This window comes from Vipera ursinii (genome assembly GCF_947247035.1).
Source record: "Vipera ursinii genome assembly, chromosome: Z".
NCBI classification, from domain to species: Eukaryota; Metazoa; Chordata; class Lepidosauria; order Squamata; family Viperidae; genus Vipera; species Vipera ursinii.
In genome coordinates, this window is record NC_139517.1 from 4,321,637 (window position 1) to 4,465,815 (window position 144,179).

General features: G+C 40.7%; 4 gene segments (V, D, J or C); all 4 read right to left on the reverse strand.

The window, feature by feature from the left end:
• Nucleotides 1-9,253: 9,253 nt before the first annotated feature.
• LOC310649022 (Ig gamma chain C region-like) lies at nt 9,254-92,693 on the reverse strand. The segment is given in 5 exons: nt 92,624-92,693; nt 13,104-13,403; nt 11,202-11,531; nt 10,087-10,416; nt 9,254-9,707 (listed from the first exon to the last, which is right to left on the reverse strand).
• Nucleotides 34,912-93,433, reverse strand: LOC310649326 (Ig heavy chain C region, membrane-bound form-like). The segment is given in 10 exons: nt 93,408-93,433; nt 67,266-67,559; nt 65,766-66,101; nt 62,248-62,571; nt 57,206-57,526; nt 44,683-44,991; nt 43,261-43,590; nt 41,211-41,525; nt 38,930-39,099; nt 34,912-36,361 (listed from the first exon to the last, which is right to left on the reverse strand).
• On the reverse strand, nt 45,349-53,345 carry LOC310649023 (Ig heavy chain C region-like). The segment is given in 4 exons: nt 53,012-53,345; nt 50,650-50,961; nt 47,427-47,756; nt 45,349-45,844 (listed from the first exon to the last, which is right to left on the reverse strand).
• On the reverse strand, nt 74,346-98,850 carry LOC310649355 (immunoglobulin heavy constant mu-like). The segment is given in 7 exons: nt 98,803-98,850; nt 83,988-84,296; nt 83,028-83,357; nt 81,752-82,087; nt 80,717-81,052; nt 75,800-75,954; nt 74,346-74,752 (listed from the first exon to the last, which is right to left on the reverse strand).
• Nucleotides 98,851-144,179: the final 45,329 nt, after the last annotated feature.

Sequence of the window (144,179 nt, forward strand, 5' to 3'; positions counted from 1 at the left end):
AGTTCTAGGGACGTGGTAGCTCAGTGGGTTAGGATGCTGAGCTTGTCGATCAGAAGGTCGGCAGTTTGGCGGGTTGAATCCCGAGTGCCGCGTAACAGAGTGAGCGCCTGTTACTCGTCCCAGCTTCTGCCAACCTAGCAGTTTGAAAGCACGTAAAAATGCAAGTAGAAAAATAGGGACCACTCCGGTGGGAAGGTAACAGCGTTCCGTGCGCCTTTGGCGTCTAGTCATGTCGGCCACATGACCACGGAGACATCCTCGGACAAGTGCTGGCTCTTCGGCTTTGAAACGGAGATGAGCACCGGCCCCTAGAGTCAGAAACGACTAGCACGCACGTGCGGGGGATCCTTTACCTTTACCTAATGTTTGCAAACATCTGAAAGAGAAAGTAAGACTCGTAAAGAGTGTCCATTTGTTTTTATTTGTGCATTTATTTTCTATCAGAGTAACAAAAATAAAGTAAGCCATCTATATTACAGCAGCAGCATTTTTCTCACTATCATTCTTGTCTATAAAATGTGAGGACAGATGAGGGGGAGACGAGAGGGGTACGGCTGGCAAAACATATTGCATATTTAAAGGAGACATGAGGTTTATATGTTTCCATGTTTATATGGTGGGTTCTCTGGAATAGGTTCACAGAACTGATGAGTCTGCTACATTCAATTGGGGCCCATATTTTAGAAGAATAGGAAGGATATTCTGTATTGTTTGTGCGAGTGTGTACCTTCAATGAAGTCTTGAATCCTGGCAACTACAGTGGCAAATCCCTGATTTTCTTGGCAACATTTTCAGAAGTGGTTTGCCATTGCCTGCTTCTTAGGGTGAGAAGAAAGTGACTGGCCCAAAACTCATCCATCCGGCTTTGTTCCTAAAGCCGGACTTGAACTAATGGTCTCCTGGTTTCTAGTCTGATGCTTTAACCACTATACCAGGACCATGGTGGGTCAAGTGGTTGGAAGACTGGGCAGGAGGTTAGCAAGCCTGTGTTTGAGACCCGAGAGCTACCATGGGGAAGGGTTGAGCACTTGTCCTTCATTCCAGCTCTTGCCAAGGACTTGGAAGGAGCCGAACTGAATATCCACAGGGCAACGATGATGTCACTGGCTAATCCTTTCAACCTGCAACCACCTTGATGCTTCTGACTTGAGTGCAAGCAAAGAAGCAAACAAACAAATCACTAAAGCAAACTGGCTCGTGGGAATAATGCTTAGAAGAGGACAAATGTGGAACAGAATGTCTGAAATGGCAGGGTGGAAAAGAGAGACACCTGAATGAACTCTTTCAGACACTAGAGACTAGGTTGGTTTTTGGTAGGCCTCCATTTTCTATCATGCCTATCTAGATCTGAGACCTGTCTGCTCTTTAGGAAACAATTTAATGCATGTCCACAAGTTTACTTCCGTCGAATTGTTTTTATGACACATGGTCTACAAGAATGTATTTTTCTTCCAGGTTCTAGCAACATTCTCCATCTCCATGGATCCACAAATTGATCTTGGATAGTCCAGGACAGAGAGAGAGGCTCCAGGTCTTTATTTGAAGATGGAGTTGTAGAACCAAGCAAATCTTCCCTTTGGTCTTCTACTGGATTATGTTCCTGTAATTAGGGCATGTTGGTTTCTTCCTCAATTGTGTGATTGTAGAAAAAAGCCATTGTACCTATTGGGAAGCAGTGAGAATGGAAAATTATGGGTTCAAAGTTGGTAGAGAAGAATAGTTGACAGGTTCTCTCATGAATAATTGTTTCTGTTTGTTACTAATTCTTCTTTCTTTCCCCTTTTCTTGCAATGAATAGGAGAAAAGGTTACATTATTCTATTTTTTCTTAGTCTCTCTTCTCCGTTTTTCTTTTTTTTTTCTACTTGACTTGACCAACTATTTCCTTCTCTTCATCTCATTGTTTTTATTTTTAACAGAATATGCAAGAAAAGTAAAAGAATTCAACTGGACCTTAAGCTCTATGCATTGTGCCTAATTTTGGGTTCTGCTTTCAAAACACTTCTAAAGTTCTCTGATGTGTCCAAGATAAAAGAGAACATTATTAAGCACATGGAGAATAATCTTATTAATTATAATGTATTTAAATTAAATCAAGCTTAATTTTCATCTTAGCTCTACCCTTTCCTTTTTTTTTTAACCAAACTCACACACTTACCAATATAATGGAATATTTGTAGCTCAGAGTTGAACTGTGGGGATCTTGGTGCTCTCTTATTTATTTATTTTTTATTTTATTGCATTTATATACCGCCCTTTCCCTGAGGACTCAGGGCAGTTTACAGGGAGTTAAAAATCAACCATACAAAGGTTAAAACCCAATTTAAAAAATATTAAATCAATCCTGTACTATTAAAAACCCCAATTAAAATGAATGTCTCCTCAGCCTGGGCCCGAGAGCTCAAAGAGCTAGGTCTTCAGGCCCCGGCGGAATGATCGGAGGTCGGGAGCAGTCCTCAGCTCCACCGGCGGCTGGTTCCAGAGGGCAGGCGCCCCCACTGAGAAGGCCCTATCCCTGGGTGTCACCCGCCGGCAATCTCTTACCGGCGGGACCCTGAGCAGACCCTCCCTGTGGGAGCGCACTGGGCGAAGGGCGTTTGATGCCGGCAGCAGGTGTTCCCTCAAATACCCCGGACCCAGGCCATGTAGGGCTTTATATGTGATAACCAGCACCTTGAATTGTATCCTTGGAGACATTTATATCACTAAACTAGGTAACATCATCAATGCTAGGATAGCATCCTAGACCAAGCTAAGTCCAAAAACACTAGAGAATTTTTAGAAGTCTGGCTCTCAGAGATATCAGCCATCAACAGGCACGTAGAGGTATACAACATCTACATATTATTCAAAAGAGAATCAAAAAGCCAAAAAGGAAACGAAAAAGCTCAAAATACCTCATCACCAGTAATCAACACCCAAATAAGCAGAGATTGATGTGAATGTCAATACTAGTCCAATAGTCTAGTCATGTCAAACTTGCAATGTCACATGACGTTGCGCAACGTATTGGGACAGTTTTGCCATTGCCAGCAATGGGGTGGGCGTGGCTTCTGCATGATGCATCCGGCCCGTGGGCCAGGAGTTTGACACCCCTGGTCTAGAAGGAAACAATGTCCCAATCAAAAAGCTACCAGTTCAGACAAAAATCTAACCCTAAAAACAGCTGAATTAAGGAACCACCAACAATACTTTCACCAATATTGGGAGGAAAAGCCACTCATATATAAAAAGAGCAAACCCCACAGCCTTGTAGCACTGCTAATGTTACTTAGTTGGGTAATGAAATGTCTACAAGAAAACAACCAAGCCCAGAGACCAAGGGCACCACAGTTTTACAAACCTATTGAAACACAGACCTATCATATTATTTGAAGGACACGTGGAGGCCTCTTTCAGAAAAACATGGCTTTCTTCTATTTTAATGGAATAGTTGACAGGATGCCATTTTTATAAGCAGAGATAGAGGCACATTCTTGCATAGGATCATACTCAACCCTCACTGTGTCATAATAAACGTAGATGTTTCAGCATTTATGAGAACATAAGGGCTCTACTAATGATGTCTCTAGTCTAGAGTTCTGCTGAGATGGTGCGGCCTCTTCTATGACATTGAGAAGGCCATTACAAGAGCATGAACTTCATAGCACGTGCCCACCTCAAATATTGATAAGAAACAATATTTCATCCTGATCCTCCCTTTTGTCTTGGTCTGTTTCTGAGAGGTCTACGTTAACCCCTTTCTTTGTGCTATTCATTGAAAACGTTCTCCCCCTCCTCACTTACTTTGAACAGTGTTATTGTGGCACTGTAACACACGCTGAGGAGGAAGAGAATGAAGAAAATAAAAAGGATGGTCCACAAATGCTCCAGCTCTTCCTCTTTCTCAAAGCTGTAATTGTTTTCCACAATCACAAGTACCCCTGTGAAATGAAAAAATAGAAAGATGTCATGCTCCATATTATTTGCCAGCATAAAATCTCCATTGATCCATCCCTCTCTCTTCCCCAGTTTCTGATTATGAGGCCATTTTGCATAACACTGGAATCAGACCATACAAATTCACCCAAATCAAAATGGAAAATCCTGCTCTTTCTGCAGAATTATGGATTTGTATTAAAAGAACATCTCTTTGACCCAATGGATTATATTTGCTCCAAATGATTCTGCCATGTTCTAGTTAATGTGTATACATTAAAGATATTGGCTTGTATATACCAGCCACTCTCCTGGCAAATAGATGGGGAAGAAATGGAGGTAGTGACAGATTTTATTTTCCTGGGCTCCAAGATCACTGCAGATGGGGACTGTAGCCAAGAAATTAAAAGACGCTTGCTCCTCGGGAGGAAAGCCATGGCAAATCTAGAGAGCACACTAAAAAGCAGAGACATCACCCTGTCAACAAAAGTGCGTATAGTCAAGGTTATGGTCTTCCCAGTTGCAATGTATGGCAGTGAAAGTTGGACCATAAAAAAGGCTGAGCGCCAAATAATTGAAGCCTTTGAACTATGGTGCTGGAGAAGACTCCTGCGAGTTCCTTGGACTGCAAGGCAATCAAACCGGTCAGTCCTAGAGGAGATCAACCCTGACTGCTCTTTAGAAGGCCAGATCCTGAAGCTAAAACTCAAATACTTTGGCCACCTAATGAGAAGGAAGGACTCACTGGAGAAGAGCCTAATGCTGGGAAAGATTGAGGGCAAGAGAAGAAGGGGACGACAGAGAATGAGGTGGCTGGATGGAGTCACTGAAGCAGGAGGCGTGAGCTTAAATGGACTCCAGAAGATGGTAGAGGACAGGAAGGCCTGGAGGAACATTGTCCATAGGGTCGCGATGGGTCGGACACAACTTCACAACTAACAACAACAACAAAATACCAGCCACTCGAACAAATGCTTGCCTACAAGTGCTGTACTATTCATTTTTATTATTTGATTTTAATATGGATTACAAAAATATATGGATATGAACAGACTTAACAAAGTCTACCTCGGTTATGATTTAGACTAGATTCTGTTCTTGCAATGTCAGAATTGATCACATGATCTGTAGGGGTCTTGTAAGTCCTTGGTTGTGTTCATAGCTATTTTTCTTAGTGATGATTTACAGGTAATCTTCAATATATAATCACAAGTAAGACCAGAACTTCTGTTGCTAAGTAATTTCTGTTGTTAAGGGAGCCATGAGTGATTTTATGACCTTTCTTGCCATGGCTGTTAAGCGAATCAATGTCATTAAGTGAGTCACACTGTTGTTAAGAAAATCCAGCCTGCCCCGTTGTGTTTGCTGGTCAGAGGCCACCTGTGGAAATTGCAAAGGGTGATCACATGATGCGGCCACCATCAGAAATACATGACGGTTGCTAAGCGCCCACATTTTGATCACGTGACTGTGAGGGTGCTGAGCCAGTCATAGTGTGAGGACTGTTCATAAGCCACTTTTTTCAGCGCTGTGGTAGCTTTGAACAGTCGCTAAATGAACGGTTGTAAATCGAGGAGTACCTGTACAACATCTTGAGAACAACAGCTAATTCCAGAGGGTAAGTCACTATAGGAGAAATCACTCATAGGCCTCATTTTAGTCCTGTTTTATTTGGGTGCCTAAATAATTTCAAGCCCGTAGTATTTCACTCAGTTTGAGCATTATTACATCTGTTACGTTTTTATTTAAAAATATTTTAATAGTTATGTAGAGAAATAGGGTATATATTATATACACAACAATGAGAAATCACATCTGCTGATTCTTTAGATGCTCCTGACCTTCATTCACTTTGAATTCTATTTTTTTACTCTGATTGATGCAATTTATTTACTGTTAATAAATTATAATTGTTATTTTACCATGATAATTTTTTAAATTGAGTTATACTATAATTGAATTTTAAAACTATTGATTTGTCTGCCTCTTATTTATTTTGCTTGTTTTGAAAGAGGAATCCTCCCCCCCCAGTTTTTGTATATTTATATGTGGTTTGACTGCTTGTGCAGAATGGTGTGTTGTCTGTTCACCATCATTTCTGATATCTCCTTTAATTTTTATATAATTGGACTCGCTCCACTGAAGTGGGGCTTCTCCATGTCTTAGCTTAGCATCGGTTGTCAACTTCCATGATCAAAATGTTAGGCCTGCATTCTTCATCAGAAGAAGATTGACAGATTCCTTGGCACTTGTGTCCATAACTCCAGAGATACTATAAGTCATAATGGAAAAGATGACACATAACCCAAGATCTCTCTTTTTATCCCGGTCTGGGTCCGGGATATTTGAGGGAACACCTGCTGCCGGCATCAAACGCCCTTCGCCCAGTGCGCTCCCACAGGGAGGGTCTGCTCAGGGTTCCGCCGGTGAGAGATTGCCGGCGGGTGACACCCAGGGATAGGGCCTTCTCAGTGGGAGCGCCTGCCCTCTGGAACCAGCTGCCGGTGGAGCTGAGGACTGCCCCCGACCTCCGATCATTCCGCCGGGGCCTGAAGACCTGGCTCTTTCAGCTCTCGGGCCCAGACTGAGGAAGAATTTTTAATTTGGGGTTCTTTTTAACTGACTACAGGGTTAATTTAATACTTTTTAATTTGTTCTTAATTTTTGTATTTTGGATTTTTAATTCCCTGTAAACCGCCCTGAGTCCTCAGGGAATAGGGCGGTATATAAATATAACTAAATAAATAAATAAATAAAATTAATCCTACCACTGCCTGGTGGAGCAGTGGGATAATGCCTCCTTAAGTAACACCAGTTGCCTGCAATTAGTGCAGGTTCGAGTCCCACCGGGCTCAAGGTTGACTCAGCCTTCCATCCTTCCGAGGTAGGTAAAATGAGGACCCAGATTGTTGGGGGCAATAAGCTGACTTTGTAATAATGCCGCTTGGGCCCCCCCCGAAAGCCCTAATAAGTAGGCATATACATAGAATGAAGGCTATTGCTAAGCACATTGATTTGTGCTTTAAATTGTAAGCTGCCCTGAGTCTTCGGAGAAGGGCGGGATATAAATGGGATTAAATAAATAAATATTTGTGTTTTAAATAACGCCCATATTTTTTTTGTCAGATTAAGCATATTACATCTGTTATGTTTTTATTTAAAAATATTAATAATTTTATAGAGATATATTATTATTCTACACACAACAAGTTATATTATCGTGGTATCCTTTATTTATTTTGCATTTTCTGGAGGAGGGGGAAAAAACCCTTGTTTTTGTATATTCATATGTGTTTTCTGCTGCTTGTGTGGCATGGTATTGTTTATTTCTCCTTTTTTTCTATTGTTTTTAGCAAATTATTATTTGTCATTTTTAAAAAAAAATGTTTTACATAGCTAGACTTGCTTCACTGAGGTGGGACTTCTCCAATTCTTAGCTTAGCATCGGTTGTCAACTTTCATGATCAAAATGTTATGTTTGCATTCTTCATCAGATGAAGATTGCCAGATTTCTTGGCACTTGTGCCCATAAAGTTTCTTTTTTTTGGTGATATATTGTGTTGTATTTTTTCAGTGTCTGTTGTACATCAGGTTGTTTCAATTAACATGTTTATATTTCATTGAACTCCTTGTCTGAAAGTTTAATGAATCAAAGTCTGCGAAAATTCTAAAAAAAAAAAATCGGAAAAATATTAGATGTGTCCCGATGTTGATCAATATGATGAAATGTGATTGTTAATATTTCAATTTGCAAATGGATGTCCAAACGGAGAGATCTTACTATTTAATTTCTACAGTTGAATTATTCTTGGGTGCTGCCTAATCTCTCTTTCTCATCTCTGCACTGATTAGGGGACTGGAGGCGAAAACATGAAGAACGGTTGCAGGAACTGGGTATGTCTACTCTAGTGAAAAGAAGGACTAGAGGTGATATGATAGCAGTGTTTCAATATTGGAAGGGCTACTACAAAGAAGAGGGCGTCCACCTATTCTCCAAAGCAGGACAAGAAGCAACGGATGGAAACTAATCAAGGAGAGAAGCAACCTAGAACTAAGGAAAAATTTCCTGACATTGAGAACAATTAATCAGTGGAACAGCTTGCCTGCAGAAGTTGTGGGTGCTCCAACACTGGAGCCTTTCAAGAAGAGATTGGACAACCATTTGTCTGAAATCGAATAGGGTGTCCTGCCTGAGAAGGAGGTTGGGTTAGAAGACCTTCAAGGTCCTTTGAACTTTGACATTCTCTCTTCAGATGACATCTGAAATGTTAAAGGTTTTGAGGCAATGTCTCTTGTTTGTGTTAATACAGATTTTGAGAAAACATCTTTTTTGTGTTAATATAGTATACCGTAGGTTAATATAGTATAATATAGGTCTATGGAATTTTGAATAACCAATCAGTGGATTTTAATAGAGCTTTTAAGGACAAAAGTGATTGCTTTTCTTTTTTTTCTTTTTAATTTGTTCTGATTATCAGTATGTTTGGGAAGTGTTTTTGGAGAACAATTGTTTCTCTACCATGTAGCTTTGCATTTCTGAATGTGGATATCTTGAGAATTGAATGCTCATCCTGATTAAATTTCCCTTATTGCTCAACCTATTGTGTTTAGTAATTTGAATTTAATTTTCCCCCTCTCTCCCTTGAATTCTCTGGCTCTTTTTGTATTAGATATGAGTCCTTGATATTGAAATTATTATTGATTATAGGCCAATTATAGATTAGAGATCAGTGCCACTTTGCTCCAAATGATTGGTCCATGGAGAAACTGTGGCTCAGAGGCAGTTGGCCAAGGGACGTAGATGGATCTAAGTTGATGGGACATTTTTCGATAAATAATTACAATCATATGTATTTCAGATATTTTGACTCTTTGCTCTTGGGCTAAGTGGACAACCTACAGAGAAGGGCACTTAACAATATAGGAAAGTTCATATGGAGCAGACAGTAAAGGATCATTGTCCTTGAACTTGATGGGTTCAAATATTCATTGAACCCTGAAGCTCAGCAGATTGGATTAGATGCACCTATTCCATTCTTTTCTCACAGCACAGCACTGCAGTGAGGCTAATTTGGGGTACCTGTGTGTAACCCAGCTAAATCCATTGGCCCTCTGTGGGATTCATACAGAAACACGATGGACTCCATTATGTTGGATTATCAGAACTGTGACCCGCCCAGATTCATTTGCTGAGGTGGGAGGCTGTAGAAATCAGAATTAATCAATCAATACAATAAGCCAGGCTTAAGCCTTGACTCTGCTTTTTCAGACAGATTATCCCCTTTCCCCTTCTACATCTTGTGCCTAAAGGAGCAAACAAGAGAACCTGAGGGGTTTCTGAGATGGTTTGCTTTTATTCATCCAGATGTGAAATGCGTGAGCATACAAATCATTAACAATTTGGTTTGACAGTGCTAGAGGCACATCTAGGGCGGATTGAAATGGAGCAGCTGATTCATTTTTTACCCTGGGTTCTTGAGATGTTCCTCTGGGTGAACTTCATGGGGAGGTCTTCTTGGACCACCATACAAGTGAATGTTTTGGTATTCCAATCAGTCCTGGGGACAGTAAGTTTGCTGTAGACAAAGTAGGAATCCTCATGCTTATTCTTCATAGGTGGAGTAGTCACAGAGTTGTCCTCTGACAGGGGATTGTGATCCTCCAGCCACTGGATATCAGCAGGCCCTGGGAAAAACCCAGTTACCAAGCAGGTAAGCGACACCGATCTGCCTGGGTTGAGCTCCTCTTGATGAGGCGGGAAGACATAGACCTTGGGTGCACTGTGTTTGCCTTTGTGAAGGTTGAAGAAAGAAAACACAACAATGAAAGATAAGACAAATCAGTGGCAGCAATGAATGGTTTATCCCTCTTGCTAAACGGTGGTTCCTTTAGCCATTGTTTATTGAGCAAACCCATTGTTCATTTATATCCCTGAACCATGGTTTACAGGCTGTTCTGTGACTAAAGGCCTATGTTGTGCCAAGCCAAGTGTGAATTTTGTTAACCTGGTGTGGTTATCCACCTAATATTTGGATTGTTGATGCCACCCCTTTTCAGGTCTCCAAACGTGCAGTACACGTCATCTGTTACAGAGCTTTGTCCTTACAGACATTCCTGGCACAAATGAAAATAAGTCTGTTAGTGGAGAACAGTGTCACTTCCTCCTTACCTCTGGTCTTGGAAATTTTCTTTGTGATGGGAGAAACAAAGGTTGGATGTTCCACCACACAGGTGAAAGTCTCTCCTGAGTCCCATTCTTCAGAGAAGATGCTGAGGCGACTGAGAACAATGTAACCACCATCTGATCCTTCTGTCGTTTCTATTGCGTCAGGAGTCAGGTGTCCACTCTTCTCCCGAGACCAGGTGAATTTCAACCCCTGTTCATTTTGCAGATTGCTCACCACACAGCTGATCTTGCTATTTCTATCAATGTACAAGGCTTTTGGTCTTGGGGGCAAAATATCCACCTTAATATCACCGGAGGGACAACTGCTTCCATCTAAAGTTAAAAAATTAATGTCAGCTCCCTCTTCGACTCTCATTTCTTCCCCATCCCAACAGCCTCTTGATCTGATCTATACTGGAGCTGCTTTTAAGTTTAGTAAATACAAGTCCTTTGATGCTGCCTCTTTTTTTAATAGTCAAGAGAAATAGCCATAACACTTAAACTTATATACCATTTCATTGTATGTAATGAAATGGCTTTTCATTTCTGGAGGCAAGTTGTTCCACAGTTAGAACAATCCTGCCTGAGCACGGGGTTTGACTGGAAGACCTCCAAGGTCTCTTCCAACTATTCTATTCTATTCTATTCTGTTCTGTTCTGTTCTGTTCTGTTCTGTTCTGTTCTGTTCTGCTCTGTTCCATTCCGTTCTGCTTTACAGTCCTCTCTAAGTGGTTTACAGAGTCAGCCTATTACTCCCAATAATCTGGGCCCTCATTTTATTGACTTTTGCAGGATAGAAGGCTGAGTTACACTTGAGCTGGTCAGTATCGAACTCCTTGCACTGAGCAGTGATCTAGCCTGCAATACTGCTTTCTAACCACTTGTCACTGCTGGCTCCAATTAAGCCAGAAAAAAAAATGTTTCCTCTCTCTAAATAGGGTTGTCTGAGCAGGTGAGGAAATCCTAAATTAATGAAGATTTATTTAAAATAGTATGGATTTATACATAGGACAAAAGATCTTGTGAAAAGGTGAGCTAGCTTCCTCCTTTGGTTTTCTCTTTTCATTCCTTGCTCACTTACAGTATACAAACCAGAATTTGCGTAATATCATGATTACCTGTACATTTCTTGGCTTTGCCTTTCACCTTGGTTTGTGACGCCGCATGGGTTGCCTCGCAGTAATAACTATTTCCTTCCAGCCAATCAGCTTGGGTGATATTGACCACGCTGGCAGTACTGAAAGTATACGTGCCAGGATTCTGCCAAGGGGGATAATTGTATGGATGCAGCAGCCCAGAGCGGCTGCCCACCTTCCAATCAATATCCAATTGTTTGGGGTAGAAACCTGAAATATGGCACCACAACTGTACGGTCCCATCACTGTCTCTGGAGTCGCATGAATGGAACACAGTAATCTCGGGGCCCACAGGACTACGGATTGCAGAGCCTAAGCAGGAAGAATTAGATGACACATTTAATGGTTACTAAGTATAACAGGGACGCAGTGGCTCAGTGGGTTAGGACGCTGAGCTTGTCGATCAGAAGGTCGGCAGTTTGGTGGGTCGAATCCCGAGTGCCGCGTAACAGAGTGAGCGCCTGTTACTCGTCCCAGCTTCTGCCAACCTAGCAGTTCGAAAGCACGTAAAAAATGCAAGTAGAAAAATAGGGACCACTCCGGTGGGAAGGTAACAGCGTTCCGTGCGCCTTTGGCGTCTAGTCATGCCGGCCACATGACCACGGAGACGTCCTCGGACAAGCGCTGGCTCTTCGGCTTTGAAACGGAGATGAGCACCGGCCCCTAGAGTCGGAAACGACTAGCACGCATGTGCGGGGGAACCTTTAACCTTTACCTTTACCTTTTTTAAGTATAACAGAGTAAAGAAGCAAGAAGGAGGGTCACTACACCTTGGGTAGTATCCTAACACAACCCCTATCCTTCATCGATTGTCTTCTCAGCTTTTTTCCCCCCCTTTTGATTGTTCTGAGAGTTTTCTGATTGAAAGATTCCATGGCTTGGAAAATCCTTGACCTTTCACACAAACATCTCTTTGTCTTCTGAATCCCTCCTCAAACCTTAATCTATGGAGATTCTCAGTCATCCAGGTCACGGTTGTCCCAAAGATGCTTTTTTTTTTCTTCATGAGGCAACTGGACTTTCTTGTTTTTCTTTGAAGACATTTTGCTTCTCATTCAAGAAGCTTCTTCAGCTCTGACTGAAGCTCTGACTGCTATTCCCCACCATCCAGTCAGAAATGAAGAAGCGTCTTAGATGAGAAGTGAAATGTCTTGAAAGAAAAACAAGCAAGTTCAGTTGCCTTGGGGGGAAAAAGATATCTTTGGGGCTCCTCAAAACTTGTTTTCCAGGTCTATATCTATCAACCTTTGCCTTAATTCCTTACAACGGGTGATGGCTATTCCTCTCTTTCCTCTTCACATTGGTTCACAGGTACCTTTTGAGGAGACTGCGGTAACTCCATGTGGTCCTTAAGTGACTGGGGGTAAATCAAGCACTACAGGTAACCCCCAACTTGTGACAACAATGGACCCCATAATTTATATTGCTAAGCAAGACATTTGTTAAATGAGTTTTGCCCCATTTTATGACTTTTCTTGCCACAGGCGTTTACTGAAGCACTGCAGTTTGTTAAATTAGTAACATGGTTTTTAAGTGAATCTGGCTTTCCCATTGACTTTGCTTGTCAGAAGGTCCCAGAATGTGAGACATGACCCTGAGACACTGTGACCATCATAATTATGAGTCGGTTGCCAAGCACCCAAATTTTGCTCATGTGATCACAAGGATGTTGCAATGATTGTAAGTGTGAAAAACAGTCATCAAGTCTCCTTTTTCAGCGCTGTCGTAAGTTTGAATGGTCACCAAACAGTTGCAAACCAAGGATTGCTTGTACCTTGACAATTGCCATTATGTCCCAACGATTTACCTTCACATTTGACTTTTCTTGCCTCTGACAAATCAAGTGCCCTTGAGAAAAGAAAAGGATAGCTTTACAGGACTTACGTTCAATTATTTTGTTAATTCTGGTGTTGGTGGCTGCATGCTCGACATTGCACTGGAATGACTTGGACTGCCACTGGCTGGCAGGGATGGTGAGCAGGCTGGTGTGACTATAGTGGTCGGATGACAGCAAAACCGGAGGGAAGTTCTGAATTCCACTGGTGATGGCGCCTGAATTCCACTGCACTGTGGCTGGTTTAGGAAAGTAGCCTTTGATGAAACAACCGATGGAAACTAGGGAAGCGGTGGCAATATCTTGGTTACAAGGAGACAGCGGGAATACAGTTGGGGCTGTATTGACAGCTGTAGGGGAAGATAAAGATAACACAGTGAAGATAGTGAGTTTATATTCCGTTAAAGATGGCGACAGCGGTGGCCGCCTTGGTGAAATGCTCTTGAGTAGTTTTTCTTTTAATAAGTGTTTTATTGTTTGTTTTTTTAATACTACAATCACAAATGCTTAGTAAACAGATCTTATGTCCGGGTACATTTGTTACTCAACGTTGCATCTTAACTTTGGTATAAATCTATTCAATGTTACACAATCCAATGGGGGTTTTTTGGATCCCCCCTTCTTCCCCTGAAGTTTTCACTTTCTCAACATTAGAGAAATACAATTCTTACTACTATTAATACATACAAAATTAGATATACACGTCCCCTTCATATTTATCTAATCTTAACAGAAATAACAATATCAATTTATAACCCCTTTTCTAACCACCTTATATTTAAATTGTATTTACAAACAAAGTCTCCCTATTAAAATCAATGTCCTGTTTTTCCAGCTCTGACTTGAGTTTAATTTCCCGTCAGTATTCAAAATATCTTTGTCAGTTACGATTTTCTCAAAGTTAGTTACATTTCTGTAGCTGAAGGTTTGATTTATACTCGAGGAGTTCTGACGTTTTCTATTATTTCCTGTGACTCTCTGTCAATTTCATATTCAAGAGATGAGATTTTGAATATCAGACTGTGGACTTTAAATAACAAGCAACTTTCTGGGACTATTCGTCCCTGCTTTTCAAATGAGGAGGAAATTCGGACTGAGGGAACAGCGGTTATCTCTTTCCACATGGTAGTTAGAAAGAAGCAAAAGAGAAATCAGAGAAGGAGGGGCAAGGGAGGAGGCATATTACAGACCCAAGAACAGGAGTCTTCAAACTTGGCCCTTTTATGCCTTGTGGACTTCAATGCCCAGGATTCCTCAGCAAGGCACGCTGGCTGAGGAATTCTGGGAGTTGAAGTCCACAAGTCATAAGAGGGCCACGTTTGAAGACCCCTGCCCAAGAAGCATGGGGTAAGAAAATCATAAAACCAATAAAAGAGAAATCTTCGACTGAAGAGGCAAAGTTAAAGCTACAAGCTTGCCTCTACTGCACAGGCTGGATGGTTTTTGAAGCTGCCTCAGTGGACTTGGATGAACTCACTGACACCGTGACATCATGCATTAGTTTTTGTGAGGACTTACGTGTGCTGACCAAAACCTTATACACCTACGGTAATAATAAACGTTGATTCACAGCTAAGCTCAAACATCCATGCCGTGCCAAAGAGGAAGCCTATAGGAGCAGGTGTTAGAATGCTGTACAGTTGGCAAAATATCACTGGCTATAGCAGACCTCACTCCCTTGCTAAAGAGAATTGGCAACTAGCAGATGACTTGAATGTGTTCTCCTGTAGGTTTGAGAGGAGACCAATATCAACTATTGCTATCCTCTCCATCTCAGATACACCTACAACAGCCAGGTCCACCACACCTGACTCCATCCCTCTTGCCCCTCACCTCTGGTGATCACAGAAAAAGATGTGCAAGGGCTGTTTCACGGACAAAAGGCCTTGAAAAATACCTAGGCCCAAGCAGGCTAACTCCTTCTTACTGTCTGTGCTGATCAAATGGCCCCACTCACATCTTTAATAAATCATTGGAGATGTGTTATGTCTCTTCTGGGTTCAAATGCTCTACAAATGATTAGGGGAGAGACGGTAACCATCTTCCAATATTTGAGGGGCTTACATACAACCCTTAACCACATATTTATCACTATCTCAAAAAGTCATTGGTCTTTAATTTTTTTTCTTCTAATTCTCTGAGTCCTGGAAAAGAACTGCAAATTATTTCTAAACTAGATGAGTCAAGACCTTTTAAAGGATTTAGGAGTAAACTAAAAGACTTTAACTAGATTGAAGCTAATAGGCACTAATTCAGAGCTGGCATTGTTTGATTCTTTCCTATACACAAAGGAAATAATTTTCTTTTTTTTATTAAAAAAAATCACTGTAATTGGGAGCTGAGGCAGCTGGAATAAGAACTGAAGCACTTAAGCTATTTTTGAAAATACAGGTTCCCCCCCCTAAAAAAAGTGTGTTTGAAGTGCTAAGATAGTTTCTGAAAATAAAATATTGTTTTATTTTAAAATAAGCAATATCCCCGAATCAAACACCATCAAACTACATCAACCCAAACACCATCAAACTACAATGCACTTTTGGATACCTTGTGTACATGGAAAAACAAAAATAGACACAAACAAATATATGATGCTTCCCCCCCTCCAGCTGCCTGTAGAATTCTCAAGTCCAAAATGTTTTTGACCACTGTGGATTGGTGCAATACCTTTGTTGTGATAACAGCATGGACATACAAGTTCATTGAGATAGCTATCCATTTTTGATTGATAACTCTTATCGGTTTGATAATTCTAATCGAGAACAAGATGGCCAAAGTTTTAGACCAAATCTCCTGGCCGGCAAGAAAGGAATAAGAGTCATACTATAGACGACGGTCACTGACACAGTCCACCTAGTTGCGGAGAACTCTGTCTCATGTTGGTTTATTCCTGGCTCTGGCTTTCATTGTTCTCTCTTCTTGGGGTTAAGAAGATTAAGAAACCCAGGATCTCTTGAGGTTTTTCAGCAGGACGACCCTGTCCCAAATTGTAAATATTCCAGCTAATTTGTCATTCCTAGCTTGCTAATCTCCATGGTCAAGGTTTTTACTTTCTGAGGACTTACAACTGAGGAAAAACTATTTATTTTGCATTGTCCATGGACATGGCACTGGATGGGAGATTACCAGCTGCAGCCTATGAGAAGGGGTCATACTTTTACGCCTATGGGGAAATAAAGTGGGAGAAATTTAGACTTGCTGTCACGAAGAATATGAGAATGAAGTATGTTTGGGGAGATGAAGAAAATTCTTTATATGCTAGGAACTTCCGGAAGTTCATGAAACCAAATTCCACCACTAAATGGCTACTTATAATTCCCTTTCTAGTAGATAACTGGAGTACACTAATTGCACCATTTTAATATTTTTTGCCTCTTTGAAGTTGAAACAGCAAATGTGCTAAGGCAAAAGTTCACCCTAAGGATTCAGCTTCCAGTTAAACACGAAAAAATCAAAGCTCTAACAAGAAGTTTTAGCAGTGATGAAAACAAAGTTACTTTCCCCTATGCCTTTATCAGCTTTTTGAGCTACAGAAATAAGCAGATGGCTGATTTTATACCTCAGAGAGGCAGGACGTATACTATCTCCAGTTCTGTATAAAACTTGGAATAACCCTCCATCCTCTTGCTTCTCACTAGCTTCACTAAATCCTAGCATACAAGCAGACACACAGGGGGAAGAGAATTGGAAGGGGCCTTGTAGGTCTTCTAGCCAAACCCCTTGCTCAGACAGGAAACCCTATACCATTTTAGACAAATAGATGTCTCAGTAGAGCAGGGGTCTTCAAACTTGGCCCTTTTATGACTTGTGGACTTCAACTCCCAGAATTCCTCATCCAGGCATGCTGGCTGAGGAATTCTGGGAGTTGACATCCACAAGTCATAAAAGGACCAAGTTTGAAGACCCCTGCAGTAGAGCATCCAACAGCCTTCTCATTCCCCTCTACCTTGCCCTTAGCTAGGAGATCATAAAGTTTAGTGCTGAGCATGAGACTTTAGCTCTGGCTTAGGTTGTCTGAAGCGTAGCATTCACATAAATGCCTAGAAACAACTCTGGCTTGGAGGAGCTAGCCTCCTGGCTCCCCCCACCCCTCTCTTTTAAATCCTAGAACTAAGGTAAGGAATTAGAAAGCATCCTAATGTTGGTGAGATCTGTAGGATGCTCTCCTGTTAATTAACAATTAAAGCAAAGCATTCAGCTGGTGTCTCAGCTGTACTTCACACTTCAGCAGACCTCCCAATAACTCCTTGACCCATGCTAGCTTATGTGAATCCAAGCTCTCAGCCGAGTGAGCAAGACATTCTCACTGGAGATGTCTAATTAAGCCTCTTAACTAGCTTATCTTTTGGTTGAGCCTGACATTTGGGATAAGCTCCAGAGAACGTGAAGGCTGGACACCATGAAGCCTGACACCAACTAGAGCTTAGAACAACTCAAAGAAGTAGTGCAAGGTTGGAAGATGTGGAGAGACCTGGCCCATAGAATTACCAAGACTGGATGAATAGCATCATCACCATCTGTCCCAAAGGTGCTTTTTCAAGCGGTAACTGGACTTTCTTGTTTTTCTTTGAAAATGTTTCACTTCTCATCCAAGACGTTTCTTCAGCTCTGACTGGATGGTGAGATCCTTCCATTCCCCACCATCCAGTCAAAGCTGAAGAAGCTTCTTGGATGAGAAGCAAAATATCTTCAAAGAAAAACAAAGTCCAGTTGCCTCTTGAAAAGCATCTTTGGGACAACCATGACCTGGATGACTGAGAATCTCCATAGACAATCATCACCATCCCTTGTTCCCCACTAGCTTGACTGAGTTCTAGCATTCAGCTGGATGATTGAGGATATCTCAGTTGAGCACACGAGTAGCAGCAAGTAACCTCCTTGTTCTTCACTACTTTATTTGAAATCTAGACTTCAACAAGGAGATCAAGGAGCTCCACACTGCATATGAGACTTGTAGGAGCCTCCTGGCTGTTCACTAGCTTATCTGAATCCTTGCGTTTAGCTGGTAGTTAAAAATCCTAGCAGTTGGCTGGGCATTGAAAAAGGCTCAGCATCCAGTTTGGAGTAATTCACCCTTTTAGGAACTCTTCTCATCTCTTGGAGAATGATAGCTCTTACACTGTTATGTGTAAGAACTGGAGCAGACACCCCTGTTAGCTCCCTTTTTCCTGAGTAGCTTGGCAGAACTCGACACACTCAGCTAGGCTGGGAAAAGTCTCCTAGCATGAAGGGTGGAATAAGCCCACTCACTTCAAACTACTCTCCCTGCATTCTAGAGATAGTTGATTAAAAATGTGAAAGACCAGCATCAAGGTTGGAGCAGACACTCAGGCATCCACATTGCTCTCCAAAAGCTTGTTATGAGCCCAACTGCTCAAATCCTAGTCATCACAAAGCTTTTAGCTAAGCAAGAGATTTGGAAGCTTGGGGCAAGAAAGTCCCTTTCCACCAGCTTAGTGAATCATAGTTAGCTAGGAGGTTAAAAAAAATCTCCTAGTTGGCCATGAAGCTTGGAAGCTTTCTGGATCAACTGCCATGAACTATAACATTCAGTTGGATGGTTGAGGATGTCTTGGCCAAGCATCAGCTTGGAGCAAGCAGCTTCCCCATTCATTGCCAGCTTATTTGTTCTCTAGGACTCAGCTGCAGATCAAGCAACTGATTGTTAGCAAAGCTCCTTCTTACTGACTGGCTTCACTGAACACTAAAACCCAGCTAGAAGCCTTCTGCTTTAGCATGGTTTGGAATAAGCACCTTGCCTCCCCCGCTAGCATTCCTAAATCCTAGCATTCAGCTGGGCATTGAAAAATGAAAAAGCTCCACATCCATCTTGGAGTAATTCAGCCCATTAGCTGACCTAAGCTCACAGAGTCCATGGATATAAAGAAGCTCCATGTTGAACATGAGATTTATTGCTAATTCCCTCAGCTCTTCAGTCTCTTGTCTAAAGCACAGCAAACATCTCAGTTGAGCTTCAGGCTTGGAAAAGACTAGGTAGCTTCCTTAATCCTCACTAGATACAGGAGCCCCGAGATTGCAGATCAAGCTAAACCGGGGTTTCTAAACCTCGCGAGCTTTTAAGACGTGTGGACTTCTTGAACTCCTAAAATGGGAGTCGAAGTTCACACATCTCAAAGTTACCAAGTTGGAGAAGCACTGAGCAAAACAATTACACGGTTGGCCTTTTTCAGCCCTAGCTGAATCATAACACTGAGGTAGGAAGTGAAAAAAGATCCTAGCTGAGCATGAAGTTTAGCCTAAGCCTTGTAGCTCCCTACATGCTTCCTTGAAATGTAATAGCCAGCTGGGCTAGGAAATTTCACCTAAGAATCTAGCTTAGATAAACTCATGCACTGAGCTATGTGATAGCAGTAGATGCCCTGTTAAGATGTTTCCTCCAAGCTTAGGAGCTAAGCTACAAGATGGAACACCTTTCAGTTAACCCTAAAGCTAGTGGCAAGCTCCTATACTCCCTACTAGCTTCTAGGAATCCTAGACCCCAGTTGGGTTGGAGGCTTGGGTTAAGCATTGCTGCTTTCCACTAGCTTTTGTTAGCCCTAGTACTCAGCTCTTAAGGTCCTTCCCACTAGCTTATTCAGGTAGACGCTCAAGAAATTTCCAGTAGACCTAAAGGCTAAGCTGCTTTTAAAAATGCTACCTAGCTCTTAGCTAAGAACTAATCCAGATGTGCCTGAACCTAACTTGTTCCTTCTTGGCTTTGAGCAGATAGCTGGGTGACCCGATTTTTCATGTTAACAGGTAGCTTATCTCACGGCTATCATTCAGGAATCAGGAATAATTACTGATTGAAGCTCTAGAATGCATGAGGTTGTAGGTGGACATTTAAGGAGCTACTTTGATTATCATTTAGCTTTTGTAACCTTGAAGACCAGAAGCTTAAAATTAGGTATCAGAAAAGACAGACTATTCTATAGACTATAGATACACTGCTAGATGCTCAGTTTGTCCGTTGCTGATCTGAGTGGTCAGAAATAATTTTAAGCATCAAGCTTGCAACTAGGAATGGTCCCAGTAGCCCCACTGCTATTTCCTTTGTTAGAAATGAGAAGTCTTCCAGATGAATGCCAGGTTCCCTTAAGCCCATCTAGGTTTTCTGAGCATTAAACTAAGCAAGAAGATGAAGAATGAAGGTGGCTGGTAGGCCAGATGGAACATGCAGGTCCTTCTAGCTTTTTGGTGAAGCTTGGAAGAAACTAGCAGAATATGCTAGAACTCTCTCCACCATTCATTTCTGAACTTTTCTCTAACTGAGTGGCAGGCAGTTTCCCAGCTCAGCAAGATAGTTGTGCGTATAACTCTCTCTTCCTGCTAACTCCTTACTAAAATGTGACCACCTTGAAGGATGTGAGGAGCCCACTCTGAGCTTTGGGCAGAATTGCTCCATGACTGACATTCAGGGACTGAGGTAGAATCAATGACACAGTCCTACAGTACAAAGTTGCTGCCAAGAACTTCAGGCCCTTTGGTGGACATTTGATCACACAAAGAGCACAACAAGCCTTACTATTCCTCAATAGCTAGGAAAACTAAATAGAATGACAAGAAATCTAATAAAATGTCAGTTACAAATTCTTTTTACAAGAGATCTTACCTGGCCTTCTTCTCCCAGAGGCAGCATCTGATTCCAGAAAAGTTCCCATTCTCCTAGTATTCTCATTTATTTCTATCTTCCCAGGAGATGGAAAGTCAAATAACAGTACCTCTTTTTTTTTTACTCACCAAATCAAATGCCGGGGACACCATCGTCTTCTGTTGTAAGACTGGATTCTGTTTCTACTTGAGAATGATGTCCTTGATTAACAGGGCCTTCAGAGTTTTGCTCATGGTTTTAGGAAGTGTGATTTAGAAACAAACAAAAATTAGCAATTAGTAACAACTTTAGAGCTGGCGTAAAAGTGTGAACTGAAGGTGTGAAAAACCCTTCGTTGTTGTGCTCTGAGTTCCCAAAATTGCCATGTGAAATGTTCTCAACCATGGAGAACTTCCCTTCTTTCTCTTTTATGTCTTTTAGAGGTCCAAAAATTCTTTTACTGAGAAAAACAGGGGTATCTTAATTAAACTGGTCAACAACACCTGTAAATATTTGGTGCTCTGACAAAATCATTACCATTCAATTCTGCAATGTTGTCCAAGAGGATGAAAAAAACAGAAGATAATAGAAGATAACATAACATAACACAACACAACACAACACAACACAACACAACAACGTAATATAATGTAATAAAATAAAACAGAATATATAGAATATAGAATGGAATGGAATATAGAATAGAACAGGAATAGAAAAGAATAGAATATAGAATAGAATAGAATATAGAATAAAATAGAATAGAATAAGGAATAAAATAAAATAGAATTAGGAATTTGAATAAAATAGGAATAGGAATAGAATAGGAATAGGAATAGCATAGGAATAGAATAAAATAGGAATAGAATAGAATAGGAATAGAATAACAGAGTCTGAAGAGGAACTTGGAGGTCATCTCTGGCGGGCTCGGGACAGGGGCTGCTCCTCTGTCCTAGTCCTATTAGACCTCTCAGCGGCTTTTGATACCATCGACCATGGTATCTTACTGCGGCGTCTTCGGGGGTTGGGAGTGGGAGGCACTGTCTTACGGTGGTTCTCCTCCTACCTCCTGGGACATTCGCAGTCGGTGTTGGCAGGAGGGCAGAGGTCGGTCTCGAGGCCTCTCATTTGTGGAGTCCCTCAGGGGTCGGTCCTCTCGCCTCTCCTGTTCAACATCTACATGAAGCCGCTGGGTGAGATCATTCGTGGTTTTGGGGTTGGGTACCATCAATATGCGGATGATACCCAGCTTTTTATTTCTACCCCAAACCACCCCAGTGATGCCCTCGATGTGATGTCCCGTTGCCTGGAGGCGGTTCGGGTCTGGATGGGGAGGAACAGGCTTCGGCTCAACCCTGACAAGACTGAATGGCTGTGGGTGCTGGCATCTCAGGAAATTCAGTTTGTTCCATCGTTGACTATGGGGGGTGAGATATTACTCCCCGTAGATAGGGCTCACAACTTGGGTGTCCTCCTAGACTCACAGCTCTCTTTGGAAGATCATATAGGAGCTGTGACTAGGGGGGCCTTTGCCCAGGTTTGCCTGGTGCGCCAGTTGCGGCCCTATCTGGACCGGGATGCCTTGCGCACAGTCACTCATGCACTTGTGACCTCCCGTTTGGACTACTGCAATGCTCTCTACGTGGGGCTGCCCTTGAAGACTACTCGGAGGCTCTAGCTGGTGCAGAAAGTGGCCGCAAGAGTGGTGGTGGGGGTTTCCCGATACTCCCATGTAACACCTCTACTCCACGAGCTGCATTGGCTTCCGGTTGTCCTCCGGATAAGATTCAAGGTGCTGGTTATGACCTATAAAGCCCTAAATGGTATGGGTCTGGGTTACTTACGGGAGCACCTGCGGCCGGCATCAACTTCCCTTCGTCCAGTGCGCTCCCACAGAGAGGGCCTCCTTAGGGTGCCGTCGGTCAAAGAGTGTCAACTGGCGGTCCCCAGGGGGAGGGCGTTCTCTGTGGGCGCGCCAGACCTTTGGAACCATTTACCGGTGGAGCTCCGGATGGCTCCCGACCTTCGCTCCTTCCGACGTGACCTAAAAACATATTTATTTGAACAAGCCGGCCTGGTCTGATGGGTTTAGGGGTATTTTAACACTATTGTATTAATTTATTGAATTGGGCTATAGTATTTAATATTTTTTAACTTTTATATATTGTATTTTATTGTATTGCCCTGTACACCGCCCTGAGTCCTTCGGGAGAAGGGCGGTATAAAAATTAAATTATTATTATTATTATTATTATTATTATTATTATTATTATTATTATTATTATTATTATTATTATTATTATTATTATTATTATTATGTCCAACCCCTGCTTGAGCAGAAGACCTTATACCATTTCAGATAAATGGCTGTCCAGTCTTTTCTCAAAAGTCTCCTGTGATGGGGCATCCATGACATCTGAAGGCAAGCCATTCCACTGGTAGATTGTTCTCACTGTTAAGAAATTTTTCCTTAGTTCTAGGTTGTTTCTCTCCTTGATTAATTTTCATCCATTGTTTCTTGTCTTGCCCTCTGGTATTTCAGATTATTAAAAAAAATGAAGCAGTCTTCGTCTTTGAGTACAAAACCGTGGAAATTGAGTGATAACTTCCATGCCCTGTCCAAACAAGTTAACTCAGGCCTGTAGTAAGTAGAGCTGGGCCTAATCCTTAGTTCCTCCTCCTTTTTTGCCTTTAAAACATTAAAACTCTTACAACGCCTTGGAAAATTAATCTCCAAATCCTTTGTAGTGGTTTGCTGACATTTTCCCAGCAGAAAATGGTAGGACTAGAACTTACAGTCTCCTGGTTTCTAGGCCAGCACCTTAACCATTATAATTTCAAAAAGGTTAGGGTGTTCACAGTTGCACGTGAAGAAATATATGATTCCTTGTTAAGCTCAGAGACTGAAAAGAGCCTTGGTGGCGCAGTGGGCTAATGCCTCCTTAAGTAACACCAGCTGCCTGCAATTAGTGCAGGTTCAAGTCCCACCAGGCTCAAGGTTGACTCAGCCTTCCATCCTTCCGAGGTAGGTAAAATGAGGACCCAGATTGTTGGGGGCAATTAAGCTGACTTTGTAATAATGCTGCTTGTGGGGTGTGTGTGAAAGCCCTAATAAGCAGGCATATACATAGAATGAAGGCTACTGCTAAGCTTGTAAGCCGCCCTGAGTCTTCGGAGAAGGGCGGGATATAAATGGATTTTTTTTTTAAAAAAAAGAGACAATGAGGTAAGTAAGCAGGGTTTTAAAACCTGTCATTCAGTTGAAGTGGTCTAGTACTGTTATGGAATCAAAACCACCTAGAAATCTGCAAAAGGAAAAATAAATACTTGCTTCAAATAGTGTATGAAAACTAGAGGGATCCCTTGTCATTCCTCAATAATTTGATACCTCTACAGAGGTTGCTTAGAGACTTATTTTTCAGAGTTATGGATTATTGTGGAACTGTACACTGCTGTCCTTCTGGTAGCTTGCAGTTGAAACTCTTGAAATTATCAGCCAAGATGAACTTCCCAGTTGGTAATTTTTGATGTTGCAATTCCAATACGATGAGAAGATTCAAAATTGAGGATGGTGAAAGGATGCTAGTGAGTGACCAAAGGATTCTGCAGCTGATATTGAGACTCAATATTGGGATTTGAGAAAACCTCTGTTTGTTGTTCCAGTTTTCCGGTGATAGCTTAATTACTTTCAGCAAGTAATGTTAGCTCAAGAAAACTTAATATACCACACTGATCTTAATCAAAAAGACTGTGTATAACTGTTGAAAATGGAGAAGGAAGAGAGATGCAGTAGAGTGTGGTGCAGGATTATATACATTAGATAATGTATAAACCCTATATAGCAGGAGTAAAACCTCCTTTTTCCTGCTGGTGATCCCTCTAATGATACTACACAATACTGCAATAAATCAATATTGTTACTCAGTGTTTTTTTTTGTAAAAAAAAAAAGGTGCTGGAACTCACACACATCATACAACCCGTCTTGCCTACCCTACAAGGTTCCATCCAAAAAAGGTGCACGAACTCCGTTCGGGGCATTCTATGACAAAAAAAAAGCCCTGTAATGTTATTAATATTAATTTATCACAGTTTTTTTGTGACAGAACCCATCTTTTAGATGTAAATCAACCATGTAGTCATTTATTCAATCTTATACTAATTGATAGTAGAAGTGATTGCTAATTGCAAGTTTTTGAAGGTGTTCTCCTCCTTGGATGTTGCATGCTCAAATGCTTCATATTCCACACCCATTCATGAACAAGAATAACAGAGTTGGAAAGGACTTTGGAGGTCATCTAGTCCAACTCCCTGCTCAGGCAGAAAACTTTATTCCATTTCAGAGAAATGGTTGTCCAATCTCTTCTTTAAAATCTCCCGTGTTGGAGCACCCACAACTTCTGGAGGAAAGTCATTCCACTGGTTACTTGTTCTCAATGGCAGGAATTTTCTCCTTAGTTCTAGGTTGGCTGTCTTCATGATTAGTTTCCATCCGTTGCTTCTTGTCCTGCCTTCAGGTGCTTTGAAGAACAGATTGACCCCCCTCTTCTTCTTTTTTTTTAATTGAAAAGTTTTATAAAAGTTACAAAAAATCCCCAGAACCAACCCACCCCAAACCCGCCCCCTCTCCCTCCCCCACTTCCCAGAGCTGAGTACAGGGTTACAAATATAATAATCATAATCTAACTAACATTAACCAACCATATAAATAACCAAGTTCATAATGCGCTTTAACTCCCCTTTAACATAAATACAAGCAAAATAAAAGTATACATAATAATAATAAAAAACATAAACAAATTAAAATCCAAATTATTAAACAATACAATATCCAAATTATTAAACCATACTAATACTAAAAATAGTAATAATACCATATACTTAAAACTAATAAAAATTCCACTACAATAAACTATTAATAATAATAACAATCTAAAATTTACTCATAGGCTAAATGGAACTTTTTAGTCCCATATTTATTCTGAATATAATCTATCCATCTTCTCCAGACCAAAATGTATCTTTCTTGTGAATGATCCTTCAAATAAGCAGAAATCTTAGCCATTTCTGCTAAATTTGACACTTGAAGCGTCCATTCTTCTATAGTAGGCAAGCAATCCTTCTTCCAATATTGCCCTACCAATAGCCTTGCAGCTGTTATCAAATTCAACATTAAGTTAATTTCTTTAGTATCGCAATCTATAATAACACCCAATAAAAATAATTGTGGAGTAAACTTTATCTTTCTCTTAAAAATCTTTTGAATGTTCCACCAAATTTTAATCCAAAAAGCTTTTATATTTCTACAAGTCCACCAGATATGAAAATAAGTAGCATCTAAACTGCCACATCTCCAGCATTTAGGCTGTGAATTAGGATATATACAAGACAACTTTTTGGGATCCAGAGACCCCTCTCTTCTTTGTGGCAATCCCTGAGATATTGGAACGCTGCTATCATGTCACCCCTAAGTCCTTCACTTCATTAAATTAGGCATACCCAATTTATGCAACCATTCTTCATGTTTTAGCCTCCAATCCCCTAATCATCTTTGTTGCTCTTCTCTGCACTCTTTCTGGAGTCTCAAAATTTTTTTGTGTCAAGGCAACCAATAGTCGAAGTGTGGATGCAATAGTCGAAGTGTGGTCTTACCAAGGCCACACTTGAAATCTCAGATGGAATCTCAGATACTGTAAAAAAAAATCTGCTTGAAGGACAAATCTCAATTTATGATATCAAGGAGGTTGATATCTGTTAACTGAGGGAAAGAAAATTATTAAGTGAGGGAAAGAAATGACAATGAGAAAAATTTTGCAATCTATGTAGACCAATGTAAACGAGTAGTTGAATATTTAGGGACGTGGTGGCTCAGTGGGTTAGGACGCTGAGCTTGTTGATCAGAAGGTCGGCAGTTTGGCGGGTCAAATCCCGAGTGCCGCGTAACAGAGTGAGCGCCTGTTACTCACCCCAGCTTCTGCCAACCTAGCAGTTCGAAAGCACGTAAAAATGCAAGTAGAAAAATAGGGACCTTACTAGGGTGGGAAGGTAACAGCGTTCCGTGCGCCTTTGGTGTCTAGTCATGCCGGTCACATGACCACGGAGACGTCCTCGGACAAGCGCTGGCTCTTCGGCTTTGAAACGGAGATGAGCACCGGCCCCAAGAGTCGGAAACGACTAGCACGCATGTGCGGGGGAACCTTTACCTTTAGTTGAATATTTATCGGGCAAAATTGTATTTCAGTTGGAACTTGGAAGTTATAACTTTCCCAAATTACAAAGGCTGAACATTTTTCTGCACCTCTGATCACAAGGATATCACATGTCCTACTTAAAACTCAATTTATATAGAGATCTGGAATTGGAAACCACACTTTGCCTTAAATACCTGGGTTCTGACTCCTGTTGGGACTTTCTGATCTCTAGGAACATGTTAATTGAATTTCCCATGTCAACAAAGAGATTGTGCAGATTATCACAGACAGTCTACTCACCCAATGAAATATCTGATATCCCATTCTAGAAAACAGATAAAGGAATTGATTTATATAACTATCCAACCTGGGATAGAAAACTTTCATCATTGGAAACTGCATTCAGTGTTTTGGTGGGTAGACAATGGTTTTAGTGGCTGGGGATTGTGCTGCAAAAAGTGTATGGCTATGACATTCACACAAGTAGAAACAGGTTTTCCTATTTTCCCCTATGTCTTTTGGGACAATGTGCAATCTTGCTTAATCAAAAAGGCAATAGCATTACACTACTCACAACACATGCACAGACACACACACATGCACACAAGCAAACATGTTTTGGGTGACTAGTTATTCCTCTCTTTAACTGGATCAAGCTTGTGATTGTTTATGTTTTGATAAAACAAATGAATGCTTATTTATACTATTTGTTTTTGTGAGGATTCCTGTTAGATCTGTTTTTTTACTGTGAACATGCATATGCCTTGTCTGTGCTTCTTCTGATATTAAAATTGGCTGATGAAAAGAGATGTCAAATTGGAAGACAATTGCTTAAAGCAAGAAAAAAAATGAGGAAGTAAATTCAAGCTTGGCTCTCTTCAGCCATACTTCCTGTTTTGAATGCACGTAGAGTAGACTCGTGAACTCTAAATGGGGTAGCAAGCTTCATCAAGCATAGCTTTTGGAGCTCCACCTTCTCCATGCCTGCAGAAATTTAGTTCCACAACTAACTAACTAACTAACTAACTAACTAACTAACTAACTAACTAACTAAAGCATACTCAAGATGTTCTGAAAGGTCTGAACAGACACAGAGGCTACTTAGAAGTACAGGCCAGGAATTAAACAATTATGAAAATTATGAAAGAGTAGGATGGAAGGACACCAATGATCTTAGCATTCTTTTGTGTTATGTCTTTGTTCTTCTCTCCCAATTGCAATGGCATGCTCACACTAGTTGTACCTGTTACATGTATTTATGTATGTATGTATTTATTTTATTAAATTTGTTTGCCACCCATCTCACCATGAGCTGACATGTTATCTCGTGAAAGACAGTCATTTTGAGAAGATCATGATGTTATGGCTAGATACGCTATTTTCAACATCAAGAAACGACTGTGCCAGACTTGCAATTTGATTGCAAAAGGTGCCCCACAATTATAACAACTGCTGTAGGAACATGTATGCAACCTCCATCCATAATGTTAAAATCAACTATGTTTTCCTGGAAGTTAGTATTGCGTTCTGGAGCTGCCATGTAATTTTGAGAGAAGATGTGACTATTTTTAAGAGTCCCAGGTTTCCTGGTGCTCTGAAACACCATTTTGGAATTAAATTGAAAATGTTCTAGGATTATCATAATCATAATAGTAAAGTTGGAAGGGACCTTGGAGATCATCTAGTCCAACCCCCTGCTCAGGCAGGAAACCCTATACCATTTCAGACAAATGGCTGTCCAGTCTCTTCTTAAAAACTTCCAGTGTTGGAGCATTCACAGCTTCTGGAGGCAGGTTGTTCCACTGGTTAATTGTTCTGTCAGGAAGTTTCTCCTTAGTTCTAGGTTGCTTCTCTCCTTGATTAATTTCCATTTGTTGCTTCTTGTCCTGCCTTTGGGCGCTTTGGAGAATAGCTTGACTCCCTCTTCTTTGGGGCAGCCCCTGAGATATTGGAACACTGCTATCATGTCACCCCTCATCCTTCTCTTCATTAAACTAGACATACCCAATTCCAGCAGTCGTTCCTTATTTAGCTCGACTTCTTCTTTCTTCTTTCCCTCTTCCTTAGCCACACCAACTATGTAAGCATGGCTTGTATGCTTCTCTCAGTTACAATTTAGCTCTTGATTTCAAAATTCTTTGAGTATTTAGCATCCTTTGCCAAGCGCTCTTTTTATCATCTCGTCAGATCAGCCTTCCAGAGTTTTTTGTAGCAATGACTGAAAATTCCTTTAGTCCAATAAGGAATATAAGTGTAACTCAATAGTAGTCAGGGTTGATCTCCTCTAGGACTGACCAGTTTGATCGCCTTGCAGTCCAAGGGACTTGCAGAAGTCTTCTCCAGCACCACAGTTCAAAGGCCTCAATTCTTTGGCGCTCAGCCTTTCTTATGGTCCAGCTTTCACTGCCGTACATTGCAACTGGGAAGACCATAGCCTTGACTATACACACTTTTGTTGACAGGGCGATGTCTCTGCTTTTTAGTGTGCTGTCTAGATTTGCCATGGCTTTCCTCCCAAGGAGCAAGCATCTTTTAATTTCTTGGCTACAGTCCCCATCTGCAGTGATCTTGGAGCCCAGGAAAATAAAATCTGTCACTACCTCCATTTCTTCTCCATCTATTTGCCAGGAATTGAGAGGGCTGGATGCTATGATCTTGGTTTTCTTAATGTTAAGTTTCAACCCAACTTTTGCACTCTCCTTCTTCACCTGCAACACGAGGCTCTTTAGTTCTTCTTCACTTTCTGCCATTAGAGTGGTATCATCTGCATATCTTAGGTTGTTGATATTTCTTCTGGCAATTTTAATTCCAACTTTTGATTCATATAGCCCTGCCTTTCTCATGATGTTCTCTGCATATAAGTTAAATAGGCAGGGTGACAGTATACAGCCTTGCCGAACTCCTTTCCCAATTTTGAACCAATCAGTGGTTCTGTGTCCAGTTCTCACTGTTGCTTCTTGACCCACATATAGGTTTCTCAAGAGACAAATAAGATGGTCTGGTACACCCATCTGTTTAAGAACTTGCCACAGTTTGTTATGATCCACACAATCAAAGGCTTTAGCATAGTCAATGAAGCAGAAGTAGATGTTTTTCTGGAACTCTCTAGCTTTCTCCATGATCCAGCGTATGTTGGCAATTTGATCTCTAGTTCCTCTGCCTCTTCGAAATCCTGCCTGTACTTCTGGTAGTTCTCGATCCACATACTGCTGGAGTCTAGCTTGTAGGATTTTGAGCATGTTTTTTCTTGCCTAGGTGTAAAACCTTACTTTCCTTGCATTTTATTAGATAGGGCCAGTGGTGGGATTCAGCCAATTTGCACCAGTTCAGCAGAACCGGTAGGTAACATTTATTGCCCAGGCCCAGAATGGACTTCCGGAAGTGGCATCGCCACAGAGAACCAGTTGTTCACATATTTGAATCCCACCACTGGACAGGGCCCAGTGTTCAAGTCTTTCAACTTCTTTCTGGATTTTGAGGTCCTGATTTAAAATAAAGGTCTAATAGTTACCTTTTTGCATGGAATGGGAAAGAGAGAGGGGTCAGTAAAAACAAGCAGAGGTTCAAAACCTAAATGTCTATATTGTTATGCACTCTCACATAACAAGGATGTGCACATAGCTTTTCCAAACATAAGAAATGAACAAGCCTGGCTCTGTAGGATTAATACCACTAGAGTTATCAAGTTGCAGGATTAAAAAAAAGTGGATAAAGTGTTTTCTCTCTCATGGGTGAAAATGTCAAAAAAAAGAGTAGCACCTGCTAAATTTTCCTGAGTCATGCTGCTGTTAAACTCATGGTTGTGTAGTCTCCATATCAGCACCCACCCCTGCAAAAAAAAAAGAGGCAAGAAAATGAGCCATGTGGGACATTCTGTTGATGACAAATGAATTATGATTACTTTTTTCAGAAAGCAGAAGAAACATCTAACCGTTGAGAACCTCAAAGCTAAGAACCTCTGGCCCATTTAATCTATGACATGCTATTTTTCAGGACATAATTTATTGTGGCCACAATGAAAACTCTGATCGTTCCATTTCTTCCTGAAGTTTGCCGTTCATGACAAAATGGCCGACACTATCGGTTGATGGTCTCCTAACCCTTTTTCGGTAAGTCACCCTGAGAACAGATGTATCCTGTTTACACCAAGAGCTGCAGCTGAAGCTTCCAATTTGAGCCAAAGCTTTACAGTGTTAGATTCATAACTTCAGAAGAAGAACTCAGATGAGCTTTGAATAGAAACTTAACTTCCGTTTGTGTTTTGACTCAGCTAGAGGTGAAAACACCGAGTTTGGTGAGGAAAACCAAACTATAATGCATTAACCTTTTTTTTTTAATGTCATGGAGAGAGTTGAAGTCCACACATCTTAAAGCCACCAACATTGAGAAACATTGATGTAGGATATTCCCTGCCTGGCTCAAAAGGGTGAAAATTTTGTGTGTAGCACCTTGTAGTATCAACAGGATTTCCCATAGAAGATCCTCTAGGTCAAGCATACCAGGTCCACAATGATATTACGATAGTGACTTCCTCCCTTTTTCTCTCTCTTATTGAGATTGTAAAATAATAATGGAGGCAAATACAGAGTAACAGAGTTGGAAGGGACGTTGGAGGTCTTCTAGTCCAATCCCCTGTTCAATGAGGAGACCCTATTTCATTCTGAAGAAATGGTTGTCCAATATCTTATTCAAAAACTCCAGTGTTCAAGTGCCCACAACCTCTGGAGAAAGTGAATTAAATTTCATAGCAATCTGGGCATCAGAGTGCCTACCTGCATCATATGACCATGAAGAGTCTCAATAATCCAGGTCATGGTTGTCCCAAAGATGCTTTTTCAAAAGGCAACTGGACTTTCTTGTTTTTCTCCTTTGAAAACAATTTGCTTCTCATCCAAGAAGCTTCTTTGTTGCATCATAAAAAGGTAAAGGTTCCCCCGCACATGCGTGCTAGTCGTTTCCAACTCTAGGGGCTGGTGCTCATCTCTGTTTCAAAGCCGAAGAGCCAGCGCTTGTCCGAGGACGTCTCCGTGGTCATGTGGCCAGCATGACTAGACACCAAAGGCGCACGGAACGCTGTTACCTTCCCACCGTAGTGGTCCCTATTTTTCTACTTGCATTTTTACGTGCTTTCGAACTGCTAGGTTGGCAGAAGCTGGGATGAGTAACAGGCACTCACTGTGTTACGCGGCACTCGGGATTCAACCCGCCAAACTGCCGACCTTCTGATCGACAAGCTCAGCGTCTTAACCCACTGAGCCACCGCGTCCCTTCATAGTCTGATGCATCATAGTCTGATGTATAGACTGCAGAGCTTTCTCTTCACTTCTCTCCACATCCATCCCCTGATAAAATCCTTCCCTTCCCTTCCCTTCCCTTCCCTTCCCTTCCCTCTCTCCTAGAAGGAAATGGAGCCCAGATTATGTCCATCCATAATCCTCACTTGCTACATATTAGGCACTTGATAAACACATAGATCTCTTCTTTGTAATCCAAGCCAGCAGACATGAAATACAGACAATGGAGATAATAGACAAGTGTTCTGCTCAACCTCAGATACCCAAGAGTGATGGACTTTCAGCAATAGAATTGTTCTCAATTTATGGCGCATATTGTAGTTTGAAAAATAAAGTGGATGTGAGACTTTAAATAAGGATCCAGATTTGCAACTTTGACTTTGCCCAACTTGAACCTGTGATAAAGGTGAAAACATCTTCAAGTCAAGATCCTCTCTTGGTGAATGGATTAATCTACCTATACGGTTTCTTAGGAAGGATTGGCCATTGCTGCCTTCTGCAATGTCTTAGTTGCCCAGCTTAGACTACAGTTTAAGACTTCCTGATAAGTCTTATAATGTCCATGCAATGAGAAGTTTACTATTACAGGACAGAATGACTGTCTGAAGAGGTAACATAGCTTATATGTGAACATTATTAAATGTTTGATTGGCTTACATTTTATTGATTGCACTGGCTTTATGGCTGTAGTAATTTTATTTGCTTTGCTCAAGGATTGCAATATTAGAGTGCAATTTTAGCCATAACTTGTTCAGAAATCTCATAATTTCTCAGGAAAGATGGGATATGGGGGTTCCCTTAATCTTGTGGGTTTTTTTTGTCACAATAAAACCTGTGAAAGATATGCTGAATCAATGACACACAATTGAATAAACTATTCTGAGGTTGGTAAAAGGAGGACCTAGATTGATGGCGGCCATATGAGGGCAGGACAAGAAACAATGGATGGAAACTAATCAAGGGGAGAAGCAACCTGAAATTAAGGAGAAACTTCCTAACAGTGAGGACAATTAACCAGTGGAACAGCTTGCCACTGGAGGTTGTGGGTGCTTCGTCATTGGATGTTCTAAGAAGGTCCCCTCCAGCTCTATTCTGATTCTGATTCCCTGTCAACTGCTTAGAGAGGGCTGTAAAGCACAATGAAGAGATATACAGCTGTAAGTGCTATTTAGGACGGAACTATGTTGAAATTTACAACTTCTCTAATATCTGAACACTCTATAGCAGACATGTCAAACTCGCATCGTCACGTGACATTGCGCAACGTATCGGGACGGTTTTGCCATTGCCGGCAATGGGGTGGGTGTGGCTTCTGGATGATGCGTCCGGCCCGCAGGCCGGCAGTTTGACACCCCTGCTCTAGAGTCAAACCTGAAAACATCTATACCTGGGAACATTTGTTACTGATTTCCACCCTGTTTTTAAAGCTTGTTTTTCCTTTTTTCTTGTAAACATTTCCACCATTGGCTGTGACTTTTTATGCATAAAGGTTCCCCCCACCTCCCTTCTGTTTAATCACATCTGATTCTTGGAAACTGTTTGGACATGTCCCTGCAATTTTATTGGCAATGTTTTTTCAGTAGTGGTTTGTCATTGCCATTTTCCTAGGGATGAGGGAAAGTGACTGGCTCAAGGTCATCCAGTTTTGTGCCTGAAGTGGCACTAGATCTCCCAGTCTCCTGGGTTCTTCTCTGATGCCTTAATCACTACACCCAACTGGCTCTTATTAATAAACACCATCAATTTGATTTTGATGACTTGAATCAATTCCCTCTGGATGTAAAATCAACGCTTACTGCAGTCCCTCCAACCCACTTTTTTTTTTAAAAGATAGAGAATAAAGATAAAGTGGGCACAAAATATTCAGGAACCAATTTCGTTGGACACTTGGGAGATAATTTGGGTCAGAAATGTTAAATTTACTCAGGCTCAAAACTTAAGAGAAATTTTTTATAAAATGTTTTATAGATGGCATCTGGATCCCAAGAAGTTGTCTAACATGTATCCTAATTTACAGTCTAAATGTTGGAGATGTGGTAGTTTAGAAGCTACCTATTTTCACATGTGGTGGACTTGTAGAAATATAAAAGCTTTTTGGATTAAAATTTGGTGGAACATTCAAAAGATTTTTAAGAGAAAGATAAAGTTTTCTCCGCAATTGTTTTTATTGGGCATTGTTGTAGATTGTGATGTTAAAGAAACCAATTTGATGTTGAATATGATAACAGCAGCACGGTTACTGGTGGGACAATATTGGAAGAAGGATAGTTTGCCTACTATAGAAGAATGGGTGTTTAAAGTTTCGAATCTTGCAGAAATGTCTTAAGATTTCTGCTTGCTTGAAAGATCATTCACAGGAAAGATATACTTCAGTTTGGAGGAGATGGATAGATTATATTCAGAACAAATATGGGACTAAAAAGTTCCATTTAGCTTATGAGTAGATTTTAGTGGGATATTGTTATTGGTACTTTGTATGTAGTTATGTTAAAGGGGAGTTAAAGCACATTATGAATTTGGTTAATTGTATATTATGCATAATTTTTATTTAGAATATGATTATTGTAACTATAATCCTGTATTTAGCTCTGGGAAGTGGGGGGGGAAGTGGGCGGGTTTGGGGTGGGGGGGATTTGGGGATATATTGTAAAATCTTGTTTTTGTAAAACATTTTAATAAAAAAGATAGAGAATTAAAAATATAATTTATATATATAATTATATATATATAATTATATATATAATTATATATATATAAACTTTATGTAGCAGCAAAAGTTTTGCAGAATACTTCTAGTTAATGAGAAAATTATACAATGGGGAACACAGAAAAATAATATCATCAGAATCAGTGCAACTATAGAAGTTAAAAAAAGTCCAGAAAAAATAAGCTATGACTGTAAGAATAGTGCGGTATACAGCATAAAACGTAGCACAATATAATGAAATGTAATGAAAACCTGTTTTAATGCAGTTTATATAGCATAAGAGGGAAACTTTAAAGCTAATAGTATAAAATAAATGCCATTGCCAAGGCAGTTTTGTAAAATAAAAAAAGGTTAATGCTCATATGTGCTACATCATGATAAAATCCATACATAACCTTAATCCATGAACATACAATGCACATTTATAGATAACTCTGCTTTTAGCAAAGCAACCATCGATTCTTGGACACGTCTAGATAGCGAAAACAGCAAACTCAGAAACTTTTGGGGCCTAAATGCCTAATTCAAAATAAACGAAGTAGCTAATTAAATTGACTTCAAAGTTGCTTAGCACCAAAGGGCTGATCAAGAGAACCAGTTGTACAGCATTAAAGAGCAGATCAAGAGAAGAACAACATTGAACAAAAGCTGGTGAGTTAAGTATGTATTGGAGGTGGGGGGGAAAGCAGGTTTTCATTTGCCCCCTTTTCTTAAAAAAATAAAAACAGGGTCACTCTTGAAAAGTGATTTTAGCACACCAGAGGAGCCATCAAGTATTGCAATATGTCATGGCAGTAAATTAAGAATAGAACGGAACAGAACAGAACAGAATAGAATAACAGAGTTGGAAGGGACCTTGTAGGTTATCTAGTCCAGCCCCCTGTTCATGCAGGAGACCCAACGCCATTTCTGACAGACGGCAGTCCAGTCTCTTCTTGAAAGCTTCCAATGCTGAAGATCCCACAACCTCTGAAGGCAACTTCTGTTCCATTGGTTGACTGTTCTCACCGTCAGAACATTTCTCCTTATTTCCAGGTTGAATCTCTCCTTGTTCAGTTTCCATCCGTCATTCCTTGTCTGGCCTTCCAGTGCTTTGGAAAATAGGTGGACTTGGTTTGGAAAGTGCACAGTATGTTTTTTCTTTCTTTAGCTCTTTGACATTCTCCCTTTTAGACATACTGTCAGGGGACAGGGCAACAATTCGGTAATTGTGTACCCATAGTGCGTTTCTTAGCATTGGTGTACTTTGGGATGAAGATATAAAGCATCCTTTCTTTCACAGAGCCTTTTTTTTTAAAAAAGTAGAAAACAAACTTATTTCCTCCTGTTATTGTTAAGGCTGCCGAAGCAGAGACTGTCACATGGAAATGGATATTTTTTGTGACATTTAATGCTTTGCCGTGACTTTCCATGAAACACGTAGCTCAGAACAGTGGTCATGAAGGATGGGTGAAAGAAATGGATGATGGAGGGGGAAAAGGTGGGATCTCATTTCATGTATGCTTCATTGATAGCAAATGGTTATTTCACCTGTAAAAAGAGAAAGAAAAAGAGGAAGAAGGAAGAGAAGGAGAAAAACAGATTAAATCAGGCACTTAATATTAAATAATTGACCTGGTGTCGGTCTCTAGGATATCTAGCACATTACCATTGATTAATGTCTTAACTAGCTCCATTATCTTAGAACAAGTGTTATACAGGTAGTTCTCGACTTACAACCATTTGTTTAGTGACTGTTCAAAGTTATAACAGACCTGGGAAAAAACCTGACAGCTGGTTCTTGCACTTACAACCATTACAGCATCCTCATGGTTATATGGTCAAAGTTTGGGCACTTGGCAACCAGCATGATGGCTGCAGCATCATGTGGGGTAATGTGATCACCATTTGTGACTTTCTCAGCTGGCTTCCCACAAGCAAAGTTAGAATAACAGAGTTGGAAGGGACCTTGGAGGTCTTCTAGTCCAACCCCTTGCTTAGGCAGGAAACCCTTTACATATAGTTGTCCAGTCTCTTAAAAACTTCCACTGTTAGAGCATTCACAAGTTGTTCCATTGGTTAATTGTTCTAACTGTCAGGAAATTTCTCCTTAGTTCTAGGTCAGGCATATCAAACTCGCGACGTCATGTGATGTTGCGTGACGTATTGTGACTATTTCCCCATTGCCGCCAGTGCGGTTTTGACGTGACGCAGCTGGCCCATGGACCGGCAGTTTGACATGCCTGTTCTAGGTTGCTTCTCTCCTTGATTAGTTTCCATCCATTGCTTCTTCTCCTGCCTTCAGGTGCTTTGGAAAAGAGGTTGACTCCCTCTTCTGTGTGGCAACCCCTGAGATACTGGAAGTCTGCTATCATGTCACCCCTGGTCCTTCTTTTCATTAAACTAGACATACCCAATTCCAGCAGTGGGAGTCAATGGGACAAGCTGAATTTGCTTAACAACTGCAGTGTTTTGCTTAATGTATTATTCTCTTAATAACTGCAGTGTTTTGCTTAATAACTGGGGCTGAAAAGATCATAAAATCTGTTGCGACTCCCTTAACACCTGCTTTACTCAGCAGAGGAAATTCTGGATCCCAACTGTGTTCATAAGTCAAAGACTACCTGTAACTCTTGATAACAGAGATTAATTAGTTAATAGGCAAACCAGTAAATGCTGATACAGAAGCCCACTTTGTGCCAGGGGTCTTCAAACTTGGCCCTTTTATAACTTGTGGACTTCAGCTCCCAGAATTCCTCGGCCAGAGTGCCTGGCTGAGGAATTCTGGGAGTTGAAATCCACAAGTCATAAAAGGGCCAAGTTTGAAGACCCCTGCTTTGTGCTATGTTGGGGTATCTGCAATGCTTTCTTAAAATTCTGAATATCCGAATTGTAGTTCAAAAGGCTGAGAGATGTTTGGACTTAGCTACTGAATTGGCCCACTCAGTGCAAGGGTGAGCGAGCCCTCCAGTTATTGTTGAATTATAACTCTCAATATCCTTCACCCTTGGCTCGGCTGACAGAGGCTGCTAGAAATTGAAGTTGAGGAACATTCAAGAGGACCCAGGTTTCTCAGCCTTGGATGGTTAGAACAGAATATAGAACATTGTCAGAGTTGGAAGGGATCTTAGAGGTCTTCTAGTCCAAACCCCTGCTCAAGCAGGAGACAGCACAGATCAATGGTTGTCCAATCTCTTCTTCAAAGACTCCAGTGATAGAGCACACAAAGCTTCTGAAGGCAAACGTTTCCACTGCTGGATTGTCAGGAAATTTCTCCTTAGTTCTAGGTTGTTTCTCTTCTTGGTTAGTTTCCATCCATTGCTTTCTGGTGCTTTGGAAAATAGGTGAACCCCCTCTTCTTTTTGGCAGCCCCTCAAATATTGGAACACTTCTATCATGTCACCCCCTAGTCCTTCTTTTCACTAGACTAGATATACCCAATTCCTGCCTATGTTCTAGCCTCCAGCCCCTTAATCAGTTTTGTTGCTTCTGCAAATCCATGTTTCTCTATCTACCTACCTACCTACCTACCTACCTACCTACCTACCTACCTACCTATCTATCTATCTATCTATCTATCTATCTATCTATCTATCTATCTATCTATCTATCTATCTATCTATCTATCTATCTATAATTTTTATAGGGTTAGGGTTTTTATAAAATAACATTCTTAATATTTAGCAAACAGCATGTTGTCTGGGTTCACGTATTTAAAAAAACAATAAGTAATAATTTCTATATTATCATAATCAATATGTTAGTTAATGGCTCAATAGTCGTCTTCTTACTGGTATATATTATGTTCCTTTCTCTCTATCTCGTTTTTCTAGCCATTGATTAAAATTGTCCCATGTTCTAAAGTACAGAGTCTTCTTTGTCTTTTATCTTGAATGTCAATCTGTCCATTTCTGCACAATCTAAAATTTTCTTAATTAATTCTTCTGTTGGTAAGTTTTCATTTTTCCCAATATTGGGCAAATACTATTCTTACTGTGGTTAATATTCAAATCCATGTTTCTTTTGCTGTGATGGGTAGGTTACTTATTTACAGCAGGGGCAATTGAGAAAGAAAGAGATGGCGACAATCTATTTCCGTGCTTTGACTTCCTCTTTTACCTTGATGAAAGTGACTAGGCCGCCGTAAAATATGGCCAGAATGAAGAGAACAACGAAGGTGAAAACTTTATTCCAGACACCATTGGCTTCTTCCAGCTCACTATATTCATCTTCGCTTTCATGACGGATGTCACAGAAGGCAGCTCCCATGAGGGTACAATCCCAGGAATCTGAAGAATGGAATGGAAAAAAATAATTGAGAAAGACGTTTCTGAAAAGCCAACAAAAGCCAACAGAAAACATTGGATGGACTAGACAGAAGGAGACAGCCATTATCAATTTCTATTTTATCATTGATTTAATATGTGTATGGGTAGTCCTCGACTTACATCCATAATTCGGCCTAGCCATTACTGCAGTACATTACAATGGTTGTAAAATGGGTAACTACATGTCCGACCTGATTTTCAAACTATTTTGTTTTTGTGGCCATTGTTAAGCGAACACCACAGTCATAAAAAAAAAATGCGACAGTTGTTAAGGGAAGCCATTGTTCACTATGGGCTTGGTTTTTTTTGCCAGAAACCAGAGGTAAATGGTGATTTCTGGCAAAAATGCCATAAATTGTGACCACGTGGCTTCAGGATGCTGCAAACATCAGTAAATGTGGGCCGGTTGCGGAGCACCCTAAATGCGATCACATGACCACATGAGGGCAGCCATCAACATTTCAGAATTGAGTTGTACGTATCTTTTATGGGGTCCATCATAACTTCAAACAGTTTTGAAATGACTGGTCAAAAGTTCGAGGTCAACCTGTAACTGCCTTGGTGGAGCAGTGGGCTAATGCCTGCTTAGGTAACACCAGCTGCCTGCAATTAGTACAGGTTTGCATCCCACCAGGCTCAAGGTTGACTCAGCCTTCCATCCTTCCCAGGTAGGTAAAATGAGGACCCAGATTGTTGGGGGCAATTAAGCTGACTTTGTAATAATGCCGCTTGGGGTGTGTGTGAAAGCCCTAATAAGCAGGCATATACATAGAAGGAAGGCTATTGCTAAGCACATTGGTTTGTGCTTAAATTGTAAGCTGCCCTGAGTCTTCGGAGAAGGGCAGGATATAAATGGGATTTAAATAAATAAATAAAAAATATGTGGAATGTAGATATTTAAAAAGAGTTCTTTTTTCTTAGCCAGATACTATTTCTTTGAGCAGAGGGTTGGACTAGAAGACCTCCAAGATCCCTTCCAAGTCTTCTATTCTATTCTATTCTATTCTATTCTATTCTATTCTATTCTATTCTATTCTATTCTATTCTATTCTATTCTATTCTATTCTATTCTATTCTATTCTATTCCTTATTTCTCTTCTCTTCTCTTCTCTTCTCTTCTCTTCTCTTCTCTTCTCTTCTCTTCTCTTCTCTTCTCTTCTCTTCTCTTCTCTTCTCTTCTCTCCATTATTCTACTCTACTCTACTCTATTCTGAGCCTTGGTGGAGCAGTGGGCTAATGCCTCCTTAAGTAACACCAGCTGCCTGCAATTAGTGCAGGTTCGCATCCCACCAGGCTCAAGGTTGACTCAGCCTTCCATCCTTCCCAGGTAGGTAAAATGAGGACCCAGATTGTTGGGGGCAATAAGCTGACTTTGTAATAATGCCGCTTGGGGGGCGAAAGCCCTAATAAGCAGGCATATACATAGAATGAAGGCTACTGCTAAGTTTGTAAGCCGCCCTGAGTCTTTGGAGAAGGGCGGGATATAAATGGAATAAAAATAAAATAAAAATAAAATAAATATGATATTTCATACTACCAAGAACCAAATGTTCAGGGCGAGTTACAAAAACGAGACTCAAAAGTATAAAATAATCAAAACAGATTTAAAGCAAGATCAATGCAATCCGTGTCGTGCCTGGAGAATGAACTACAGAATCCTCATTCCCCAAATCATATCATTCAATATCAAGCCGGTCTTGAAAGCAGCAAGGAGAAATAATTAGCATCAAAAGTCGTGTTCAAACGTAAGGAAAAAGACTACAAACAATTTTTTTGAGGGGTGGGCTGGGGTGGGGAGAAACACACCAAATGCATATCAAATGAATATCTGTGGGAATCTATTAGCCACAATAAAAACTCCACAGCCCATATAGCATCTTCAGGGCATTGCATTAACCTAAATCATGGCTCTTGTTGGTGTAAACCAAGGTGCCAATCAAAGAAGAGAGAAAGAAACATCCAACGCGTAGACATTATTTTAATGTAAAATGGAAAGATACATAAAAAGTGCCTTATAACAAGAGCACCACAATCGGTGTGGTTGTTGGAGTTGTTGTTGTTGTTGTTTTTACCAGTTAAGAAATTAGTTGTTCTAGCGATTATGTTTTCAGAAGAGACGTGCGCTACAAGGCATCTGTAGGAGGCTCCCATCATCCATTTGCTGGTGGGGATTTCAAGCATGCTTAGCAAGGAACATGTTTGTTTCTCGTGATCGCATTTCATGCCGTGGGCGTCGTGGCCTTTAAAGGACAACTCTTGGTTCTCTTCTTCCCACTTCAGAAATATTTCATCTGGATAGAAATCTTTCGCTATGCACAGTAGGGTTACATTGAGGTCTCCACTGGATGACTGACGCTGGAGATCCACTTTGGGGGGTTTCACAGTCCCTGGATTATCAAAGACAAGACAACATGTTTGGGAAACAAAAGGTGCTGGACTCTATCATCTTTGTACCCTGACCTGTATTGAGAAGGGTTTTTTCCCCTCTCAGAACTACTATTTAATTTTTTTTCCATGTAAGGTTAAAACTCCCTTTTTATGACCCTGTAATCCCTTAATTCAGGGTAGAGTCAGGGTGACTGGATGGAGCTGAGTGTTTACTGTCCGGCTGCCCTTCCTGACTCCTACAAGGAGTTCACAGCAGTTTTTTTTTTCTTTGCCCCCTGGGAGAAAAATATCTGCCGCTGCCTAGGACTGAACTCTCAACTTTCCAAGTGGGAGGCAAGTGCCTTCACCACTAGGCCACCATGCCACTCACTTTTCAGGTAAGGATGATGGGTTAGAAATCTTCAACATTCCTGCCATCCTTGTCAAGCTATGACTTCTGGAATTCTGGTGGAATTCTTAAGTTAAAGGCCATCATTATTTATTTACAGGTATGTATCAGATTTTTTTTTATCCTGCCTTTACTACTTTATAAGTACTTTAAGGTGGTGAACATACATATATTTCTTTCTCCTCTTTCCCCTACAATAACAGTCCTGGGAAGTGGGTTGGGCTGAGAGAGAGGGAGTGGCTCTACATCACCCAGACAACTTTCATGCCTAAGGTGGGACTAGAACTCACGGTCTCCTAGTGATTGGCTCAAAGTCACCAGGCTGGTTTCCATGCCTAAGGTGGGACTAGAACTCACAGCCTCATGGTGATTGGCCCAAAGTCACTTGGCTGGTTTTCATGCCTAAGGTGGGACTAGAACTCATGGGTCTCCTGGTGATTGGCCCAAAGTCACCAGGCTGCTTTTCATGCCTAAGGTGGGACTAGAACTCACTGACTCCTGGTGATTAGCCCAAAGTCACTTGGCTGGTTTTCATGCCTAAGGTGGGACTAGAACTCATGGGTCTCCTGGTGATTGGCTCAAAGTCACCAGGCTGGTTTCCATGCCTAAGGTGGGACTAGAACTCATGGGTCTCCTGGTGATTGGCCCAAAGTCACTTGGCTGGTTTTCATGCCTAAGGTGGGACTAGAACTCACTGTCTCCTGATGATTGGCCCAAAGTCACTTGGCTGGTTTTCATGCCTAAGGTGGGACTAGACCTCATGGGTCTCCTGGTGATTGGCCCAAAGTCACTTGGCTGCTTTTCATGCCTAAGGTGGGACTAGAACTCACTGACTCCTGGTGATTGGCCCAAAGTCACTTGGCTGGTTTTCATGCCTAAGGTGGGACTAGAACTCATGGGTCTCCTGGTGATTGGCTCAAAGTCACTTGGCTGGTTTTCATGCCTAAGGTGGGACTAGAACTCATGGGTCTCCTGGTGATTGGCCCAAAGTCACTTGGCTGGTTTTCATGCCTAAGGTGGGACTAGAACTCACGGGTCTCCTGGTGATTGGCCCAAAGTCAACAGGCTGCTTTTCATGCCTAAGGTAGAACTACAACTCACACTCTCCTGGTGTTTAAGCCAACACCTTAAGCACTTGGCCAAACTGGCTCTGTTGTGAACAAACCATTAAGATGTTGCCATGATTCTGCTCTTCAGAAACCAGACTCTGCTAAGTGATATCTGGTTTTGACCACTGCTAGGATCAATTCAGAATAAAGTTGAATTGAGCTACTTCCCAATCTCTCTGTACTTAACGTTCCCTTTCTATCTCATTTGCTTTGCCAGCTCTTTATATGAGCCCTTACCATTCCTTCGGTCAAAATGCTTCGTCTCTATTTCTCCTTGGCCACTCTGGATGCTACAAGTGAATTGGGTGGTGCTGGTCCACTCACTCAGATTCACCTGCAATTGGCCATACATCAAAGAAGTGTGGTTGTTTTCTTGGAAGACTTCATTTGTCACTGAATTATTGTCGGCCGGTTTGCCATCCATGGTCCAGCTGAAGCTTGCATTGGCACTGGCGTTCATGAAGGGCACCATGCAGGTTAGAGCTGCACTTCTATTTGTGAAGAGCTCTTCAAAGGAAGGCAATTGCATCTTGATCACGTCCATATTGCTTGGAGATGTCACCATTCCTTCAAAAGCAATGCTGCATGAATTAATTTGATGGGTACTTTCCTGTTCCTATCTCACCTCCTTGCCTAAAGGGGATATATTGGAATGACTGTTTCAAATACAGCTGCTCCTTCTTCTGATTAGCCTGGGAAATCTAAATAAATTTAATCTAACATCTGGATGTTATGGTCGGAAAAGGAGGAGGAACAACAACTTCGTTTTGTTTTTTAAAAAATGCAGATCCTTCTACTTGGAGATAGGCAAGATGAAGGATGTATGGAATCAACCTTGGAAAATGGTTTGACCCACATTCAACCCTTTCTTCCTCAAAGCTAATAGATTAACTCTCCATCTAATAGGAGCAATTATTTACTACGAGCTTCAAATGCAGATCAGACATGATATTCTAAAAGCTATTCATCTCTCTCAACCAATCAGCTGCTTTTCTCTCTGTTTGATGTCAGTCAATATCAACTCAATAGCCACAGCCATCAGCACCATGGTACATTTGTGGAATGGGACAATTGGCCACAGCCAACTCATCATGGCCAACTCGTCATGGCCAACCAGTTGCAGCCTACCTGTGATAGCCAACTAGCCGCAGGGCAATTCAACAACTACAAAAGTTAAATCAATTTCAATGGAACTGTGGCCAATAATAATAATAATAATAATAATAATAATAATAATAATAATAATAATAATAATAATAATAAAAAGACAGTCAATTAAAAAATACAGGAGTTACAATAATTTCGATGAAAAACGTGGTCACCAATGATAAAATGAAATGATTAATACAGCATTGAATTGTCCCACAGTGAGCTGTCCTGAGGTGAGTTGACTGTGGTGAGTTGTTCCCGACCAGTATCTTTAATATATTTCGGCTATGCAAATTACTAACAGCATAACATTTCTGTTAGGAACCACATTAATAATGAAGCAGGCAGGAGTTGGCAGACTAAAAGCCAAGGCCGCTGATTTGAAATATGAAGTGGAGCTTACGGAGGCTCAAGAAATGTGGCTATTCACTCATCATAAAAGTACTTTGTAAATATATCAGGCCCACTGTTTCTTTGGTTTACAATTTAAAGGCGCAAAGTACAACTTACCAGCAGAATGCACGTCTTTCTTAGTCAAAAAGCTGGTTGCATGGTGATTCACAGTGCATGTATATATTTGTGGATTGTGCCAGTCTTCTTCACTGATGGTCAAACTACAGTCCTTCTGGAATGTCCCATCAAGGAGGGGCACTGGAGGTGAACAGTTTGGGATGGAACTGGGTTTCTCTCCTTTGATGCTCCACTGAATATCTATGGTTTTGGGGTAGAAGCTGGTAGCAAAGCAAACAAGCTTTGGATAGCTCTTGTCCTCAAAGGTGTGGAAGGCCATCACTCGCGGAGAAGTGGGTTTCAGGAAATCTGAAAAGAAACAGTTGGTTTTGGGGCTGCACAATATAATCAGGACTGTGTGAGTTTAATATCTATACAGTATATGACTAAATAGCAATAATCTAAATAGATCAGCAACGTTTGACTCCCAGCTTTTCCTTGACAGGAGGGGCCACGACCTTTAGTGATTTCAAATTATGGAGACTTCTTTCCAAATGGAAACCATTTTGTGGATGGTCATCAAGAGAAGATTGCAATATGTAAACAGCCATCTTTGTCCAAACACCACTGATGGAACTATCTTACCAACTGGGTTACCTTGAAATTCAAGACTTTTCAATAGAGGACATTCGGTAGCTCCGTAAGAGTTGTAAATATTGAGTTTGCATGCATTTTTAATCGGTGGTTAAGAAGTGTAGCTGAGAAGCTTGATTCTGCAAGTTCCTTCACTACCAGCTGTGATTCACATAGTAATTTTCACTGAGCAGAATTAAAAACCTTGGTTCCATTCCTGGCTGACCAAGAATTTTCCTGCACCAAGACTTACCATACAAATATTTACTGATGTTCTTCATGATAGTTAGGGATTCATGTCCCACTAGGCATGTATACACAGCTCTATTTTCCCATTCAGATGCTGGGATTTTCAGGACACTTTGAGTCGAAAACGTGGACTTTCCAGTTTTAAGCATGGATGGGCCTGTGATATACTTAGAGGCATCTATACTGCTGTTGTTCTTCTTCCATTTGACGAGTATCTCAGATGGGAAGAATCCACTGATCACACAAGTCAACCAGGCAACAGCTTGGGAGGTCGGTTGTGTCAATTGTGATAGTGGTGGAAGAACCAAGGAGAGAGATGGTACTTTAATGTGGCTGAAATCTATACAAAATAAAGATAGAGATGGAAATATGGATAAGGGTGATTTTTTTTAAAAGTGAAAGAAAAAGAAAGGTTGGAATAAATACCGTAAGGATGGTGCATTCATGATATTTAATCTGTATGATTTTGAACTTTTGAATGTTTTTAATTGGGGCCAGCCATTTTCTGATGCATATGAAACCAAAGATGTGGAAATAATTCTCTGATAATTGGCCCAGAGAATTATTCTCCCTGTTCTGTACCAGCCTGCTACCGGCCCTGCAGAAAAGGCAGGGACAACCCCTTTTACAAGAAGGCAAGAGGCTGGAATTACACCTGCCAAATTTATTGCTACAAAAACAAATAGAACAAGACACGAACCAAGAAACAGGAGCTTTTCAAGCGGTTGCCTTCAGCAAACCAGCCCTCCCACGCATTCCCCCTTAAATACAGTTCAGGGCGTGGCTTCTCTCTGCCTCCTTCCGAGGAGCCCCATTGCTGCATTCCTCCTGCGTCGGGCGTCCTTGAACAGGGCCAGCTGTGGGTCATCTTCATCCACGCTGTCAGGCTCACACAGCTGGGTCTGTGTCGTGACCAGGTGTGAGGGGCCTGGCTGAGGGCTCTGTGGAGCCTCAATATTATTCTCAGCAAGCTCTTCAACACCCCCTCCTCCTCCTCCTCTGAGTCGTCCGACCCAACTGCCGAACCCACAGGCTGACCCTGAATCACAACACTCCCTTCCTCCATTTTCAGGGGCAAGCCAAATCCCAACGGTGCTTTTTTCAAAAGGCAGCTGTACTTGCTTTGTTTTTCCTTGACGACGTCTCACTTTTCATCCAAGAAGCTTCTCCAATTCTGACTGAAAGGTGGAGAATGGTGGAGAATATCTGGTCATTAGCACTCTTCCTGAGAGTTCTTGAGGCCACTTGGAGGTTTATCTGTGCTCTGAATAGTGCAAATGGGAATACGAATATATTCCCATTTGCAAAGGATATAAATCCTTCCATCCTCAAAACTGAAGAAGCTTCTTGGATGAGAAGCTAAATTTCTTCAAGGAAAAACTCCAACACTGGAAGTTTTAAAGAAGAGATTGGACAACCATTTGTCTGAAATGGTATATAGGATTTCTTACCTGAGCAGGAGGTTGGACTAGAAGACCTCCAAAGTCCCTTCTAACTATTCTATTCTATTCTGTTCTGTTCCATTCTGTTCTACTCTATCGACTCTACTATATCTACTCTAATTTCTATTCTATTCTATTCTATTCTATTCTATTCTATTCTATTCTGTTCTGTTCTGTTCTGTTCTGTTCTGTTCTGTTCTGTTCTGTTCTGTTCTACTCCACTCCACTCCACTCCACTCCACTCCACACCACTCTACTCTACTCTACTCTACTCTACTCCACTCCACTCCACTCCACTCCACTCCACTCCACTCCACTCCACTCCATTCCATTCCAAAACAAAGAAAGCACAGTTGTCTTTCAGGGGAAAAAAAGGAACATTTGGGGCAACCTGGATGATTGAGAATCTCTGTAGACATTCAGGCAATCCAAATATTTTCCCCTGATCTTTGAGGCCTTCTTTGTTGAATCTTCTCTCACCTGTGTTTTTTTGGATGCTCTGTTTCACCTCAGGGAAAAGTAAGCAGAGATGAGAAATGCTGCATTCAATTTTCTTTCCAGAATCCCAGATCGGTCTGGTGAGGTTAAGTTGGCTTTGGAAACTTTGGGTCCGATTTGGGTGTCTCTTGATTTTTTCCGTGGTGGCATTTGTGGTGAGGTTAAGTCCGTTCATCATCCAGGTGAGCATCACGTTCTCCAGTTCATAGCCCACCACAAGGCAAGTCAAAGTAGCTCTCTTTTGGGTGAAGAGTCTCTCAAGGGGAGGTTTGAGTAGATAAATTGTGGGAGGTGGTATACTGTTCTTACAGGCTATAAGAGGGCAAATGACAAACATTTTACAATGGGCAGAATAAAATAGTAAAAAAGATCATATGGAGAAACAAAACACTATACAGGCAGTCCTTGACTTACAACAGTTCATTTAGTGACCATTTGAAGTTACAAAAGCACTGAACCATTTTTTATACTTACAACCATATCGCATTCCTATTATCAGATGATGAAAATTTGGACGCTTGGCAACTGCTTCATATTTATGGCAGTTGCAGCTTCCTGGGATTATGTGATCGCCTTTGGGTACCTTCTAAGAAGTAAAGTCAATGGGGAAGGCAGATTCACTTAACAACCCTGTTACTATTTATTTATTTATTTATTTATTTATTTTTGGGACTTATATGCTGCCCTATCTCCCGAAGGACTCAGGGCGGCTTACAACAATAAAAAACAACAATACAAAAATTAAAAAAGAATTAAATAACAGCCCCAAAATAAATTAACTACAGTTAAAAATTAAAACATATTTAAAAACCCATCATCAATCCAGGTCAGCCTGATGGAAGAGAAAAGTTTTGAGGTCGCGGCGAAAGGACTGGAGATCCGGGGCCATCCGAAGCTCAAGGGGAAGTTGGTTCCAAAGGGCTGGTGCTCCCACAGAGAAGGCCCTCCCCCTGGGGGTCGCCAGCCGACATTGTCTGGCCGACGGCACCCTGAGGAGGCCCTCTCTGTGTGAGCGCACTGGGCGATGGGAAGTCGTCCCCGGTAGCAGACGGTCCTGCAAGTATCCCGGGCCTAAGCCATGTAGGGCTTTAAAGGTAAGTACCAGCACCTTAAATCTCGCCCGGAAGACAACTGGTAGCCAATGCAGCTCACGCAGGAGGGGTGTAATATGGGAGTATCGGGATGCTCCCATCACTACCCACGCGGCTGCATTCTGCACCAGCTGAAGCCTCCGGGTGGTCTTCAAGGGCAGCCCCATGTAGAGAGCATTGCAGTAATCTATCCGAGAGGTAACGAGTGCATGAGTGAACTTAACAATGTTACTAACTTAACATTGGCAGTGATTCACTTAGCAACCGTGGCAAGAAAGGTCGTAAAATAGGGCAAAATTCACTTAACATCTGTGTTGCTTAGCAACAGAAATTGTGGGCTCAGTTGTGGTCATGAGGACTCCGTGTAGGAGGTATTGAACAAGTGTTGAGGAAAGCAAGAAGAATCGGCAACAAATTAGAACATTTCACTCTATACAGGAAGTCCTTGACTTATAATTTAATTGAGCCCAGAACTGTGGTCATAAATCTTTGCAATCTTTGATTTTCTGGCTGTTTTCTGCAAAGGTTGTTGAATAAGTGCCATAGTCATTAAACAAGTTCATTTTCTCCAACGGGAGTTTTTTTGTAATAGAAAATTGGAAGTCAATGCCAGAAACTGGCAAAAAAAAGAGTCCAAATTGCAGTCACATAACTCCAGGTACCTCAGTGTTTTGCTATTGTTTTTTACTCACTGTTTATCCATTATCTCCAACGTTATTTTAATTTTAATTTAATTTAATAATATTTCTATACCGCCCTTCTCCCGAAGGACTCAGGGCGGTGAACAGGGCAAGAATAAAAATACAGGATTACAAAAGTTAAGAAAATGATTAAATACATGCCCATATACTAAAATACATCTTAAAACCCCAATAAAATAACAATAACAACCCCCCCCAATCCCCTCATCAGGCCAGGCCAGCTTGTTCAAAAAAGTATGTTTTTAGGTCGCGGCGAAAGGAGCGAAGATCGGGCGCCGTCCGGAGCTCAACCGGTAGCTGATTCCATAGTTCCGGGGCGCCCACAGAGAAGGCCCTCCCCCTGGGGGCCACCAGTCGACATTCTCTGACCGGTGGCACCCTGAGGAGGCCCTCTCTGTGGGAGCGCACTGGGCGAAGGGAAGTTGATGCCGGCAGCAGGTGTTTCCTAAGGTACTCCGGACCCCTGCCATGTAGGGCTTTGAACACCATTACTAGTACCTTGAATATAAGCCTAACTCCTTGTTTCTTAACTATACAGGAAGGTGGATTCTCCTGTCTATTGCCTGGGGTCACGTGCCCCCCCAGGAAAATGGCAGTAAAGGTGAGTCAGTTGCCAAGTGCCCAAAATGTTTTGCGGCTGTCAAAACTTTGAAAATGGATCATGAAGTAGCTTTTGGGGGAGGACCGTTGTAGCTCTGAAGAGTTGCTAAGCGATTGGCTGTAAATCAAGGACTAGCTACAGTATAGTCAAACACTTTTCTTTCCAGCTGAGTCATTACTACATTCTGTGATCAATTCAGTGTAATTTTCTGGCATCGTGATCGTCTTTTTTAAAGGTGCTACCAAGACTCAAAGGGAGAAGGAAAACAAAATAAGAGAACATGAAGCTATGTTCCAGACAGAAATATGTTAAGTGACAGAGAATGAATGGACAGACAGAATAAGTAAAAAAGGAGAGAGAGAGAGAGAGAGAGAGAGAGAGAGAGAGAGAAAGAGAAAAGAAAAAGAGAGCGAGAGTAAGAAAAGAGAGAAAAAGAAAAAAGAAAGAGAAAGAGAAAAAGAGAAAGAGAAAGAAAAAGAAAGAGGGAGAGAAAAAAGAGAGAGTGAGTGAGAGAGAGAGAGAGAGAGAGAGAGAGAGAGAGAGAGAGAAAAGAAAAAGAGAGCGAGAGTAAGAAAAGAGAGAAAAAGAAAAAAGAAAGAGAAAGAGAAAAAGAGAAAGAGAAAGAAAAAGAAAGAGGGAGAGAAAAAAAAAAAGAGAGAGAGAGAGAGAGAGAGAGAGAGAGAGAGAAAAGAAAAAGAGAGCGAGAGTAAGAAAAGAGAGAAAAAGAAAAAAGAAAGAGAAAGAGAAAAAGAGAAAGAGAAAGAAAAAGAAAGAGGGAGAGAAAAAAGAGAGAGTGAGTGAGAGAGAATCACCTTTGCATTTGCTGATACTTCTTGTCTCTGTGTGGTTGCTTCCAGCTAGAGTTACTTTGCAGGTATATTCTTTTAGCTTGTTCCATTCTTGTAGGGATACTGTGAAGTTGCTGCTGGTGTAGAATTGGACACTATTTGGCCGATCCTTCGGTGACGTTTGAAATTTCCCATCTGGTTCCCAGGTGACTTGGATGTTCTCTAGGGAGTAGCTATAGATGGAACAGACTAAGGTCACACTACTGATGGCTCCTAAACTTGGACAGGGTGGATGGACATTCAGAGTCACCATGAGAGATGTGGGCATAACCCAGTCTAAAGAAACAGAAAGAGAAGCGTCAATTTTATTCAGGTTTATTTTGTAGGAACATGAAGAATATGAGGTCTACAAAAATAGAGTCAAGGAGAGAATGAACTAATTCTCTCTCTTAGAATGTTAACGGAGTAACGGAGGTGTATAACTCTTCCTTAGCCTTCTCTTGTATCTCTCTTGTATCTCTTGTTTTTACCCACTGTTTATCCATCATCTCCAACGTTATAAGCCTAACTCTTTGCTTCTTAACCGCACAGGAAGATGGATTCTCCTGTCTTTTGCCTTTGCCAAGTCACATTTCATTAGATGAAAGAGTGTTGGCTTGAGAGAAACAAGGATTTTGGAGAATCTCCTGGGTGTGATGTGGTGGTCTCACAGGTATTTAATTGCAGAAATGGCCGAGAAGTGTGTCTGAATGTTGCAACTTTCCTTGTACAAATCTGTTGTGATTCAGGGTCAGCCTGTGGGTTCGGCAGTTGGGTCGGACGACTCAGAGGAGGAGGAGGGGGGTGTTGAAGAGCTTGCTGATGATGGCTTTGAGGCTCCGCAGAGCCCTCAGCCAGGCCCCTCCCACCTGGTGGAGACCCAGCTGTGTGAGCCTGACAGCGTGGATGAAGATGACCCACAGCTGGCCCTGTTCAAGGACGCCTGACGCAGGAGGCAGTCAATCAGGAGTAAACAGAGGATGGCAATGGGGCACCTCAGAAGGAGGCAGAGAGAGGCCACGCCCTGAGCTGTATTTAAGGGGAATGTGTGGGAGGGCTGGTTTGCTGAAGGCAACCGCTTGGATAGTTCCTGTTTCATAGCTTCTGTTTCATGGTTGGTGTCTGTTTTATGTTAATAAATTTGGCAGGCTTTATTCCAGCCTCTTGCCGTTTGTAAAGGGGTTGTCCCTGCCTTTTCTGCAGGGCCGGTAGCAGGCTGGTACATAACAAAATGATCTTCCTTGGATTTCTATGCTTGCATGGAAGAGCTGCCTTTGGGTATTTTTCCAGGGGCACAGCTATCATTAATAAGAGGAGCCTTGTTCATGAAAAACCCGCTGAAGAATTTCTCTATCCCTTGGAAAAGTCTTCTGCTGAATCTGTTTGGCCAGAAATGTGGCAGAGAATTTAGAAAGAGCATTGGTGGCTTTAAATGAGCCATGGCAGCCCAGTGATTATAATGTAGTACTTTAGGCTACTTCTGCTGACTGTCAGCTGCCTGCAGTTTGGCAGTTCGATTCTGACCAGCTCAAGGTTGAACTCAGCCTTCCATCTTTCCAACGTCGGTAAAATGAGGACCCAGATTGTTGGGGGCCATAGTCTGACTCTGTAAACCACTTAGAGAGGGCTGTAAAGCACTGTGGAGCGGTATATAGGTCTAAGTGCTATTGCTATAAAACGCCCCCTTAGCTCTTTCATGGTCCATATAGTATTGTGGTTGTTCCAGAATTAATTGTCCTGTCCTACTAACCTCTCTATTTTTTATAAAAGAGTGCAGTACATTCACAATCATCTTGTTATAATTTGTATAGCAAGAAATTATCCATTGTCGGCTTGTTGGGCCTGTCACAACTTCACCAGAGCCACTTTAGCCAGGCTATTTCAGGGTGAGCCAGGATCTCAACTAACAATGGTTAAGGCCATTGAGCAGGAACAAAAACTTTGTATCTCCCTTAACACCCAAAGCAGTAAAAGAGGAGGAAGAGGAGGAGGAGGAGGAGGAGGAGGAGGAGGAGGAAGAAAAATAGGAAGATGAGAATGAGGAAGAAGAGGAGGAAGAAGAAGAGGAAAAGGAAGAGGAGGAGGAGGAAGAGAAAGGAGAAAACAAGGAGGAGGAAGGAAGAGGAGGAGGAGGAGGAAGAGAAAGAGGAAGAAGAGAAGGAAGAGGAGGAAGAGGAGGAAGAAGAAGAGGAAGAAGAGGAGTAGTAGTAGGAGTGCAATCCAGGTTCATAGTATTCAGAAGGAAGCCCCAATTTTCATCCAGTAAGTGGGAAGGAAAAGATTGGAGCATGAAGCGCCCAATTAAAAGATGGACCTCAAACATTTTAGCTTTGCTGCTCCATCTCACCTTTTCTGGAGGTCGTCTGGACCTGTTTTGTATTCGTTGGTTGGTGCACCACCTCACAACTATTGTTGTCCATTTCTTGCCATTGAGAGACGGGGATGGTAAGTTGACTGCTGGCCCAGTAGGTTCCATCTGCCATCTTCTTGTCCACAATGTCTTCCTTCTTATTTTGTGGGCCACCCATCCACTTGATGGTGACCCTTGGGGGTCTGTAATTAGATGCGATGCATTTCAACATCACGGTGTCCTTCACCCGATCTAGAGACTGCAGGAGTTCCACCGTAGGTGCTTGAGGCTCCAGGAAATCTGTAAAAAGACTGTGATCATCAGGAGCCATAATCAAAGTAGAGGAAGGGTCATATTGTAAGGTGCATTAGGGTGATATCAAAAAATAAGTTACCTGTAATAAGCAAATGGATCTCCCTGGAGTGTAAACAAAAGAATTGGAGATACTCTTCAAGAAGCAAATTAGGGCTGTATGAGTCTTCCCGATGTAGGCTCTTTGTTGTACGATGGGAATGTGATGCTGATGGAGATTGTGTCTGAGCATGTCTAGAATAATTGGGCACCAAGTACTAGCAGGAGTAACCAACAGTACCTCACCTAGAACTATTTTTTTTAAAAAAATGCCAATGAAATTAGACTTGTGTGCATGAAATGTAAAAACTGCTGGAAACATTGAAATCATACAATTAAAAATAAAAACAATCCTTTTTTCCAGGGGCAAAAATCATGCAAAGTTGAAATGCATGCGATGATTTCCTCCTGAACCCATATTTAAAATATAAAACTATTTATCTGGTTTCTTTCTTTTACTTTCTAGATGATGTTTTTAGCTTAGCCAGGACGTGCTTGCCCAATTTTTATGCACATATTAGATTGCCCACAGTATATGTCTCTTAAAGTCATAGCAGGATACCTGTTTGCATAACCAGAGGACAGAAAAGTCTAATCACCTCAGTGGATAAAAAAAGAAAGAACAGTAAATGTATGATATAACTTCAAATATCTTAGTCTAGGACAGAGTTCACCAGAAGCATCCAAAGAAATATTAAACAACTATGGAAGTGCTTGTTCTTCTCATTAAATATATGTTAGGGTTAAGTGCTATATGTACAGACATGGTAATGTATAGACATGGTAATCTGATGCACTAGATCTGGGCTGTCAAACTTGCAACATCACGGGACGACTCGCGATTGGGTAGACATGATTTCACCATTATTTTATTTATTTATTTAATTTATTTTATTTTAATCCCATTTATATCCCGCCCTTCTCCGAAGACTCAGGGCGGCTTACAATTTAAGCACAAACCAATGTGCTTAGCAATAGCCTTCATTCTATGTATATGCCTGCTTATTAGGGCTTTCGCCCCCCCCCAAGCGGCATTATTACAAAGTCAGCTTATTGCCCCCAACAATCTGGGTGCTCATTTTACCTACCTCAGAAGGATGGAAGGCTGAGTCAACCTTGAGCCTGGTGGGATGTGAACCTGCACTAATTGCAGGCAGCTGGTGTTACTTAAGGAGGCATTAGCCCACTGCTCCACCAAGGCTCCACCATGACACATCTGGCCCACGGGCTGGCGATTTGACACCCCTGCACTAGATGGTTTATATGATAACAAGGGAGTGAATACAGCATTTTCCAAAGCATTTGAGACATTAAAAATAAAATAAAATAGTACCACCTAATGTTTGGTTTGGGATAGGAAGCTAAGCAGGATCAGGCCTGGTTAATATTTGGAAGGGGACACATGTGAAGAATTCCCAGTGGAAGAGGATATTTGTGGCTCAAGGTTGAATTGCAGAGTCCTTGGTGCTCTCTGAGCTGGTGGTTTTCTTGCAGACATTTTATGACCCAAGTACATAACATCTTTGGTGGTAAAGGGAGAGGGGTTTATGGAATGGAGGAAAGTGAAGTGGGTCGTGGTGGTGGTAGAGGAGGAGGAGAAGGAGGAGGAGGAGGAGGTGGAGGAGGAGGAGGAGGAGGAGGAGGAGGACTGTGGGTCATTGGTGCTTTCTCCTGTGAGTTGTTTTCTTGCAGATGTTTCATGATCCAACTAGGGAACATCAGTGGTGGAAGGTAAGGTGTTTGTGGAGCGGAAGAGAAGGAGGAGGAGGATTGTGAGGTCCTTAGTGCTCTCTGAGCTTGGTTGTTTTCCTTCAGACATTTAATTACTAGGTAACATCATCAGTGCTGATGATGGTAATGAAACATCTGCAAGAAAACCATCAAGCTCAGACAGTATCAAGTTTCCAAAGTTGGAGAATTAATTCCAGAACTGAGAGCTAAACTGGGGAGTTGAGAACTTCCCAGGAAGAAGCGGTACCCAACCACTTCTGGACTGCTGCCAAGAAGACCTCACGGACTTGGTTCTTGAAATCAGCAGAAGCTAAGTGTTGACTTGAAGCATTCTTTTACTGTATTATCTCAGGTGAGTTCCCTAAAATGTCAACATTTTCCAATAGAAGAAAAGTGAAACAAAAACCAACCAACCAACCAAAAAAAAAAATAACCCTTCCCCTCTTCTGGTTATTTCCCCCCCCAGTTATTCCTCCACCCCTTCCCCCAATAATTCTTCAGGCAAAAATATGAACCATTTCTTCTGAAAGGACAGAAATGAGCATGGTTGTATGAATGTTCCATCAGTGGTGTTGGATTCAGACGGCTGTTTCACATGGAAAGCTCATTATTAGGATGATTTGCATAATGCATAGACGTGGACGAACTAGCCCATGTCCCTTCTCAATAGCATTTGCGCTGCTCATGGAATTGAAGGTTAAAAATTTAGATACGATGAAATTTATTTTAGCAAGCATTTCACTGAATCAACTCTAATTTCCATATCTTACCCTTGTTGGAGGTACTCTGGGTATGCTTAAAAATATTAGAATTGATTGATATATTTATACATATTTGCTTAAGTCCAGATTATCATTGCTCTTAAGCTTGGAGCCAACGGTTGCAGGAATTGGGTATGTTTGTTTAATGAAAAGAAGGACTAAGGCTGACATGATAGCAGTCTTCCAATATCTAAGGGGTTGACATAAAGAAGAGGGAGTCAAGCTATTCTCCAAAGCACCAGAAGGCAGGACAAGAAGCAACAGATGGAAACTAATCAAGGAGAGAAGCAACCTGGAACTAAGGAGAAATTTCCTGACAGTGAGAACAATTAATCAGTGGAAGAACTTGCCTCCAGAAGTTGTGGGTGCTCCAATGCTGGAGGTTTTTAAGAAGAGGTTGGACAACCATTTGTCTGAAATGTTATAGTGTTTCCTACCTGAGCAGGAGGTTGCACTAGAAGACCACCAAGGTTTCTTCCAACTTTGTTATTTTGTTACGTACAGTAGCTCAACTCAGAGAGGCCGATTATATTCAAATGTTGGTGTTCCATTAATCACAGTAGAGAAAAATATGCAACAGCAAGTTTTTTTTTAAAAAAATCCCACTTATATCCTGCCCTTCTCCGAAGACTCAGGGCGGCTTACAATCTAAGAAGCACAAATCAATGTGCTTAGCAATAGCCTTCATTCTATGTATATGCCTGGTTATTAGGGCTTTCGGCCCACCCCCCCAAGCGGCATTATTACAAAGTCAGCTTATTGCCCCCAACAATCTGGGTCCTCATTTTACCTACCTCGGAAGGATGGAAGGCTGAGTCAACCTTGAGCCTGGTGGGACTCGAACCTGCACTAATTGCAGGCAGCTGGTGTTACTTAAGGAAGCATTAGCCCACTGCTCCACCAAGGCTCAGCAGCTGTTCCTGGACTCTGGATAACATTACACAACTGGATGTAATGGTTTTGCTGGAAAAGGAAGGACCAAATTCTTGCAAGATCTCATAAGGTGTTCTTGCAATTTGGTACAAAATTTCGATGAAGATTTGAATAATTTTGAGGGAAAGGACTCTTATCAGGACCAATATGCATTTTCTGCTGCTCCCTAATATACATTTTCAACTGGGCTCCCTCAGAATAATAACCATGTAGCCCCGCAAATAATAATATTGTTTAGTAATGAGGTCCTTCTTTCCAATAATGGACCTGCCTCTTTGGCTGTGCTCAACCAAAGGATGTTTCTGATCTATGAGCTTTTTAACCCTTTACAGTGAAGAATCTGTTGCAGAAGATCCACGCGCGCCACATAACTCATTGTGATACCTTCAGAGACATCCTTAGAAGGTCCACTTACCAATGGGTACTTTTTCATAGGCCACGTACGGAGTTTGAGAAGCAGGATGGTGGACTATACAGCTGTAGCTCCCTCCTTTTCCTCCTGGTTCATCTCTGCTGATTTTTAAGATGCTATAAATGGAATACCCGTTTGCCATCTCCGTGGCGATCCCGTTATCGTACAGTTTTTCGTCCAGGGACACGTTGTTTCTTTCCCATGAGATGCTAATCTCCGCTGGGGAAAATCCACTCACATCACAGATGAGAATGAGGGCAGTGGTGCTCTTGAGGGAGATCTCTAGGGGGGCTCGAGAAATGACGACGGAGGGCGCTTGCATTTCTAAATTGAAAAAGAAAAGAAAATTGCAGGCTTTTGAAAACAGAAAACAGCATGGTGCATATATATTTGACAATACTCAGAATCTTAGCGTCCCTCTAATTTGTCTGTTTTGGTGCAATTTGTCATTGAGGTGACCTTTTGAGTTAGTCTGGACTCCTGGTGACTAGAGGAAGAGGTCCATGCTTTCCCCCCCCCCCAAGATTGAGGAGCCACTTTCATACCCTAATCACCTTCTGGCTTGACTACAGCATCTGGGGCAATCCTTGAAGACCACTGGGAAGCTTCAAGTGGTCTAGAATGCAGTGGCTCAAACAATAATGGGGGTGGCTCAGTATGCCCATGTAATCTTGGTTTTCTGAGTTGCAAGGATTGGCAAATTGCTTCCAGTTGCAGTTCCATGTGTTGGTGATTATCTATAAAACTTATGGATTACTTGAGGGACTACCTTTCTCCCATAACATCCACCTGGCTGATTCAAACAAATAGGGTTGGCATATTTTGGGTTCCTTTGATCAAACATCTCACAGGGCCCTGGAAGAATGAGTCCTCTACAGCACCACCTGCCACCAGTCTTCCAGTCCAACCTCCTGCTCAGACAGGAAACCCTATACTATTTCAGACAAACAGTTGTCCAATCTCTTCTTAAAAACCTCCAGGGATGGAGCACATACAACTTCTGAAGGCAAGTCATTCCATGAATTAATTGTTTTCACTGTCAGGAAATTTCTCCTTAGTTGTAGGTTGCTACATCCCACTGTAGGGATGCGGTGGCTCAGTGGGTTAGGACGCTGAGCTTGTCGATCAGAAGGCCGGCAGTTTGGCGGGTCAAATCCCGAGTGCCGCGTAACAGAGTGAGCGCCTGTTACTCATCCCAGCTTCTGCCAACCTAGCAGTTCTCGGACAAGCACTGGCTCTTCGGCTTTGAAACGGAGATGAACACCGGCCCCTAGAGTCGGAAACGACTAGCATGCATGTGCGGGGGAACCTTTACCTTTACCTTTTTTTTACATCCCATTGTACTACTGTTTAGAAGAGATGTGAAGATATGGGTCGTCTCTCAGGCCTTTGGCAGGGAATATTGATATCCTTTGACGGATTGTACTTTTCATCTTTTATCTTAATCTTTTACTGGTTTTAGAGCAGTTTCTTTGTATGATTGTTGGGAGCTGCCCCAAATTATTGAACGTTGGGTGGCATGCAACTTTACCATTAACATCACATGGAAGTGATTTTTCAAAATCTTTTTCCTACCACAAGGAGTGAGTGACTGGCCCACAGGCACACAGCTGGCTTTCTTGATTAACAGCTAGAGTCTCCCCTGTCTAAGTCCAGTCTTTTTAACCACTGACTGGCTATCATTGCTAATTTAAGTCCTGATTTTTGTCCCATGCTTCTCTTTCCCCAGATCTAACCAATCAGTAATTTCACAGCCAAGCGCATACAGAGAGGCAGCCCAAAGCATATTGTGTGCAAAGTGGCAATGAACTCTGCCACTTTTGCACATGTGTCGTGATGTCAAAGCATGCACATAAGGGGTGGGGCTTGGGCGATGACATCACAACTCCTGGGTCATGCTGACAAAGGTTCAATGGACACCCCTGTGCATGGGAAATATGATGATCTTCTAGTACTGAACTGCCATTCCAATCTGGCTGTATCCTATCACAGACAACCAAATATTATAGACAATAATGCTTGAGGCACCACTGTGATTGCACAATTTTTTTTTGCCTTTTAATTATCTGAAAAAAGAGTCTGCCTTTTTCTCCTGGTAAAGCAATGAGGCAGGATATTTATTTCATTTTTTAGGGAAATTTAAGACCAGGGAAGATGTTACCTCCTTCTCTAATCTAGGGGAAGAATAGAAATTATTTTAGAAGGATGTAGTTGTTTTTTTTAAAAAATGTATTTCTTAGTTTTGTATCCCATCTTTCCTTACCATGTTTTCCCCAAAATAAAACCGAACCGGAAAATAAACTCTAGCATGATTTTTCAGGGCACTCTTAATGTAAGCCCCACCCCCAAAATAAGCCCCAGTTAAGATTCTCAGCCAGAAAGATGCATTTAGTACCATATTTCCCCAAATATAAGCTCTAACTGAAAAATAAGCCCTAATGCATCTTTTGCAGCAAAAATTAATATAAGACCTGATCTTATTCGGGGGGAAACATTGTCACTTACATGGGAATTCTTACATCTATAATTATAACACTCTCCTCTCAATGAGATTTGCCTATCTCATTTGCCTACTGAAGGGGCATGCTATGGACCCCGTCAGTCAAGGAATTCTGGCTGAGGGGATCCAGAAGTGAGCCTTTTCTGCCGTGGTTCCATCCCTGGAACACTGTACCCCAAAGATGAGCTTTGCCCTCAAGCTCTTGGACTTCTGAAATGGCCTGAAGAACTGGCTCTTCATGAGGCCCCAATGGGGATATATCAGATTGAAAGTGGTTAATGGACTGAGATAAGATCCCACCTCCTCAGTGTGTGCATTTTGCTCCCTTTGTGAACTTTTAAGTCAGTGTTAGTGCTAATATTTATTTAATGTTTTAATATATTATTGCATTGCTTTTCTTGGTTGTAAGCTGAGTAGTCATCTCTTGATGAGATGGGTAGCATACAGCAATAGCACTAAGACTTATATACTGCTTCATAATGCTTTACAGCTCTCTCTAAGCAGTTTACAGAGTCAGCATCTTACCCCCAACAATCTGGGTCCTCATTTTACCAACCTCGGAAGGATGGAAGGCTGAGTCAACCTTGAGCTGGTGAGAATCGAACTGCTGGCAGTTGGCAGAGTTAGCCTGCAATATTGCATTCTAACCACTGCGTCACCACTACTGCGCTAAAGAAACAAACAACACATTGAGGTAGGCTGGTCCAGAGTTACCCTGTGAGCTTTAAGGCTGGGGGTGACCTTGACTTTTCCCAATCATTGTCTAAACTTTTCACAGTGCCTCTCAAGATGTGTTTCTGCATATCTCATGTGTGAAACCTCTCTATTTGGTAGAAGATTGGATTTGAAGAACTCTCCCTTGGTCAATTCTTTAGTTCTAATTGCTCTCTCAAGATAGTTGTTTCAGAAATCTTCTGTTTGGGTAGATGTAGGGGTGACCTGATAGCAGTGTTTCAATATTTGAGGAGCTTCCACAAAGAAGAGGGGGAGGGGTCAACCTGGACCGGGATGCCTTGCGTACAGTCACTTATGCGCTCGTGACCTCTCGTCTGGACTACTGTACTGCTCTCTACATGGGGCTGCCCTTGAAGACCACTCGGAGGCTCCAACTGGTGGAGAATGCAGCTGCGCGAGTTGTGCTGGGAGTCTCCCGATACTCCCAAGTTACACCTTTGCTCCACGAGCTGCATTGGCTGCCGGTTGCCCTCCGGGTGAGATTCAAGGTGTTGGTAATGACTTACAAAGCCCTACATGGCATGGGTCCGGATTACCTACGGCAACACCTGCGGCAGGCGTCAACTTCCCTCTGCCCAGTGCGCTCCCACAGAGAGGGCCTCCTCAGGGTGCCTCTGATCAAAGAATGTCGATTGGTGGCCCCGAGGGGGAGGGCGTTCTCTGTGGCCGCACCAGACCTGTGGAACCACTTGGCGGTCGAGCTCCGGATGGCCCCCGACCTTCGCTCCTTCTGGCGGGATCTAAAAACTTATTTATTTGAGCAATGCGGCCTGGTTTGATGAGTTAAGGGTTGGGGTTTTATAATGGTTTTTAATTACTGTTTATATCGGGCATAATATTTAATTGTTTTTTAACTTTTGTACTTTGTTTTTAATATTTATTGTCCTGTACACCGCCCTGAGTCCTTCGGGAGAAGGGTGGTATAAAAATTTAATAAATATAAATATATAAATATAAATATAAACCTATTCTGCAAAGCACCCGAAGGCAGGACAAGAAGAAATGGATAGAAACTAATCAAAGAGAGAACCAAAGTAGAACTAAGAAGAAATTTCTGACATTTAGAAAATTTAATCAGTGGGACGGCTGGCCTTCAGAAGTTGTGGGTGCTCCAACACTGGAAGTTTTTAAGGAGAGATTGGACAACCATTTATCTGAATTGGTGTAGGATTTCCTTCCTGAGCAGGGGGTTGGACTAGAAGATCTCCAAGGCCCCTTCCAACTCTGTTATTCTCTTAGATAAAATTTTCCATCTCTAGATAGACATTTAAAATATTGTGAGTAGGCTGTACACATCACCCTCCCAGCCATGATTTTCCGACCTTCAAAAACATGGAAGGAGACAAAACAACAAGGAAGGAAAGGGTGAATTTGTGAAGACGGGCCATGTAAAAGATTGTGAGGAAGCTGAAAAAGAACTTGGGGAAATTCTAGACCTCTATTGATATGAGAAGAACTCGCCGGTAGCTTTATCACATACACATCAGCCTAAGATGCAAAAAAACAAACAAAAAAAAACAAAACCCTAAGAAAAGCCAATTCAAAATGTTCAGAGAAACTCTACCTTAATGAAGTCACTCTTATGGTTAGTAGGCTGTGCACATCACCCTCCCAGCCATGATTTTCTGGCCTTCAAAAATGTGGAGGGAGACAGAATGGCAAGGGAGGAAAGGGTGAATTTGTGAAGACAAATCCCTATCATAACCACGAAGATTCTTTATTCCTGTTTTGTGTATTAAAACTTTTTATTTTGAAGATATGTGGTTCTTGCTTCCTTGATGGGCCCTAAGGGGCTTGGCGGTCTACTCACGAGTAGCCTTCTTGATGGTGATGGCTTCTGTGCGTTCTTCAAAGCAGCCTCCGGTTACTTTGCAGGCAAAGATGGTGCCCTTTGTCCATTGTTCCAAAGACACTGAATGGTTACTTCTCAACTTCTGGCTTCCGTTAGTGTCTGTCGTCAACTTCTCAGTCACACCCTGACTGCTGGGTTTGCCATCCACAAGCCAGGCGATCTGAGCACTTTCAAGGTTAGGAGAAATCACGGTACAGACTAGGACGGCTGACTTAGCAAGTAGGCTTCTGTAAGATGGCTTGGTAATAAACATGGTGGGCTGAATCATGCAACCGTAGCACACTGTGGAGAAGGCCAGGAGAGAGATGACACAAGGATTATAATACTGTTTGAAGATAATGCTCTTGTTTTCATGGGGAGAAATCTTTAATAATTCATTAACAGTGACATAGTTGCTAAGAAGTTGCAAGCCTGAGTAGCTTCTTTAAAGATAAAAAATATTCAAGAAAACCAAGCGAGACGCTTGTTGAAAAGCTGCCCATGAAAAGCTCTAACATCAAGGTTGATGTTTATATATTTACATCTATATCTACCTAGTTGTTTGACCAACCACTCACTAAATAACTCAGCAAAGATTAAAAATCATAAGAAAGTACAACAATAAAATCATGAATTGTAAGGACCTTCTTAAAAGTTGGCATGTAGATTATTTCTACTTTGGTCTATATATTCTCTGTCTCGGATTTCAATGAACAAAATAAAATCGAAGCCTACTACTTCGATAAAGGAGAATATTTGTAGCTCAGGGTTGAAATGAGGGGTCCTTGGTGCTCTCTGACCTTGGTGGTTTTCTTGCAGACCTTTCATGACCCAACTAGGTAACATGACCAGTGCTACCGGTAGTAAGGAGTGGGGTTTGCCCTCAGTTCATATTCAGTGTTTGCAAGAGTGATCTTGGTGGCTTTTTGGTTGGGCTGTTTACTGTTGACTATTTCTGGCGCTTCCCTGATTGGGATATTATTTACTTGATTGTTGGTCTGATGTTAATCACTGTTCGCAGATGACTAGCAGATGACTACCTAGTTTGGATAATGTCTCCAAGACAACAACCAAGCTCAGAGAGCACCAAGGAGCCCACCCCACCCTCCTTATATCACATCATTAAGCTAAACCCCAGCTAGATTACATTGTGAAGATATGGTTAGCAGAACCTTCATAGGTCTCCACGGAGTTCTTTAAAGAGATGCATTTTCATAGATCTACAAAACTATGATAGGGAGGTGGTGGCCTTGAAGTCTGAAAGTTGGCTGCGTCTTCAGTTTGAGCATGGGTTCCATGGAGATGGCTTTCCCTTAAATCTTAAGTCAGAAATAGTATAGGGTGTCCTGCTTGAGCAGGGGGTTGGACTAGATGACCTACCAACAACGTCTCTTCCAACTCTGTTAATCTGTATCTAGGATCCTCAGCCAGCCTTCTGTATTAGGTTCCAATGGATGTGCAGATTCATTTTGAAAAAGATTGTTTTAGGGATATCCAAGCCCTAAACAGGTTCGCCTGGTGCGCCAGTTGCGGCCCTATCTGGACTGAGACACCCTACGTACAGTCACTCATGCGCTTGTGACCTCCCGGATAGACTACTGCAATGCTCTCTACATGGGGCTGCCCTTGAGGACCACTCGGAGGCTTCAGCTGGTGCAGAATGCAGCTGCGCGAGTTGTGATGGGGGTCTCCCGATACTCCCATGTAATGCCTCTCCTCCATGAGCTGCATTGGCTTCCAGTTGCCCTCCGGGTGAGATTCAAGGTGCTGGTGATGACCTATAAAGCCCTAAATGGCATGGGTCCGGATTATCTTAGGGAGCACCTGCTGCCAGCATCCACTTCCCATTGTCCTGTGCGCTCCCACAGGGAGGGTCTCCTCAGGGTCCTGCCAGTCAGGGAGTGCCGGCGGCCGATCCCCAGGGGGAGGGCGTTCTCTGTGGGCGCACCTGCCCTATGGAATCAACTGCCAACGGAACTCCGGATCGCCCCCGACCTTCGCTGGGACCTAAAAACTTGGCTATTTGACTTAGCTGGCCTGGACTGTGGGGTTTTAAGGTTTTAAATTTTAAACTTTAAACTCTTTTGGGGCTATTAATTTTATTTTATTTTAATTTGTACACTACACCGTTTTAATTCGCCCTGTAAACCGCCCTGAGTCCCTTGGGAAAAGGGCGGTATACAAATTGAAACAAACAAATAAATAAATAAATTATATGAGGCTTTAAAAATTTAATTTAATTTAATTATTTAATTTAATTTAAGTGGTGTGTGTGCTCACACACAAAGCTCCATTTGCACGTAGCTATAGCAATGGTACTTAGACATATACCACTTCACGGTGCTTTACAGCCCTCTTTTGAGTTTGTTGTTTGGTTGCTAAGTTGTATCGGACTCTGCAACCCTATAGCACAGGGATTTTCAACCTTTTCACCCATTGTACCACTTTTAGGATATGGCAACATCCGAGGACCACCAGTCGCCTAGCAAGGTGTCAAAAACTTGATGACCAAAAAAAAAGGAAAAAAGTGATGAAGTACAGGTAGTCCTCAACTTACAACAGTTCGCTTAGTGACTGAAGTTACAATGGCACCGAAAAAAGTGCCTCCCAAGCCACAGCCGAGCAAGACACCTGCCTGCCCACCTTGTGGCGCTGTTCCTCCTGTCCGAGGTTTTCATTGTTGTGAACATTTTTGTTGAGGATTGGCAGCAGGGGTGGAGTGGGGGGTTGGTTTTTATTCCCCCCATCTGCTGGGTGGTTGCAGCAGGTTTTGGTCACTTCACATGACCCTGGGACACTGTGACCGTCATAAATATGAATCAGTTGCCAAGCATCTGATTGTAAATCACAGGACCCTGGAGATGCTGCAACATTCCAGCTGATTGGCACTTCTTCTGGGCTCAGCAGAAGCACCAGGATTAGTGCTGAGCTTCAGCTGGAGTCTGACACTTATGCTGGTGCTTCCGCTGAGCCCTAGCAGCCTTGCAGCTCCAGCCATCTCTCACTCAGGCTTGTGTGGTGCTGCCACTGGTTCAGCTCATTCCCCTCCCCAGCTACCACTTTTCTAGGATGATTGTGTACCAGCTGCCAGGTGCCAATGTACCACAGGTGGTACCAGTACCACTGGTTGAAAAGCCCTGGTTTACAGAGTCATCCTATTGTCCCCAACAATCTGGGTCCCCATTTTATCAACCTTGGAAGGATGGAAGGCTGAGTCAACCTTGAGCCAGTGAGAATCGAACTGCCAAACTGTTAGCAGCCGTCCATCAACAAAAGTAGCCTGCAGTACTATATTTATAACCACTGTGCCACCATGGCTCATGCACCCCCTGCTCATGCAGAACTGTCTCCTCTTCCCCCCTGCTACCTCTGCTGGTTCATAAAGCCGGAAAGCTTGGGAACCGCTGCATTAATTGATGATCTGGCTAGATTGCTTCTTACCCATCCATCATTCTGTAGCTGATAAACCCTTGCCACTTTAGGGTGGCAATCCTCACCTTGACATTTGCTGGTGTTATGCATTGTGATGTTTTGACTGCCTGGCGGGCGAGTCACTTTACAGGTGTAGAGGTCCCCTTTGTCCCAGCTCTCTTTGCTGATGTTCAGGTGGGTGAAACTGGAGTAAGCGCTACCCTTTCCTTGAACAGTTCTCAAGGCCACCTCTTCTTTCTCTTGCATCTTCACTCCATTCTTCAGCCATTCCACCTCAGCTTTCCCACTACTGAGGCTTCTCAAGAAGCACACCAGCTCCACACTGACCACTGAGCTCTGTTTGCCACAGCCGGGGGTTAAGATCTGAACATCAACTGGCTTCTGAGGTTGCCAGATGCAATCTGAGAATAGAAAGTAGAAAAATGTTATTGTTTGTTGGAAGAGCTATTCTTAAGAAATGCTTGTAGTTAGAGAAGACTATTTTCTTTACTGGAGACAAATTGCTTGTGTGTCCAATAACACTTGGCTAATCCTCTCCTCTCCTCTCCTCTCCTCTCCTCTCCTCTCCTCTCCTCTCCTCTCTTCCACACTGCTCTCTACTCTCTACTCCTCTCTACTAACCTATGTTCCTGGCATTCTGCCCACTAGCAAATAAGGAGAACATCACCTGTTTCCCCTTAACTTAAACATGTATAGGAAACAAGCCAAACTTAGATTCCAATGATTTTTTTTGTGTGTGGTTTGATGTACTTTGGAAGGGGTAGGGTAAGCTTCCTATGATATTTGTGAATGCTCCATCACTGGAAGTTTTTAAGAAGAGACTGGACAACCACTTGTCTGAAATGGTAAAGGGATTCCTGCTTGATCAGGGGAAGACCTCCAAAGTCTCTTCCAATCCTGTTATTCTGTTCTATTCTAGTTCCAAACAATTACTATTTTTGAAGGTCAAAGATGCTAAACTTAACTGACTTTAGAAGCAAGTTGATAACCTGTTCAAGAGTCTGAACAGGATGTTATCTTCGGAATCTAGATCTTTGGTCATCTCCAGATTGTCCTGATGGGCAAACCTGTCTCCTGTCATCAAGAGAACCTGAATGTGACTATAGCATGGCCTCAACAAGTGTGGTGCCCACCTAATTTCATTTGGAGCCAGAAGGTTAAGCAACATCAGGTCTGGGTAGTATTTGAATTGGAGAGTTTAGGGCAGACATGTCAAACTCACGACATCACATGACGTCGTGCAACGTATCGGCGCTTTTTCCCCATTGCCAGCAATGGGGTGGGCGCAGTTCCCTCGTGACGCATCCAGCCTGTGGGCCGGCAGTTTGACACCCCTGGTTTAGGGAATCCCAGGACTGTAGGCTGGACTGGCAAGTAAAAAAAAACCCATAAGAAGGTAACAGGAAAGCTAATTCTGTCCCATTGCCAAGAAAACAGCATAGATGCATCCTTCTATGGTCACCTTCTGTGTTTCTACAGAACACTATTCCTCCAAGCTGGACCTACACATCTGGCAGAGTCCCAGCTCCTATGGTGGACTTAACCTCCCTCTTGAAGAAACTTACATTTGTGTCTGAAGATAGCTGGGTGAAGTTCAGTCTTGTCTTTTACAAAGCATTTGTAACTGACTTCAGAGGAGGTGGGGGAAGAGACGGTGAGTTGACTTGCTGTGATCAAGCCTCCACTCGTTAGCTGCGCCGAGAATTCTTTCTGTTCTGGAAGGTTAGGTTCCCACGTGATTTCCAAAGAATTTGTACCATATTGAATGAGCAGACAAGCAAAAGTTACCACACTAGAATCTTCCTTGCTGGAGCTACAGCAGGGCCAAAGGGGAAAGATGACAGGATTTTGTTGTTGTTCTGTAGAAGAGAGAGGAAAAAAGAAGAAGAGGAAAGTGATGAGAAGTGACACCAACCATTACAGGTTGGAAACCAATCTTAAAATGAATTCAGTTATGCTAAGTTAAATTTAATTTAATTAACAGCAGGATCCAATCCGGATCACTCACGGGGATGAAAGGCTTAGTCTTCTGAACTTTCAGATTTGTGCTGGCACCCATCCTCAGAAACTTCTCTCTAGCAGAGTGTGTGCTTTGCACTATTCTGTGTGTGGTATTTATATGGTGCCAGTTGTGTGTGTAGCTTTTTAGTTGTTGATTGGGGTGTTGATGGCTGGCTAGTAAGTCATCGGATGTTGTTTCCTCGTGCTGCCAAGCCCTTACCTCCTAAGGAATTGATAGGCTGGTGGTAAATCAGCACTGCTGTTGACTGATTTATTTAAGGAAACAACAGCCAATGATTTCATAGCCAGCCATCAACACCCCAATCAACAACTCATGCTGTTGATTGATTGATTGATTGATTTTTCTCTTTCTTCAATAATCAAGGCTTAATATTTTAAAACATAGAAACTTCCCACTATATGCATAACACAAACAATATAACCAAAACTGGAATTATAAAATTGAATTTAATTAAATTAATTCAACTTGGTAGAAGTTATTAATTTCATAAACAAAGGCAAAGATATGGGACCCAGGATAATGTTGCAGGATCCAAATAATAATAATAATAATAATAATAATAATAATAATAATAATAATAATAATAATAATAATAATAATAATAATAATAATAATAATAATAATAATTTAATTTCTATACCGCCCTTCTCCCGAAGGACTCAGGGAGGTGTACAGGGCAATACAATAAAATATAACATATAAAAATTAAAAAAAATATTAAATATTACAGCCCAATTCAATACATTAATACAATAACATTAAAATACCCCTAAACCCATCAGATCAAACCATTGGCTATTGTTTCCTTAAATAAATCAGTCAACAGCAGTGCTGATTTACCACCAGCCTATCAAGTACTTAGCAGATGAGGGCTTGGCAGCACAAGGAAACAACATCCGATGACTTAATAGCCAGCCATCAACACCCCAATCAACAACTAAAAAGCCACACACACAACAGGCACCATATAAATACCACACACAGACTAGCCTAAAACACACACTCTGCTAGACAGAAGTTCCCTGAAGATGGGTTCTGGCATAAGTCTGAGAACTTGAAAGAACAAAACCTCTAGTGCTGGTGACTGATCCAAATTGGATCCTGCAACATTATCCTGGGTCCCATATGTTTGCCTTCATTTATGAATAATAACTTCTACCAAGTTTAATTAAAAGGGACGCGGTGGCTCAGTGGGTTAGGACGCTGAGCTTGTCGATCAGAAGGTCAGCAGTTTGGCGGGTCGAATCCCGAGTGCCGCGTAACAGAGTGAGCGCCTGTTACTCGTCCCAGCTTCTGCCAACCTAGCAGTTCGAAAGCACATAAAAATGCAAGTAGAAAAATAGGGACCACTACGGTGGGAAGGTAACAGCATTCCGTGCGCCTTTGGCATCCAGTCATGCCGGCCACATGACCACGGAGATGTCCTCGGACAAGCGCTGGCTCTTCGGCTTTGAAACGGAGATGAGCACCGGCCCCTAGAGTTGGAAACGACTAGCACGCACGTGCGGGGGAACCTTTACCTTTACCAAGTTTAATTAATTTAATTAAATTCAATTTTAATTCCAGTTTTGGTTATATTGTTTATGTTATACCTATAATGTGAAGTTATTATGTTTTTAAATATTAAGCCTTGATTATTGAAGAAAGAGAAAAGTCAATCAACCAATCAATCAATCACCATCAATCAGTCAGACATGCTATAGCTTAAAGCAGGGGTGTCCAACCTTTTGGCTTGCCCGGGCCACATCAAGTGAAGAGGAATTGTCTTAGAGGGTATATAAAATATAACAATATAGTTAATGTATATAACTAGTGATATGGAAGCCTAGTGGTGAAGATGCTTGCCTCCCACTCAGAATGTTGAGAGTTCAATCCTAGGTAGCAGATATTTCTCTCCTAGGGCACAAAGAAAAAATATGTGCTGTGAACTCCACATAGGCATCAGGAAGGGCATCCAGCTAGTAAATGCTCAGCTGTCTCCAGTCATCTTAACTCTACCCTGAATTAATGGGTTACAGGGTCATAAAAAGGGATATTTTTAGTGCATATAAATAACAACTTCCTTTATTTTTATGTTTTTTTATTATGATCTTATAGGGGTACATTAGCAGCTGTCCAGGGCCACATGTTACCCACGGGCTGTGGATTGAACACACTTGGCTTAAAGTCTTTAAGGGGTTTTATAAAACTGGTTTTTTCCTGAAATATTGTATTTTTGGCTGAATGTCAGTAAACAGAATTATACTCACTTGGATTTTATTATGATGAAACACTAAGATACCTGTAGAAAAAGGACTGGCAGAAATTGGGGGTAGAGTTAAAAGAGGGATTAGCCTAGAACCCTACATAGCCATAAGTGAACTAGGTCCACACACACACACCCCCTGAATTTTGTTTACCCTTATCTAACTCCAAACAGGTGCTAATCATTAATTAAGAAGATTCCTGTGCATAGCAATAAATTAGCAATAAATTGGTTTAATTAGACCTTTATGTGTGGATCTGGTCTTTCATGTCTGGGAGTGATAGTCTCAATTAACCAAATTAATGTAAGATGTGAAAGACCAAATATACAAAAAAATTACAAAGAAACTCTCTTTGCAGGAAGGTCTCGTCAACTATCAGCACCAACCATCAGCCAAACTTCTAGGAATTTCCTAGTGCAGGCATCTTCAAATGGGCCCCTTTTATGACTTGTGGACTTCAACTCCAAGAATTCCTCAGCCAGCATGCCTGACTGAGGAATTCTGGGAAGTGAAGTCCACAAGTCATAAAAGGACCAAGTTTGAAGACCCACCCTACCCTAGTGTTTTGAGATTTTGCTTGGTCTAGGATGCTCAGTTTCCAAGCTGAAACTATGGTTGAGTCTGTCCATGTGTTGTGAGATTAAGTATTTTTTATTGTGTCTCCTGACTGCTAGCTGATGTTCATGGATGGGCTTTGCTGATCTTTTGTAATAGAGTGCATGGGTGATCTTGAGAAAGAAGAGAATTGAATTAAATTGAATGCATTATTTGGCCAAGGAATTTGTCTCTGGTGCAAAAAAATAAAAAAAAAATAAATCAGACAAGGGGGCAGCAGCCTGCAGTTTCTTAATGGTCAGAGAAAACTTCCAGATATTGGTCTTCCCAGGCAAACTAAAAAGTAAACGTGACTAGATGCACTAAATCAGGGGTAGGGAACCTTGGCTCTTTTATGACTTGTGGACTTCAACTCCCAGAATTCCTGAGTCAGCATAGCTGAGTCAGAAATTCTGGGAGTTGAAGTCCACGAGTCATAAAAGAGCCAAGGTTGCCTACCCCTGCACTAAATCTACTCTACTGCAAGCCCAAATTAAAATAATCTTGCAAGTCTGAAGGTAAAAATCTTTCTGCTCTCTACTTTTAACTCCTTGCTCCATTAGTGTGGATCCTTCCTTAGTTTCTTTCTCTGACAAGCAACTGTGGGATTGTCCCCTTCTTGTCTCATTGTTTCCTAGGCAACATCTTTTCTACTTTTTTTCTCAAGGTCACCAATGCATTCCATGATACCTTCCAGTGAAGCTCGACATTCAGACAAATCAGCCATCAACAGACAAATAGAGATAAACTACATTTACACACCATTCAAAAGAGACAATAAAAAAGCTAAGAAGGAAACAAAAAGACCAGAACATATCCTCTCAAGCCATTGCGACCCAGATAAGCAGGGATTAACACCAGACAAACAATAAAGCAGAGAACCATACCCTAATCAGGAAATTACCAAGGAGAAAACATTGGCGGAGCAAGCTACTATATATATAAAAACAGGAAGCAATCCCCACATTCACTAGTTATGGCGACATTATCTCATCAGGTAATGAAACAACTTCAAGAAGCAAATTCAGGAGCACCAAGGATTCCACATTAAGAAATTATATGTCCGTTCATTTTTCTGGCAAAGGCATCCTGTGCTTGGTTGCTGAAGAAACACGAAATATAAATAATAAAGGATTGCATGTTGTATAGGGCTGTGAGACATATATAGATGAATCAACTGAGAGTAAGCCCCTATGAATATTTTTTTTTTGCCTGTGACTCTATAAGGCTTGGATGTTGTTTTTAGGGAAATTTACATTCTTGAGGTTGAGAAGTTTGCTAAGCTTCTGATAAATATCTGGGGAAGTCAATGTTTTAGAGGTCTTGTGGGAACTATTGCTTGAAGAACTCAACCTATGGGAAAACTACAGTCTACATGTAGTCAAGGATTGAGGTACTGTAAAACTTCCTTTCTCCCACAGTCAAGTCACCCGAGTCTTTTTTAAAGAGGGTAAACCAGAAATTTCAGTCTCTAAGTACAACATCCATAACACTCTCTTCAGTACTGTGTAGGCTGGAGTCTCCAACACCACATGCTTCATGACAGAAAATTGCCCAGAGGAACAAGGTACAGGGGTAGGGCAACCTCGGCTCCTTTATGACTTGTGCACTTCAACTCCCAGAATTCCTGAGTCAGCATAGTTGACTCAGGAATTCTGGGAGTTGAAGTCCATAAGTCATAAAAGAGCTGAGGTTGCCTACCCCTGAACTTGGAAATGACCCACAGGGACCAGGATCCAAGTTAAGGAAAAGAATATGAGCATATGAACTGAATTTTAAGTAGGACTTCAGACGTGACCAAAGGAACAAAAAAATTGCCCCCTACAATTCAGAGAATTTTTTTTCCAGAATTCAAGATACAACTTAAACCTGTCTATGGAAATTTTCAATCATGAGTGTCTCAAAGGTGCTTTTTAAAAAGCAACTGGATTTTCTTGTTTTTTTTCTATGAAAACATTTCACTTCTCAAACAAGAAGCTTCTTCAATTCTGGCTGAATGGTGGCGAATGGAAAGATGTATGTTTCTTAGCAGTCGTCTGGTTATTAGCACTCTGAAATATTTGTTGAGCTAAAAACAGACCACAAAGTGCTAATGACAGATCAGTGCTCAGGAATACAAATTGTTCCATTCGCCACCGTTCAACCAGAATTGAAGAAGCTTCTTGGATGAGAAGATAAACATTTTCAAAGAAAAAACAAACAAAGAAAGCCCTTTTAAAAAGCATGTTTGGGACAACTTAAACAGTTTTGCATAAATGAGTGCCGCATAGCAGAGTGAGCGCCTGTTACTCGTCCCAGCTTCTGCCAACCTAGCAGTTCGAAAGCACGTAAAAATGCAAGTAGAAAAACAGGGACCACTACAGTGGGAAGGTAACAGCGTTCCGTGCGCCTTTGGCGTCTAGTCATGCTGGCCACATGACCACGGAGATATTCTTGGACAAGCACTGGCTCTTCGGCTTTGAAACGGAGATGAACACCGGCCCCTAGAGTTGGAAATGACTAGCACACATGTGCGGGGAAACCTTTACCTTTACCTTACCTTCATGTATTAACTTACATTGGTTTGTGGATGACAAAGGTTTGTTCAGAGTTACTTCTTCTGGTGATCAATTGACTGTGAGAGAAATAAGTGAGAATACAGAGGGTGTGTATCTCCTTGGCCTGTGCAAAAGAGTGTGTATCAGTTTGCCCTGTGCAGAACAGTGTGTACACCAAGAAAGTATGTATACAGGAAGAGTGTGTATACCAAGAAACAATGGATAGAAACTAACCAGGACGAGAAGCAATCAGAACTAAGGAGAAAATTCCTAACAGTGAGAGCAATCCATTAATGGAATAGCTTCTTTTTAGAAGTTGTGGGTGCTCCAGCACTGGAGGCTTTCAAAAAGAGTCTGGACAACCATTTGTCTGAAATAGTATATCGTCTCCTGCTTGAGGAGGGGGTTGGACTTTAAGACCTCCTAGGTCCCTTCCAACTCCCTTATTCTTTGTTCCATCTCCTTGACCTATTCAATACAGGTTTGATACCTGGCAGACTCTGAGGCATGAAAGAGGAACTGAGTTTGCTTAACCTTTATGGCCTTCCACTCCAAACAGGTTTTATGGTGTCTGGGGAATTTTGTTCCTGATTATGTCCTGAATATGCAGCACAAAAAAACCTTGCGACACCGACTGGAGGGAACAGCCTTGCCATTATAGATATCTAGCCATCTCTGCATTTCTTTCCATTCCAGCGTGGAAGCTTGAACAGAGATTATGTGAAAGAGCTGGAATTCTGTCGGTCTGTTCCTAAGCAGGAAAACACTCTGCAAATGGGACAGAAGGGATCATCTTTGGTGTTTGTGTGTATGTGTGAAAGAGAGGTGCTGCCAAAGAGAGGGCTGTGCTTTAAAATGGCCCTGATCCACAAAACGCTTTTACATCCCTGTGGATGAAAAAAAATTGAGCAACACAGAGAAAGTATTACCCACTATTTCATTTTAATTCCCTTCCCTTCCCCTCCCAGTTCAATTATCCATAATAGACTAGGTATCCTATCCCATGTTTCGCAATGCGTAGACACTCTCAAAGGTATGCCCAATGTTTGCAAAAATATTGGAGAGAATTTGAGAAGTGATGTTCCTCCAGTGTTCCCCGTCTTGCAGTGTGAATTCCTTTAAGGTTCGGAAACCCAGTTGCAAAGGCTTAGCCAAGTTTGTCTGAGAACCAAATGGGGAGTTTTGTAATAATAACAACCGTGGACAATTTCAGTACCAGTAACAATTCACAAGGGAGGCAGTTCATTCATCAAGAATAGATATTTATTACAGCATTGTATGGCAATCTCAATATAAAAATACAGACTGTGCAGTGATCTCCTGTCTGTTTTATATGAAAGTGCTGTAAATCCCCTTTAGGATATCAGATCAGGCAGATCATTCTGACAAAAAAATCATAACAATGACTATAATTGAGACACAGAGAAGTATCCACAAAGATATACCTCACACATAAAATGACACAACAAAGTGAAGCAAAAGTTCACCATGGAACTGAACTGTAAACAATTGGGCTGCTTCAGCTCATACGGAATCTTAAGGCTATGATACAAAGCAAGGTAAAAATGCCGCCCCCCCCCCAATCCACTCAAATAAATCTTTCTCTTTTCACGAAAGTAGATGTAGAAGATCAGGCTCTGTTTTTATTTCACCTGGAATCAGAAAGGAGATAAAAGAATGTTACTGTTGAAACTTCATTTTTTCCCAGGAAGTGAGTCACAATTTTTAATCTGCCCCAAGGAGATGTTAATACAGTTGACAAAGAAGAAATGTTGAGGCTTCTATAACTTGTCTGGTTTGGCAACCAAACCAAACCACAAGACAAGTACAGAGTTCAATCAATAGTTAGGAAGGCAGAAAAACAATTGTATCCCGCCTGCATTTCATTGAGGATCTGTATAATCATTCTATTCTATTCTATTCTATTCTATTCTATTCTATTCTATTCTATTCTATTCTATTCTATTCTATTCTATTCTATTCTATTCTATTCTATTCTATTCTATTCTACTCTACTCTACTCTACTCTACTCTATTCTAATACAAAGGGGAAATAATGAAATATACTGTATATATGGAGAGTCCTCATATTCAATTATAATGGGATCTTCATCAGAACCTGTAGCTTTTCTAGTCTCACTCAACTGTTATTCAAACACCATCAAACCTGTTTGCATTACTGTTATTTTAGCCCAATGACTTTAGAAGATGGGAGAAATTACTAGTGAAGATCCAGTCTACATATATTTTGAAACATAAATATGTGTATGTATGTATGTATATATGTTATTGGTTATTTCATGATTTTAATATACATACATTCATTAAATTGACAACATGAGTTTGCTTTTGTCTTTTCTACAATGCAGATAAGCATAAAAAATATCATGCAGTGGAAAAGTATAAGCAGACAAATTTTGAGTAGCAGTGGAAACTGTTTCCTTCAAAACTGCTTTCTCGTGAAAGAGCAAATGGCCAAAATTGCGCATGCGAAGGAAAATGCATACGAAAATGTTTCCAAATATCGTATCATATCATATTGTGGCATATTTTTTAATAAATGATGGACATCCATTCCAAAAGGGGACATTGATGACTACACAACTGGAGGTTAAAGTCTACCCATTCCCTATGTAGAAAGCATGATCAAGGACATTTCATGTGCATATACTCTACTGTTTTTACCCCTCGTGTCTTACCTTGATGACCGTCACAGTGGCACTGTAGAAAAGGCTCACTAGGAAAAGAATGATGAAGGTGGAAAGGATCGACGAGAGGTTTTGGAATTCTTCTTCATCATCCGAGTCCACAATTCCCTCTACGTAACCTTTGGACAATACATGAAGGTCAGCTTCTAGAGTTCAGAAAGAAGTGAGGGTGCATTGAAGCTAAATGGCACATACGATAAGGGTAGCATGCAAGAGCCATGGAAATGTTATAGCGCAAGGTATGGGAAAAGACAGCCAATGCTTGATGATGCCAAAATAATAGTGGAGAAAAGCTGAGGGGAGCTAAGAGGGAAAGAAGAGGTGAGCTGTTTTAGTAAAGCCTTGGAGTGGTGGGAGATGGCATTTCTTAAGACTATCCCAAAGAAGGAATAAAAAGGGAAGGATGTGTGTGTCTACCATCTACAGATGTCTATGGAGATTCTCAGTCATCCAGGTCATGGTTGCTTCTCCAATGGCAACTGGACTTCCTTTGTTTTCTCCTTGAAGACCTTTCTCTTCTCATTCAGTCAGAACAGAAGAAACCTCTTGAATGAGAAGGGAAAGGTCTTCAAGGAGAAAACAAAGAAAGTCCAGTTGCCTTCTGAAAAAAAGATCTTTGGGGTGACTCACTACAGATGTCGAAAGACTGTTTTCAAATGAGTGATTACTATTGTTCGGCTGAAGAATTACTCAGCCCACCACTTCTGCACAAATGAAAAGATCCTGCAGATTTGTCGGAAGAAAGTTTACATGGAAGAGCAGGTTGGGATAGGATGTTTAAGCTGATCTAAACTCTTCACCTTTGGTTGGCAAGGTGGTGCCATATTGACTTATCACCATGTGTGATTAACTTGAAGAACTGAACTCTTATGGATGAATTCATGAATTTTTGATGAATTCAGTGTAGTAAAGCTTTGCTTTCTGAATCTATCTGATAGGGATGCACTCCTTGATATCCTCCAGAACATAGTTTTCTCTTTCTGGAATATAGAGTATGTTCCTTTCAACTTGCAATCATGGATTGTGAATGATGATCGGCTACAATTTCTGGAAGGATTGAGAATATATCAATTGTGGAAAACACTAAATTGGGGCAAAGAGATGTCTCATTCTTTGGATGGCCTTGGAAGGGAGATTTTTGTTTTAATATGTGCCATTAATTCCGAATGAATCTGAGTATAACAAAGAACCTGCAATCAGTATGTGAAGTCTTATATAAAGACATTGTAAAGTCTTAAATAAAGTCATAAAGAAAATAAAACTGGTTTGATCAAAGTCACTAGTAAAATTGTTAGAAGGCTTGTTAGCATTTAATTTTTGGTTTACAATATTTAAAGTCAGCCATCTACCCTTTCCATTAGATTGCCCTGTTTTATTTTGTCCAACTACATGGGTGAATGCCAATGCATGAGCAAACTGGGACATTCTGAATTCCTTTATCATAATATTCACAATTAACAGAGGGATAGAATTAAGATCACATGAAATGTTGATACCATTTTATAATGCCTTGGTAAGGCAACACTTGGAATACAGAATCCAGTTTTGGTGCCCATGATGTAAAAAAGATATTGAGACTCTAGAAAGAGTGCAAAAAAGAGCAACAAAGATGATCAGGGGACTGGAGGCTAAAACATATAAAGAATGGTTGCTGGAGTTGGGTATGTCTAGTTTAATGAAAAGAAGAACTGGAGTGACATAATTGCAGTGTTCCAGTATCGCAGGGGTTGCCACAAAGAAGAGATGCTATTCTCCAAAGCACTTGAAGGCAGGACAAGAAGCAATGGATGGAAACTAATCAAGGAGAGAAGTAACCTGGAACAACTTGTGAATGCTCCAACACTGGAAGTTTTTAAGAAGTGATTGGACAACCATTTGCCTGAAATGGTATATGGTTTCCTGCCTCAGCAGGGGTTTGGGCTAAAAGACCCGCAAGGTCCCTTCTGTTATTCTGTTCTATATTAACTGAGGTAGTTGAAATTTACTTGAGTACAAAGAGAGACTATGTCAAGAATGAAATTTTGGCAGTTATTCGCCTCTTTGTTTCCACTTGCCATTAGAGTAAGGGGAGAAGGTGTTGCTTTAGAATGGGTTAGAGAGAGAAATGAAACCTCTACAATTCCGCTGAAGTCTGTGAAAGCCTGAAACCTTTCCAAGGACACCATAATAGGTGTGGATTTGAAGCAGACGGTTCCCATAACAAAGTGAAATTGTTTACATGGACTATGTGAGAGGGTGGGGGTTTGTCCGAAGAAATTATTGTTTAATTCTATGAACTGGTGTCTGGGAACCTCAGAGTTAGTTTTGCTTCAACATTATCATGCCGTGTATTCAATAAACAGTAAGATTTTTGGAAATGGAATGAACCTGGAGTTTTATTTAGATTCTTGAGCTGGATGTTGACAGACTATTTGTGTGTTATCTGAAAATAGTCTTGGCAGTTAGAACAATTAATCAGTGGAATGTCTTGCCTCCAGAAATTGTGGGTGGTCCAACATGGGAGGTTTGTAAGAAAAGATTGGACAATGTTTGTCTGAAATGGCATAGAGTGTCCTGGGGGTTGGACTAGAAGATCTCCAAGGTCCTTTTCAACTCTGTTATTCTGTAAAATGAGCTACAATGGGTCAGCTAGGTAATTAAGTCAGATCCACAAGCAAACCAAGGGGACTATCATCTATACAAAGCAATTGGGAGTTCAGATTGGTGGGTCCTCCTAATGTGAACTTTGAGTTTAAGATGCCCAGTATTTGGCCATAAGATGAGGGTGAAGATGAATTTTGACTTTCCAAGTGCTGTGGTTGATGATCCATAGCTTAACTGTACTGAGAAGCCATGGTGAATAGGACAGATGGAAAAGGCGATGGCAGCACTCAAGATTTATGGAGCTTCCCTTGAGTACATCCTCATGGAATACAAAGGAAACAGCTGAGGAATTTCCTCAGTTATATCACTGTTAATATTCTTTCTCATATGTTGGGAGAGAAGTAAGAGCATTCAGGGCATGGATCACCATGTGTCCAGTGAGCATTTTGGCCCTGGGCATGAACTCCTTCTCTTTCTTCTTGTTCTTCTTTGAGGAGAAGCAACAGACTTTGGCTTTTTCTGTCATGGTGGCCGTTTTATGACTTAAAACTCATGGAGAAGAATTTGTCTGGAATATTTTTGAGTCAAGCATAAGAACAAAATGTCGGAAGAATATCAATCTGAAGAATTTACCTGCTTACAAGAGTAAAGATCCTGGTTGCCCACCAGAAAAGTCTCTGCTCTAACAAAGTTCATTTGCTCAAAAAACCAAAAAGGGAAATTATAATTTTTATTAAGAATGTCAGTATTAAGGTTTTTTGTTTTTTTTTAATAAAAGATCAAGTGGGTAACTGTCAGGGTGTATGGAAAATTTAAGCAGCTTATTGTAGGTCTGTTTAATGTATAAACTATTTAATGCTTTTTCTTTTGTAAAAGAACAAGTCAGTTGGGTACATTTCATCTCCTCTGTTATCCAAACAAAGTAATCAGTGATATTTTTCTTAAGGATGCTGGAATGTTCACTTTGGTTAACACAACAAAGGGGTTTCATAGATGTTTATGATTTGTTAATTAGTTGTGTGTCAGTAGATAATTTAATTATATTGCATGAATTTTAAATCCTTAATTTTTGATCTTGTTTTAATGCTTGGGATAATCTTTTGTGGTACTGAAGTTCTACATATTTGATCTTCTAAATACTTTCATGATTATAAACATTCACGATGAATCAAATAATGGTGCCTTTTTCTTTTCTTTTTTAAAGTTATTTCTCTTTTTATAGAACATCGGTGTGCTGAGAATTGTTGATATGGACTAGATTATTTTGCAGCAAACTTCAAATGCCGTTCCCTGACATTCGAAACAACAGCATTACTATTATTTTGTGCATTTGCTATTTGACAATCGCATGTACGATGAGTCTCCATAGAAGCACATTTTTATGTTGTTTAAACCAAGCTGTTTTGGTTTGTTGTATTGGTGTCTACAGTTTTTACTTCACTTAGAACTAAAAAATTATGTAGGGATTGTTCGGAACTAGAGCTGTATTAGCTGAAATACATGATATAATTTTCAATATTTATTTAGTTGCGTTCCTATTCAGGCTATGTTCTGTTTAAAGACCTATTGGGGTGCTATTTTAATGTGTTTTTAGACTTTCATAAAACATTTTGTTAAGAACTTCTTTGCCTTGTGCAAAGGATGTAATGTTCCCCCAAATAATTCCAGGTGAACACCCAATGGATGAGACATCTCCTTGCTTAGAAAAGAAATTAAAGGGAAGTGAATGGTCCGAAGACGTGCCTGTACAGAATGGCATAATCTGAAAACATGAATAACCCCAAATTGGGCATTGATGTTGGAGATAGATAATCTATGACAGTACAGAAAAGAGGAGCTATCCACCAGCTTTCTAAAACAGCTCTTCTTCAGCTTGATATAGCGATAGCACCACTTAGAACAAGGCCCATTATGCCATAGAAGATGAAGTACAGGAGTTATTGCCAGGAGAAATAAATGTGAAAAGATTAAGGAACCTATGGGATAACTCAGAATTTCCAGTGTTAGTTTGTGCCCCATCACTATTTCTCACAAAAAGCCAGATATTTTTTTTTGGTCTTTGTTTTGAGAAAAATACTTTATTGCAAAATATTTAATTCCTGCAGAAAGATGTGGCCAGCTACTGTTTTAACACTGACACATCCTTCTTTACAGATCTGCCTTCATCACTGAAAAGTTTCCATAATGAAGCAGAAGAAGGAACAGAGGTTGGGGGAGGGGAACAGAGCAAATGAAGGTTTCTCAAAAGAAATTAGGTTGACAATTAGTAGCAAGGGCTGGAGGCGTCGGAGAGGACTAAGGAGACGTTGACTATGGATGGTTTACCCGTGTTCTTGTTTACAGTCTTCTGAATTGTGTTGTAGGGCAAGGCTTCATGTCCCACCATGCAAGTATAAGAAACTCCGGCACTCCAATCCTCTTCACTGACGGTCAATATGCTGTAGGCAAAATACTGTTTGGACAGTACGTTGGATTCTGCTATGGGTTGGCTGGTGAAGTATTCTGATTCACTGATTGGCTCCTCATTATGGAGCCATCGCACAAAGAAGCTGCCAGGAGTGAACCCTTGAATGAGGCATGAGATGGTAACTTTCTCCCGCAAATTCAGCTGTTCTAATGAAGGTGAAAGGATGTAGACAGTGGGAGGTTTCAGTTTGCCACCTGAACAATGGGAAAAGAAAAAAAAAGAAAAGAAAAAGGTGAGGAGAATATTCAGTACACATTCTTTATCATCTTTAACTGTAGTGGCCTCTCGGTGAGACCACACTTAAATGTTGAAGACATGTCTCTTTGTCACTGAAGAAAGATTAGTTCATTAGCTTTGAGGTGGAAGGTGCATGTTTTCTACTTAAGGTAGGCAAGAGAAAGAAAAATTGATCATAAGGAATAGCTAGGCCAGAATTAGATGCCAGGGGGTCCATTTGCTCATGCTGCCTATCTGTATAATGGGACCTATCAAGATCAACGCAGCCTGAGAATAATTACATCTATGCTGTCTGTCTAACTTAGGGGTCTCAAGTTGTATGCAAACTTTTCCTAGGGGAAGGTGAGAAGGCACTTTCTCTTCATAAAAGAAGAGAGGAGTTGGAAAAAAATATGTTGGTAGACCACTATAGATGTGGAAGCTGGATTCTCACTATTTGTACTCGATGGGAGTTAAGGAGCAAAGGAGTCACAAATATCAGATGAAGAGTAGGGTTCATGGGGATGTCAATCAAGGCAACTGGAGGACAATTTGGGGTATCCTGAGGGATTCTGATCTTACTCTGGAGTGAATGCCTTTAATCCATGAGGTGTTAATCTCGTTTATCTGGAAAACCTTCTGGAACAATGCTTTTCATGGATCAACTAGAAACTTACCACTCTCCTTCTTCAGGGTTTTTTCTACTGGTTTGACAAGTACATCTTCAAATGTCACTTTGCAGGTAAAGGTTTCATCCTCCTTCCATTCTGTTGCACACAATGTGGCCACAGCATTGACATAGAAAAAATCATTTCCCTGTTCTAGGAAGTTGGTCATCACAGTGGGGAGTTGCTTTTGGTCAGATGCTCGTGTCCAGGTGACATTCAACTTTGAATAGTCTGCTTCAGGAGGTATGTTGGAGATTTTACAAGTCAGGTTGGCTGAGTTGGTCAGGAACATATCGGCAAAAGCTGGGGGGATGGTTTCCACGCTAACAGGCAAGCATTCACCACCTGGGAAATATCAAGGCAAAACAGAAACAGTGTTTGATCGTTCAATAAATTGTACACACATTTCTACCTTTCTGATATTTAATAATGTACGGATGATGCAGCTGCTTATGTATGCCTGCTTTCTTGTGATTATTAAAAGCTCTTGAACAGTGACTAAGAACTTGTTTAATGTAATGCAGTGGGTGGTCCATTTATCACCTACATTCAGGTGGAGAAAAAAAATGTATCGGGAATCTGCTCCTACGCATCTCTGACAAATATACAAATGTTCCCTTTGGATTTATCTTTGAAAGCTACAATTGGATTTTCAGAATCTGTCAGGGTAGATTTGTATGGAATCATGAAAGGGTGTTTTTTTTTTAAATAAATTCTAAATCTCAGTGATGAAATAGGAATGTTGATGTTAGGTAAGCTGCCTGCAGTATTTTTCCTGGCTTTTTATGAATTAGGAGAACGTGTTTTTTTCTGTTCAAATTCTAAGCATAGCTCTTCAGAGAAATAAGAATTCTCTGCATTGATATCAAAATACAAATGAATGTGGGGGTTTCTTGGTGCTCTCTGAGCTTGCTCAGAGGAGAAGGAAGTAACATCATCAGTGCAAACCCCACTCCCTTCTAGCACTGATGATGTTACCTAGTTTGGGTAATGAAACATCCGCAAGAAAACAAGAAAGCTCAGAGGGCACCAAGGGCCCCTCATCTCAACCCCAAGCTACAAATATTCTCTTTTACAGGTGAGTATTTTAATCCCAGATTGGTTACTGAACTAATTGGAGGCATTGGTCCCTGGTGAACAAAAATATGTACAGAATGTGGGGTGGATGTGTGTATTAAATTAAGTAAATTAAATAACCCAGTGTTCAACCCAGAGGAGCATTTGAGCAAAGAGTTATCCCATAATTGGCCACATTACTCTGATTCTTGAAGAAAATCCCACTTACTTTTGCAGAAAGATAGTATGCTGAACGTCTCCGAATGAGTGAATTGCTTGCTTTTTACTACACAAGTAAACTTCTTTTCAGAAATCCAGTCATCCTTGGTGACAACAAGTTTGCTCCAAACGGTGTATCCACCACGACCATCCGGCATAGGTTTGCTGGTGGTGATGCCGGTGGTGATTTCTTGTTGCTCCTTAAGCCAACTGATGACAACGTTTGCAGAGCAGAGGTTACTAACTCCACAGGTGACAGTGGAATTTAGGTAGCTACTTGAAAATGCATTCAGAACTGGAGCTCGAATGATCATCTCAGGGTCTGATACTGGTTTTACATCTGGAAAGTTGCAAGAAAAAAAAAGATGATTAAGACAAGGAAATTCAACACCTTAAAAGCATAATGGAAATGAAGATTGAGGAGGTGCAGCAATGTCGAGAGACTTGCGTGTTCAGTTCTATCTAGAAAACCATTAGATAAACTAAGTGGTCTGCTGGCATTTGATTATAGCCTGTAACTGAGAAACACATCTGTATCTACCTAAGTGTCTGGGAAACAGGGATCTACTGGAAACAAGGATGAGCGGGATTTAACCCCAGACCTCAGGCTGATCCCCAGAGCACAAAACAGGGCACTAGTGAGCATATGCAGAGAACTCATTTCCCATGGCCAGGAAGAAGCCATGTTCAACCTCATCTGTAGTCAGCAGGTTGGTTTTCAAGGGAAGTGAAAATATCTCAGTGTGCCTGACATTCAGAAGAATTCAAAATGTCGGGTCTGAATTAGATGTTGTTAATTACCCGGTGAGTTAGGCAAAGGAAATTAGGTGTAGTGATTTAGGAGGCAGGCTAACTTTTCTACAAACATGTCTTGCATGTAGCTTCTAATGCCCTTTGAATGACTCCCTTACGAAAGTAACCTACATGTGCATGGGTGACATGGCTGATGGAATAAATGAATTTCACTTACATGGTTTAGCCACTGGGATCACTTTGTCTCCTTGGGTGTGCTTGGCTTTGCAATAGAATTTTTCGTAAGTCTCCCAGGTGCTCCGGGAGACTTTAGCCTTGGAAGCTGCTGTGTATGTCCCACCGGACATGATAGGAGGAAAGTCCATGACGTTGTCCTTGCTGATAGTCTGGTTTTCTGGATTATTCCAGGAGAAATCAATTGTGTTTGGTAGAAAATTCTTGGCGAGACATCCAATGGCGATATCTCCATTTCCTGTGCTGTCCCCAGATGGGATGAGTGGAAAAAGAGAAGGGGCCCTTGGGGATTCTGAGAGAGAAGAAAAAGAGAAGGATGGCGGATTTTGAAGATGTTACAGGTTCAGCTGGGATTGAGTGCATGAAAGGAGGTGAGTCTTGCTTGGCTGAGAAAGGAAGAGGAGGTGAACAAATATTTGTGTAGGCTTTCCCTGAGTTAACCAGACTTTTGCGGAGTGCATGTCATGGTTCATTGATACCTTATAGGCAGTGCTTTTTTGTATAAGAAAAAGGTGCCGGAACTCACACATGTCATACAACCCGCCTTGCCTACCCTACAAGGTTCCATCCAAAAAAGGTGCCGGAACTCCGTTCTGAGCGTTCTATGAGAAAAAAAGCCCTGCTTATAGGAATGCATCAAGTTATAGGCTGCCAGTTTGCCTCACTTGATTCCTGACCCATTCTAACAGTTCGTATGGATTCCTCCTTCATATAATCTTCTTGTGTGCGAGCGAAAATAGGAGGGTTAGAAAGTATAAGTTGAGGTGCAAACATTTGACCGTTAGCTGCCCATGGGCTGAGATTTGTGGTTTGCCAGGCTCTATCATAGGAGATTTCAACCAATGGGTCTACCTTCCAGGATTGTTATAAGCATCACTGAGATCAACTCTGTGAAAGTTTATATATTTATATCTCATATTTAGAAACTGCCCATCTCCTTCACAGAGATTATTGCCGCAAACTGGAAGAATTCCAGCAGGCCTTAATCTTAGCAAATTTCTTTCAAAGGCAACCAATTTTCAGATTCATGAAAGTAACAATGGTCAAAACCGTCCCGGCATGTCTACCCACAGGGCCAGAAAGAAGGAATCCTTAAGAAAGTTTTGTAAAATATCATTTACCCAGAGGTCACAGATGAACTGACAAAATGTTTCTGGGTCTGGGGAAGAATACTAGAAGCAAAACTTTCCCTCCTCAGGCCACATGCCGAGATTTAAAAGTAATCGAGCATTTCTTCTCAGAAAGATGAAGCAGATCTAAAAAATTTCTCTGAGACCTAGTTGCCAAACCTATCTTGGTCAGCCGTGTACATGAAATGTAACAGTTTGCTCAAACTGGACATTCTACTTGACTCCATTTTTTTTCCAGTTGCATGTTCCCTTTTTGAGTGCCTAATCAAACAGTCAACTCTGTTTTCTTGTTTAACACACACACACACACACACACACACACACCCCTCCCTTTTGGGTGTCAACTGTTTGAAGTAGCCCAGATGAGAAACCAGCGTTATGAGTTCTAACACTATATTTATTGTAAGCAGTGGCGGGATTCAGCCAGTTTGCACCACTTCGGCAGAACCGGTAGCTAATTTTTTGTTGCCTAGCAGGCCCAGAATGGACTTCCGGAAATGGCATCCACACAGAGAACTGGTTGTTCACCTATTTGAATCCCACCACTGATTGTAAGGTCACTGTAACGGAATCTTGCAAGTCTCTCCCTCCTTCCTCTAGTTTCTAGGGAACGAGAGAGAGCCTCTTCTGAGACACTTTCCACACACCTGTTCTTCCTGTGGGCTGGAATGTCTCTTATCTGACCATTGCTTTCCTCATTTTTCCTTCCTCTCCCCTTTGTCTTCTTGCCTTTCAAGGCTATTCCCATAGACCCTTATAGAAGTTCAGAAAAGTTTCGAATTCTCCTGTCTAAGGGGATCTCTCTCTTTTGGTTCTTGAAGGTTGAACTTTTAAGTTCCAATCTTAAAATGATTTCTTGCTTAGAACACACACACCACACATACACACACACACACACAGAGGGACAGAGGCCTAAAACTCACAATCTCCTGGTTTCTAGACCAGCATCTTCACCATGACACCAAACTGTCTCATCTATTTACCCATTGTATTCTGTCATTATAACCAGACCTGCTTAGAGAATCCACCACAGACCTTCCGAATTAGGTTGCGGATCTGAAGCACTTCTGGAGAAGTGCTTTAGATTCTTATGTGTAAGATTTGGGTCCCTTTCTCCTCCTTGCTATATTGATACAAGCACATTATTTTCTGGAAAGTGCAAGAATGGAGGAGAAAGCTCATTCGCCTTTGGTAAAGCTCTTTTTGAGAAAGTAATACAATTCAACTGTCTGGTATCTACTAAAAGCAGTGCTTTTTTTGTAAAAGAAAAAGGTGCCGGAACTCACACATGTCATACAACCCGCCTTGCCTACCCTACAAGGTTCCATCCAAAAAAAAGGTGCCGGAACTCCGTTCTGAGCGTTCTATGACAAAAAAAGCCCTGACTAAAAGCTTCTGCGCATCGCTTCTGTGTTTTTACAGAATCAAAGCACAGTCAGAGGAACCCAGTTCGGCTTCTCCTTTGACTGTGGAGAAAAACAGGGACAATTCAGCTTCAGGAAGGTTGTTGAGAAATGCCAGGATCTTCTTTCAGCATTTTTAAAAAATTTATTTAAAAGCATTAGAAGGAAGCTGGTTGAGACAGTTGTTCAGGGCAACCATAAACTGACATGGAGCCCAGCAGCTGGTTTTCTGATTTATTGAGAGCTTGGCTCATTGGGACTGGACTAGAAGACCTCCAAGATCCCTTCCAACTTTGTTATTCTGCCCTTTCTGCAGCTGACCTACTGCTAGAACGTTTCAAGCCTCCTAACTCTGTTGCATTTCAGAAGCTAAGCCCAACTGCTCTCTGTCTGCATCTCTGGGGCTGTAGCTCAGAAGACAACTACACGATTCACCAACTCCATGCTAGACACTGGAGAATCCATAATACTCTATCCACCGGAATCCTCCAAAGCTCAAGCTGACAAGTAGTGACTTCCTAGAACAATGTTTCTGAACCTCATCAGCTTTAAGGTGGGTGGACTTCAATTTCCAGTATTCCTTAGCTGACATGAGGAAACTTGATGAGGTTGAGTAACGTTGTTCCAGGAGACCATGTGGGGAGAACCTAGTGGCTTTCTCCTGACGTCTTCTAAAGCCCATGTATAATTGACCAAGTCCAATCATTTATCTGGCTGGGGAAAGGCGCTAGTCCCCCAACAGTCCCCCCACAAAACTAATGCAAACTCTAGTCTGTTGCTGAATCCAACCACAGTTAGTCACTTTCTCGTTCTCCTATCTGGGTTCTGATTTTTAGAAAGCTGGGAAGCTTACCGCACCCTACCCAGCCCTCACAAACCATTTCTCCAACCAGAGTCTTGGAGGAGCATGAGTAAATCTCAAATGCACCTCAAAGTTAACATGAAGGGTTGCACATATTCAGGTGGGATACTACTTCTCAATAAAGGAAGGAGAGATTAAAAAAAGTGATCACTGTTCCCCTCCCCAATGCTGGGATGTCTAGGCTAACAGGCTCACATGCTCCTTGCAAAGTCTATGGCTTCAGGAAGATTTGGGAGTAATTAGCTCTCCCCCCCCCCAAAGCCATAGAGTTATCTCCTGGAACAGCTACAATTTTTTGGCTAGGAAAAAAAAGCTTCAGAGCTTTTCTGAAAGCTTTCCAGCTTCTGAAAGCAAGGACTTTCCTACTCGCCTGGCCATGTCGTCCAGAGAAAAGGCATCTCTCTCAACTTTCTCCATGCCAGAAGTTGGCATGGTGTCCCTCAGCTGACCCTCTGGCCGCTATCACAAAACAGGCAGGTTGTGGATTTGTGATTTTGCACAACACACTGGATCATAAAATAACCAGACTGAACCTTTACAACAGGCTAAGCTTGGGGGAGGGGGGGGGAAAGCACCCAAACCCAAGTTAATAATAAACAAGTCAAACTGATCTTGTGCTTCTAGGTTTTTACTTCACCATTAAACTTTGATAAATCAGCTTCTGCTTCCTCTCTCTCCTCTTATTAGAAATTTGAGAAAATCATCTGCTTTTTAGGTAAGGGTCTTGCTTGGAATAATTCCTATAATTTGTAGAGCTCTAAGTCACTCGAGAACCAGCTGAGTGCCAAGATACCAGCTGAGCTCTGGCTTCAGAGACCATAAGGAATACTTTGGTTGGGCTCCCTGTCCGAGCGTTAACTTTTTAATAACTCCAAACAATTCCAGGACTGAAATGCTTCAACATTTTTAGCAAAAGCTCCTGCCAGAAACCTGAGCATCCAGAGAACAAAATAATGATAATGAGCTGGTGAGATGCTAGAAGCTTTCCCCCATCATGCTACGCTTACCAAGAAACATTTGGGGAGAAAACGGCAAGCTCGCTAGCAATCCCAGTTCAATTTCTCCAGAAATTGCAGCTTTAGAAAGCTTGCAGCTTTCCAAGCTGATTGGCGAACTTTAGAAATTCTACAGAGCGGCTAGAGCATTCCCTATCATGATTAAACCCACCACTCAACCGGGAACGCTTCCAGCTTTTGGGGAGCTAGCAATTTCTACCACCCTTGCTACCTCCACCATTGAAAGATTGACAGGTCTCCCCATTGAGTGGCGGGTTTCACAGAAAGCTAGCAGTTTCCCCAAACCCCTCTCAAGGATTCTCCCAGCTATGGAATAATCTTTGGAGAAACTCAGCTTGCTTTTGCCTCCTAGCTAGCCCTGTGATCAGCACAAAAGGATTTGGGGCTTTCCTAGCACCCCTATCCCAGCTAACCCTGGCAGTAAATTTCAAGTGCATGCCCCCAAACCCAACACGAGCTTTCAGAGAAACTACAGAGAAATTGCCTGTAGTTGCTCAAGCCAAACAAAGCAGCTTTGACCTGGCCAAGCCCTTAGCTTTAAGGAGATGCCATCTCTGTAGTTTTTGAAAGCTTAGTAACCACACACTCAGAGCTCAGGGGCTGGTTTCTGAGGATTCCTAAGCCCAGAGCTAAGGAGGAAAAGCATTCATCTGGGTCCCTAGCTAAGCGCTAGGCTTGCTTGTACATATCTCCCTGCCTTTTGCACCTAAAAGATGAATTAGCTCCTAGCCATACTGTGGGACTTAGGGAAGCTAGAGGGTTGTGGATACTTTTATCTGGTTTTCATTGCTGTTTTCTTAGCCAAGAGTAAGGGGGTTGCAGAAAGGCATTGTGGCTGCTGATCCCTGCCCTAGCTATTGCTGTAAAAATTATTGTAGCTAGGAAAGCTAGCCTCTTTGGTCAGTGTTTTATAAGCTGGGCAAACGCTAGGAGCTTCTTCCCTTGAAAAGCTTGGGCTTCCATCACTGAGCCCTTGATGATAGTCACCACTAATCCATCTCTACCTACACAACTGGTTTTGAAGAAAGCTCTCCAAATATCCCTAGCTGAAGCTTTCATTTGCTCTAGGCTAGGCACCTAGCTTTGGAGACTCCTTTCATCTCAGCTCTAGCTGACCGTCAGGGAAGCGAAGGAGATAGGTTCCAAGAAGCCAAGCCAAGCCAAGCCAAGCCAAAAAAAGGGGGGAGCTTCTTCTACCTTTCCAAAGCTACAGTTTGAGTACAAGGTTCTCCAGCTGTTTCCTAGCTGATGATAGCTACAGCTATCCTGGAAAATGTGAAGCTCTTCTGCAAGCTAGCTTATTGAAATCAAGGGTTTTTCTAGTTATGCTCAAAGGCATAGCTAAGTAGGAAGCTAAACATCTTTTCAAAAGTAGAAACCATGTTTCAGGGACGCTGAGAGAGATTCTCGCTGCCAGAGCTGTTATTGCCTCAGATATAGCTAAAGCTACAGGGGTTGGGAAGACTAAGATGGGAAGGATAGAATCGGTAGCGCTTCTTTCTGGCTAGGCTTTAGAGCTATTAGAAGGGTCTAGCTCACTATCCTAAAACTCCAAAAAATTTATTCAAAGGGGAAAGACATTGGATGAGAAAATCTGGGATACTCAGAGCATCACAGAACGCTGGGAGTTAAGATATTGAACAGGGCTACTGATTTTGCCTTGAAAACAATCTCTGTCTATTAGTCAATCCAACAGTCAATCAACCAATCTTCCAAATAACTATCACCCTTAGAAACATTTTAATAAATCACGATTCCTACCTTATAAGCAATAAATCTTAAACTAAATAGGTCTATTCATTTGCCATGTACTAAGCTTCCCTTAGTATGTCATCTGAACTAAGTAAAATAATACCTTTTCTCAAACAAAATTCCAAAATGACCAATCCTTTCTTAAAATCAATCACTCAGAACAAGAAAGCTGGAAATTAGAAACAGCAGTAATTATTATACTCCACCAAGATGAAATAAATTGAAACTCTGCCATAGAGGATAAGAAGCTTGACAAGAACAATCCCGATTTAAAAAATAAAATAAAAAATAAAGTGTTTTTTCCAGTTAAGAAAATTCAAAAAGAACTTTCCTAATTACTTGGAAGAAACACCTATCCCTAAAACAAAAGAAAACAAATAAAGAAACAACAACAACAACCCATATTCATGCCACAAATTCTTTCTTTTCTAAAAATTACCCCAATAAAATCAGTCATTTCCCTCATGGGTAATTCATTAAAAAAAATAAAAATAAAACAATCCACACTTCAATAAAATCACTAAAACATGCTCTATATAGCTTAGTGCAAAATTATTAAGAAATATTCCACTTGTACAAAACAGAAACATAATTAAAATATATTGCTATAGAAATCAAGAAAATAATAATGTTAAGGCACAATTAATTAAAAGAACCTGTCATAGGAACAAGTAGAAAATGTACGATTATTGGCAATATAAATTGACACCAAAGCAATATAAATATTTCTGCTTTTCCTTACCATTTTAATGGGTGGTTTCTAGAAGAAAAATGTTCAGAAACTGTAGGGTGCCAGCAAAAACAAATGCCTAAGGAAAGACTAACTTTTTTCCCCCTTTTTAAAATTAAAACATGATAAATCACATTTATTTTTGGAAAAGGGAGGAGGAAGAAGACCTGAAAAAACCAGATGTTGTTTTCGAAACACTTAAGGCTATTTTCAGCCATGCAGAACCATTTTAGAAGCTCCAAACCCTTTCAGATGAAACTTGAGTCTTAAAATATACTAAAACTGAGAAACGAATCTATCGCCACCTGCGCTCTGAACATCCCAGAATATTTTGTTTTCTCCCTGGCTAATTTAATTTCAACCCTTCCTGTTTTCCCCCCACCTCATAACTGCAAATAAACACATTAATTCTTTTTTTAAAAAAAACATACTTATTTTCTATTTTTAAAATTTTATCTAACCGGCATTTTATTCTGCTTTCTAACTTCAGTCGGTTTAAAGGCAATTATTTCACAATTTTACTCCTACTTAACTAAAATGAAAATCTGTGCTGGATTCCCCCTAAACTTTATTCAGAAATCAGAAATCAGTCCCATAATAAATAAGGCACTCAATAAATTCCATAAAGATCAGGAGATAAAATAATGAACGTATATAATGAAAAAATAACCGAAGATCACTGAAAGAGAGAGAATCCTTTGATATATTATTAAATAAAATAAATATTAAAAATGGTCTAATTCACAGCAGAAAACTTTAACCATCTGAATACGTTGCCTGACCCAGATTCTTGAAAAAGGCCATTTCAGAATTATTAAGTCTTTAAAGGGCAATAAGACTTTTTCCCTCTTCCACAGCTACTAGCAATAATAATAATTAAATTAAAGAATTGAAGAATTAAAAGAATGGCGGGGAAAAACAACAACAGAGAGACACAGAGCTAGAATTACACTTTGTAAATGATATATCTAAGGTGCGATTTTTTTTCTGTATTGAAATAATTGAGGTAAACAGTAAAAGAAAAGAGGAAGGAACAAACTATTTCATTTCTGCCACTGGATATACGACATTTTTCATCTTTTGGTTAAAATATTTCAGAAATTAAAAACGTTGAGAGAATGGAAGAACTGGCATTTTCAACACAGGCAAAATCTTTCCAAAATAGTAAAACTCTTCATACATCTAAGACACACATATGATTAAGGAAAAAAATTAGATTTATCTGTGGTAACAGTGACTAAGGTTCGAAGTCCCCAGGACTGAAAAACACACTTACATAATTCTCTGTGAAATATATTCTTAACTTTTTGGTCACTGAGAACCGGACTGGAATAATTTTAAGTAAGTCCCTTTTCATGGCCTATAAAATTGTGTGGTTTCCTCTCATCTTTTAGAACAAACCTAATAAAATTTCAATAGGATCAAATCCTTCTTCTCTATTTCCAGATGATGGAAACTTATTTTTTCTTGTGAAGAACATTAAGAGCCCAATTTAGTTCGCAACAACCTTCCTAAATTCTTCCAAATAGACAGGAAACGACAAAACGGCATTTTAGAAGAAAAAGGAGAGAAAAACAGACAAACAAAAGGGGAAACAGGATCATTTTGATCTTTGCTGTACAATTTCAGTTCTGCCTGGAATGGATTCTAGTGAATCCAAGAAAATTACATTAAAATCACAAAGAAAAACTCAGAAAATTATCTTAGAAAAGAAGAAAGTTTTTACCTGTGGAGACGATGACTGAGGTGCCTTTCCCCCAATAGTCAAACCAGTTGTCACAATGAACAATAGTCATGAGGTAATCATACAAGAAGTTTGACTAATGAATTCACACACATATATATATGAAATATATTAAAATATAAATATTAACATATTTTTAATTCTGTCAGGATTATATATATATAATTATATATAATTATATATATATATATTAACATACAAATTGATACACAGCAAAGAGAACAAGAAACAAAGACAAAGGAAAAGAAAATCAATCTGAAGGAAAGGATAAAAACAAATAGAAAAAGAAACCAAAGGATTAATTTTTGTGCACAATTAGTTTTTTTAGTAAATAGGCTCTGATGGCAATTACTTTGAAGTCATCAATTATCAAACAATTCTCTAAAAACATTTATTCTGTGGTTTCTTTTCAAACCTATTTAAAACTTCAGCCTAAAAATGATTAAGAAGCATAAAAATTCAGATTTTCTTTCCTAGGGGGAACTCATATTACATGTTTGCAACTTCATAACTAACTTTCTGTTCATTTGGATGAAATACAGATTTCCGTAACAAATGGACGTTTGGTTACTTTAATTAACGCTTGGTTTTCCTGAAATTAAGAGGTCACCCTCTCTTCTGAGTGACCTTCTGGGATTGTTTGTGCCCCAGGAACTTGTGCCACAGACAAAATTTTAACATCACTTAGAAAATTAAAGCACAAAAAGGACAAAAAAAATCAAAATCAGTAAACAATATTAGAGGTAGAAATAATTATAAAACATACCTGTGGTGACTATGACATTTGTTCCTTTACCCCAAGCATCTAAGTATTCACTTTAAGTCAACCAAGTACAAACCGTGTACAAAAACCTAATGAGGAATTATTTTATCCTTTCCAGACTGTGAAAAAGTGACTTAAACATAATTTATAGAAGTTCCAAACAAAAATATCCTTTGAATGACTTAAAAAGATAGAAACTATATATAAATTGCTCAGGACTAATTAGATTACGGAAGGAAAAATCCCTGAAGTTCCTAATACTTTGAGACAAAAATACAGATTGTGCCAGAAAGATTCTAGACTTTGTTAGATCTGGTGATTTATAAAACCGTTGGATATTGGGTGACACTGTTGCTTATTATACTTTGGATTGCAACAGATAAACTCTATTTTTTGATCCCTTAATGTCTAAATTCAGAGGAACAATTCATTTTTAAAGTCCTATTAGAAGCATGTTCTGAATGGATTTATAAAGAAGAAATTTAACTGAGCTTAGAGAAGCAATTATATTTTTTTAGGAATAACAAAAATATGCACGTTCACACAAAGGTATTAATTAAGAAGATCACTGTCTGTTTCCAGAATGTGATTCCCAATAGGGTTGCTTATATCTCAGAACATTGACAGTGGCATAGAGAAAATGTTTAGAAGTTATTTTGAAAATTGTAGAAAAAAGAAAAAAAAATCCAAATTAGTAACACAAGAGGTAGAAAGAATGATAAAAACATACCTGAAGTGACTATGACATTCGTTCCTTTACCCCAGTAATCGAAGTAGTCACATCAAGTCAACCAAATTCAAGCCATATACAAAAACTCAATGAGGAATTATGTTATCCTTTGCGGACCATGAAAAAGTGGCTTAGCCCTATTTTATAGAAGCGCCACACAAAATAACCTTTAAATGGCTTTAAATGATTTTTTTTTTGAGAAATTGCAAAAAAGTCATGCAAAGACATTAATTAAGAGGTGACCCTCTCCGTTTCCACAATGATCTCCCCAAAAAGACTGTTTATATGTCAAAATTCTAACAGTGCCACAGACAAAATTTTGAATGCCATTTAGAGAATGAAAGTCAAAAGGGGAAAAAATTCCAAATTAATAACAGATGAAAGAGATAGAAAGAATGAAAAAAGCCATACCTGAGGAGACTATGACGGATGTTCCTTTGCCCCAGTACTCGAAGTAGTCACATTAAGTGAACCAAGTTCAAGCCATGTACAAGAACTTAATGAAGAATTATTTTGTCCTTTGCAGACCAAAGTGGCTTATTATTCTTTTGGTAGCAATGGACAAACGTGACTGCTTGATGCCTTAATGTTTAAATTTAGAGGTATTTTTTTTAAAAAAAGCATTTGAATAATCTGAAGTCCTATTAGAAGCCATGTTCTGCATGGATTTCTAAATAACGTATTTAACCCATTCTAGAGAATCAATGACTTTTTTTGGTGGGAATAGCAAAAATGAGAATGGTCACACAAAGTCATGAATTGAAAAAGTCACCCTCTCATTTTCCAGAATGGGCTCCCCAATAAGATTGATTATGTTCAAGAACTCTAATTGTGCCACAAACAACATTTTGATAACATTTAGAGAATTAAAGCCAAAAAGGGGAAAAAATCCAAATTAATAACAGATGGAAGAGATGAAAGAATGAAAAATCATACCTGAGGTGACTGTGACCGTCGTTCCTTTGCCCCAGTAGTAAAAGTCATCACAACAAGACAATCAAATACAAACCATGTACAAAAACCTAATGAAGAATTATTTTGTCCATTCCAGACCGTGAAAAAACGGCTTAACCCAAATTGACGGTAGGGACAAACAAAAAAAAATGCACTTTGAATATCTTAAGAAGACAGAAATTACACATAAATTCCTCAGGACGAATCAAATATACATTGTGGCAAAACAATTCTAGATTTTGTTATTTAGTTTTGCAGATGTGTAAAATCTCTGGATACTCAATGACTATTGCTTATTATATTTTTGTTTTCAATGAACAAGCTCAAACATTGGATGCCTTAATATCTAAATCTAGAAGTACATTTTTTTCTTTTAAAATTGCCTTGTATGATCTGAACTCTTATTAGAAGCATGTTCTGGATGGATGTGTAAATATGACATTTAATTTAACATAGAAAATGGATACTTTTTCAATAGCACCAATGCGAACGGTCATCCAAAGGCATTTTGAATGCCTTTGAATAGACAGCAGGATTAGATCACTTATCTATCATTTTGAAAGCAACACAAAATGGAGAAAAATACCACAAAATCTTTAAAAAAAACAGTGTAAAGAACAAAAAACTAATTTAACTCACCATTTGTTACTGTCACAGCAGTTCCTGGTCCCCATACATCAAAAGCATAGTCACAGTGATTTTAATTCCATTCATGCTTGACAAAAAACATATCTCCCTCCAAACTCTCTAGGCTACTGATGTTATATCTGCCCTGCTGTCTTTCCGTTCCCCATTTTAATTATGCCTCTTTTCTGCCTTATATTCATATTCACAATTCTACTCTCTTTCTTTTTAATTAAAAAAAACTTATCTTTGCTTCTCTTGCTTTGTATTTGGATAGGCTGATCCACAGCAGCAAATCTCTCTTTAAATCCTGACATCCATGTGAAACATATAATAGAAAAACTTCACCTGAAGTTGCAGTTCCCGGAATTCTTTAGCTTCAGTAATCTAGTTGAACTGTAGCAATCCCATAAATTAATCTGTCTATTGCACATGAGAAAACATCTACTAAGTGCCTCCCATTGAGTAGAAGACCATACATAGAGAACGGCCTGTTTCTCCAATTGGAGTGAATAAATAAATGTCTATGGGGATTCTCTGTCATCCAGGTCATGGTTGTCCCAAAGGTGTTGTTTCAAGAGGCAACTGGATTTTCTTGGTTTTCTTTGAAGATGTTTCTTATCCAAGAAAAAAAAAAGTCCAGTTGCCTCTTGAAAAAGCAACTTCAAGACAAGTGAATAAATAAATAGACAGACAGACATTCTTAGACTTAACTGCGTAACAGACAATGATTTTGCACCAAATGAGCGCTTATTCCTACAAAGTTCACCTCATCCTACATTTCTCCTACCTTTATTTCCCCATTTCAGTGAAATTGCAATTAAATCAATATTTCTGTATAGTTAGCTCCCAATAAGCCATTTTCTTAATAGTTTTGACTAGTCCAATGTTTAAGGAATTTAAAATATCAAGTAAATCTTTGAACATTAGGGAAAAAAATAAAGTAGGAATATATATATATATTACCTGAAGTGACGGTCACCGGGGTTCCTGGGCCCCAATAATCAAAGTAAGGATAGCTACACCTTGTTTAATTTTTAATTAATTTCTCTACAAAAAACACTTAAACATATGATGTAATCTTTTGCTTTTGGTTTAGGGCAGGGGTAGGCAACCTCGGCTCTTTTATGACTCATGGACTTCAACTCCCAGAATTCCTGAGTCAGCATAGCTGACTTAGGAATTCTGGGAGTTGAAGTCCATGAGTCTTAAAAGAGCCGAAGTTGCCTACCCCTGGTTTAGGGAGAATTCTACTGAAATGCTTGCTCATTGGCCCAAGAAGAAATCTATTCAAGCATCAGGAATTTTTTTTTTAAAAAAACACAGAAATAGCAGACTGTTTTCAGAGTATATAAAAATATACAACTAGAAATTGAGGAATGGGATATGCCAAAATTCTAAGGCTACAAACTCTAAGAAGGGTAAAATTAAGGACAGATAGATAACTAGATTTTACTTGAAGTGACAGTGACAAAAACCCCTTTCCCCCAGTAGCACAGTGGGGTTTATTTATTTATTTTGCATCAGTGAGGAAATGAGGACCATGTTGTGAAGAAATCTACATGGCTTTTGAAGAACCTCTTCTAAAGTAATATGGCTTGGACTGAGGGGAGGGCAGACTGAACTTATTTCCCCCTCTTTTCTCAGACAACCCCACTCAAATAACTAGGAGGAATTTTTCAGATTCAGGTCAACTTAGACAACAATCCCTAACCCAATTACTTTGAAATAGCCCTACTGGCAAGAATCAAAGTTTGTAATTGAAACGTCCCTAAAGATACCCTTCTCAGAGATTCAATTTATTTTTGTTAAAGCGTATGAATCAAACACATTTTTAGTTCCTAATTCTAAACTTCAAAGAGTAAAAACAGAAGCCCAACTGCTCCAAATCTAGCAATCTCGACTTCAAGACAAATGAGTAGGAATTGGGATTCAAACGCTCTGAGCAGTAATTCAAAAATTGCAATAAAATATAATACCTGTTGTGACGGTCAATGTTGTTCCTTTTCCCCAGTACTCAAGGTACCAGTTACACAGTCATATTTTCAAACTGAAGCATGGGGTCTAACTCTCAGCAGAGAACATAGAGTCTTATCAAAGAACTAGACTAGATATATTTTCCATGTGACTTCCAAGTCAATTTTGAGGATAGAATCATTAAACATTTGGAAAGAAACGTGGAGATCCATCCACTGTCTAATGCTACCAGGATTTTGTTGACGTTCCATAATAAAGGACACCGGTGGCCTCTTTTAATAGTCATCTTCCCTCAAACAAACCCAAAGTTGCTATTCAGATGGTACAGATTTCTTGAGAACTTTTTAAGCAGAATAAATTAAAGTGTTTTATCTGGCATTATGAACGCCACATATGCTTTTTGAGGAGAAATTTTAAACACACACTCACATATACAGTACATGCACAACAGGATGGAAAGAAAGAGAGGGTGCAATTAAGTACATCCTCCAATTTATCCTCAAGGTCAATTAAAAAAAAACCCTCTGCAAATCCCTAAATGCAGGATTTTATGCTACTCTAGCCAGCCACGAACTCTTTCAATGAATTAAGTCCTGAAGTAACTTGCATCATTCCTTCATGAAGTTAATGGGATCTCCATGTGGAAAATTGCATTCTAATATTATTCTATAATGGATAACACAAAGCAAAAGCTACATTTAAATTTAAAAACTGTGTTTAGTTAAGAAAAAAATTAAGAGAGATCTGCTTCCAGCTCTGTTATTCTGTTATTCTTGATGAAAGCAGATAGATATATCTCCTTATGGGAAGTTTTCATGATACTGAAATAAAAGTGACACGAAGCCTAATATTTCTAATGTAGTTTTTAAGAGTGGTGGTACTGAAAACTAGCCAGCCTTCACATTTATCAGGAAGGAACTTAAGTTAATTACGATGGATCTTAATTTCCACAGAAGTGCTGATTAGCAACTTGTACACACATACCCTTCGAGAATTCTATTCTGCCTCTCCCATCACTAAAAATCCATACATTTTCCATAAAGATCTCCATGGTTTCAAAATCTAATTTACATTTCTGTTAAGTCAGATTGCAATTGGAATATCAGTGCTTACCTGAAGTGACGGTAACTAGAGTGCCTTGTCCCCAGACATCAAAAGCATCCCAGCTCACAGTAATCTATTTCCTAAACTACTTCATTCAAATACCCTTGACATGGAGAGCATATTAGAACACAGAATAAGAGTTGGAAGGGATCTTGGAGGTCTTCTAGTCCTGCTCGAGCAGGAGACCCTATACCATTTTTAGATAAATGCTTGTCCAGTCTCATTTTGAAAGCTTCCAGTGATGCAGCACCCACAACCTCGGGAATCAAGCTGTTCCATTTGTTAATTGTACTCACTGTCAGGAAGTTTCTCCTTAGTTCTAGGTTGCCTCTCTCCTTGGTTAGTTTCCCCTCTATTGTTTCTCATCAAAATACAGTATATTGAACATATTTTAAATGTTCAACACACCACAATATGGATTCAGGACAGACAGAAGGAAATGATTAAAAATAGAATATTTACTTAATGTGATGATAATCTGGGTGTCTTTTCCTTGGTAAACAAAAATGGCCCAGCTGTGTAGAATATTTCTTTCTTTAAAGGTCAACAAAAGCCTATTGGATTATTGTGGCCAGATGTTTAACTATTTCTTGTTCAAGCTCTTGACTAATCCCACCTGTGGCCTTAAGAAAGAGGTTAGCATTCCCTTCCCTCTCCAGAATTCTTGGTTATCACTTTGTGACAGATGAAATATGGGTTTTATACTGGTTGGCATCAAAGCCATATGACACTAGTATACACTAGTTCAACTAGTATAGAGTGGTATTAGCAGCTGCAATTTTAAAAATACTTTTTTTTAGAATAAATTGTTGCCCTCTTCGCTGGGAAGAGGATTCAAGGATTGGACGACTATTATGTTACTCCTAAGCCTTCTCTTCATTAGGCTAAACATACCTAGTTCCTTTAGCTGTTTATTTTAATCCCATTTATATCCCGCCCTTCTCCAAAGACTCAGGGCGGCTTACAATTTAAGCACAAACCAATGTGCTTAGCAATATCAGATGATTTAGCCTCTATGCTCTTTATTCTTCTTCTCTGCACTCTTTCTAGAGTCTCAGCATCTTTCTTATATCATGGTGACCAGACTGGACGCAGTATTCCAAGTATGGCCTTACTAGTGTAGTATAGAGTGGTATTATCACTTCTCTTGTCTTGATGCTATCCTTCTGTTGATGTAGCCTAGGACCATATTTTTTTTGGCAGGTGCAGCACATTGCTGGCTCATGCTGGTTAATTAGGATACATTCCAACTTATGAAATGAACCTGGCTGAAGCCATCTTTGTTGTTCTAGGTTGCCACATAGGTTGGGAGGAAGGGGGAAAGGAAAATGAAAGTATTGCTAGACAAAACACGGAGCAGTCTCATGGGAACCAAGGTTATTCCCACAGGTGTTGGAAGGAGGAACGAAGAAGTATCACAAAGCCCACCAACTGGTTTCATTGGGTAGCATGATCAATAGCACAGTAAGAGTGAGGGGAATAACATCTAGCTACACTGAGTCTCTGGGGAAAAGTTTAGAGTTGGTTTCACTTTTGACCGTGCCGATATTATGTATCCAATAAACATGTGCTTTGAGAAAACTTCAAGCCTCGGAGTTCTGCTTTGTTTGGTTTCACTGGTCAGAACCATGACAATATATAGATCCCTCTCAGAGGTGCTACTATTGAGCCAGGTGCCACCTAGTCTATAACTGTGCATTTGGTTTTTCTTAGTAAAGGTAAAGGTTCCCCCGCACATGTGTGCTAGTCGTTTCCAACTCTAGGGGCCGGTGCTCAGCTCCGTTTCAAAGCCAAAGAGCCAGCGCTTGTCCGAGGACGTCTCTGTGGTCATGTGGCCAGCATGACTAGACGCCAAAGGCACATGGAACACTGTTACCTTTCCACCGTAGTGGTGCCTATTTTTCTACTTGCATTTTTATGTGCTTTCGAACTGCTAGTTTGGCAGAAGCTGTGATGAGTAACAGGTGCTCACTCTGTTACGTGGCACTCGGGATTCGACCTGCCAAACTGCCGACCTTCTGATCGACAAGCTCAGCGTCCTAACCCACTGAGCCACCGCGTTTTCTTATCTAGGTTTTCTCACCAATAAATTGCATTTTGTTGGATGGAATCCAAGGCTGAAGTCTGTCCATATCCTTCTGTATCATGAGGCTATCTTCCAAAGTGTTAACAATTGCACCTGATCCTGTATGAAGGTGTTGAAGAGCACTGGCCCAAGACAGAACCTTGAGGTATTCTACTGCATGCTTCTCTCCATGTGGATATAATTCCATTGAGGACCATATGCTGAGTATGTTTGGTCAGCCAACTTCAAATCCATCTGGTGGTCATAATGTCTATCCCACATTGTTCTATCTTACAAAGAAGTAGGCTGTGGTCTACTATATGAAATGCCTTACTGAAATCTAAGTATGTTTTGTTCACAGTGTTTCCTTAGTTCAGGTAATAAGCATACATTTCCTTTTAAATCTTTACTGCTACAATTGAGAAATGTTCATCAATCTCCCAAAGCTTTTTTTTGTAGGACTATTACTGATCATAAGGGACGCGGTGGCTCAGTGGGTTAGGATGCTGAGCTTGTCGATTACAAGGTCGGCAGTTTGACGGGTCGAATCCCGAGTGCCGTGTAACAGAGTGAGCGCCTGTTACTCGTCCCAGCTTCTGCCCACCTAGCAGTTCAAAAGCACGTAAAAATGCAAGTAGAAAAATAGGGACCACCATGGTGGGAAGCTAACAGCATTCCGTGTGCCTTTGGCATCTAATCATGCTGGCCACATGACCATGGAGACATTCTTGGACAAGCGCTGGCTCTTCGGCTTTGAAACGGAGATGAGCTCTGGACCCTAGAGTGGGAAACGACTAGCACACATTTGCGGGGGAACCTATTACTGATCATAGCTTTTGGATATTTTCTGAATTTATTTTGTTTTGATATTGGCTGATGAAAACAAAAGAGGAAATTGGGACAGGAAGTGGTAAGGTTCCCATTTTTTTTGGCTGTTAATCAGTGGAGTGTAACAATGGCTGTTGAAATTTAAATCTATTTCTCATCTCCCAAAGATGCCTTTCTTTGAGGCAACTGGACTTCCTTGTTTTTCTGAGGAAGCTTCTTGGATGACAATTACTGATTGTTTGTCTTTGAACATTATCAAAAAGTAATGTTAAGGGATCCCAAAGGTGCTTTTTCAATGAGGCAACTGAAGCTTCTTCAGTTCTCTTGGATGAGAAGCAAAACATCTTCAAAGAAAAACAAGAAAGTCCAGTTGTCTCATGAAAAAGCATCTTTGGGATAACTATGACCTGGATGACTGAGAATATCCATAGACATATTTCTTCTCTTGTTGTTTGCTGCACGAAGACCTAGAGAGGAATGACTTCATTTGAATTATGAAAAAAGAGTCTAAATCTAGTGAAACTACTTAAAAAGGTAAAGGTTCTCCCGCACGTGTGTGCTAGTCGTTTCCGACTCTAGGGGCCGATGCTCATCTCCGTTTCAAAGCCGAAGAGCCAGCGCTTGTCCGAGGACGTCTCCGTGGTCATGTGGCCGGCATGACTAGACGCCAAAGGCGCACGGAACGCTGTTACCTTCCCACCGGAGCGGTCCCTATTTTTCTACTTGCATTTTTACGTGCTTTCGAACTGCTAGGTTGGCAGAAGCTGGGACGAGTAACAGGCGCTCACTCTGTTACGCGGCACTCGGGATTCGACCCGCCAAACTGCCGACCTTCTGATCGACAAGCTCAGCGTCCTAACCCACCGAGCCACCGCGTCCCTCACTAGTGAAACTACTTAGTAGCTCTTAATTTACTGGATCTTTGAAAACATACAGTTTTGGGATATGAAGACCATTTTTTTCAGAATAGATTCTCATCTATCTAGTATGCTGTTATGTTGATTCTATGCCTCCTAATTAGATATTGAACTCAAATTTTAGAGGTCCATGGCTGGACTCTTGTGGACTAATGATCATAATGTTATGGATATTTTCTGAAATTATTTTCTTTCGATATTGGCTGATGAAAACAAAAAGAGGAAATTGGGACAGGACATGTTAAGCTTCCAATTTTTTTTTTGCTGGTGATCAGTAACAATGGCTGTTGAAACTTAAATCTCATTCTCCTCTTGTTTTCTGCATGATGACCAAGAGAGATATGACTTTTGTGGATGAATGTCGTGTTTGTCACTTCTGAAAGTATAATATGAGAAGAGATGGAACTTGGTTTAATCCATCCAATGATGAAGAATAGATTTGTCATCCCTTATCCAAAAAGACTTTATCCCTGAGAACTAAAAACTAGAGATTAAAAACAATGGGGGGTAGGGTGGGGAAGAAGACACTCTTCTTAACCTACTTGTAAATTGGTTATGTATTCATTCCACAAGTTAAAGTTAGAAGCAGAAAGATAAAATGAATGGACGTTGATGGGTCTTTTTGGCTGGTAGCAGATTGAATCAGAGGACTTCCTCATCTACAAAGGAGTTTTTGAGCTGGGATGTGTCACCATGTCCAACCAGGTTCCACAGCAAAAAAAGCCCGATCAAAAACCATTTCCTTCCAGTTTCTGAGAATTTCTTAATGTAAACAATACAAAGAGGATAATTCAGCTAATGCACGCAAGTTCTGGGCACTGATAAACTACAGAGATATAGCAGGTTTCCATTCTTAGCAATTTTCTTGGTAAAGCTAGTCTACGATGACTTGAAATAATTCTTTTTTTATTAAAGAGTTTTACAAAAACAAAATTTTACAATATATCCCCAAATCCCCCCCACCCCAAACCCGCCCACTTCCCCCCCCACTTCCCAGAGCTAAATACAGGATTATAGTTATAATAATCATATTCTAAATAAAAATTATGCATAATATACAATTAACCAAATTCATAATGTGCTTTAACTCCCCTTTAACATAACTACATACAAAGTACCAATAACAATATCCCACTAAAATCTACTCATAAGCTAAATGGAACTTTTTAGTCCCATATTTGTTCTGAATATAATCTATCCATCTCCTCCAAACTGAAATATATCTTTCCTGTGAATGATCTTTCAAGTAAGCAGAAAACTTAGACATTTCTGCAAGATTCGAAACTTTAAGCACCCATTCTTCTATAGTGGGCAAACTATCCTTCTTCCAATATTGTCCCACCAGTAACCGTGCTGCTGTTATCATGTTCAACATCAAATTAATTTCTTTAACATCACAATCTACAACAATACCCAATAAAAACAATTGCGGAGAAAACTTTATCTTTCTCTTAAAAATCTTTTCAATGTTCCACCAAATTTTAATCTAAAAAGCTTTTATATTTCTACAAGTCCACCACATATGAAAATAGGTGACTTCTAAACTACCACACCTCCAACATTTAGACTGTAAATTAGGATACATGTTAGACAACTTCTTGGGATCCAGATGCCATCTATAAAACATTTTATAAAAATTTTCTCTTAAGTTTAAAGCCTGAGTAAATTTAACATTTCTGACCCAAATTATCTCCCAAGTGTCCAACGAAATTGGTTCCTGAATATTTTGTGCCCACTTTATCATACAATCTTTAACTAATTCCGTTTCCGAATCCAATTCAATTAAAGCATTATATATCCTCTTTATATGTGCACAATTTAACTCTCTAATTTGTTTTACTAAATTTTGATCTGTAATTGTGATGCCAACCTTTTGGTCTAACTTCCACCTAGCTTTCAATTGGGTATATTGAAACCAAGAATAACTTATGTTTTCTTGTCTTAACTCATCTAATGATTTAAGTTGCCAATCATTCCCTTGCAATCTAAGTAGTTCCTTATAAGAAACCATATCCAAACTCACTCCCGTAGATACGCCCTCTATCGCGTGTCCAGGAATTCCCCAAATCGGTATTTTATAATTTAACTTATAAAAATACTTTTTCCAGACACGCAATAAAGCACTTCTAAGAATATGGGATTTAAAAGCCCTGTCCACCTTCTTATCGTAAAGCAAATATGCATGCCATCCATATACCAAATCCCATCCCTCAAGATGAAGTATTCTCTTATTAGTTAAATTAAGCCAATCACTAACCCACGTCAAGGCAACCGCATCATAATACAATTTCAAATTCGGCGCCTTGTTCCCTAGCATCTTGTAAAATCTTAAATTTAACTCTTGGTTTTTTCCCCCGCCCAAATAAATTTATTAATACCCTTCTGCCATTGATCAAGGTTGGCATCCTTTTTCAATATAGGTATCATTTGAAACAAAAAGAGAAACTTTGGCAGAACATTCAGACTTGAAATAATTCTTCATCATCAAAGTATTTTCCCCAAATCAGCAATAACCTTTATTTTGCACTTTCAACCCTGTGTGTGACATAGTTATCGGTGGAATTGGCTGAACAGCAAAAACACAAAAATAAAATAAATTAAAAAATAAAAAAGACAAAAACATAATTCAGTTTCAACTTAGAACCTATATACAATAGGATTTTATAGGATTTAGCTTTAATCCCTTGCAGAATATTTAATAGTCTGATTCAGTCTGGGTTTCCCCCCCCCCATCTTTTCTTTGCATATTTAGATGTGGTTCAGGCTTGAACCACCATGATGATATAGCAATAGCTTTAGATGCCTGTTTTTAATTGGTCTTGAAATACTGATCAGGGGTTGCTGGAATTGGGTATGTCTAGTTTAATGAAAAGAAGGACTAGGGGAGACATGATAGCAGTGTTGTGATCTTTGAGGGGGTCCTAAAAAGACGAGGGGGGGTCAAACTATTATCCAAAGCATCAAAAGAGAGAAAAAAGAGATAAATAATTTATTGTAATGGCCAGAAAAATCTATTGGCATTCAATTCGTCAATAAATTAACATTTAAGAAAATATTACTTGGTGAGCAAGTTTTCATTTTTTAACAAGATTGGATGAATTGTCCATAGTACAGTTGTTCTTAATGTCAGTAACTGTGAGAGGGATCTTGGAGTCCTAGTGGACAATCATTTAAGTATGAGCCAACAGTGCGTGGCAGCAGCCCAAAAAGCCAATGTGATACTAGGCTGCATTAATAGAGGGATAGACTCAAGATCCCATGACGTGTTAATACCACTTTATAATGCCTTGGTAAGGCCACACTTGGAACACTGATATCGAGTACTGATCACCACAATATAAAAAAGAAGTTGAGACTCTAGAAAGAGTACAGAGAAGAGCAGCAAGATTGATTAGGGGGCTGGAGGCTAAAACATTCAAAGAACATATTCATGTTGTCTAGTCTAATGAAAAAAAAGACTAGGGGAGACATGATAGCAGTGTTATGATATTTGAGGGGGGTCCTACAAAGATGAGGGAGGTCAAACTATTATCCAAGGCACCAAAAGGCTTTGGGTGGAGAAACAATGGATGGCAACTAACCAGTGGTGGGATTCAAATATGTGAACAACCGGTTCTCTGTGTGGGTGCCACTTCTGGAAGTCCATTCTGGGCCTGGGCAACAAAAAATTAGCTACTGGTTCTGCCGAAGTGGTGTGAACTGGCTGAATCCCACCACTGCAACTAACCAAGGAGAGAAGCAACTTAGAACTAAGGAGAAATTTCCTAATGGTGAGAGCAATTAACAAATGGAACAGCTTGCCTTCAGACGTTTTGTGTGCTCCATCACTGGAGGCTTTCATAAACAGACTGCACAACCATTTATCTGAAATGGTATGGGGTCTCCTGCTTGAGTTAGGGGGTTGGACTAGAAGACCTTTAAGGTCCCTCCCAATTCTATTATTCTATGTTCTATGTGTTTTTTTTCCAGGGCCAGTATCTATATAGCTGATTCTCAAGAAGCCAAAGAGAGGTCATCCTTCTTCTCTGTTGCCCATCCTCCATCATTCACTTCCTTGGTTATTTCTTTCATTTCAACTCTTTAGCAAACTTCACGACTAGCTTCCTGCTTCAACGTTCAGAGGAAACAGAAATAGAACCAGACTTCCTATCCAAGGATTAATTTTCAATATCTTGAAAGAATGGGGGTTGAGTGGGGAAGAAGAGATGGCAGTTGCATTCCCTTGAGTCTTTTCTGAAAGGGTTACAGTTTATACAGCTATGCATAAAAAATCAAGGCAAAATAGCATTGTTTGAAATGAACAATTCTAGGCTGTAGGGTGAGAAAGTAGATGATTGCTACTGAATGACCTAGCCCGGGGTACACAACCTCGGCTCTTTTATGACTCATGGACATCAACTATGCTGACTCAGGAATTCTGGGAGTTGAAGTCCATGAGTCTTAAAAGAGCCGAGGTTGCCTACCCCTGACCTAGCCCCTACATAAAAATATATATCTAGATAAGTTGATGTAGTAGAACTTGAAGTGGATGGTGGGTATGTGCATATATGTTTTGATACCATTGTAATCAAGGTGGAAAGAACATATAAATTTGTACATATGCTGGGATAGAAGTCATTTTGTTTCAACCTATTTTTTTCCAAGATGGCAGCTTAGTTTGGATCTGATTCTTGCATGCCACTTTAAAAAAATCATGAATTATTTGTATTGAGAATCTAGTTTGCTTTGTAGGAAGAGAAGAAAACAATATCTACTTCTTCTTGAAAGACAAAAATTCCGTTAGCAGGTGAGATACTTTTTCCCTCTTTTTTTCCCTTTCTTGTTGATTTGTACCCTTCCTCCATCCTTCAATGCCAATGATGAATTCCAACTCCATTTATTATGATTATTTTATGTGTTGCATTTATATCTTTTCCCCCCCAGAGAGCTTGGATTAAAAAATGGTGACTGGCCCAACATTTTAAAATTAGTTCCATAACTGGTTGCAGACTTGAATGTGAGTCTTTTTAAATCCCAGTTTAATTCCTTAATTCTTTTTTTTTTAAAATTCCATTTATATCCCGCCCTTCTCCGAAGACTCAGGGCAGCTTACAAGCTTAGCAGTAGCCTTCATTCTATGTATATGCCTGCTTATTAGGGCTTTCACACACCCCCCAAGTGACATTATTAAAAAGTCAGCTTAATTGCCCCCAACAATCTGGGTCCTCATTTTACCTACCTCGGAAGGATGGAAGGCTGAGTCAACCTTGAGCCTGGTGGGACTCGAACCTGCACTAATTGCAGGCAGCTGGTGTTACTTAAGGAGGCATTAGCCCACTCCTCCACCAAGGCTCTCAATTCGTGCATTATATTGCATTATTCTTATTTATTTATTTTTTTACAAATTCCTTTCTAGGAATGAACAAATGGTTGGCATAACATAACAGAACTTAGTTTCATCTCCACCTTTAATATTGATTTCTACTGACATCAACAGCAGGACCAAAATATGCTTCTCACAATTGTTCACTGTCCCACATCACTGAGCTGGAGGAATCACTAGGTCCCTTTTCATGCCCTTCGTAATGTTTTTAGTTCTTTTTTCAAAGTTTTGGTTAGTGATCGTCCTTCAAAGTTTTGGACTGGTGTCAGAAAAAATTGATCATTACTGAAATTCTCAGTCATCCAGATCATGCTTTTCCCTTAGAGTCAAAACCGAAGAAGCTTCTTGGATGAGAAGTGAAATGTCTTCCAGGAAAAATGAAGGAAGTCCAACTGCCTTTTGAAAAAGCACTTTTGGAACATGTTTATAGACAAGCTGTCAGCGCTACTAACATTGGATGTTCTTGCTTTGACAACAGATGAAAATGTAGCTGTCTTTTCTTTATCGCTTTTAGAGTTCATTGATGCTGGGAGGGGGAATGTGGATGAGAGTCCAGCTAGTCATAACAATAATAACTCAGCCGTGGGAACTCAAGGTTATTAGGTCCAGAGCTGATAGAAATTTGGCGGGCAGGAGAAATGGGGAGGAAAGTTAATTGGGGAATGTGATTTATGACTGTTAATTGGAGGAGGGAATTACGCTTTGCTACTTTGTGCCAGGGGAGGGGAATTCAATTTTTGGCTTCAACTATGTAATGCCGATACTTTGTTTTTCGAATAAAAGATTCTTTAAGGAAAACAAGAGTTTCATCTTTTGGAAGCATGACATTAGTGATTTAGAGGGTGAAGCCAAACTTTGTGGCTGTCCATCTTTGTTGCTTTGTCCCCAAAGACAGTGACTTGTCTTTGGCTTAGGGCAGAAAGTTTTCAAATAGCTAAGTTGAGCCATATCGTAACACAGCTATAGCTTAATTAGCCAACCAGAAGATTAATTTGATGCAAAAGCTTGTCCTAAGAGGGATTTAATTGCATAGAGAGTGGTGCTGTTTATTCCTGGATTGTTCTGTTGAAGCAAAATACAGATACATATTGTCCATTTCCCCCATTTGTTTTACTTTTTAAGACTCCATTGGCACTGTAACCACTATGCCAACTGGCTCTAAAGGTGAGAAGAAATTGCATAGAGCCCCCAGCACAGATTAGGCCTCCTGAAATCAATGCAAGGATCAAATGATGTATCCCTGAAATGATCTGTCTCGCTTGGAGGAAGACTAGAAAATACTGTATATATGACTGATCTATACAGTTTTGCTTTTCAAAAAGTGAATTAGCATTAAAAAAAGACAGCCCAGCATCTGAGTATTCATCTTAATTTTCACAAATAACAGGAATTACTTTGACCCTGCTTTGCCTTTTCCAGTTGATAGTCAGAGTGCATCCAACAGCCCCTTGCTTCGATCATTATGTTCCCTATAATGCTGAAGGAATATGGAGTAAAATGGGGAAGTGATAGCAAATTCTGTGGAAATCCATGAAAAAGACTGGGGGATTGAGGTTTGGGATTTGGTAAATGATGTGATTTGGTAAATAATTTGGTGGTTTCCAAAACGCCTAAAGGCAAGACAAGAAACAATAGTTGGAAACTAACCAAGGAATAAAGCAACCCAGAACTAAGGAGAAATCGTCTGGTGGTATGAGCAATTAACCAAGGGAATAACTTGCCTTCAGAGGTTGTGGGTATCCCATCACTGGAGGCTTTCAAAAAGAGACTGAACAACCTTTATCTGAAATGGTATGGGGTCTCCTACTTGAGCAGGGGGTTGGACTAGAAGACCTCTAAAGTACCTTCCAACTCTATTATTCTATGTTCTATGCACTATGGTTTGTGTAGTTCTAGCGAGCAAGTATCATTTTATTAATATAACTGTAAAATAATAAGTAATGCTGTGATGAAGAATCATTGGTGGACTCCATTTGAGGAAATCTACTTTTCATGTGTGGGTTTCTAGACATTCACTGGTGGGTTTCAGAAAAAGGTGGCCAATTTTTCTCCCTCAAAAAACATTCAGGCATGTTTTTGGGGGAGTACCTTCATGTCATTGTTGATTCCTGGAGACTGCTTGGATAAGTCCCTGCAGTTTTTCAGCAAGACTTCTGGGAGGGATTGCCATTGCCTCTTTCCTAGGGCTAAGAAGGTATGACTGGCCCACCTAGATGGCTTTGTGTCTAAGGAAGGACTAGAGTTTATACTCTCCTTGTTTCTAGCCTGGGGCTTTGACTATTGCACAAAACTGTCTCATCCAGATGTTATTGGTCTATTTTTTTTTACAATGGCTACTTACTTATTTAGAAGTCACAGCTCAGCGTTGGACATTTTGTTTATATTATAACTTGGAATTACTCTACTTTCAACTAGATTCTCAGACTGAGTCCTTTTCAGAGTTTAATTGATCAGGTGGAATAAATCTGTGGGCAATGTGAGTCTCCACTGAAGGATTCCAGGAGGTGGGAATGACAAAAGTGAGGTCAGGTGGGTTTAAAGTTGAGATAGCCTTATGACTTAACCCATTTCTGTGGCCCACAATAATTAAAAGGTACAATGCATTTATGATGGATTGATTTTATGATTTAGGACAGTGGTTCTCAACCTGTGGTCTGCGGACCCCTGGGGACCCACAATGTCATCACAGGGAATCTGGGAAGGTTTATTATGATTTAAATCTTGAGTTAAATCTTGGGTCATGGCTCGTGGCCACAAAAGGTATTTAAAGGGGGTCCATGATGAAAAAAAGCTTGAGAACCATTGATTTATGACGACAAATGGAGTATTATTGGACATGCAATCAATCTTTTCCCTTGCTGTATAAATCAAAGTGTTATTACTGATTACTGATATGCAGTAATCTATACTTCCATCCCAAAAATATATATAAATAAAATAAAGCATAGGTAATGGAGGGGTTGTAAGAAGCAAAAAAAAAGTGAATTGCTCTTTTGTACAATTCATATTGACTTCTCTTCTCTCTACCTTTGTCATCTGGCTGATCTATCACAGAAGACTCTATAGGAGGCCTCCCAAAAATGATAGACCTATTTTCAAAATTAGATTTGATGAGGTTGAGTAAGAAGCATTTTTTCCACCCTTGCACCCTAACTTCCTCATTGTCCAAACCAAAGTCGCAAGGAGCATAATGAAAATAACAGTTCTACTCTGAACCCTTGACGATTTCTTTCTCAACCACATCAAGTATCATTTTGAAAATGGGTCCGTCATTTTTGAGAAAGCCTCCTCTGCTTGTGGCTAGCCCAGTCAGCAGTTACTGTATTGAATTGTAACACTGTGGGAGCCATAGTAACACCATGGTTTTCACTCATTCTAAAACCTTTGTCCAATCTTGGAAAAGCACACTCCAAACCCAGTCCTTCTCTTTGTGCATAAAAAAACCTGGATTTCTCTACACTGGAGAATCTAAAAATCAGCCAAAGAATTTAGACTCAGACAATTAAAGAGAAGAAAAGTTTTGAGAAACTTAGTAGGCTTGACAGAGTGAAGTCACCATGGAATTTCCCCAAGGAATCCCTCGCAGCAAGTCTTTGGCTCAAGGACGTGGGCATGACTTGACTTCAGTGCTTTAAAGGTATTAAAATTGGATAAATGTTGATTGGAGAAATAGATGAGCCTGAATAGAAGCTGAAATGAAAGTGGAAATCAGGAAAAAGGGAGAAAAAAAAGAAAGGGAGAGAGAGAGAGAGAGATCAACTTATTCTCCAAGACATCAGAAGGCAGGACAAAAAAATGGATGGAAACTAATTAAAGAGAGAATCAACCTAGAACTAAAGAGACATTTCATGACAGTGAGAACAATTAACCAGTGGAACAACCTGCCTCCAGAAGTTGTGAATGCTCCAACACTGGAGCTTTTTAAGAAGAGACTGGACAACCATTTGTCTGAAATGGTATAGGGTTTCCTGCCTGAGCAGGGGGTTGGACTAGATGACCTCCAAGTACCCTTCTAACTCCGTCATTCTGTTAGATGGCAATCCAATTTTTTCACCAGGCCCAAATTTGCTCCCTCTGGATTAATCTTTCTAGAACAGAACAGAACGGAACAGAATGGAACGGAACAGTACAGAACAGAACAGAATAATGATAGAATAGACTAATTTAGCCAAGTGTGATTAGACACGCAAGGAATTTATCTCCGGTGCAGAAACTCTCAGTGTGCATGCAAAACAACAGAGTCATAATAACCACAATAATGATGCCAATAAGAGGGGGTAGTAGAGGAGATAAAAAGGATAATGATGCTACCACAGCTATACAACAAGGGTGAATATATTAAGACTAGTTCAGCCCATCACATGGATTGGTTCTCAGTTATTTTTCTGCAAAGCTTGATGTCAGTTTGAGACCTCAGAAATGTAGCAGTTTCTCCTTCTTCTTCCATGCTATAATTCCAATCTTCATTTCTTTCACTGAGTGTCCTCAGCTGACCTCTTTGCTGGCTTCCTGCTTCAACTGCGGCAGGAAACAGAAATCAGAGATGTTTCTGGTTCAAGATTAATTTTGCAGAGAGAGTGTGAAGGGAGGGAGAAGGAGGCGGAGACAGAAAAATGGCAATTTTGTGTACTCCAGTTTCACTCAGAGGATATTTCCACCAAGAGTATTTAGAGCTGAACATGCTCATCCTGGTACATTGGCTTTTTTTTTGAGGGGGAACATAAAAAATCCTAAGGAACATATATATATATATATATATATATATATATATATATATATATATATATATATATATATATATATATATATATATATATATATATATATGTTTAAGTATTTGTCAAGGCTTTTTGAATCTCAGATAAAGGGTATGACTAACTGATGAGAACATAAATGAGTTCGAAATGATCATCTTAGCCTCCCAAATTCTTTATTAGCAATTTGAATTATATATATATATATATATATATATATATATATATATATATATATATATATATATATATATATATATATATTTGTTTTCGTAGATTGGAAGGAAAGGAACAGCCAGACCACGCATTGCTCCTGGAAGCAGCAGGAGGAACACTCCGGCCTGATGATTTCGTCGAAACGTCGCCACAACTTTCTGAAGATGAAAGGAACGCGGGAAGAAACCCGAGACTCTAGATCTACATATATATATATATATATATATATATATATATATATATATATATATATATATATATATATATATGTGGAACAAACAGTTTTGATGCTGGCTGATATCAGGGGATATATAGGAAATGGGATGTTAATATGTGATGGAGCTCTAGAGAAAGAAGCAGATGTATTTTCACATGGGTTTGGGAGAGAGAACGATATGCTTATGAGGAAACTTGATTTTATTTTGGGGGAAGAAATCCATGGTGCTTCCAAATGCAACAGAGCCTGGATCTGCAGCTTGAAGATGGCTCAAAAGGTCGTGCTGAAAATGCAGGTAAGGTTTCTTTCTGTTACCAATTTAATCATGTCTGTTTATTTGTTTCAAAAGCGATAATCCTTAAAACATGTGCTGTGCTTTGCATGTTTGTAAAAACCACAGTGGAGATATAGACAGAGGTTATGTTGCGATATTTGGGGAACTGTTATTCTTTTGGTCTGTTTTTTCCTTTTTTTCCCCCTTTAAATTTTTCTTCACGAAAAAAAATCACATGTGCTTTAGGTTTAGTTACAAAAAGATGCTTTAGAAAGGACAGGGATTAACATAAGCACCAACTTTTTAAAATAGCTATGTCTTTTATGGGGCTTGTGGGGACAGCTGCAGAGAATAAACTGAGATCAATTTGAAATCAAATCAGAAAATGTGATACAGTTGTAAAAACAAATGGACTGTATATTTAAAATCCAGGGAGAAAGACTGAAACTTGTTCCTGGTTCATTTTAATCCTAGACAAATTCTTTTGTAGCACTTCAAGATGCTAAGATGGATACATCAAGATAGAATCAAGATCACGTGAAGTGTTAGTGCCACTTGATAATGCCTTGGTAAGACCACACTTGGAATATTGCATCCAGTTTTGGTCACCACGATATAAAAAAGATTTTGAGACCCTAGAAAGAGTGCAGAGAAGAGCAGCAAAGATGATCAGGGGATTGGAGGCTAAAACATATGAAGAACGGTTGCAGAAATAGGGCATGTCAAGTTTAATGAAAAGGGGTGAAATGTTAGTGTTCCAGTATTTGAGGGGCTGCCATAAAGAAGCGTTCCGTACGCCTTTGGCATCTAGTCATGCCGGCCACATGACCACGGAGACGTCCTCGGACAAGCGCTAACTCTTCGGCTTTGAAATGGAGATGAGCACCGGACCCTAGAGTCGGAAACGACTAGCACGCATGTGCAGGGGAAACTTTACCTTTACATAAAGAAGAGGGGGTAACTCTATTTTTCACAGCTCCTGAAGGCAGGACAAGAAGCAAGGGATAGAAACTAATCAAGGAGAGAACCATCCTAGAACTAAGGAGAAATTTCCTGACAGAACAATTAACCAGTGGAATGAGTTGACCCCAGAGGTTGGGGCTGCTCCATCACTGGAGGATTTTAAGAAGAAACTGGACAACCATTTGCCCGAAATGGTAGAGGGTCTCCTGTTTGACCAGGGGATTTGACTAGAAGACTACTAGGGTCCCTTCCAACTGTTGTTCTTTGTTCTGTTGTTCTCTTCTCTTCTGTTATTCTTTTGCTTCATTTTTGTGTGGTGGAAGATTTTGTATGAAGATGCACAACAGTGCTGCCCCCAGCATCCACAGCAATTCAATTATGTACAAAAACTTTCACCACACATTCCAATCCCCCCTCCAAATATTTTATTTGCCCATGAAAGATCCGGAGAAGCTTTGAATTGGAAAAAAAAATACAAAAAATCAAAATATTTATAACCATCATGCAAATGCTGGTTTTAAAAATAGTAGCTGGTAGCATGTGGTCTGTGCTGAGGAACATTATTTTTGATGGAAGTGGAAAAACGACATATGAGAATGCTTTTTAATATGGAGCATAGATTACATCAGCAAATGCATAGAAATAGGGTACTTAATAATAATAATAATAATAATAATAATAATAATAATAATAATAATAATAATAATAGTGCAATAGTGTAATGCCATTATATAAAAAAGATCCACTGTGATGCCAACTGAAATAAGATTCTGATAAAAAAAAGGTTCATTATCACACATACATTGATAATAATCTCCTGATTCCTATCCAAATATTTTCCATTAAAAGATGTAGCGTTCTAGAACGGCTTTCTTATTTGATGGAATCCGTGACGGAGGTCAAACCTAGAACACAGTGTTTCTCCAACTTGGGAACTCTAAAACATGTAGGCCTCAACTCCCAGAATTTCCTATTTAGCATGCCCACTGGGGAATTCTGGGAGTCTTAAAGTGCTATAATTCATTTCTATCCAAAGCTGAATTGATATTTTTCTGAAGTGGACATTTCTGTAATAATCCTGTAATATTTATTACAATTCTGTAATAAACACGGACTGAAAACCTGGCTTCCTGTCATGCCTCATCAGTGGATTTATGGCCGAATATGCTGGGACATGAATAAAATCACAAAACCTTAACAAAAAAGTAGAAACCTAAACAAAACCTGGGAACAACTGATGTCAACGATATTCGGTAACTTTCCTAGAACTGGGGAATATAATTTAACATATTTTGACCTGTTGAAATTTAAAAAAAGGTATTACTTTTCTTAATTGCAAGAAGGCTGGACATAATAATATGCCATTATTTAACCAGGTTTTTGGCACAATGAATATCACTGTGGTTGCTACTCCAGGATGCACTGTGATACATGGCTTAACATAAATAATTCCAGCAAGGAGCAAACAAGGATTATAGAACTTGATTGCTCCTTCAGTGGCTTTTTTAGATGAAATTCCTATCACACAATGAAGAAGGTTGAATGAAATGAAGATCCAGAAGCTCTTACAGTATATGTAGAACTGTAGAAAAAATGTATTGTAAGGAATGGTGACTTGGTGGCCACTCTGTTTGTTGAATTTCCTTTAATAGTCCATGCACTGAAATTAAAATTACCAAGGAAGTGGGCAGAATTCTCTAGTCTGCTTGGAAAAAAACCACACAGAATACAGAATAATAGAGTTGGAAGGGACCTCGGAGGTCTACTAGTTCAACCTCCTGCTCAAGCAGAAGACCTAAACTTCATGTAAGACAAATGGTTGTCCAGTCTTTTCTTAAAAACCTCCAGTGTTGGAGCACGTACAACTTCTGAAGGCAAGCCATTCCACTGGTTAATTATTCTCACTGTTGGGAAGTTTCTCCTTAGTTCTAGATTGCTCCTCTCCTTGATTAGTTTCCATTCATTGCATCTTGTCCCGCCTTCTGGTGTTTTGGAAAATAGGTTTGTTATGTTTCCTACCATTATTCAAGGCAAAACATAGCTTGTAAGATGTTTTATGTTGTCAATAGGAAAAACTCTATTTTCTTTATTTACTACAAAGGACTCTTCTGTATTTGAACATGATGACATATAATAATAACAATAACAACAACAGCAATAATAATAATAATAATAATAATAATAATAATAATAATAATAATAATAATAATAATAATAAGTTGGAAGGGACCTTGGAGGTCATCTAGTCCAACTCCCTGCTATTGTACTACAATAGTCCCCAACCTTTTTCTTCAAAACAGAACCCCTTTAAATACCTGTTGGGGCCATGGACCATGGCCTTGGACCCCCAAGATTTAAATAAGATTTTTTTCAAGACTTTGTGGACTCCCTGTGATGACATTGTGTCCCCCCCCCAGGAGTCCGCAGACCACAGGTCAAGAACCATTGGTGTAGTACATTTGTGGAAGAAATATCTTCAGCAAAAACAGTGTCCCATTGCCCAGTAAAAGACTGAGAAAGTTTTTGATACAGCATCCATCGCTATGAGTCATAACCACTATAGTACACTGTGAGACATCATTGGACAAAATCTGGATGTAATCCTGCTCAAAACTTTCACATATGCAAATTTCATTGGCGTCACAAGATATTTGCTGGTTTTGCCTTTGATGAGGTAATAATGTGCACAACCTGTTCCTATAGCAAAGGTGTTTTCTCTCTTTGAACATGGTGACTGGATGCTATACTGGTGGACGAAGTATATTTTGGAAAAACAACATCATTTAGGACTGAAAAAGTTTTTGATACGGTATCCATCATTGTGAGTCCCAGCTGCCAGAGTACACTGTGATATATCATTGAACAAGAATGGGATGTAGTTGTGGTCAAAATGTTGACTTTTGCTCATTGCATTGAAGTCACAAGGCATTCTTCATTTTCTGCAAAGACTCTGTATTATTTGGGTGGAAGAAGTATATTTAACTAAAACAGCATCATTTTGTTAGTTTTCCCTTAAGAGACTGTATTAGTTTTTGATACACAACGCATCACTGTGAGGCGTAACTACTGCTGTAGCACACTGTGATATATCACTGGACAAAATCTGAATGTGGTTGTGCTCAAAATTTTGATTTTTGCTCATAGGTTTAGAGTCACAAGATATGTGTTGGTTTGCATTTGATGTCATAGTAATGTCAGTAAATTCTTCATATAGCAAACTTCCGTGGGGCCACTATTTGTAGAACATGCAGCCTGAATTTGCAGATGGCTTAACCAGATACAGCTGAAAAATAAGAGTTATCCAAGATACTTTGACACATGTTTGCACTGGATATGATTCTCCAAAGGAACATAAAGCCTCTTATTCCATCATGGTCTTCTTTCAGTTTTACTGACAGGGAGCTGATAGAAGCCTATAACACATTTTCTTTCCACCAAAGGAACTCTAAAACAATACTGGAATTCTGGGTGTTGACGTCCACAAGTCTTAAAGTGTAATAATAATAATAATAATAATAATAATAATAATAATAATAATAATAATAATAATAATAATAATAATAAGTAGTAGTAGTAGTAGTTGGAAGGGACCTTGGAGGTCATCTAGTCCAACCCCCTGCTCAGGCAGGAAACCCTATACCATTTCAGACAAATGGCTGTCCAGTCTCTTCTTAATAACTTCCAGTGTTGGAGCATTCACCACTTCTGGAGGCAGGTTGTTCCACTGGTTAGTTGTTCTAACTGTCAGGATATCTCTATCTCTCTATATATATTCACAGCAGGAATAAGAATTTCATTTCTTAATGTGTGCCAGTGTGTTCACAGGAAAAAGTGACAATAAAGGTTATCTTTATGTTTGTCTTTGTCTTTCTTGTCTTGCTCCGTCCTGTCCTGTTGTCAAACTGCAGGTTGTCACTTCCCCTCCCCTACTCTATCTTACCTTACCTTACCTTATCTTATTATCTAACCTGGTTTTCAGCAGAATAAACACCAATGTGGTAGTAAGTCCCATATGTGCTGTGATATAAGGCTTGACAATATCTGGAGGATTCCAAATGTTGGGCAAACGTTTGACCAAGACATGCAGATAAGAGGCAAAACTATTTTCTTCATTTTTGCAAAGGTGTCATCTGCCTTTGAATGTGATGATTATGTACTATAGTCATGGAATAAGCATCTTTATCAAAAACAGCATTATTTGGTCCCATTGTCAAGTGACCAACAGAACTTTTTTGATAGAGCATCCATCACTGTGGGTTCCATCCACCACCGTACACCATGATATATCATTGGACAATATCTTGATGTAGTTCTGCTCAAAACTTTCACTTTTGCCCATTGCTTTGGAGTCAAAAGGTATTTGTTGGTTTTGCATTTGATGTCATAATAATGTGAGTAAACTCTTCATACAGCATGCCTTTGAACGTGGTGATTGTGTGCGATAGTTTTAGAAGACGTATATTTAGCAAAAATAGCATTATTAAGTTCCATTGTCCAGTGACACTGAGAAAGTTTTTGATAGGGCATCCATCATTGTGTGTTCCCACCATATTACACAGTGATACATCATTGGACAAAATCTGGATGTAGTTCTGCTCAAAACTTTGACATTTGCAAATTGTGCAGGAGACATAAGATATTTGCTGGTTTTGCCTTTGATGTGGTAATAATGTGAGCAACCTCTTCATAAAGCAAAGCTCTCTTCTGTCTTTAAACATGGTGACTCTCTCTCTCTCTCTCTCTCTCTCTCTATATATATATATATATATATATATATATATATATATATATATATATATATATATATATATTGGTGGAAGAAGTATCTTCAGCAAAAACAGTGTTATTTAGTCCCATTTCCAAGTGACAGACTGAGAAAGTTTTTGATAGAGCATCCATCACTGTGAGCTCCAACTACCCCCCCAGTGTACACTGTGATGTATCATTGCACAAAATCTGGATGTAGTCCTGCTCAAAACTTTGATGTTTGCCTATTGTATTGGAGTCATAAAATATTTGCTCATTTTGCACTTGATGTGGTAAAATGTGAGTAAATCTCTTCTTCCTTTGAATGTGGTGACTGGATGCTACATTGGTGGGAGAAGCATAATTAGCAGAAACAGCATCATTTACTCTCATGGTCCGGTGACCGACAGAAAGTTTTTGATAAGGCATCCATCATTGTGAGCCACCCCAGCTGTAATATACACTGTGATACATCAGTGGACAAAATCTGGATGCAGTTCTGCTCAAAACTTTGCCTTTTTCCCATTGCATTGGAGTCAGAAGGTCTCCTTCATTTTCTGCAAAGATTGTGTATTATATTGGTGGAAGAAGTATATCTAGCTAAAACAATATCATTTTGTTCAGTTGTCCATTAAGAGATTCTGGAAGTTTTCATATGGCATTCTTCTCTGTGAGTAGTACGTATAGTACACTATGGTATAATATTAGACAACAACTGAATGTAGATCTTTTTAAATCTTTGATTTTAGCACATTGCTTTAGAATCACAAGATATTTGCGTATTTTGCATTTGATGTCATAATAATGTGAATAAACTCTTCATATAGTAAATAGTTTTTGATAGACCATCCATCACTGTGAGCCAGCCCAGCCCGTATATACACTGTGATACATCATTGGACAATATCTGGATGTAGTTCTGCTCAAAACTTTGACTTTTGCCCATTGCATTGGAGTCACAAAATATTTGCTGGTTCTGCATTTGACATAGTAATAATGCAAGCGAACTCTTCATACAGCAAAGGTATCTTCTGCCTTTGAATGTGGTGATTGTGTATTATATTAGTGGAAGAAGTATACTGTGAGCATCCATCATTGTGAGTTCCATCCGCTACTGCACACCATATGTACCATTTGACAAAATCTGATATAATCCTGCTCAAAACTTTTCCGTTGCATTGGACTCACAACATATTTGCTAGTTTTGCCTTTGATGTGGTAATGATGTGAGCAACCCCTTCATATAGCAAAGGTGTCTTCTGTTTTTGAATGTGGTGATTGTGTACTATATTGATTGAAGAAGTATATTTAAGTAAAACAGCCACATTTTGTTAGTTGTCCATTAAGAGACTGTATTAGTTTTTGATACACAATGCATCACTGTGAGCCATACCCACTGCTGTAATACACTGTGATATATCGTTGGACAAAATCTGAACATGGTTTTGCTCAAAAATTTGATTTTTGCCCGTACATTTAGAGTCACAAGATATTTGTTGGTTTGCATTTGATGTCAGTAAATTCTTCATATAGCAAACTTCCCTGGGGCCACTGCTGGTAGAACATGCAGCTTGAATTTGCAGATGGCTTAACCAGATACAGCTGAAAAATAAGAGTTATCCAAGATACTTTGACACATGTTTGCATTGGATATGATTCTCCAAAGGAACATAAAGCCTTTTATTCCATCATGGTCTTCTTTCATTTTTACTAATAGGGAGCTGATAGAAGCCTATAACATAATTATTCTCCAGCAAAGGAACTCTAAAACATGTATTATAATTTTGGGTGTTGAAGTCCACAAGTTTTAAAGTGCTATAATATATCTCTATCAAAACCTCGGTGATATTTTTGAAGCAGACATTTCTGGAATATTCCAAAAATGGACGGAAAAAACTGGACTCCAATTATGCCTCAATGATATTTTTGAATTTCTGGAATATTCCAAAAAAGGAATGAAAAACTGGTCTCCAGTTATGCCAACGTGATGATTGTGTACTATAGTTATGGAATAAGTATCTTTAGCAAAACCAGCATTATACAGTCTCATTGTCTAGTGACTGGCAGAACTTTTTGATAGAGCGTCCATCACTGTGAGTTCCATCCATTATCGTACACAATGATATATCATTGGACAAAATCGTAATGTAGTTCTGCTCAAAACATTGGCTTCTGCCCAAAAATATTTACTGGTTTTGCATTTGATGTCATAATAATGTGAGTAAACTGTTCATACGGCATGCCTTTAAATGTGGTGATTGTGTACAATACTGGTAGAAGAAGTATATTTAGAAAAAGTAGCATTATTTAGTCCCATTGTCTGGTGACAGACTGAGAAAGTTTTTGATAGAGCATCCATCACTGTGAGCTCCACCCGCTATAGTACACTGTGATACATCATTGGACAAAATCTAGAGGTAGTTCTGCACAAAACTTTGACATTTGCAAATTGTGTTGGACTCACAAGATAGTTGTTGGTTTTGCCATTGATGTGGTAATAATGTGAGTAACCTCTTCCTAGAGCAAAGCTCTATCATTGGGAACCCCAGCTGGTATATACACTGTGATACATCATTGGACAAAATTTGGATGTAGTTCTGCTCAAATCTTTGACTTTTCCCCATTGTATTGTAGTCAGAAGGTCTTCTTCATTTTCTGCAAAGATTGTGTATTATATTGGTGGAAGAAGTATATTTAGGTAAAACAGCATCGTTTTGTTCAGTTTTATTCAATTTTTGATATGGAATCCATCACTATGAGCTGTAACTGTAGTACACTCTGATATATCATTAGACAAATTCAGAATGCAATTCTGTTTAAAACTTTGACTTTAGCACATTGCTTTAGATTCACAAGATATATGCTGGTTTTGCATTTCTGCAAAGGTCTCTTATGCAATTGAATGTGATGACTGTGTCCTATTTTGGTGGAAGAAGTATCTTATCAAAAAACAGCATTATTCAGTCCCATTGTCCATTGATAGAGTGAGAAAGTTTTTGTTAGGGCATCCGTCACTGTGAGTTCCATCCACTACTACCATCCACTGTGATATATCATTGGACAAAATCTGATGTAGTCCTGCACAAAACTTTGATTTGTGTTGGATTCACTACATATTTTCTAGTTTTGCCTTTGATGTGGTAATAATGTGAGCAACCTCTTCATACAGCAAAGGTGTCTTCTGCCTTTGAATGTGGTGATTGTGTACTATATTGGTGGACAAAGTATATTTAACAAATGTAGCATTATTTATTCCCATTGGAAAGTGACAGACTGAAAAGGTTTTTGATACGGCATTCATCATTGTGTGTACCAGTTCCCATAGTGCACCGTGATATATCATTGGACAAGAACAGGATGCAGTTCTGTTCAAAATGTTGACTTTTGCCCATTGCAATGCAGTCAGAAGGTCTTCATTTTCTGCAAAGAATGTGTATTATATTGGTGGAAGAAGTAGATTTAGCTAAAACAGCATCATTTTATTCAGTTGTCTATTAAGAGGCTGTTAGTTTTTGATACGGCATCCATCACTGTGAGCTGTAACTACCATAATACACTGTGATATATCCATAGACAAAATCTGAATATGGCTGTGCTCAAAATTGTGACTTTTGCACATTGGTTTAGAATCACTAGATATTTACTGGTTTTGCATTTATGTCATAATAATGCAAATAAACTCTTCATATAGCAAACTTCCCTGGGGCCGCTAGTGGTAGAACATGCAGCCTGAATTTGCAGAGGCTTAACAAAATTGGAGAGATCAGATACAACTCAAATATAAATTTTGTCCAAGACAAGTAGACTTTGTGGTTGTATTGGATATGATTCTCAAAATGAACATAAAGCCTAATATTCCAGCATTGTCTTTTTTCATTCAAGAAGTAAGGGGGATTCTTATTGACAGAGAGTTGATAGAAGGCTATAACACATTGTTTTCCCATCTTGGGCACTCTAAATTGGATGTGACCAAAAGTCAATTGGTTTAGTCCTGTTGAAGTAACAATTTAATTGCTTTTTTAATTGCAGTAGGGTTGGAAATAATTATTTGTCATTATCTAACCAGGTTTTTGGGAGCGTGAACATCACTATGGTAGTAAGTCCCATGTACGCTGTGATATATTGCTTGACACTATTTGGAGGGTTCATGGAGATAGGTTTTAACCAAGACATGATACCAACAGGAAAAAAAACTTTTTTCCTTTTTTTCTGCAAAGGCCTCTTAATATAGTTAAATGTGATGACTATATCCTATATTAAATGTGATGACTATATTAAATGTGATGACTATACCCTATATTAAATGTGATGACTATACCCTATATTGTGGAAGAAGTATCTTTGGCAAAAACAATGTTATTTAGTACCATTGTCCAGTGATAGACTGAGAAGTTTTTTTGATAGAGCATCCATCACTGTGAGCTCCAATCACTATAACTGTACACTGTGATATATCATTGGACAATATCTAGATGTAGTTCTACTCAAAATATGGAGTTTTGCCTGTTGTGTTGGATTCACAACATATTTGCTGATTTTGCCTTTTATGTACAGTAGTATTAATGTGAGTAAACTCTTCATACAGGAAATGTGTATTCTGCTTTTGAATGTGGTGATTGTGTACTATATTGGTAAAAGAAGTATATTTAGTAAAAATAACATTAGTCCCATTGTCCAATGACAGACTGAGAAAGTTTTTGAGAGGTCACCCATCACTGTGAGCTAACCCAGCTGTTATAGTACACTGTGATACATCATTGGACAAAATCTGGATGTAGTTCTGCTCAAAACTTTGACTTTTGCCCATTGCATTGGAGTCACAAAATATTTGCTAGTTTTGCCTTTGATGAGGTAATAATGTGGGCAAACTCTTCATTCAGAAAAGTTGTCTTCTGCCTTTGAATGTGGTGATTGTGTACTACATTGGTGGACAAAGTATATTTAACAAACCCAGCATTATTTATTACCATTGCCAATTGACAGACTGAAAAGGTTTTTGATACGGCATTCATCATTGTGAGTACCAGTTGTTAGAGTACACCGTGATATATCATTGCACAAGAACAGGATGCAGTTCTGTTCAATATGTTAGCTTTTGCCCACTGCAGTGCAGTCAGAAGGTCTTCTTCATTTTCTGCAAAGAATGTGTATTATATTGGTGGAAGAAGTATATTTAGTTAAAACAGCATCATTTTGTTCAGTTATCCATTGAGAGACTGTGGAAATTTTCGATATGGCATCCATCACTGTGAGTCGTTGTTAAAGTACACTGTGATATATCCGTAGACAAAATCTGACTGCAGTTGTCTTACAACTTTGACTTTTGCCTACAGCTTTAGAGTCACAAGATATTTGCTGGTTTTGTATTCGATGTCACAACAATGTGAATAAACTCTTCATATAGCGAACTTCCCCGGGGCCACTAATGGTAGAACGTGCAGCCTGAATTTGCAGAGGCTTAACAAAGTTGGAGAGATCAGATACTGCTGAAATATAAGTGTTATCCAAGACAAGTAGATTTTGACACGTGGTTGTGTTGGATATGATTCTCAAAGTGAACATAAAGCCTAGTATTCCAGCATGGTCTTCTTTCATGCAAGAAATAGGGGGGATTTTTTTTATCAACAGGGAGTTGATAGAAGCCCACAACACACTGTTTTCCCAACTTGGGAACATGTACTGGAATTCTGGGTGTTGAAGTCCACAAGTCTTAAAGTGCTGTAACGTATCTCTATGAAAAGTTCTGTGAGATTTTTTAAGTCAACATTTCTGGGATATTCCAAACATGGACTGGAAAACTTGTCTCCAACCTTTCCTCATCTAATGAATTCATGGCCAAATATGTTGTTTTTACCATGAAAGGTCTTAGGCATCTAATTAAGAATGTGATGCACATTTCTTTATTTATCTATCAAAGTTCATATACGTTCCTGTCACAGGCCAACTGTCAGTGGCTTACATCACAGCTATATTAAAGAGATCACAAAATCTGAATTAAAAAAGTAACTAAATAATACTATGGAACAACTCTCATCAATATTAATTGATAACATTCCTACAACTGGTGGCCAAAAATCAACTGGTTTAGGGTTGTTGAACTAACAATTCTATTGTTTTCTTAATTGCAGTAAGGTTGGAAATAATTATTTGTCATTATTTAACCAGGTTTTTGGCAGAGTGAACATCATTGTGGTAATACCCTAATATACACTGTGATATGTTGTTTGACAATATTTGGAGGGTTCATGGAGATGCGTTTTGACCAAGATATGTGGCTAACAGAAAAAAACCCTCTTTTTTCTTTGTTTTCTGTAAAGGTCTCTTCTGCATTTAAATGTGATGACTAGGTGCTATATTTTGGAAGAACTATCTTTAGCAAAAACAGTGTTTTTTAGTCCCGTTGTCCAGTGATAGACTGAGAAGGTTTTTGATAGAGCATCCATCACTGTGAGCTCCAATAACCACTAGCATACACCGTGATGTATCATTTCACAAAATCTAGATATAGTTCTGCTCAAAACATTGACTTTTGAATGTTGTGATGGTGTTACAACATATTTGCTGGTTTTCCCTTTGACGTAGTAATAATGGGAGTAAACTCTTCATACAGGAAAGGTGTCTTCTACTTTGAATGTGGTGATTGAGTGCTATATTGGTGAAAGCAATATATTTAGTAAAAATAGCATTATTTAGTCCCATTGTCCTGTGACCGACTGAGAAAGTTTTTGATAGGGTAGTTCTGCTCAAAACATTTGCCCATTGCATTGGAATCACAAAATATTTGCTAGTTCTGGATTTGATATAGTAATAATGTGAGTAAACTCTTCATACAGCAAAGGTAACTTTTGTTTTTGAATGTGGTGATAGTGTACTATTTTGGTGGAAGACGTATATTTAGCAAAAGTAGCATTATGTAGTCCCATTCTCCAATGACAGATTGGGAAAGTTTTTGATAGGGCATTTATCATTGTGAGTTCCAGCTATATTACACTGTGATACATCATTGGACAAGAATGGGATGGAGTTGTGTTCAAAATCTATGTACAACCTTATCTGTGAATTCATGGCCAAATGTGCTGTTTTTACCATGAAAGATCTTAAGCATCTAATTTAGAACATGATACACATTTATTTATTCATCAAAATTTATATATGTTCCAGTCGCAGGTCAACTCAATGGCCCACAATTCTCTTACATTATAGCTATATTAAAAGAATCACAAAAGCTGAACAAAAAAGAATAAGCTAAACAAAACCTGGGAACAAATGCCATCCATATTAATCAGTAACATTCCTACCATTGGTGACGATAAATCAACTGGTTTAGGCCTGTTGAAGTAACAATTGTATTGTTTTCTTAATTGGAGGTTCAACATAATGATTTGTCATTATCTAACCAGGTTTTTGGCAGAGTGAACCTCACTATGGTAGTTAAGTCCCAAATACACTGTGCTATATTGCCTGAAAACATGTGGCGGGTTCATGGAGTACGTTTTGACCAAGACGTGCTGCCAACAGAAAAAACTCAGTTTCCTGCAGAGGTCTATTTCGCATTTGAATGTGTAACTTGTCATATATTGGTGGAAGAAGTATCTTTAGCAAAAACAGCATTATGTAGTTCCATTGTCCAATGATAGACTGAGAAAGTTTTTGATAGAGCATCCATCACTGTGTGCCCCAAACACCGCTACTGTACACTGTGATGTATCATTGCACAAAATCTGGATGTAGTTCTCCTCAAAACTTTGACTTTTGCCTGTTGTGTTAGTCTCACAACATATTGGCTGGTTTCGCCTTTGATGTGGTAATAATGTGAATAAACTCTTCATACAAGGAACATATTTGCTGCCTTTTAATGTGATGATTGAGTACTATATTGGTGAAAATGGTATATTTAGTAGAAATAGCATTATTTAGTCCCATTGTCCAGTGACTGAGGAAGTTTTTGATAGAGCATCCATCACTGTGAGCTGGTCCACCCGCTATAGTACACTGTGATACATCATTGGACAATATCTGGATGTAGTTATGCTCAAAACATTGACTTTTGCCCATTGCACTGGAGTCAGAAGGTCTCCTTCATTTTCTGTAAAGATTGCGTATTATATTGGTGGAAGAAGTATATTGTTCTGAACCAGCCCTCTTCTCGCACCCCTAATCAAAAGAAGAGTCTGGAAAGCGTCCAAGGCTAAAAGGCTTCTGCCAAGATTTAATTACGCAGTTAACAAAAACACAAGAGCTTGTCTTCTCAAGCGGAAAAGAGTTGCTTTCAGCAACCAGCCCCTCCCCAAACACTCCTTTTATAGAGAGCTCAGGGCGTGGTCTCCCTGTGCCTCCTCCCGAGGAGTCCCATAGCCTTTCTTTGTTTGTCTCTGCTCGTCTGCCTCCTGCGTCGGGCGTCCTTGAACAGGGCCAGCTGTGGGTCATCATCCTCCGCACTCTCGGGCTCACACAGCTGAGAAGAGGTCCCCGGCTGAGGACTCTGCAAAGCCTCCAAATCATCATCAGCCGGTTCGTTTCCCTCCTCCCCCACATCTGAGTCCTCCGATACATCGGACCCGGCTGTCGGACCCACAGGCTGGCCCTGAGTCACAACACTATCCCGCACCGCAGGGCCCTTCCCCCGGGTCTGCCGATCCGGATGCGGTCGGGATGGGAACTGTTCGTGAAAAGCAGTCACCAACGCAGGGGCATGAACGGCGGTCGCGTCTTCCCATGTGAAGTCCTCCGGCCCGTACCCTTTCCACTCGATCAGGTACTGGAAGCGACCTTTCAGCCAGCGGGAATCCCTGATGCTGGCGACCTCGTACTCGGGGGTGCTGTCGCCATCACGAGGTCCTGATGGGGGAGGTTCCGCTTGGCGAAGTGGACAAGCCGGTTGTTCGGGGACCAACAAGGACCGATGGAAGACGGGGTGCACGCGCAGGGAACGTGGCAGAGTTAAACGATAGGCGACCGGGTTGATGACGGCCTCGACTGGGAACGGTCCAAGGTAACGGTGGTCCAGCTTCCTCGCCGGCCGAGTGGATGGTAGGTTCCTGGTGGACAGCCAGACCCGATCCCCCACCGATAATGGAGGCGTATCCCTTCTCGACCGATCGGCGAACCTCTTGTAGTCGGCCTTGGCCTTCTCCAGCTGCCGTCGCACCAACCGATGGATCGCCTGTAACTCCGCCATGAATTCGTTCGCTGCCGGCTCCGGTGAGTCCACGGGAGAAAGGGGGAAAAACCGAGGGTGATAACCCACATTGGCCAAGAACGGTGTCATCTGCGTGGAGGTGTGCTGCGAGTTGTTAAAGGCAAACTCGGCTATGGCCAAATAGTCCACCCAATTGTCCTGCTGCAGGTTAACGTAGCAGCGCAGATACTGCTCTAAGATGCCGATGACCTTCTCGGTACCCCCGTCGGTCTGAGGATGATGCGCGGACGAGAGGCAAACCTTAATGTCCAACGCCCGCATCAACTCCTGCCAGAAGCGGGCTGTAAACTGGGCCCCCCTATCGGAGACGACTCTATCGGGAAGGCCGTGCAGCCGGAACACCTGTTGGATGAACATGCGACTAGTGGCGCGAGCTGACGGTAAGCCGCGACAGGGGATGAAGTGCGCCATCTTGGTCAACATGTCCACCACCACAAACACTGTCGTGAAGCCGGAGGATGGGGGTAGATCCGTCAGAAAGTCCATGGACACAGCCCCCCAGGGTCTCTTGGGCGTTGGCAAAGGCTGCAGTAAACCAGGCGGGGCCCCTGTCGCTGACTTGGCCTGCCTGCATGGGACGCAGGAGGTGACATAAGACTGGACATCGTGTCGGACTCGGGGCCACCAGAATGTACGGGAGACCAGGTTCAGAGTCTTGAACAGGCCAAAATGCCCCGCAGCCGGGTTATCATGACATTGGCTGAGGACGAGTCCCCTGAGTGGCCCTCCTGGAACATAGAGACGGTCACGATAATACAGGAGTCCATCCGTGACCGACCAAGGCGAATCTGGCCCCACCTCTTCCTTCCGCTGAGCCACCCACGCCTCCTGCTGCTGCGCCTCCCGGATCCGAGCCCGTATATCCACCGGCTCCCGCACCGCAGCAAAAGACTCGACGGGGATCACGGTCCTGGGCGGAAGCTTGTCTTCCACTCGGGTGTACTCGGGCTTCCTGGACAGAGCATCCGCTCTCTGGTTGTGCCCGCTTGGTATGTACCGCACCCGGAAGTCAAACCTCGCAAAGAAGAGGGACCACCGGATCTGGCGTTGGTTCAAATTCCGAGCGGTCTGCAGGCTTTCCAGATTCTTGTGGTCCGTCCGGACCTCGATTTGATGCCGCGCCCCCTCCAGATGATGCCTCCAAGCCTCGAACGCCGCCTTGATGGCCAGCAGCTCCTTCTCCCAGATGGTATAGTTGCGCTCCGAGGGATTCAATTTCCGTGAGTGATACGCGCAAGGGAAAAGGGTACCGTTGGGCGTCGCTGCCTGGAGTAACACGGCCCCAATGGCAATGTCGGAGGCGTCCGCCTCCACGACAAACGGCCGTTGCGGGTCAGGATGCTTCAAGATGGGCTCCTTCATGAAGGCGTCCTTCAAAGCTTGGAACGCCTGTTGTTCGGGGGCGTTCCACTGGAACCGAGTCTTCTTCTGCAGGAGCCGGGTGAGGGGGGCTGTCAAGGCAGCAAAGCCAGGGATGAATGTCCGATAGTAGTTGGCAAATCCAAGGAGTCGCTGAATATCCTTCACGCGACGCGGGGGTTGCCAACTCTGCAACGACTCAACTTTACTCGGTTCCATGGCGATGCCCTCAGGAGAAATGCGGTGACCCAAGAAATCAATGGTCACCTGGTAGAACTGGCACTTCTCCAACTTGGCAAACAGCCGATGTTTCCGGAGGCGCTGCAGGACCTGACGGAGATGCTGATGATGCGCTTCACGCGACGGGGAGTAAATCAGGATGTCGTCCAGGTAAATCACAACAAACTGGTCCAACAGATCCCGAAAGATGTCATTCATAAAATGCTGAAACACAGCGGGGGCGTTGGTCAGGCCAAACGGCATCACCGTGTACTCGAAATGTCCATAGCGAGTACCAAACGCCGTCTTCCACTCATCACCCGGCCGAACCCTGACGAGGTTGTAAGCTCCACGCAGGTCCAGTTTCGTGAAGATCTTAGCCTCCCGGAGTCGGTCCAAGAGCTCGGGGATGAGGGGCAGCGGGTAGCGGTTACGCACCGTGATAGCGTTGAGTTTCCGGTAGTCACAGCAAAGCCGTAACTCGCCCGACTTCTTTTTGACGAAGAGCACGGGCGCAGACACTGGCGAGGACGAGGGCCAGATGAAACCACGAGCCAAGTACTTCGTCAGGAAGTCCCGCAATGCAGCCAACTCGGGCTCCGACATGGAGTACAAACGCCCCACTGGGAGAGGCGCATCAGGGACTAGGTCAATGGAGCAGTCGTAGGGCCTGTGCGGGGGTAATTGGTCCGCCTCTGACTCGCTGAACACGTCAGCAAAGTCGGACAGTTCGGGAGGCAAGGAAACCCCTGGGGAACCCTCCACCTGGCCGGCACAGATATGGCGGGTGTGGTCCATGCACTGCAAACTTGGGAAGGTGACCAAGTTCTGAGACCAATAGATCTGTGGATCATGCGCCCGGAGCCACGCCAGTCCCAAGACCACGGGGAAGTGCAGATCCGAAGTGACGTAGAACTGAATGGCCTCCACATGGGTACTGATGGCCATACACACGGGTTGCGTGGCGGCCGTGATAGGCCCGGACAGGAGCACTCGACCATCGATGGTCTCCACAAGCATGGGCGGATCCACTGGACACTGGGGAACAGCCCATTTGGCCACAAAGGCCGAATCCATAAAGTTAGTGGTAGCCCCAGAGTCAATTAAGGCATGGACCGGAATCCCCTCTGGCTTGCCAGGGAGGATCAGTCGTGCCTCCAAAATCAAATGCCGTGGAGGTTCACAGGCACCGTCGGAACGGCGTCGCTCGGCGTGATCGTTGTGGGTCGCCCGATCTTTCACACCGTCTAGATCGGGCTCGGGCCGTTTCCCGATAGCAAAGCAGGGGACTTTCTCGGGGCAGGCTTGGTCACTGACGCCCGCTGACGCTTCTTCGGGCAAGAAGCAGCCAAATGTCCAGGGTCCCCACAGTAAAAACACAACCCCTCCGATCGTCGTCTGTCCATTTCCGTCACCGATAGACGGGACCTGGCGGCACCCAGCTCCATTGGCTCCTCCCTCTGGACTGGGGGCTCACGCACAACAGGGGCGGCAGGGGTCTGTGGGGTGGCACGGCGACTCTTACGCTGCTGCAGCCGGGCATCGATCCGCAGACAAAGATGGATCAGCCCATTCAGGTCTGAGGGAATGTCCACGCGGGCCAGCTCATCCAACATCTCCTCTGACAAGCCATCCTGAAAGGCATCCACGAGCGCAGCCTCATTCCAGGCGGAATCCTGGCTAAGCAGCCGGAAATCGCTGATATAGGCCTGTAGAGGGCGCTGACCCTGCCTCAAAGCTTTCAGGCGTCGGGTGGCAGTCTGCGCCTTAATCGGGTCCTCGTACATGAGGCGCATATGGTCACAAAACCCCCCAAAGTTATCCAACAAAGGGCTAGGCTGTGCCAACAGAGGCGTGCCCCAACGAGCTGCATCTCCCGACAGAAGGCTCAACACGAATCCCACCTTATCTCGGTCAGTGGGGAAATCAGCTGCTCTCACGCTGATATAAAGCTGGCATTGTCCCAGGAAGGCAGGAAACAGTTCTGGTTTACCAGCAAATTTATCCGGCATAGCTATCTGACATTTCCTCCTGGGTGGGGGGGCAGCATGTACCTGAGCCTGCAGTTGTGCCACCTGAGTGGCCAGCAAGGTGAGTTGCTGGTTGAGCTGGGCATTCTCGGCAAGAAGCTGCTCCATCGTAGTATTAAGGGGTGGGTGGCTGAAAGCAAACTGTTCTGAACCAGCCCTCTTCTCGCACCCCTAATCAAAAGAAGAGTCTGGAAAGCGTCCAAGGCTAAAAGGCTTCTGCCAAGATTTAATTACGCAGTTAACAAAAACACAAGAGCTTGTCTTCTCAAGCGGAAAAGAGTTGCTTTCAGCAACCAGCCCCTCCCCAAACACTCCTTTTATAGAGAGCTCAGGGCGTGGTCTCCCTGTGCCTCCTCCCGAGGAGTCCCATAGCCTTTCTTTGTTTGTCCCTGCTCGACTGCCTCCTGCGTCGGGCGTCCTTGAACAGGGCCAGCTGTGGGTCATCATCCTCCGCACTCTCGGGCTCACACAGCTGAGCAGAGGTTCCCGGCTGAGGACTCTGCAAAGTCTCCAAATCATCATCAGCCGGTTCGTTTCCCTCCTCCCCCACATCTGAGTCCTCCGATACATCGGACCCGGCTGTCGGACCCACAGGCTGGCCCTGAGTCACAACATATATTTAGCTAAAACAGCATCGGTTTGATCAGTTGTCCATTGAGAGACTGTGGAAGTTTTTGATATGGCTTCCATCACTGTGAGCCGTAGTTATAGTACACTGTGATATATCGTTGGACAAAATCTGAATGTAGTTCTCTTTAAGACTTTGACTTTTGCCTGTTGCATTGAACTCACAATGTAGTTGCTGGCTTCACCTTTTATTTGGTAATATTGTGAGTAAACTCTTCGTACTGATGTTCTCTTCTGCCTTTGAATGCAAAGATTGTGTACTATACTGGTAGCAAAAGTCCCATTGTCGAGTGACAGACTGGGAAAGTTTTTGATTGAGCATCCATCACTGTGAGCTCCACCTGCTATAGTACACTGTGATACATCATTGGACAAAATCTGGATGTAGTGCTCCTCAAAACTTTGACATTTGCAAATTGTGTTGGACTTGTAAGATATTTGCTGGTTTTGCCGTTGATGTGGTAATAATGTGAGCAACCTCTTCATAGAGCAAAGCTCTATGGGGTTGCTCACACTATTACCACATCAACGGCAAAGCCAGCAACTATCTTGTGAGTCCAACACAATTACACACACACACACACACACACCTATATATATATATATATATATATATATATATATATATATATATATATATATATATATATATATATATATATATATATATATATATATATATATATCTTTAGATAAGGACTATCCTTAGCAAAAACAGTGTTATTTACTCCCACTGTCCAGTGACAGACTGAGAAAGTTTTTGTTAGAGCATCCATCACTGTGAGCCCAACCACTCCCAGTGTACACTGTGATGTATCATTGGACAAAATCTGGATGTAGTCCTGCTCAAAACTTTGACTTTTGCCTATTGCATTGGAGTCATAAAATATTTGCTTGTTTTGCACTTCATGTGGTAAAATATGAGTAAACTCTTCATATGGGAAAGGTATCTTCTGCCTTTGAATGTCGTGACTGGATGCTATATTGGTGGGAGAAGCATAATTAGCAAAAACAGCAACATTTACTCCCATGGTCCAGTGATCGAGTGAAAATGTTTTTGATAGGGCATTTATGATTGTGAAACCCAGCTGGTATATACACTGTGATATATCATTGGACAAAATTTGGATGTAGTTCTGCTCAAAACTTTGCCTTTCCCCCATTGCATTGAAGTCAAAAGATCTTCTTCATTTTCTGCAAAGATTGTGTATTATCTTGGTGGAAGAAGTATATTTAGGTAAAACAGCATTGTTTTGTTCAGTTTTATTCGATTTTTGATATGGCATCCATCACTGTGAGCTGTAGCTGTAGTACACTCTGATATATCATTAGACAAATTCTGAATGCAATTCTGTTTAAAACTTTGACTTTAGCACATTGCTTTAGATTCACAAGATATTTGCTGGTTTTGCATTTCTGCAAAGGTCTCTTATGCAAATGAATGTGATGACTGTGTCCTATATTGGTGGAAGAAGAATCTTTAGCAAAAACAGCATTATTCAGTCCCATTGTCCATTGATAGAGGGAGAAAGTTTTTGTTAGGGCATCCGTCACTGTGAGCTACCCCAGCTGGTATAGTACACTGTGACACATCATTGGTCAAAATCTAGAGGTAGTTCTGCTCAAAACCGTGACTTTTGCCCATTGCGTTGCAGTCACAAAATATTTGCTGGTTCTGCATTTGATATAGCAATTATATCAAATTGGTAATTATTGGTAATATTATGAGTAAACTCTTCATAGAGCAAAGGTATCTTTTCCTTTGGCATGTGGTGATAACGTACTATATTGGTGGAAGAAGTATTTTTAGCAAAGTAGCATTATTTAGTCCCATTCTCCAATGACAGGCTGAGAAAGTTTTTGTTAGGGCATTCATCACTGTGAGATACCCCCACTGTAGTACACTGTGATACATCTTGGCACAAAATCTGGATGCAGTTTGGCTCAAAACCTTTGTACATTGCATTGGAGTCACGAAATATCTGCTGGTTCTGCATTTGATTAACCTGCCTCCAGAAGCTGTGAACGCTCCAACACTGGAAGTTTTTAAGAAGACACTGGGCAGCCATTTGTCTGAAATGGTATAGGGTTTCCTGCCTGAGCAGGGGGTTGGACTAGATGACCTCCAAGGTCCCTTCCAACTTTACTATTATGATTATGATATACTATTAATGTGAGTAAACCAGGGGTGTCAAACTCAATTTCATTGAGGGCCGCATCAGCATTGCGGTTGCCCTCAGGGGTCTGGGTGGGTGTAGTCTGGGTGGGCGTGGCTAAAGTGTGTGTGGCCTACTGGGTGGGCGTGGCCAGCTCTACACCGTTCGCATCAAGGGTGCCTATGGGGGCCTGGGCAGGAGTGGGACAGATCTGGCGGTCTCTGGCAGGAGGGTCTCTGGGCCAGGGCCAAGGCAGTGGGGGCCGTTCCCTCACTGTTTCCAGGATGGCTTCACGGGCCACATGAAACCACTTCACGGGCCGGATCTGGCCCCTGGGCCTTGTGTTTGACATGTCTGGAGTAAACTCTTCATACAGCATGCGTTTGAATGTGGTGATGGTGTACTATATTTGTGGAAGAAGTATATTTAGCAAAACTAGCATTATTTAGTCCCATTGTCGAGTGACAGACTGAGAAAGTTTTTGATACGGCATCCATCACTGTGTGGTACTCCCAGTATAGTACACTGTGATACATCATTGGACAAAATCTGGATGTACAGTTCTGCTCAAAACTTTTGCCCATTGCATTGAAGTCACAAAATATTTGCTAGTTCTGGATTTGATGTAGTAATAATGTGAGTAAACTCTTCGTACAGCAAAGGTAACTTTTGTTTTTGAATGTGGTGATAGTGTACTATATTGGTGGAAGACGTATATGTAGCAAAAGCAGCATTATGTTGTCCCATTCTCCAATGACAGACTGAGAAAGTTTTTGATAGGGCATCCATCATTGTGCGTTCCCACTATATTACACTGTGATACATCATTGGACAAGAACAAGGTGCAGTTCTGTTTAAAGCTTTGACTTTGGCTCATTGCATTACAAGGTATTCTTCATTTTCTACAAAAAACTGTGTATTATATTGGTGGAAGAAATATACTTAACTAAAACAGTGTCATTTTATTTAGTTGTCCATTAAAAGACTGTGGAAGTTTTTGATACGGCATCCATCACTGTGAGCTGTATCCCGTATAGTACACTGTGATATATCATTGGACAAAATCTGAATGTGGTTGTGCTCAAAATTGTGACTTTTGCCCATTGGTTTAGAATCACTTGATATTTACTGGTTTTGCATTTATGCAGGTCGAATCCTGAGTGCCACGTAACAGAGTGAGTGCCTATTACTCGACCCAGCTTCTGCCAACCTAGCAGTTTGAAAGCACGTAAAAATTCAAGTAGAAAAATAGGGACCACTACGGTGGGAAGGTAACAGCGTTCCGTGCGCCTTTGGCGTCTAGTCATGCCAGCCACATGACCACGGAGTCGTCCTCGGACAAACGCTGGCTCTTCGGGCTTTGAAATGGAGATGAGCACCGGCCATAGAGTTGGAAACGACTAGCACGCATGTGCGGGGGAACCTTTACCTTTACCTTTAATGTGAGTAAACTCTTCATATAACAAACTTCCCTGGGGTTGCTAATGGTATAATGTGTACCCTGAATTTGTAGATGGCCTAACATAATTGAAGAGATCAGATTCTGCTCAAACATAAGTGACTCAAGACAGGTGGACTTTGACACAGAATTGCACTGAACAAGATTCTCAAAGTAATCTTATTCCAGCCTGGTGTTCTTTCATTCAAGGGAATTTTTACTGATGGGGAGCTGATAGAATAATTACAGCTGGTCTACAATTCAGTCAGAAAATTAGTTGGCTACTTACACAACAACAACGTCAGCCTCATTTATAGGGATGATCTTCACAATAACAATTATACTTTGAGGTGGTACAAAATTAACAGATTGCTCTGTTGGGCCTTGCTTGCTATGGAGAAATTAGCAAATAATTATCTTTACTGTACTTCTCTGCACTCTCTCTAGAGTCTCACAATCATTTTTGTATCTTGGTGAGCAGAACTGGGTGCAGTATTCCAAGTGTGTTCTCACCAAGGCAGTATATAGCAGCACTATACTTCATGTGCTCTTGATACTATTTCTGTCAACGCTGCTAACATCAAATGTTATTGCTTGACAAGAGATGAAGAAGTAGCCATTTCATATGTTAAACTTGTGTATTGCTTTAAGATATTGAGTTTAAGGTTGGGAGGGGGAAGAGGAGGATTGTACCTTCAAGGCCATCTGAATTTACAGAAGATAAGACCTTGGCGGGTTTTCTAACGGAAGGGAAACTGATTCTTTAAATTAATTGGAGAATATGATTAATGACAAAATTAGAAAGGTGGAGAATTGTGTTTTAATATATTGTGCAAGGGGCGGAGATTTCAGATTCCAGCTTCCTTTGAGCAAGCTAATAAAGGACTTTTAAGGCAAACAATGTCTCAGAGTCACTTGAAAAGCCAGTATGTCGGAAACTTAACAATTTCTCTCTTGATACAGCCTAGGTCTGTGTTGGCTTTTTGGTAGCGATAGCACATTATTGACTCACACCTAATGGATGCTAAAGGTAAAGGTAAAGGTTCCCCCGCACATGCGTGCTAGTCGTTTCTGACTCTAGGGGCCGGTGCTCATCTCTGTGGTCATGTGGCCGGCTTGACTAGATGCCAAAGGCACACGGAACGCTGTTACCTTCCCACCATGGTGGTCCCTATTTTTCTACTTGCATTTTTACGTGCTTTCGAACTGCTAGGTGGGCAGAAGCTGGGACAAGTAACAGGCACTCACTCTGTTACACAGCACTTGGGATTCGACTTGCCAAACTGCCGACCTTCTGATCGACAAGCTCAGCGTCCTAACCCACTGATTGTCTGGGATGTGATCTTGCTGGGAAATAGCTTGAATCTCTGCCTACAGCATCTTCTTGCCCACACAGATAGAACTTCAAACTGGTAGCATGGTGGAAGATTGTGCCACCATCAAGAGAGATCTATGCATTGCCTTGTTTTTTTTTTTATTGAAAAGTTTTACAATACAATTTTCCATTAAAAACCCCCATCCCCCTCCACCCTCCCCTCCCTACCTCCCCCCTACCTCTTCCCTCCCCCCTTACCTCCCCCCTTCCCCCCTCCCTCTTCCCTCCCCTACCTCCCCCCCACCCCCCTCCCCCCCCGGACTTCCCAGAGCTAAATACAAGGTATATATATATAAAAGCAATCATAAGCAACCATATACTAACAACCATAAATTCTAAAATCCATCACTCTCTAACTTATATAAGAACAAACAAAACTTAACATTATTAAATATATATAAAAAAAAAATAGGAAAAGAAAAGAAAAAACACGAAAGAAGACTTATTCGAATGCTAGATAAAACTTCTTAACCCTATACTTTTTCTGGATAAACTCAATCCACTTTCTCCATTCCATAATATAACGTTCTTGCGAGTGATCTTTCAAATAAGCCGATATCTTCGCCATCTCTGCCAGGTCGGAAACCTTTAAAGTCCATTCTTCTATGGTCGGCAGCTCCTCTTTCTTCCAATATTGTCCTATCAAAAGTCTTGCTGCCGTAACTAAATTCAGCATCAACTTAGAGTCCACCACTGTAGCATCAACAATTATTCCCAACAAAAAAAATTGCGGACAAAACTTTATCCTCCTTTTAAAGATCTTCTGTATATTCCACCAGATTTTAATCCAAAAGGCCTTAACCTTTTTACATGTCCACCATATGTGAAAATATGTTGCATCTTCAACCCCGCACCTCCAACACTTAGGCTGATAATTCGGGTACATACTTGCAAGCTTTTTAGGATCTAAATGCCATCTATAAAACATCTTATAAAAATTCTCTCTTAAATTTTGAGCTTGAGTAAATTTCACATTCCTCACCCAGATCTTCTCCCACATGTCCATTGTAATAACTTCCTGGATATTTTGGGCCCATTTTATCATACAGTCCTTAACAAGCTCTGTTTCTGAATCAATCTCTATCAATGCAAGATATATCCGTTTAATGTGTGCAGGTCCCTGATTTCTAATTTGCTTTATCAAATTTTCATCAATCGTTGCAAATCCAATTTTCTGGTCTTCTTTCCACCTGGCCCGTAACTGAGTATATTGAAACCATGTTTGAACAACCTTCTCTTCTCGCAAGAAGCTATATGATTTCAAGCACCAAACATTCCTTTCCAAACTTAAAATTTCCTTGTAGGTAGTCTCATCGTGTTTGAAACCAGCATGTATATTTTCTATTGCGTGTTTTGGAATTGCCCACAATGGTATCTTACAACTTAGCTTATGTCTATACTTCTTCCAAACTCTCAGCAATGCCTGTCTTAAAATATGCGTCCTAAACACAGTACCTACCTTCTTATCATACAACAAATATGCATGCCAGCCAAACAACAAATCATGGCCCTCAAGATTTAATAACCTCGATTGCGTCAAATTGATCCAATCACTTATTCCTACTAATGCAGCAGCTTCATAATATAATTTAAAATTAGGCAATTTAAGGCCACCTCTCTCACGAATATCCTGCATAATCTTAAGTTTAACTCGTGGCTTTTTCCCTGCCCACACAAATTTATTGATACCACGCTGCCATTCCTCCAAATTAGAATCTTTCTTAAGAATCGGTATCATTTGAAATAAAAATAAAAATTTGGGCAGGACATTCATTTTCACTGCTGCTATCCGTCCCAACAAAGTCAATTGCAATTTTTGCCAACTCTCCAATTCTTTTTGAATTTTCCCCCACAATTTTTCATAATTATTTTTATATAGCTTTGTATTCGAGGGCGACAAAATTACCCCCAAATATTTAACCCTTTTAACAATCTCAAATCCAGTTAATCCTTCCAAGAAGGCCTTCTGTGAAACTGTCATGTTTCTAGCCAAAATTTTAGTTTTCTGTATGTTTACTTTAAATCCAGAAACCTTCCCATATTGTGTTATTATCTCTATCAGGTCCACAACAGAGTTCTCTGGCTGGGTCACTGTAACAACCAGATCATCTGCAAATGCTCTCAATCTATAGTCCTGATCTCCAACTTGTATCCCCTTAATTTTTTCCGAATTCCGAATCTTGTTCAATAATATCTCTAAAGTTAATACAAATAACAAGGGCGATAACGGACATCCTTGCCTTGTACCCTTCTCAATATTACATACTGCCGTCAGAGTATTGTTAACTATGATTCGGGCAGTTTGCTTTTGATATAATGCCCTAATCGGCTGTAAGAAATTTTCCCCAAGATCCATTTTATCTAACATTCTCAACAGAAATTGCCAATTCAATTGATCAAAAGCCTTTTCAGCATCTAAAAAGATTAGCGCTGCAGAGATCTGGTTGTGCCTTTCCAAATACTCTAACACATCAACTATATGTCTAACATTATTTTTCATTTGCCTACCACTAATAAACCCCGTTTTATCCCCATGAATCACCTGTTGCAGAACCCTCATCAGTCTATTAGCCAAAACCTTAGCAAATATCTTATAATCTGTATTTAAAAGCGAAATCGGTCTGTAATTTTTAACTTGAGTAGCATCCTGATCTTCCTTCGGAATCAATGAGATAAAAGCTGTTCTCCAAGACGGTGGCACCTTTCCCCCCCTCTGGATTGTCTGGAACAGTTCCTTTAACGGTTTTATCATCTCAAATTGTAAATTTTTATAAAAAGCCGCAGACAAGCCATCTGTACCGGGCGCCTTATCAACCTTCAAATCCTTAATTGCTGTAAGGATTTCTTCTTCTGTGATCAGTTGGTTAATCCCCTCTCTTTGTGCTTGCGTAAGGACCGGAATATTAGCATTCTCCAAATATTTATCAATGTCTTTTACCTCAATTTCCTCTTTGGTATATAATTTCGAATAAAAATCCACAAAAGCATCCTTAATAAGATTCTGTTGAAACACAACCCTTCCTTTATATTCAATCTTGTCTATATTAGAGGCCCTTTGTTTCTTCCTCAGTCTATAGGCTAACCATCTGCCTGGTTTATTAGCGTTGCAAAAAGTATTATGCCTAGCAAACCGCAGATTGGTTGCCACTTGGTCTGCCATTAATTTATCAAATTGTCCTCTTAACAGCCTAATAGCCTCTTTAATCTTCACGTCCCCTGGATTCAAAATCAAAGCCCTTTCTTTTTCCTTTATTTCATTCTCCAGTTCTTTCCTTCTAGTTTCCACTACACGTCTACGTCTATTATTCATATATATCAACACACCTCTCATATAGGCCTTACTAGCATCCCAAACCATATCCATAGAGGTACCCTTATTCATATTAATCTCAAAAAAATCCTTCATCCGCTGTTTACATTCTTCCACATTTCTCTGATCTCTAAACAAGTTCTCATTTACGCGCCACGAGCGCCTGTCTCTTTTCTCCTTATCAATCTCCAACCAAACTGGACTGTGGTCTGAAATAGTTCTTGCACATATCTTCACTTTTTTAGTTCTCAAAAAGAAATCATTAGTCAACAAAATAAAATCAATCCTTGAGAAAGATTGGTGTCTGTCAGAATAAAAAGTATAATCCTTCTCCTGCAGGTGCCTCTCACGCCAGATATCTCGCAATTCCAGATCATCCTTCAATTCAAAAAAAGTTTTAGGCAGTCTGGCGTGGCTTGGAATACGCTTAAAAGCTCCAGCTTTATCCAAGTGTACATCCAGAACACCATTCCAATCTCCCATAAAAATAAAAGATTTATAATCCAACTGGGTAAGCTTTGTATGAAGTAAGCTAAAAAAATCAGCTTGTTGTTGGTTAGGTGCATATAGTCCAACTAGAAGCATCTTTTTACCTTCTAACAGCAGCTCAATCATAACATATCTTCCATGCTTATCTGCTTCAATTAAATCTGCTGTTAAGGCACTTTTAACATAAACAACTACTCCATTTTTCTTATTCTCTGCAGAGGCAACAAAATGCGTACCCAGTCTCGAGTTCAGTAAATACTTTTGATCCAAAACTCTAATATGCGCTTCTTGCAAACATATAACATCTATCTTAAATGCATTGCCTTGTTAAATGCTAGGTCCTCCTGTTGGCTCTTCGTAACACAAAACATAATCCCCAATGGTTCCAAAGAGGAATGGATGGCATTCAAAAAAATGGAATGTTTTCCTCCCACTTCAGTTTGAGTTGCACTGATTTTATGGACACATCCATACAATTTTGTTGGAGACAATATGGAAGGGCTTTATAATTTCCTTCTTCCAGAATGTTTTTTTTTAAAAAAACTCCTGATCTAGGTTACAGTTCTAGGTTTTCTGACACTAATCAGCTCTGATCTTGTTAAATTTCTGAACCCAAATTTAGCCAGGTGCTGCCACCTGGTGAATATGTATAACGTTGTATCCATCTTTAAAATGAAACTTCCCAAGCTTTGAACAAGGCATGGCATCTTCCCAACCTCTTGACTGCAACAACGGGAAGACTCTACCTTTTGAATTTCTGCCTGTTGTGTAGCTGAGTGGAAGAGAGCCTCTTTGACCAGGATGGGAAAAATGAAGCCACTTTGTCTGAAGTGAGGCAACTAAATTTACTCAGTTTTGTTTATTTTTAAAACAGCCCAGATGTTGAGGGTATGCTTTGGTTTCAAAGGCATTAAGCAAAGCTGCAGTGTCTCTTTGTCAGTCACGACTGTTTTTTTTTAAAAAAACGCACATCTGGATTTAAGCAGAGACACCAGCAGAAGTGTAGCCTTATGAAATGGGTTTTTGATACAACATCTGTCACCGTGGGACCCCCAGATATCTCACACCATAATGTATTTCATGACCAAATTGTAGCGACAGAATGCTTTTCCTCTAGATATTTCTCCATTTTTGATTTATTGTCCGTGGATGGGAGATAGTTACTATTCTTGGGTGGAATTCTTACAGGGGTTTGTTTCACACTTTTGAGAACCCCAGCACAGTATACTGCTCATTCTGACCTCATCACACAGATGCTGAGATTGATCTGCTTGTGTCATTTTTCCAATGTTGTCATGACATGTGTGACATCATTTCCTCCCTTCCCTCCCTCTTCCCCATGGACATGAAACTCAATCATGAAAGGAGCCTCTCTGATTCGATGGTAGTGAAGCTAATGTTTTACCAATAAAGGAGAATATTTCTAGCACAAAGTTGAAATGAGGGTCCTTGGTGCTCTCTGAACTTGGTTTTTTTCTTGCAGACATTTCATTATCCAAACTAGGTAACTAATGATGTTGCCTAGTTTGGGTAATGAGAGATTGGTAAGAAACAACCTAACTCAAAGAGGGCCAAGGACCCCTCAGCTAATGTTTATTATGTTACTTCAGGGACCATTTGGAGATTGATCTGACTGGATTAATACTTGGATGAGAGACTACCAGGAGATCCAAAAGCTGCAGAACAGATACTGTAGGTCAGGGGTGTCAAACTCAATTTCATTGAGGGCCGCATCAGCATTGCGGTTGCCCTCAGGGGGCCAGGTGGGTATGGCCTGGGTGGGCGTGGCCTACTGGGTGGGCATGGCTAGAGTGCGTATGGCCTACTGGGTGGGCATGGCCAGCTCTACAACATTTGCATCAAGGGTGCCTACGGAGGCCTGGGCAGGAATGGGACAGATCTGAGGGTCTCTGGCAGAAGGAGGGTCTCTGGGCCAGGGCCAAGGCAGTAGGGGCCGTTCCCTCACTGTTTCCAGGATGGCTTCACGGGCCGCATGAAACCACTTCGCGGGCCAGATCTGGCCCCCGGGCCTTGTGTTTGACATGTCTGCTGTAGGTGATAAAACATGTTCAAATGCTTCAGGGTCCAGAATAATGCACATCCTGTTTTTCTTCATGACGAATGGAGGCAGGTTAAATCAACCTATGGTTATGCTTCTTTCTCCTTCAATAGACCGACGAGAAATTCTGAAGACCACAAAATAATAGCTTAAATAATAACTCAGGACCTCAAAATAAGGATTGGAATGAGAGGTCCTTGGTGCTTTCTGAGCTTGGTTGTTTTCTCGCAGACGTTTCATGACCCACCTAGGTAATATCATCAGTGCTAGAAAGGGATAGGGTTTGGGAGGAGGAGGATTGTGGGGTCCTTGGTGGTCTCTGAGCTTGGTTGTTTTGTTGCAGACATTTCATGACCCAACTAGGGAACATCATCAGTGCTAGAAGGGAGTGGGGTTTATAGAGGGAGGAGAAGGAGGAGGAGGATTGTGCTCTTTGAGCTTGTTTGTTTTCTTGCAGATGTTTCATTACCGTAACTAGGTAGCCTCATCAGTGCTAGAAGGGAGTGGGGTTTGCACTGATGATGTTACCTAGCTGGGTCATGAAACGTCTGCAAAAAAACAACCAAGCTCAGAGAGCACCCCCACAAACAAACAAACAAACAAACCAAGCATATGGGTGTCTTTATCCAATGAACTTTCAAGGTAAACTCACCTTAAGGTAATATGTCCAACTCAAAAGCATGTCATATTGTATTTATTTGGCTGGGCATACAGATCGGTCCAACTGGGAATGATTTTCATCTGTGTAAATATAGTTTTTTAAAGATACAGTTATAAAAAAAA